This window comes from Ochotona curzoniae, unplaced genomic scaffold (genome assembly GCF_017591425.1).
Source record: "Ochotona curzoniae isolate NIBS_2020 unplaced genomic scaffold, NIBS_Ocur_1.0 contig_2861, whole genome shotgun sequence".
In the NCBI taxonomy this organism is placed as follows: domain Eukaryota; kingdom Metazoa; phylum Chordata; class Mammalia; order Lagomorpha; family Ochotonidae; genus Ochotona; species Ochotona curzoniae.
In genome coordinates, this window is record NW_024465620.1 from 415,627 (window position 1) to 549,537 (window position 133,911).

Sequence of the window (133,911 nt, forward strand, 5' to 3'; positions counted from 1 at the left end):
GTGGAAAAACGAGAAGCCGAGAACTGGAAAGAGCCGAAACTGATGCTCAAGCTAGAAAGAAACGCGCCCCCAAAAGGCTTCGGGAACAATCGGGACGGATCGGAGCTTGGAGGCGGGGGGGGAGCCGAATAAAGAGAAAAAAACAAAAAGGAAAGAGCCGAAGACGGGCGTCGGCGGGGTGGGGGGTGAGTGGTGGCAGGCGGAAAGAGCCGAAAGGAGCCGAGCCGGGTAAAGGGAATTAGGAGAAATGGGCTCCACCGGCGGGCTTGGAGAAGCGATGAAAGAGACGACTGTGAGCGATTCGCCCGAGAGCAAGCGGGGGAAAACTGAAAATGGCCAGCTGGATGAGAGGCGGGAAGAACCGAAAGTTTCAAGTGGGGGGAAATGGGAGGGAGAAACAACCGAGAGCTGGAGCCCGGGTCCGGGAGTCGGAGGTTTCCGAAGTGGGGCTGGAGCACGCCAGAGCCGTCCCGGAGATGACATCACTACATACTTCGGCGGATGACATCATCCTTGGCCACGGGGCGGGGCTTGGTCGGCCTTGGGGGGCAGTGCAAGAATCTGGGGCGTGGCACCCCGAAGCTCTGACTGACTGCAGCGTCAGCAGTGCACTGAAGGGAGCTGTTGTTATATTCCCATGGGGCTGATGCAAATGGAAGGTCCCTGGAGTCGCGAGGGGCGCAGGTGTCCTGTCGCCCCCCGGGGGAGACTGCGCGGGCCCTTTCCAGCCAGGGAGGTTTTCCTTCTAACCTGCTTTCCTGAGCTCTTTCTGCAGCTGCTGAACCGGGTGCATGGGGACCAGAACGCTTGGGAACCAATCCTGTCCCCAGGAGACAGAAAGTGGCTTTTCTATCCTAGTGGCAAGGGAGAGGTGGGGAATGAAGATTCCAGGCAGAGGAAAATAGCCTATTTGAAAACCCCGCGGGGAAGACAAAGACCAGGCAGATCCCAGGACCAGAGACAGAAAACTGGGGCGGTCAGAGGGCTAAGTTTGGAAGACTGGTCTGGCAACAAAGCAGTCCACACCTGACCCAGAACACAGCTACTTAGGAGATGTGGCTTACGCGCTCCTTCAGCGAAGACAGACAGAATTCTTAATACAGTTTCAAATAAAATACGTCTGACCAGCAGGTACCTCATTCTGGGAAATGAGCAGCCCATTAATAGCCATTCTTCCGGGTTTCTTCTAACCAGGGGAATTCTCTGGCACCTCCTAGGGACTTCTCTACCCTGGGGGCAAAATGGTAATATGATGTTGTCACTTTTCGGGAAAATATTGTTTTTGGTGTCTGCTGTCCTGAAGCGATCCCCTTGGTGCGTGGGAACTATGGCGTTGGTGAACAGCTGCAGAGTGGGCTGGTGGGCGGCAGGCCCTCGTAGGATAAGGGAGGAGGTATTGAGGGGCTTACAGAGTTCCCGAGAGCCTTTCTCCAGAGCCCAGCATTTGTTTCCACACCCTTGTTTGAAACTATCTTTTTGTTTTGTATATTCCATCAAGAGTCCCCATTCAAATGATCTCTTATCAAGTGTCCCGCATTCCAATGATATCCTATCAATTCTCCTGTGTTCCTTGTCCTTGTAGGAATCACAATGTCCTCCTGTTGTTTTTATTTTTCAAGATTATTTTTATTGGAAAGGTCTGGGATCCCAGCGTTTTCAAGGTGAGGATTCGGCCGTTGCGTCATTGTGCTGGATCCTCTTTGTACCTGTTATAAGCTTTTATTGATTTTTTTTTTTTTATTGGAAAGGCAGATATACAGAGAGGAGAGACAGAGAGGAAGATCTTCCATCCAAAGGTTCACTCCCCAAGTATCCACAATGGCTGGAGCTGAGCCGATCCAAACCCAGGAGCCTCTTCGGGTCTCCCGCGCGGGTGCAGGGTCCCAAGGCTTTGGGCCGTCCTCCACTGCTTTCCCAGGCCACAAGCAGGGAGCTGGATGGGAAGCGAGGCCACAGGGATTAGAACCAGCGCCCATATGGGATCCCAGCCCAAGTAAAGCAAGGAGTTTAGCCTCTACACTATTGCACCAGGCATTATCTTTTTTTTTTTTTTTTGATAGAATAGAGAGCAAGAAAAATATTTTTTATCTGCTGGCTTACTCCCTCCAGGAGCTGCATCAGCCGGGTCTGCGCCAGGCCTGTCACAGGTAGTTTGTAAAATAGAAAAATGTTACTCTAAAAAAGAGCAGGACTGGGCCCAGCACCGTAGTCTAGTGGCTAAAGTCCTCACCTTGCATGCTTGGGATCTCACACGGGTGCAGGTTCTAATACTGGCGGCTCTGTTTCCCATCCAGCTCCCTGCCTGTGGTCTGGGAAAGCAGTGGAGGACCGCCCAAAGCTTTGCGACCCTGCACCTGTGTGGGAGACCTGGAAGAAGCTCCTGTCTTCTGGCTGTGGATTGGCTAAAGCTCCAGCCATTGCAGCTACCTGGGGAGTGAATGTGGATGAAAGATCTTTGTCCCTTTTTCACTCTGTAAAATCTGACTTTCTAATTTAAAAAAAGAGAGGGAGAGCAAGACAGACTAGATGGAATCTTGAGCTCACAAACTGCTGGTGCTGGAGATCAGGTCCATGAGACTCCAGAGGCAACAGTCTGCAAGGGGGTCAGGTCCAAGGCCAAGGTCAAGGCCTGCGGGCGAGGGCCAGCTGTGGGCGACAGTTGAAGGGTGTGGAATTGCGTGTTTTAGGACATCTTTGTGATGGTCACGTCCCGCCCTCTAGGCACGGGTCGTGCTGCTTCCTGAGTCTCAAGCGTTGGCTGGCTACCATCCACATTTGTGCCACCTCAAAGCCAGATCCAAGCCAGCCTCAGAGAAGCCTGGCTTTATCTTGTGTCTGTCTCATATCTTGTATTCTCAATTGCACGTTGCCCCCCCCCCCCCCCCGCCAAGCCTGTACATGCCATGCTGGTCACGGGAAGGCTGAAGCTAGAAGCATGAGGCGGCACTGGAGTCTCCGCTGTGCGAGGCGAGGTCCCCAGCTACTTCAGCACGCTCCCGAAAGCTGGGACTGGGCAGAGCTGAAACCTGAACATAGGCGTCCCAGTTTGGCATCTCTCTCTCTCTATCACTTCTTTTTAGCATTAAATTCTTTTTTTATTGGAACAATATACAGAGAGGAGATACAGAAAGATCCTCCCATCCTCTGGTTTCCACAGCTGAATTGATCCTCATCTTGCATTTGCCAGGATCCCATATGGATGCCTGTTCCTGTCCCGGCAGCTCCACTTCCCATCCAGCTCCCTGCTTGTGGCCTGGGAAAGCAGTCGAGGACGGCCCAAAGCTTTGGGACCCTGCACCCGTGGGGGAGACCCGGAAGAAGTTCCTGGATCCTGGCTTCAGATCGGCATAGCATCTGGCCGTTGTGGCCACTTGGGGAATGAATCATTGGACAGAAGATCTTCCTCTCTGTCTCTCCTCCTCTCTGTATATCTGACTTTCCAATAAATATAAATAAATCTTTATTTAATTTTTTCTTTAAAAAAAGATTTATTTATTTTTATTAGAAAGTCAGATATACAAAGGAGAGGAAAGGAAGTTTTGTTTTGTTTGTTTTACAAAGCAGAAGAGAGAAAGATCTTCTGTCCAATGGTTCACTGCTCCCCCCCCCACCCTAGCAGGGACAGCGACCAATCCGGCACCCATATGGGATCCCGGTGCTTTCAAGGTGAGGACTTTAGCCACTAGGCTACGGCGCTGAGCCAGTATGTAACTCTTTTAATTAGATAAATATAACTTCAAAAAAAAAAGTGAGGGCCTCCAAATACCATCAACAACCTCTGCTGAAACACAGGGGAAATGACAGCGATGCAAAGAGAAGCACGTCTTTGTGGGGGAGGCTGCAAAATGTACACCCAGTTGCTGTTCCCCACTTGCGCAAATTAGCCTGGATGTCCCCAGGAACTGAGAGCCCATGGCCCAGGCTGGGATAGAAAATCATTTTTCTCCTGGTTCTCCGGGGGATGATGCCGCCCTCTAGAGGACATTGTGGAAATGTTGACAGAAATGAAAGTGACTTTCTGCAGAGGATAGTATGAGATAGGGAGAAAGCCAGCTAACAGGTTCCACGGTGTAATGCTAATAATGAAGGCTCTTTTCATGAGCAAAATTACTGACAGCTGCCAAATAATAGGACTGGAGCCGGCATTGTGACACAGCAAGTTAAGTGGCCACTTGCAAAACCAGAATCTCCCATTGGAGTTCTGGTTCAACTCTTGGCTAATCTGTTCCAGTCCAGCCTCCTGCTGCCTGGGAGGCAGCGGGTCACGGCCCAAGTGCTTGGACCCTCGTCATCCTTTTAGGAAAACTGGCTAGGGTTTCTGGTCCTTGACTAGGAGACCTGGCCCACCTAAACCCTAATTGTGATCCTTTGGGAATTAACTTAGCAGACGGAAGACCTCTGTGTATCTCTCCCTCTCTTTCTCTAATTCTTCCTTTCAAGTAAAAGAAATCTTTTTTTTTTATTATTTTTAGGTAACAGCTTTGTTGAGATGTAATTTACATACTAAAAATAGAATCCTTGGAAGTATAGAGCTAAATGGCTTAAAGAACTTCATGCATTTTCAGTTGAGAGGCAGGTGTGGATCCAAAACCACAAGCTTGCTGCGGGTTTCCCACGTGGGTGCAGGGGCTCAAGGTCTTGAGCCATCTGCTACTGACTGCTCTCCCAGCACATAGGCAGGGAGCAGCATTGGAAATGCAGCAGCTGGGACATGAACCGGGGCCCAGCAGGGATGCTGGCACTGTGGGCAGAGGATATTGTTCCCAGAAATGCCCATGGGTGGGGGGGTGTTTCTTTCCTCTGTTCAGTATAGAAATAAAAAGCCGGGAATCTGTTGCAGACAGAAAAGTGTATTTGCAAAGGGACCAGGTGAGGAGGGAAGGGGGCGGGAGAGGGAATGAACTTCCAGAGAGAGAACGGCCAGAGCTAGCCAATCTGAAGCCAGGAGCTTCTTCCTGCCCTCCCACGTGGTGTGATCTTCTGTCAATTTCCCAGGCCATAAGCAAGAAGCTGGATAGCAAGTGGAGCAGCCAGGATTCAAACCAGCGCCCATAAGGAAAGCTGATGGCACAGCTGCTGGTGCCATAGCTGCTACATCACTGTACTGGCTCCAGCAAGGCAGAGTTACAGAGAGAGTTTAATCTCACTAGTTCACTCCGCGGATGGCTGCAGTGCCTGGGCTGGGCCAGGCTTAAACCCAGAACTCTGCAACTCCATCTGGGTCTCACACATGGATGCATGGACCCAGTGTACGACACTGGCCTCACCTCCTCCTGCTTCTGCTTGATGTTGAACAGCTTATTACAAAGGACATAGATAGAGCCCGGAGCGATAGCAAAGTGGTTAAGGTCCTCGCCTTGAACACGCCCAGGATCCCATATGGGTACAGTTTCTAATCACGGCAGCCCAGCTTGCCATCCAGCTCCCTGCTTGTGGCCTGGGAAAGCAGTCGAGGACGGCCCAAAGCCTTGGGACCCTGCAGAGGAGGTGTTGGAAACCCAGAAGAGCTCCTGGCTCCTGGGTTTGGATTGGCTCAGCTCCAGCCATTGCGCTCACTTGGGGAGTGAACCATCGGACGGAAGATCATGCTCTCTGTCTCTCCTCCTCTTTGTATATCTGCCTTTCCAGTAAAAATAAATACATCTTTTAAAAATAGTGAATAAAAAAATAAAAACAAAAGACACAGATGAAGATGGTCGTAGGGCAAGGCATGGACGAGGGGAGTGGAGCTTCTGTTCTTGCCATCCTCCTGGGACCTGGCAGGTGCTCAGTCCCATGGAGATGCGCCAACTGAACTGTGTGCCACCTGCTGGTCGGCAGGTCATCAGCATCAACAGCAGGACCATGGGCTAAGGTCTCCTTGGCTTAGCTCGTCTCAGCGCTACCTTGGGTCCATCCCTGTGTAGTCTGCCCTCTCACTGCAAAGAACAGAGGAAGCGGGACCCAGAATTCCCCAGGCTCAAATAACCTACAGGCAAATATATATTTTTTCCGTTAAATCAAGCTAAGTTTTTCATAACAACCATGTGATAAGACACAATTCAGTGGTTTCTAGAGCATTCGCTGTGTGATGACAATAACACCTTCATTTTCTTCCAATATATATATATTTGGAAAGGCAGAAAGGAGAAACAGATAAACATCTTTCATCTGCTGGTTTACTCCCAAAATTGCTGAAACAGCTGGAGCTGAGCCGATCTGAAACCAGGAGTCAGGAGCTTCATCCAGGTCTCTGACATGGGTGCAGGGTCCCAAAGGCTTGGGACATTTTCCACTGCGTTTCCATGCCATAAGCCGGGAACTGGATGGGAAGTGGAGCAGGTGGAACCCCATAGGATCTCAGTATTTAGAGGAAGAGGATTAGCCAGTTGAGCTATTGTATTGGAGCCATTCATTTGGATATTTTATTTGATTGATTGAGATTTCATCACAGACCTCATACAATATTTATCCTTTCGTGTCTGGCTCGTTAGCCGTGACAAAATGTGTTCTGGGCCACCTGTGAAACGATGTTGTGTGGCTGAGTAATAGCTCTGCTTCGGGCAGACTGGGCGTCACTGCTGGCGGGGTTGGCTGTGCCTACTGCGCTTGGAGTTGCTGTGGTCATTACTGTTCATTCTTTCATTTCCCTCCTCCCTCCCTCCCTTTCTTGTTCCTTCTTTTCATCCTTTTTTTTAAGATTTATTTATTTTGATTGCAAAGTCAGCTATACAGAGAGGAAGAGAGACAAAGAGGAAGATCTTCCATCTGATGATTCACTCCCCAAATGACCACAACGGTCAGTGCTGTACCGACTGAAACCAGGATCCAGCAGTCTCTTCCAGGTTTCCCACGCAGCTACTGGTCCCAAGGTTTTGGGCTGTCCTCGACTGCTTTCCCAGGCCATAGGCAGGGGATGGGAAGTAGGGCTGCAGGATTAGAACTGGCGCCCCTATGGTGCTTTCAAGTTGAAGATTTTAGCTGCTAGGCCACAGTGCTGGGCCCCACTTTTGATCTTATAGCTGAAGGCCAAGCACAGATTTTACTTTAATTATTAATTAATTAGTTAATCTTATTTATTTAAGAGAGAAAAGGTGATAGGTAGGTTGGTAGATAGATAGCTGCCGCCTGTTGGTTCTTTTCCCAAATGTCCATGATGGCCAGGGGAGAGGCAGGCTGCAACCAGGCACCAAGAATTCCCTCCAGGTACCCCACGGGTGAGATAGGAGGCCCATCGCCTGAGCCATGGTAACTGACTTCCATGGGTCTGTCTTCGCAAGAAGCTGGAGTCGAGAGACTGCAGTGTGGGCCACTGGTGTCTTCATCACTAGACTAAATGGCCCGTCCCCTGGCTACCTTTTAGAATCAGCTGGGGAGCATTCGGTGAAAATCCCGAAGTCTCTGATCCTCTGCACAGCAATTAATCAAAGCCTGTGCAGGGGAGGGAGGGCCTGGCAAGGTCCCTGTGGGATGCTGCTGTGCAGGAGCAGGTGCACAGGAGGGGAGCTGGAGCAGGGATGCTGCGGATAAGTGCTCTTCCTCAAACCGGGGACTGGAGTTGCTCCTCACCCTGCTTTTCTTATAGTCTTAATTTGGCAAGGGTGCTAATTAGCTGTTACTAAAAATCCCACCCTTTGAGATATATATATATATAGATATGCGATTTATTTTATTGGAAAGGCGGATATACAGAGAGGAGAGACAGAGAAAGATTGCAGAGGAGTTGGAACCAATCTATCTCCCATAGACACCAAGACAAGTCTGTTTACGATATTTTTAAGATTTATTTATTTTTATTAAAAAGTCAGATATACAGGGCCCGGTGCGGTGGCGCAGTGGTTAAGGTCCTCGCCTTGCATGCCCGGGATCCCATGTGGGCGCCAGTTCTAATCCCGGTGGCCCGCTTCCCTTCCAGCTCCCTGCTTGTGGCCTGGGAAAGCAGTCAAGGACAGCCCAAAGCTTTGGGAACCTGCACCCGCGTGGGAGACCTGGAAGAGGCTCCTGGCTTCGGATCAGCATAGTATCGGCCGTTGCGCTCACTTGGGGAATGAATCATCGGACGGAAGATCTTCCTCTCTGTCTCTCCTCTCTGTATATCCGCCTTTCCAATGAAAAAATAATAAAAATAAAAATCTAAAAAAAAAAAAAAAAAAAGATCTTCCATCCGATGATTCACTCCCCAAGTGAGCGCAACTGCCAGAGCTGGGCAGATCCGAAGCCAGGATCCAGGAACTTCTTCCAGGTCTCCCACATGGGTGCAGGGTCCCAAGGCTTTGAGCCGTCCTCGACTGCTTTCCCAGGCCACAAGCAGGGAGCTGGATGGGAAGTGGAGCTGCCGGGATAGAACTGGCGTCCATATGGGATCCTGGGCACGTTCAAGGGAGGACTTTAGTCGTTAGGCTACTGCGTCGGGCCCACGTCTGTTATTTTTCATGGTAAATTCCATGAAGACAGCATTTTTCTGCCTAATTAATTATTTCCTTGCTTCTCCACCCTTCCCAAGCCAGGGTCTCCGCAGACGCGCTCGTCAATACACCCAGGACCGAAGCGCCATGTTTTCTTCCAGGATTGGCTGGAGCCTCCGTCACGTGACGCACAGCTGCGTGACCTGCCCGGCGGTTCCCCGAGGCTCACGGGAGCCAGTGCGCAGGCGCGGCGCCTCCGCGCAGGCGCAGACACCGCCCTCGCGTTGGGCAGTTGGCGGCGCGCTTGGCCGGCTGGTTGTTGGCGGGAGCGCAGCGCAAGCAGCGCCATGGTGGAGAAGGAGGAGGCCGGCGGCGGCATCAGCGAGGAGGAGGCCGCGCAGTATGACCGACAGATCCGCCTCTGGGGCCTGGAAGCCCAGAAACGGTCAGGGCCGCAGGGGGCTGGAGACGCCGCCTTGGTGGCGCGGAGGGGGCGCGTTGGGGTGGACAGGCCTCTCCCGGCGGCCTGGGGGAGTCGCCTGAAGATTCCACTTAGGGCTCGGACGCCCCGCAGGAGTGACGGCAGGTTTGGGGGGCTGGGAGGGCATCAGGGTGCTTGGGATGAATGATGTGGGGGGCGCGGGGAGGCATAAGTCATTCATTCATTTCTCCTTGGTGCAAAGTGGATGCTGAGAGACTCGTGGAGTGTTGAGCTTACTCCCTGGAGGGGGGCGGGCCCGCTGGAAGAATGAGGCTTTCCAGGCGTTTCTGAGCAAGATCCCTCCAGTGGGCCTGTAGAGAGTAAAGGATGGACGAGTCTGGGGGTGGGGTGAAGATGTGGTACCGGAAGAGGTTGCCCAGAACCCCCCTGGAAAAGGAGGGGTTGGGTGTTGGGGAAGGCGTGTCATGTCTGGTTCATGCAAGTGCTTGGGAGAAAACGAAAAGCAACCTGCAGCTCCGTGGAAACTGGAGAGAAGGGCGCTGTTGTGACGGGGCGGCCTGGTGAAGGCCCCTCTGGGAGGTGCCGGGGGCCCAGGACCTGTGGGGAGGTGCTGGGGGCCCAGGACCTGTGGGGGGGCCGGGGGCCCAGGACCTGTGGGGAGGTGCCGGGGGCCCAGGACCTGTGGGGAGGCCCGGGGGCCCACAAGCCGTCTGGCAGAACCCGGGCCTAGGGCACAGCTAACATAGAATGCTGCTAGTGCGCCAACGCCAGGGGCGTTGGGGCTTGGATATATGTATGTGTTTATCTGTTTTTATTGGAAAGATAGGTTTGCAGAATGAAAGATCTTCCTTCCACTGGTTCACTCTGCAAGTGGCTGCAGGGGCTGCAGCTGAACTGATCCGAAGCCAGGAGCCGGGAGCTTCTGGGTCTGCCACGCAGGCGCAGGGTCCCAAGGCTTTGGGCTGTTCTGGACTGCTTTCCCAGGCCACATGCGAGGAGGTGGGTGGGAAGCAGGGCCACGGAGATTAGATCCTATGTGGTGGCTCATATGGGATCCAGGCATGTGCAAGACAAGGACTTTATTTTTAAAGATTTATTTATTTTTATTGCAAAGTTAGATATATATGTAGGAGAAGAGACAGAAAGAAAGATCTTCTGTCCCATGATTTCACTCCCCAAGTGCGCGCAATGGCCAGTGCTGCCCCAATCTGAAGCTAGGAGCCAGGTGCTCCTCTGGGTCTCCCACACGGGTACAGGATCTCAAGGCTTTGGGCCGTCCTCCACTGCTTTCCCAGGCCACAAGCAGGGAGCTGGATGGGAAGGAGCAGCCGAGATACAAACCAGCACGCAGATGGGATCCCAGTGCTGCCAGTGGGGGATCAGTCTCTGTGCCACTGTGTCGTCCACTCTTTTATTTAGATCCTTGCTGCAGCACAGCTGTGTGGGCTGGACCTTGTGTTAGCGCCTGTGCAGGAAGATCGGCTCGGTGACCTTGGCACCCGTTTCACTTTGGCGTCCCAGATTTCCTTAGCAGTGACTCGTTTGATCTGGGTGTCTGAGGGTTGGTTCATGTTGGTGTTTGCAAGGTCGCAGACGCTAAGGTGTGATAACTGCCTCTGCAGGGGCTGTTTGCGCACTGGAGCGTTCCCTTACCCGAGACCAGCCTGAGTTGTCGCCTCAGTAGCACTCATGTGCCAGGCGCTGCTCCCGCCGCTCTGCAAGCCTTGATTTGTTTCATCTTCATGACAGCCCACAACGTTGGTTCCTCTCAGCTTCCCCAAGGTGGCCAGTGGCACAGTGAGTGCGAAAGGGAAGGCAGTGGCTGTTGCTGTGCTGTTGGCTGCCCAGGAGCCGATACGCCTTGGGTTGGCAGATGAACATTGAAGAACTGGCACCAGAGTCAGGACCGGCAGCCTTCCCTGGAGCAGAAGGGACACATAGTGCAGCTTCGAAGGGACGGGGCAAGGTACAAATATTTGAAAGCATAGAGAACCGTCCATCTGCTCGCTCTTGCCCCGCGTGGCTGCAAAGGTCAAGGCTGGGCCAGGCTGAACCCCAGAGCGCCGCAGGCAGGGACCTCACAGCCGGCCTGGCTGCTGCTTTCCATGTGCGCCAGCAGGAAACTAGACCTGAAGCAGAGCAGCCAGGCTGGGTTGGCACTGTCGCGAGATGTCGGCTTCACAGGCAGCAGCTGAACCCGCTAGTGTACCATACTGGCACCTGGCTTATGTGGTAAGGTCCCGCGGAGACGGGCCAGGGCTTGTGAGGACCAGGAATGGAAGCAGAGACAAGGGGCAAGCCTGGGGTTGTTTTTTAGTTGAGAAGTGGTGTGGCTGGCGGCTATGCAGGAGGAGCTGAGTGGTTGGACAGGGCTGCTCTGAGCTTAGTGCTGTGCAAGTTTTGTGTCCGCTGAGTTGTGTAGGGCAATTCCTAAAGGGAACTGCTACTGCAGGATGTCAGTAATACAGGCAGGAAGGGCCCATGGGGGCCCTGGTGAAGCTGTAGGGGGCTGGCCCCAGGACCCTGCCGAGGGGGGGGAGAAGTGATTCCAAAATTCCTTCTTGGACCCTGCGCCACTTCCTGCTTTGCCTTTCCCAAGGCTTGCAAAATTCGCACCGTCTGGTACTGCCAGCGAGATGTGACCTCCTGTGTCACCTGAGAACGTCACTCCTTCCACGCCCCTCGGCCCTCCCAACCTCTCACTCCTGCTGGACCGGCCTCTATAGTCACCGGTTCTTGGTGTGGGCCCTGGTGGTTGCCATGGTTACGGGAGGAGGGCAGAGCCCGCTTCCTGTCACTCAGACCTCCAATTGAAACCCAGAAGGGACAGCAGAAACCCAGCGCCTCCAGGCAGTGGAACCACCGCTGAGCCACTGACACAAGCCAGCATTCCTCACCAAATAAGGACCTAAGCGACACCTGCTTCGGCTTCCGTGTCAGGAGGCGTTGGAAACCCCTGCACGTTTCTTTCCTCGCCTGTTCCTGTTCCTCTGTAGCTCCTAACTCCATGTCTGTCTGTCGGCTTCACAGGGAAGAAAGGCCCATGTAAGGGGTTTCTTTGAATAAGGGCCGTCTATATTTTTCTATGCTTGGCTGATTTGTTCCTTCACAGATGGTTCCCTGACCAGGAATGGGGTGAGGGCTCCCTTAACTGGCGGAGCTCTCCTTTCTCTTAGACGTATGAGCCCACGGCCTCCAGAGACCCGATCTGTTCCTTCACAGGTGGTCAGTGAATCTAACAGTTTCCTTAGAAAGACTTTACTTAAGGGCCTGGCACAGTAACCTAGTGGTTTAAGTCCTCTCCTTGCAAGTGCCAGGATTGCACATAGATGCTGGTTCTTGTCCAGCTGCTCCGCTTCCCATCCAGCTCCCTGCTTGTGGCCTAGGAAAGCAGTGGAGGACGGCCCAAAGCCTTGGGACCCTGCAGGGGAGGTGGGGGCCTGTGTACTTCCCGAGGGCCTGTGAGCAGGGGAGGTGGAAGTCTTTCTTAGATTTGAGGTGTTGAGCTCTGAATGCATCCAGGCGGAGCTGACATCCTCTCCGTGTCCTGTTCTCTGGTGACCCAGCAAGCCACCTGCCTCTCACCTGGTTCCCTTGTCTGCCCCACAGGCTGCGGGCCTCCCGGGTGCTCCTCGTCGGCATGAAAGGCCTTGGGGCTGAAATCGCCAAAAACCTCATCCTGGCCGGAGTGAAAGGACTGACCATGCTGGATCACGAGCAGGTGCGGGTCATCGTGTCGCTTCCTCAGCGTGGGCCGTTCACGCTGCCGCCAGTGCTTGCTGTGTGCTGGGACGCGGCAAACGAGCTCACAGGGAGGGGAAATAGGATTACTTCTATCTCTCTGAATGCTTGTGAAAAGTATAAAGAAGTGGTCTTATAATATATGCCTAAAATCTCCTGAGTAGAGAAGGAATATTGGAAGTGTGCCCCCGCACCCCCGGACCTTGGCCCTCCCCGCCCTGTTTGATGGTCCTCATGGGCCTGCATTTTCGTTGACTGTGTGAACAACATCAACACCAAAATAAAGCCTAAAAAGAAAAATCCGAAGTAACTGACTGGGAAGGCAGAATTTCCTGTGGGCATTGTGTCACCTTCACTCCAGCATTCTTTTTTCTTTTTTAAATTTTATCTGTGCCCACAGCTCTGCGCCTGGGCCAGGTTGAAGCCAGCCCGGAAGTCAGGCTAGGTTTTCTGTGGGAGTGACACATTCTAGAGTCCGTGATCCATCGGCTGCTACTCCTCAGGGTGCCCAGGAGCAGGAAGCTAAAATTGAAAGCAGCGCCCGGATTGCAGCTGGGGCACCCAGGAGTGGGTGTCCCCCGGGGTGGCCCATGCACACGGAGCTGCAGGGGTCGGGTGCGTCTTTGGTGCCTTTGCCCACGTGGTGGGTGCCTACTCGGCTCCCACTGTTTGTGAGCAGTTAAGGATGTGCTTGTTTGTCTTTGTAAACACAAGGGGGTGCTGTTCAACCACCAGTAGCCTGGAAGAAAATTCAAGTCAAGTGTCTTAAAATTTTTTTTAAGTTTTCAAGATTTTGTCTTTATTATTTGAAACACAGAGCTACACATATGTAGAGATCCAGCTTCTGTCCACTGGGTCACTCTTCAAATGACCAGAACAGCTAGGACTGGGTCAGGTCCAAGCCGGGAGCTGCATCTGCCTCTCCCGCTGGAGCCATCTCCGGCTGCTTTCCCAGCAGATGCATTGGCAGGGAGCTGGATTGGAGGTGCAGCGGGTGGTGGTGTTGCCTGCTGTGCCACAGTGCTGCACCCCCCGCCCCCAGGGTCTTTCTATGGGGTGGGGGGGAAGGAAGCATGCCTTAGCACATTGTCACAGGAGCTGGCAACCCAGTTGGGTAGTCAGGCACACTATTGGCTTTGAGATGGATTTCCCAGAAAAAGTAAAGGATTAAGAAAAACATAAAATGCCCCCTAGGTCTCTCCAGAGGATCCTGGAGCACAGTTCCTGATTCGGAGCGGGTCCGTCGGCCGGAATCGAGCCGAAGCCTCGCTGGAGCGGGCCCAGAACCTCAACCCGATGGTGGACGTGAAGGTGGACACCGAGGAGTTGGAGAAGAAACCCGAATCTTTCTTCAGCCAGTTTGATGCCGTGAGTTCCCGTGGGGGTCAGGGAGCATTCTCAGCCTGAATTCTGAGCTTTTCCCCAGGCGCCACTTTAGGTGGCTCGGTCTTGGCTTGGGGTGAGCCGCGAGGCAGGGCCGTCTGTTGGGCTTGCAGGAGCTGCCCATGCCCGGTGTTGCCTGCTGGCTGCTTGCCCAGGCATCCGGCCCCCAGACCATCTTTCCGCACTGGCGTTTGTCTTCCTTCCAGGATCTTTGCACAGAGTGCCGATGATCTTATTGCAAATGTTTTCTCCCTGATGCTTCTGGAGTTGGTGATAACTTTAGCTGGTAGAGGCATATTTTGGGTTAGAAAAAAATCAAACTACAGATTTGTTTTGTCTTGAGCAAGAGCACACCTGATCTTGGTCTGCATAGATCTGCCTGCCTGTTTTACAGCCGCTGGGACCATGTTGCCATGGTTAGATAGACTCACTGTAGTCCTCATTGGGTTTCGTGACCAGGTCTGTGCAGAAGTGAAAAGACAGGTGCAGTTCCACGTGCGTGTTGGCCACGTAGTTTTCTGTGCACTGGGAAAGCTTACCAGATCTTGGCTGACTGGAGTAGTTGTGAGCGCCTTGGTTCCAGATGGTAGACCAGTCAGGTGAGTGGTTGGAATTGGAGTGGAGTGGCTTGTGTAGGTAGATTTCTTGTTCACATCTATTCAGATACAGTGTAGACTGAGGCATCGCCTGTGCTTTGTAACCTTGGGTACCACTGGGACGGTGTCCTGACTTCCTTGTCTGGCAGCCACATTGGGCATCTCAAGGGCTCCCTTGAACCTAGAGGATTGGAAGAGGGTTTGTTACGTCTGAAGCCCACGGCCAGTTGGTTGTATAATGCTGGCGGCTCCGTGAGCCAGGTTGGGGGTGTCCTGGCCCCACGGGGGTGCTGCACTGCGGGCTCCCCTCTGCTTTCTTGCCATTTCCGTGTGGCTGCATCCTCTGAGTGAGCTGCTTGCACCGCAGCAGAGGACCTCGCCCAGGACCACCTCGCTTCTCTGGGGAAAGCACTGCTGGGTGGAAGTTGTCTCAACCGGGATCCTCTGCAGAGTGCTTGGCCCATTTGCACTTGGCCATTTCCAGTTCCTCAACCCTACTGAGACAGAGCCTGGACGCCCGAGCCTCCCCGAGGAGCCCGCTCTGGGACAGAGCCTGGACGCCCGAGCCTCCCCGAGGAGCCCGCTGTGAGGGAAAGTTCATTGGTCCATGAGCTTTCCTTGTGTCCTTCCGTTCAGGCAGTTCCTGCTGAAATCTGAGACATGATCTCGGCAGGATTTTCTGATCTCCTTAACGTGATAGACTAAAGGGGAGAGGTGTCCTCGGGTTTAAGGATGACCTTCGGGTCAATTTAAACAACAACAACTGGCCTTGCCTCTCACTCTAGCTCATTTGGGTTTTAATAGATTTAATAGCTTCTCGGCCTTTTGGCTAAGATCAAGTGAGGATTTTAATAGGTTTAAGAATTTAGAAATAGCTTGTTAGGTTGTTGGTGTCTCTCTCTCTCGTGGACGTGTGGAATGTGCCTTATACACGCGCACAGGTTTGGAGGAACAGGCTCCTGCAGTGCTTGGCTCTCTGGCTGGGCACATCTTTGTTTTGGTCACAGAAAGTGGCAGTCTTGTCATTTACATTTTCCACATACTGAAACCTGCAACTTTTCTTCTGTCGTCTTCTATCCTTGGGCTCAGAGAACCTGTTGTGCCAGTTTGGAGCTGGCTTTCAAAATGCCCGGAGAGGGTGTGCCTGCTCGTTAGGAGGTGCGCGGCAGGCCGCCCCCTGCTCCCGCTGCTCCCGCTGCTCCCGCTGCTCCCGCTGCTCCCCCTGCTCCCCCTGCTCCCTGAGCTCACGCCGACCTCTCCTGCCCTCTCTGCAGGTGTGTCTGACCCGCTGCTCCCGGGATGTCATTGTTAAAGTGGACCAGATCTGTCACAAGAACAGCATCAAGTTCTTCACAGGGGATGTTTTCGGCTACCACGGATACACATTTGCCAACCTTGGGGAGCATGAGTTCGTGGAGTAAGTGCTGGGAGAACATTTCCAGAAGCTAGTTCTGTTTCCTGGTAGGAAAGGAACCCTTAAAGGAAAGCACAGGGCGGGGACACTGAAGTCGGCTCACCCCGCCTGGAGGTTCCTGCTGTGTGACGTGCGGCCCTGGCTCGTCTGATTCTAAAGCATGCAGACTTGTGGATGGAGAGTCTGAGAGTCTGAGAGTCTGGGCTTGGCACCGAGGCACGTCGGCCCTGGGAAGACTTGCTGGGTTTGTACACCTGGCTTCCCCAGCCTGGGTGGACATGTGTTCAGGTTGAAAGCTAGTCAAAACTACCAAAGGGTGAGACGGGCTGCCCCGTGGCCCAGTGAGCCCGAGGCTCCCTTGGCAGTGCTCCCAGGTCCAGGGACTGCCCAGGGGGAGAAACTGCCCTTGCCCTCTCGTGGAACACAGCGCCCGCAGACCTGGGCAGCTCTCACATGCCGGGGCCTGCCGGTTTGGGACTGGCAGCTGCTAGATGAAAGGTGACAGGTGATGGAGTATTGTAAAACTCTGAAGCTGGTGTTCTGGCTGCAGTTCCTGGAACTCCCTGCACCTTCCCCCTACTCGCTAATGAGAAGTAGAGTGAGGCCCTGCGTGGTGGGGTGGAGCTTCGAACTCCGAGCTGAACTTTCCTGCTCAGTTGGGTGGCACACTGAGGGCCACCCGTTTCTTGCCAGTGAAGCTGCGGCATCGGAAGGACAGTCAGGGTCCGGATATCTGCTAACGCTCCCGTTTTTATGGCCGAGGACCAATCTTGGGCACGTTGAAGATGGACAAGGAGGTCATAATAATGAAAAGTGGACCAGGGCCCAGCACCTTAGCCTAGTTGCTACACCCTCACCTTGTGTGCACTGGGGTCCCCTATGGGCTCTGGTTCATATCTTGGCTGCTTCACTTCCCATCCAACCTGAGGCCTGGGAAAACAGCAGAGGACGGCCCAAATCCTTGGGACTCTGTGCCCATATGGGAGACCCTCAGGAAACTCCTGCTCCTGTCTGCTGGTTTCAGACTAGCTTAGCTCCTGCCATTGGGGCCCCCTTGGGGAGTAAACCAGCAGACAGAAGATCTGTCTTTTTCTCTGTAAAATCTGACTGTCCAATAAAAACAAAGTCTTAAAAAAAAAAGCTGGAGCAGATTATTTTATTGTAACCTGCTCACAGCACAATGAGGAATTAAGTGTGGCTGTTTATTCTATGGCTCTAGGAGACTGTTTACAAAGGAATCACTGGGATTGATTGAGAACTTCTAGGTGTTGGGCAACAGGCTGGGCAGTTTATGATGTCTGGGAACTGACTTATCAGCTCTCTGAGCTGGCATTGGAACCCAGGTTTGTAGGACTCCAAAGCTTTGCTTGCCGTCTTATTTTGTGGTTAGTACTGCTCGTTTGTTCATTCCTCCTCTCTCTCTTTCTCCCTCCTTCCCTCCTTCTCTCTCTCTTTCATTCCTCCCTCCCTCCCTTCCTTCTGTCTTTTTTTTTTTTTTTTAATTTTAATGGCACGATTTGTTGATTCAGTCCCCTTGTCACCCTCTAGGGAGAAAACTAAAGTGGCCAAGGTTAGCCAGGGAGTGGAAGACGGACCCGATACCAAGAGAGCAAAACTGGATCCGTCCGAGACCACCATGGTGAAAAAGGTAGGAGCCTGTGGCGGTGGGAGGGCAGAGCTCGGGCGCTGGGGCTCGCCTGCCACCATGGGAGGTGCCAGAGGACACGGTAGGGCCTGGCTTGTGGCGAGGCAGCTGCTACTGCTAAGACGTGCAGGGCCAGGGCCAGATGTGGCTTTTAAGAGAAGCAACATGCAGGTTTTTCTATGAGCATTTTTGGAATGCTGGTTTGGGTGCTGTTGGCCAGACCCCACTGCTGACCTGGTTGTATGGAGTAATTCTAATAAGAAAAGCCTTTCCTTCGGGCAGTTGTCATCAGACATTCATGTTGTAAGGTGGTTTATGTTAGGATGAGGGCGGTAACTGAATTCCAGTTAGAGAAAGGACAGGGAAGGGTGGGCAGGGAGTCCTGTTAGCTGGGAGGCGGCCCAGGCGGCCGGCGCAGGAAAGGAAACCGAGTGGCCGGCGTTGGATTTGTCCAGTGAGGACGAGAACGGGATGCCAAGCCAGACTTACCACGCTGTGTGGTTGAGTGTTGGTCACAGCATGGCCTTGCAGCTGCTCGGAGAGGGGTTCCCAAGAGCGCAGAGACCCCAGAAACCCACAGGGGCTGCAGAGGGGAGAGGTTCCCAAGAGCGCAGAGACCCCAGAAACCCACAGGGGCTGCAGAGGGGAGGGGTTCCCAAGAGCGCAGAGACCCCAGAAACCCACAGGGGCTGCAGAGGGGGCAGCTCCATGCTCTGTGGACTTAATGTCGGAGTCGCGTGTGTGATGCAGAGATGTGACGAAGCTCTAATTTAGTGTCTGTTTATAGGGTCATAGGGAACATGGGTATTTTGGCCAAAACTTGGCTCCTTGCTTTCTTTTTTTTGTTTTTTTCCTTCCTTCCTTCCTTTATGAGGTTCCGCTGAGGCTTATCTGACTGGCTTTGTTGAGTTTGCGGGTGAGTGGGGGTGGGGTGGGAGGAAGGCGTGCAGAAGCAACTTCACAGGCCTGTCAGTGGGAATCACGCCCTCTTACAGGTGTGGGACTTGGCCCTGTGTGAAGGGCTCTGGCTTGAGGACCTGCCCTGATTGGGGTGGGTCTTCACATCCACTTGCCGGAGCCGGGACGGGCTCTACCAGCTCTGCACAGCTGGGCCTTCCTCTCCCGCCCCCCGCCCCCACGCCCGGGGTCCCGGGGAACCGCGTTGGCTTGCTATGAGGAGAATGTGTGCAGCCTCAGTGGACCACTCTTGCGGGCTCCGCTGCCACCACGTTCTCCGACGGCCCCTTCCTCCCGGGGGCCGAATTTGGAGGGATCAAAATATACCCCAGCTGACATTGTTAGTCAGCTGTTGAGCAGCTTAGCCCCTCAAGGTTGCCCAGCATTCAGTGCATTCCTGGTGACAGTGCCCCGGATGGCAGCCTTGTCGTCGTACCCTCCCCCGATGGTGAAGAGCTGGCTACTGCCTCGGCTCCGCTGCCTCTGAAGCTTCCGTAGGCCCTAGGACTTCTCTTCCAGTTCAGAATTCCTTCGTGTGATTCCCTCCTTCCTTTTTTTTTTTTTTTTTTGTAAAGATTTATTTGTTCTATTGGATAGGCACATATACAGAGAGAAGGAAAGACAGAGCGAGATATACAGAGAGAAGGAGAGACAGAAAAGTCTTCTGTCCACTGGTTCTTTCCCCAAGTGGACGCAACGACCAGAGCTGAGCCAATCTAAAGCCAGGAGCCTCTTCAGTGTCTCCCACGTGAGTGCTGGGTCCCAAGGCTTTGAGCCATCCTCTCTCTGTTGCTGTCCCAGGCCGCAAGCAGGAAGCTGAATGGGAAGTGGAGCCAGCCGGGTTATGAAGTGGTGTCCCTGTGGGATCCCGTCGGGTGCAAGGCGAGGATCTAGCCACTAGGCTACCACGGGCTTTGCATTGTGCAGAATAGTCAGGGTAGGCTCTGCAGTGCAGGGTGGGGGTGGCAGAGCAGCCATTTCCTGTTTCCTGTGACAGGTTTCTGGTTAGGGTTCCCTCCCCTCCCCCTTTTCCTAGGTTCAACCAGATATTGTAAAGCCACTTTGGCTTCAAGGTACACATTGTGCTCCTAAATTAGAAACATTAAAAAACAGAGGAAAAACAAAGCTTGTGGTTTTCACACCGTCTGGGAAGACGCCTGGCCTTCCTAGCACGCGCGCCAGAATGCGATAAGCACAGCAGTGGGGAAGTGGCCGGCGCTCCGAGTGGGACGCCCTGGACTTGGTTTGCTTCCTTTGGCACCTGGGAAGTCACGGGACAAGTCCCAGCAGCATCGGGTCGTGGTCAGCAGCCTGGCGGAGACGCTGATGGGCAGCAGATAAAGCAGAGCGGGGGGTGGAGCCACCCAGGCCCTGCGGACGGTGTGGTGTTTGAGTTGGCACCTGAAGGGCAAGCTTGCCAAGCAGCAAAGTCCAGACCAGTGGCCGGCAGAAAACAACAGGATAAGCTTCCTTCACAAACAGCCAGCTCTTTGTAGGACTTGGAAAATACCTACTGTGTGCAGGACACTGTAGTGGGTGGAGGGAGACCTGTCCAACTCTCAGCTCAGTTTGCAGCTGCCTGGAAAGTTAGGAGAGATGGAACGACCCGCCCCAGGTGCAGGGCTCTGAAGCAGGGGTGCGTGGGGAGAGCCCCTCCGAGGGCAGCCACTCGGAAGCCTGTGAGAGGGGATGAAGTGTTCGCACGTTGGCTGCGTTGTGCACGCCCGCAGGGGTGAAGTGCTGCCGCCGCTGCACTCCTCTCCCTGGGAGCTGGGAGGGACTGGGAGCTGGGGAGCTGGGTGCCGCGCGGTGGGTGACGCCGCGCGGTGGGTGGCGCCGCACGGTGCGCACTGCCCATACCGGCGCCTTCAGAATTAGCACTGAGTAGTTTGTTCATGACAGACCAGGAAACGCAGATTTAATTTTACCTCTGTTCCTGAAATAGTGGGTGGCCAATTTGGGAAATTGATACTGTTCTCATAAATTATTTGGAAATTTCCACGTCCAACAATGATTTTTTTTTCAAAGATTTATTTTATTTTCATTGGAAAGGCGGATATACAGAGAGGAGGAGAGACAGAGAGGAAGATCTTCCGTCCGATGATTCACTCCCCAAGTGAGCACAACAGCCGGTGCTGTGCCGATCCGAAGCCAGGAGCCTCTTCCGGGTCTCCCACGTGGGTGCAGGGTCCCAAAGCTTTAGGCCATCCTCCATTGCTTTCCCAGGCCACAGGCAGGGAGCTGGATGGGAAGTGGAGCAGCCGGGATTAGAACCTGCGCCCATATGGGCTCTTGGTGCGTTCAAGGCGAGGACTTTAGCCGCTGGGCCACCGCGCCGGGCCCTCAAAGCAATCCTGAAAAAAATGTAAAGAGGAATTTATAGTTGTAAAGAATATACTGTATTGTATTGTATTTTATATAATAGCTTATTATAAACACATATATTTACCTAAAATGTGGAGTTAACAAAGAGAAAGATTTTCCATCATCTGGTTTACTCCCCAAGTGGCTGGGACAGCTTTTAGTGAGTTGATCTGAAGCCAGGAGCCAGGGGCTTCTTCTGGGTGTCTCATGTAGGTGCGGCAACCCAAGGACTTGAGCCATCCTCTTTTGTTTCCTAGGCCACAAGTAGGGAGCTGCTTGGGAAGCAGGCTGCTGGGATTAGAACCGGCGATTATATGGGATGCCAGGGCCACAAGCGGAAGATTGCCCTGCTATGTCACAACACCAGCCTGGGTGTTTTTGTTTTTTTGATTTATTTATTTTACTTAAAGTCAGAGTTAGAGGGCAGGGGAGCGACAGAAAGAGAGAAGGATGTTCTGTCTGCTGGTTCTCCAGCATCCCAGCTTATGCAGACTGATTGATTGAGGGACCGAGGACACTGTCCACACCTTGCAGACTGGCTTTGTAACGGAGCCAAACCCCAAACCAGAGGGGACAAGGACACCAAAAGCCGCTAGCAAACCCAGGATCGCTCACTGGCTCACGGCTTGAACTTGCCTCTGGCGAATCCATCGTGTCCCCTTAGCAAGCTTTGTAAACTGCTTAGTAACTGGTACGCCTGTTTGCATCGCTTTATAAATTACCTGTGGTTATCTTCATTTTTTTTTTTTAAGATTTATTTATTTTATTGGAAAGGCAGATGTACAGAGAGGAGAGACAGAGAGGAAGATCTTCCATCCGATGATTTCACTCCCCAAGCGGCTGCAATGATTGGTGCTGCACCGATCTGAGCCAGGAGCCAGGAACTTCTTTCCGGGTCTCCCATGAGTGTGCAGGGTGCCAAAGCTTTGGGCTGTCCTCTACTGCTTTCCCAGGCTACAAGCAGGGAGCTGCATATGAACCGGCGACCGTATGGGATCCCAGTGCATTCAAGGCGATTTCTTTAGCCACTAGGCTACCGTTCAGGGTCCCCTGTTGAGTTTGTTTTTCTTTTTTTTTTTTTAAGATTTATTTATTTTTATTGGAAAGGCGAATATACAGAGAGGAGGAGAGACAGAGAGAAAGATCTTCCATCCAATGATTCACACTCCAAGTGATTGCAGTGGCCGGTTCTGTACCGATTCAAAGCCAGCACCCAGGAGCTCTTCCAGGTCTCCCACGCAGGTGCAGGGTCCCAAGGCAGTGGGCCGTCCTCGACTGCTTTCCTAGGCCACAAGCAGGGAGCTGGATGGGAAGCAGGGCTGCTGGGATTAGAACTAGCACCCATATGGGATCCTGGCACATTCAAGGCGAGGACTTTAACCACTACGCAATTGCCCAGTCCCAGAGGACTTTTAATCATAAATTCTTGCTCCCTGCTTGTGCCAGAACTAGAGCAAGAATGGAACTGTGTTTGTGGAGTTTGGCTGTGTCTCCATGGTCTGGTCATTCCCATTTGCCTGGGGCCTGGGGCAACACGTAGTGGGTGCTTTACAGGTGGACCTGTTTCCTTACTCTTCTGATGCAGTTGTGGAGAGCTGGCGTGGAGATCCTGCTGTTGAGTGGGACCAAAGTGCCTCATCCCTAAGCGGCTCTACCTGTTTCCCCGCAGAAGCTGCTCTTCTGCCCCGTGAAGGAGGCTCTGGAGGTGGACTGGAGCAGCGAGAAGGCCAAGGCCGCTCTGAAGCGCACGGCTCCCGACTACTTTCTCCTGCAAGGTGAGGCCACCAAGGGCCGTGGACTGGGGGTATGCTCAGTCAGGGTCTCCCCCTCAGTCGTTCTCAGGGACCCCGCCGAGCTCTGCTTCCCCGGCCCCCTGAAGTTGAGCCTGAGAGAGACAGACATATGTCGCTGTCACACTGCAAGCAGTTCCCCCGCCAAGTTCACCTGTGTAGACCTCTCCTCTGGCCTCCACACCAGCCTCTCCTCTGCAGGCGTTCCCACCCTCTCGGTGTGAATGAGCTGCTTCTCTGTGTGACCTAAATGTTACCTGGAGCTGTTTGCTGAGGCTCTGCTTGGCAGTGTTCTTCCTCTGTGCCTGGCACTTCTGTCTGTTTAGAAGATGGATAATTACAGGCACTCTGTATTGTCACAGTTTGTTGGGGTGCGTACTAGTGTGATCCCTATTTTACAAACAGGGAAACTGAGGCACTCAAAGTTACTTATGTTCTGACAGATGCACAGCAGCCAATGTGCAAATAATACTGATTTGTGAATAAGTATAAAAATAACCTTTTATTGTAGAAAATATGAGAAAAGTGCAGAGAGACAAAAAAAATCACCGTGTTTTTCTGTTTTGGGGCATGCTTCCCAGCTCTTTCTCGTGTCCCCGTACCTGTAGCGTGGCACTTTTAGCGGAGATACCTCCCCGGAACGTGGGGGCTCAGGCCACGCCCTGGCCTTCCTGCAGCTTGGGGAAGTGCCAGGAGATCAGAGGTTTGCTCTGTGTGTCTCTAGTTAAATAAACACGGAGATGTACAAATCATTTTTTGTCCCATGTGGGCAGTCTTCATCTTCTCTCGGCACGGCTCTATCCCTGCTGCTGTTCCCTTGTAGATGCCACGAGTGATGCCCCTACCCGCCCTCAGGATCGCTAATGGCAGTGTAGGAGGCAGAGCGAGAGGGCGCCCTCTGCTTCACTCACCCAGTGTCTGTCCCAGGCAAGGCAGTACTAGGACCAAAAGTGGGCCTCGGGGACTCACTTGTGTCTCGCGGGTGACAAACCTAGCGACTTCATCCATCCCTGCTGCCTCTGAACATCCACATCACTGGGAAGTGAGGAAAGCCTGAGCCAGGACTCGAACCCAAGTACTCCAGTGTGGATGTGGGCGTCTTGCCTGCTTGGCCAAATGTCTGTTCTATGCTATGTATGCTGATTCAAAGGAAGTGTGTAACACCTGCCAGACTGCAGGTTCATGGTACCTGTAAGCAAAGCGTTTTGCGTGCTGCTGAGTGGTGCTGTCAGGGTAGGGCTCAGGAGCCTGGGCCGGGCTTCTGGAGGCCGTGTGTCCGTTGGTTTAGGAATAACTGAAGAGGTGGTGCCCGAGGGAGTGTGTTGGGCAGGAGTTGGCAGCGCCTGCTGAGTTGGGGTCATGGAGCATACCATGCCTGTGCCTTGGAGAGAAGCTGGTCACCCAGGCCCGCTGCCACCTGTCGCCCGCCGAAGATGCAGGGGGCTGGATGGCCCTCTGAGACGGAGCAGTCGCTTTAGGATTACGGCTCTCGTAACGACCATGACACGTGGCTGTGCAGACTAGCAACTGTGGAATTACAGTGGATTTGGCTTTTACTTTATTTATGTTTTGAGGTGGGTGCTCCTGAGCCATCGTCTTCCATTCCCCAGCCTTGGAGTGCACTCCGGAAGTGGCACAGGCCGGGCACCATCACGGCATGGACTTCTGCTGAGGCTTGGGTGATCTGTGTGGAACGTGTCTGGGAGTTGGTGCTGTCTGCTTAAAGTTCAAGGGACTTCAGCGGCTATGTCTACCTTGCAACTGTAAAATATATATTTTTTTCAATATATATGAATTCATTTGGGAGAAATACCTTCCATTTGCTAGATTACACCCAATACAGCCAAGTGTATGTAACAGCTGGGATTGGTTCAGGCTGGAGGAACGCAAATCCGGCTCACATTTGTGGGTAGTGAGGCCCTGGCAAGTGGGGCTGCCACCTGCTGCCTGCCGGGGCGTGCAGCAGCAGGACATGGGCCTGCGGAGTGCAGCTGAAACTTGAACCCATGGCCCTAGACTGAGAAAAGAGGCGACTCCACACATTGTCCAGGCCAGGAATGGCCGGTGACATGCTTCTCATTCTTCCTCCACTCACCCCCTGGATCAGTGGCTGGAGGAATGCTCACCCCTGCCAGGCCTGTGGGAGGCGGGTGCCTGGTGACCTGGGGGCCCTCGAGGAGATGCTGCTGCAGGCCCTCTCCGATGCGGCAGGCCAAATGAACCCACTTGCCAGCTTTTATTTGTTTTTTTTTAAAGATTTATTTTTATCATTTTTTCATTGGAAAGGCGGATATACAGAGAGGAGAGACAGAGAGGAAGATCTTCCGTCCGATGATTCACTCCCCAAGTGAGCACAACAGCCGGTGCTGTGCCGATCCGAAGCCAGGAGCCTCTTCTGGGTCTCCCACGTGGGTGCAGGGTCCCAAAGCTTTGGGCCGTCCTCCATTGCTTTCCCAGGCCACAGGCAGGGAGCTGGAAGGGAAGCGGGGCTGCCGGGATTAGAACCGGCGCCCATATGGGATCCCGGGCGTGCAAGGCGCAAGGCGAGGACCTTTAACCACTTGCGCCACCGCGCCGGGCCCGCCAGCTTTTATTTGAAAGGCAGAGTTAGGAGAGACACAAAGACATTCTCCGTCCTCTGGTTACTCCTCAGCTGAAACAGCCAGGGCTGGGCAAGCTGGAGCCAGGAGGTTCTTCTGGGTCTCTCACATGGGTGCAGGGTCCCAAGGCTTTGGGCTGTCTTCGACTGCTTTCCCAGGCCACAAGCAGGGAGCTGGATGGGAAGTGGAGCTGCCTGGATTAGAACTCGTGTTCATAGGAGATCCCAGGCTTGTAAGGTGAGGACTTTAGCTGCTAAGCTATCATGCTGGGCCCAGAAGTGAATATTTTTAAAAATATTTTATTTATTTGAGAGGCAAAGAGACAAAAGCAGAGAGAAAGAGCCTCCATCTACTGGTTCACTTCCTAAAAGGCCACAATGGCTGGTCTGGGCCAGGCTCGAACCCGTGGCTTCTTCTGGATTTCCCACATAGGTGCAAGGACCTAAGGACTGGGCCGTCCTCCAATCCTTTCCCTGGTATATCAGCAGGGAGCTGAATCAACACCCAAGTGGGATTCCAGGGCTGCAGGCAGCAGCTTAACTCACTGTGCCACTTTGCCATCCCAGTGAATGAGTAGTCTGTGCTACTGAGGGAGTTGTTGTTGTCTGGTCGTTTGTTGGGCTCTGCCGTGGCTCTGGCTGCCTGCGGCCTCTGGCTGCCTCCTCCTAACCTCGGACCAGCCTCGGACTGTTGCATCCCCCTCCCCCCAGGCCTGGCCCTCCTTGCACCTAGGCGTTTCCTAGTGCTTCGTGTGTGTGAGCTTGCCGTGCTGAGTGGTCAGTGTCCCGTATCCCTAGTGAGACAGTGGCCAGGCTGGACACTTCCGTCGCCGTTTGGCGCTGTCTTGAGAGCCGTCCTCGCTGTCTGTGGGCAGAAGGTGGCAAAACATGAAGCGTGAGCTGGTTTCCTGTGGCAGAAGCTTGTCTTTGATTGGTTCTTTGTTGAGGTTACTGTGAGTTTATCATAACAGGAGTGCTAAAAGTACCTTGTCTCAGCCCCTCGGCGCACGCCCCACATCAGGGACCCTGGATGGGTGGGAGATGGGTGGGGCTTCTCCCTTTATCTCCCCCTTTACTCCACGTACATGAAAAAAGTGTGGAAATAATAGTTTTACCCACTGTCCTGTAGCCCTTGAACCTTTTTGCCCTAATTAACTATGTAAAGATAGTTAAAAATAAAGATTGTCAAAAAGAAAAATTCATAAGAAAAAAAAAGAATGCCTTGTCTCCTATGGGCCCAGCAGCCACTCCGGGACCAGAGCAGGAGCAGGCAGGTTGCGTCCAGGCCCGGGAGACGTGGGCTGCAGCTCCAGGAGGGGTCGCTCGGCAGAGATGCCTGCCGGTCGTGGCCTTGTCCACCTCTGCTGGTGAGTGTGGAAAAGTCCCCAGGCCTCCTTGGAGGAAGGCGAATCCAGCTGCGACTGCTCTGGGCCAGGTCCCGAGCCGAGGATGGTCAGGAAAGTGCAGGTGCCTCATTCCAGTGGGAAGTGCAAGCTGGCTGTATTGGGAATAGAGTCAGAGGCTGAATACTCACATCACATGCGCCAGGATCCCATGGGGGCACCGGTTCATATCCCGGCAGCTCCACTTCCCATCCAGCTCCCTGCTTGTGGCCTGGGAAAGCAGTTGAGGCTGGGACCCTGCATGGGAGACCTAGAGGAAGTTCCTGGCTCCTGACTTCATTTTGACTCTGCTCTAGCTGTTGTGGCCTCTTGGGGAGTGAACCATCGGATGGAAGATCTTCCTCTCTGTTTCTCCTCCCCTCTATACATCAGACTTTCCAATAAAAATAAATAAATCTTTTATTAAAAATGTGTTTTTCTTTGGGCCTGGCACAATAGCCTAGTGGCTAAATTCTTGCTTTGGAACCAACGGAATCCCATATGTATGCCAGTTCATATGCCAGCTGCTCCACTTCCCTCTACCCCTGCTTGTGACCTGGAAAAGCAGTAGAGGACTGTCCAAGGCCAGGTGGCCACAGCGGCTGGAACTGAGCCAGTTTGAAGCCAGAAGCCAGGAACTTCCTCCAGGTCTCCCACACCGGTGCAGGGTCCCAAGGCTTTGGGCCATCCTCCACTGCTTTCCCTACAGGGAGCTGGATGGGAAATGAGGCCACCAGGATTAGAACCGGTGCCCATATGGGATCCTGGTATGGTCAGTGTGAGGACTGTAGCTGCTAGGCCACCATGCCGGGGCTGAGGTTGATTTTTTTGATGCTGTGGAAGACTGCTTCCAGCGGAGGTCCGCCTGCTTCCCCGTAGGAGGTCCGCCTGCTCCCTCTGCTCCAGGACGGCTTTGTGGCGTCGTGTTTCTGGGCCCAGCTGGATTTGGTGAGGAGCTCCCTTGAGCTGAGGCTCTTGGCCATCTGGACCATCCACAGCTGCTGCTGTTTGGCCCTGGCTCCCTGCGGGCTTTTGGTGTCCTGTAATAGGGCGGCAGTTGACTGCTTCACCGCTTGTTGATTTGCTGCTGTCATGACCACAAGTGTTTAAAAATAATTTGATAAGAAGAAAGAAAAAAAGTAGTGGGTGATGTTGATGTCGGCCTCGCTGCATTATCAGCGGTAGACGGTGCTGGGACCGCAGTCATGCAGCAAAAGAAGGCAGTGGCGCAGGATGAGAAGGGCAGGGGTGACCCTGTGCTTTGCCGCAGGCCCGGCCACGGCTGCTGTCACCAGCTCCACACCCCTTTTTTTCCCCAGTCAGAAAAGTGGGCCTAGCACTAGGTCAGGAGGTGTGACTGGGGCCCTGGCGCGGGTGGGTATTCATCACGATTGATCAGTGGAGTGCTGTCCCCACAGCATGGTCACGTGGTGGCTTTTTTTTTTTTTTTTTTTTTTAGAGATTTATTTATTTTTACTGCCAAGTCAGATATACAGAGGGGAGGAGAGACAGAGAGGAAGATCTTCCGTCCGATGATTCACTCCCTAAGTGACCACAATGGCCAGTTTTGCACCGATCCAAAGCCAGAAGCCAGGAACTTCTCTCCGGGTCTCCCATGCGGGTGCAGGGTCCCAAGGCTTTGGGCCGTCCTCGACTGCTTTCCCAGGCCACAAGCAGAAAGCTGGATGGGAAGTGGAGCTGCCGGGATTAGAACCGGTGCCCATATGGGATCCTGGTGCGTTCAAGGTGAGTTTAGCTGCTAGGCCACGCCGCTGGCTTAGCTGAGCCCTCCTGAGCTCACAGCTCGGGAAGGTGAGTCACCGCGGCAGGCCCTTGTCCGCGCGCACTTCACCCGCACGCCACCGTGCGGTGGACTCGGACTTGGTCAGCGTTCCTGGGAATGTCGCTGTGACCGTGAGTGTCTGAGCTTCTCAGGAGACACATGACATATTCTTCACTACGCTTTGTCAGATGGGAAACTGAGGCCCAGCAAGGCCGGGTGGTGACAGTGGGTGTCACTGTCGGCAACCTGCCCTGCTGTGTGCACGCGCCGGGCCCCTCCCCGGCGGCAGCCTGGGTTAGCGCTGCTCGCAGGCCCCAAGGCCCAGCTGCATTTTTGTTTCAAGTCTCACATCTTTTCTCTGTCTGTCAGACAGCAGTCACGGGAATGCCCTGTGCCCTCTTCCCTCGGCAAGAGCAGTTGGCAGAGCACGGCCGACGGCCGGAGTCAGGGTCATGTGCCGCTCAAGTGCCGGCCTGGAGAAAAGCCCCTCTCTGCCTGCTGCTTGTGACCAGGCGGGGCGGGTGTGACCGTGCAGGGCTCTGACAGGCCAGCTCTGTGACAGGCGCGTGGCTCGCAGGGCTGCGCCGGGCCAAGGCCCTAGTGCCCACTGGGTTCTGTTCTTCTGCTGTTTAGTTATTTGTGGAGGGTCCTTCCTCGTTGTAACTTAGAGTGTTTCCATACTGTTCTACAAGCTATTTTTTATTTTCATTGTATTTGAAATGCAGAGAGAGCCAGAGAGATTCTCCAACTGCTGGTTCACCCCCACCTGTCAGGCCGGGCCAGCCCAAAGGGAGCCCAGAACTCAGTCCGAGAGCTGGAGTGCGCGCAGGGCCACGGCCACGCCAGTCTGGGCTGCAGGCGCCCAGCAGGCAGCGTCACAGCTGCGCCTGCGCGTTGGCCTCTGGGGGAGAGTCGGGCTCGGGTACCGTTTGACTGGGGAGGTGTGTGTTACCCTGAGCAGCTGGTAGGTAATGAGATTGGAAGGACTGAATGACTTCCAGGGATTTTCTTTCTTTCTTTCTTTCTTTTTTTTTTTTTTTAAAGATTTATTTTTATTATTTTTTATTGGAAAGGCGGATATACAGAGAGGAGAGACAGAGAGGAAGATCTTCCGTCCGATGATTCACTCCCCAAGTGAGCGCAACGGGCCGATACTATGCCGATCCGAAGCCAGGAGCCTCTTCCGGGTCTCCCACGCGGGTGCAGGTTCCCAAAGCCTTGGGCCGTCCTCGACTGCTTTCCCAGGCCACAGGCAGGGAGCTGGAAGGGAAGCGGGGCTGCCGGGATTAGAACCGGCGCCCATATGGGATCCCGGGCGTGCTAGGCGAGGACTTAACCACTTGCGCCACCGCGCCGGGCCCTTTCTTTCTTTTTCTTTTGTTTGCTTAGCGTGTCCTCTGTCTTACCTGTTTCCAAGGCTGCAGTGGAACGTGGAGGTTACCAGCCTGGTGACTTTGGAGGGCGTCCCTTCCGCATTCGTAAGCGAGGACAGGGACAGATGTCGTTTTGCTCTGACATGGCAGAACTCGTACTGAGAGAAGGCGTCTAGCCCAACAGTTCAGAGCTCCGCGTCCCAGCTGGAGTCCCCGAGCTTGCTTGATGGCTTCTGAGAGACAGTGCAAGTGGCACCAGGAGGGGGTTTGCAGTCCCTCCCCCACCCGAAGGCCTGGGATGTGTCTCAAATAAATGAATGAAGAACTTTCTACGTAGCTCATGGAATGTAGGCGATTCTGTGAGGACTGGTCAGTTCATTGGATAATGAGTATTATGAACATAAGGCTTTACTGGAATTGTTTAACCATTTTTGCATCCAAAAAAAGGGTTTTTATGCTTGTTTTCATTTTGTTCCAAAGATCTGATATAGTGTTTTTCTTTTTTAAGATTTATTTATTATTATTGGAAAGGCAGATATACATAGAGGAGGAGAGACAGAAAGGAAGATCTTCCATCCGATGGTTCACTCCCCAAGCGGCCGCAATGGCTGAAGCTGAGACAATCCGAAGCCAGGAGCCAGAAGCCTCCTCCGGATCTCCCACGCGGGTGCAGGGTCCCAAGGCTTTGGGCCGTCCTCGACTGCTTTCCCAGGCCACAGGCAGGGAGCTGGATGGGAAGTGGAGCTGCTGGGACATGAACTGTTGCCCTTGCTGGTACTTTAAGGCAGAGGATTAGCCAACCAGCCCTAGTGTACCTTATTTTTTTTTAAAAGAGCATTTGTTTTAGTTGAGAGCTAGGCAGACTGAGCAAGCTGCGCTGGCTCACTGTCCAAATGCCCAGAATGGCAGCGTCTGGGCCTTGCCAGAGCCAGGATCCAGAAAGCGCAGCCCAAGTCTCGCAGGTGGGTGGCAGGCACCCAGCTACTGGTGCCATCCCCACTGCTCCCCAGTGATGAGTTAGCGCGCATTCGGGGCAGGAGCCTGAGGCAGTGTTGAACTCGGGCCCTTGGCTGTGGGACATGGCATTCTGTCCTAGTGTGCGTTCATGGAGAGAGCCGTTGAGTCTGGGTCAGCCCCAGAGTTTCCGGTGTGCTGCTGCCTGGCAGGAGTGGGAAGCAGGCCTGAACAGATTTCCAGGCTATTCCAAAGACTGTGAGTGTGCAAAAAGTGATTAGCCTGGGGAAAGAAGGGGCGCTAGGCCAGGGCGCTCCGGGGCCAGGACGTGCTGGCAAGCAGTGTTGCGGGCATCAGTCAGGTGAGTGAGGCCCAGCCTCAAGGAGAGCTGTTTCTGAGGGCAGCAGGTGGGTTAGGGACTAACCTGTGGCGCTGTGGCTTGGTGGCCTTACACGGAATCACGGTGTTGAATACAATAGCAGGTTGGCAGAAGTATTGCCGGTTTCCTAGGCTGCTTACACCAGTAACCAGATGGTCCGGGCTCTGATTCGATTTGCATTTGAGTGTTTGGATTTTCTGGCAAAGGTGGCATTGTGTTCACGTGGAGGCCGTTTGCAGCTGGCTTTGTGCAGAGTGGGCAGTCCCAGACCTCTGGCAGCTGGCTGTCACAGCAGGGTCCAGGGAAGTTCAGTGAATCCACAAGGCACGGGGCCAAGCGAGTGGCTCTCTGATGCTTTTGTCATGTGTGGGTCACTGCGGGAGCGGGTCAGAGCCACGGGTGTCTGGCTGTTTGGGAGCCGTCACGGAAAGCAGCACAAACGGGGAGTTCAATAAGCAGGGCTTGCCAGGGCTGGGCTCCATCCTGGGCTCCGTCCTGGGCTCCCGTCCTGGGCTCCGTCCTGGGCTCCGTCCTAGGCTCCCGTCCTGGGCTCCCGTCCTGGGCTCCCGTCCTGGGCTCCGTCCTGGGCTCCCGTCCTGGGCTCCCGTCCTGGGCTCCGTCCTGGGCTCTGTCCTGGGCTCCGTCCTGGGCTCCGTCCTGCGTTCCCGTCCTGGGCTCCGTCCTGGGCTCCCGTCCTGGGCTCCGTCCTAGGCTCCCGTCCTGGGCTCCCGTCCTGGGCTCCGTCCTAGGCTCCCGTCCTGGGCTCCCGTCCTGGGCTCCCGTCCTGGGCTCCCGTCCTGGGCTCCCGTCCTGGGCTTCCATCCTAGGCTCCCGTCCTGGGCTCCCGTCCTGGGCTCCTTCCTGGGTTCTGTCCTGTGCTCCTGTCCTGAGCTCTGTCCTGGGCTCCGTCCTGGGCCCCGTCCTGGGCTCCCGTCCCCTCCCACCCACCTCTGCTCCCTGGGATGCTGACCTTTGAAAAGGAGTGGAGAAGACAGCTTCTGTTTGCTTTGCTGCCTGCCTGGCCCCCTTCCCAGAAGCCCTGGGAGGATTTCAGATGCGCTCAGCAGGGTATGCAGAGGGTGCCAGCCTACCGGCCCGGGGTCAAACAAACTACAGCACACCCAGGGGCATCACCCCAAAGATAGATGGGCAAGGTCGCATCTGCTTTCCACCTCCAGCTGTCTCCTGGAACTGATGGGGGTGTCCCCAGGGTTGGCAGGCAGCCGGTGGAGCCAAGCTGGTGTTTCTTCAGGTCACTGTCTGCAAACCTCAGCTTGCTGCTCCGTGGAGCGGGCAGTCCCCAGGCTGGTGGTGCGGCTGGAGCGCGGGGCTGGCTCACGGGAGGCTGCTTCCTGACAGGCCCCACTTTTGATCCCTGGTGGCCATGCTGGTGCTTCTGTCCCAGTAACACTGCAATGACAGGAGTCGGACCGGGCTCCCACCGCCACCCGCTCCTTTTCCTTGCAGGAAAGCAAGCTGCCTCCCTTGGTTTCCACATGGCTGCCACTGAGCCCCGGGCCCCCAGCCTGTGTTGGGCATCGGCTCTGTTATCTGCCGAGTCTCGCTGCCATAGGCTCTCAGGAGAGGTTGGCAGGACAGATGCCAGTCTTCTCCCGCTGGCCTGGGGACCTGCTCCCCGCCTGCACTCGGGGGACCTGCTCCCCGCCTGCACTCGCAGTACATAGCTCATGCCTTGTCGGGGGACGAGGCGGGGAGGGGAACTCGAGCCCAGCTGGGAGGAACTGTCACGGCTGCCCTCTCAGCCTGCATTTGTGGCTGTCAAGTGGGGTGCGAGCCGCACAGCTGCCCCGTTAAGTGTCCTACTCCAGGGGTGGCAGGTCACTACCAGCCAGCATCGAGCTGCCCCTGGCTTTCAGTTGGGTGCTGAAGGTTCAGGTAGAATTGAAAGTTCTAGAAGTTACATTGTTGGAGAAAGGAGAGAGTGACAGCCCCAGCCTCAGGCGGTGCTCCGTGCTCCGGCCGGCCTGGGTTTTGCTGCAGACTTCCTGAAGTGTCCTTAGCCCGCTCCCAGGCCAGGTGCCTCGTGCTTGTGGTTTGGGGAGAGGCACTGCTCGTACCAATAAAGAACGTAGTTTGCCACTTGAGTGTTTGCTTTTTAAGTAAGTGTGTATTGATGAGTTGAGGACAAAAGTGCTTTGTAACCTGGAAAAGCCTCCCTGGCAGTAAGGGGCTGGCCCACAGCACGGGGCTCAGTCCAGCACCACTCCCCACCCGCCTCCTTCCGCTCTGACAGAGCCTGCGTGATGTGGGGATGCAAGCGCTACCCGAGGGATGCATGGGGCCCGCTGTCCCCTGCCCAGCGGAAAGCGAGCTTGCAGCACTGCCTGCCCACCTGGCGCACAGGTGACCGCGGTGGAAACCCGGGGCAGTCAGAATGTCCGCGTCCGCCCCTTGCTTTAGGCTAACCCTTTTTGCCCTGTTGGGGTCTCCCTGCATGGTACGTGTTCCTTGTAACTGGCTCCAAAGCTGGCTTCCTGGTCACAGGCAAGATGAAACATCCCGTTGCGGGAAGTCGATGCAGCCACGGAGAGAAGGGCAGCTGTGTTTGCAGTGAGCGTTGGCAGGGTCAGTCTCGTGCCAGGCAGGCCTTGCCCTGTGACCTGAGGCCTGGCATACACACACCCCTCCCCGCCCCGCACCTTGCTTCTGGCGGGGCACAGGCCCTTGACCTCTGCTGGGCACTTCTCCTTCGCTCTCCCCTGGCTCCCCCGACGCACACCACCACGCTCTCAGGGCTGCAGGTGACCAGGTGACCTGTGATCCTGTAGCGTATCACAGACAGCCCTTGTTCTGACAAGGTGAAGTGCAGATTTCACTGCCACCTCCCCGCTGTGCTGCTGCCTGCAGACCTGGACGCCGGGAGAAGCAGGCGTGCTCAGCGTGCCGGGTGGACAGCGGCCTCCTGACCCAGCTTCCTGTCCCTTCCCCCAGTGCTCCTGAAGTTCCGCACGGACAAGGGACGGGACCCGAGTGTGGACACGTGCGCCGAGGATGCCGAGCTGCTGCTACAGATCCGCAACGACGTGCTGGACGCGCTGGGCGTGAGCCCCGACCTGCTGCCTGACGACTTTGTCAGGTGCGTCTGGGCGGCCGGCGGCCGCTCCTGCTGGCTGTCACTCACTGGGAGGTCCCAGGTTCAAGGCCGCAGGGCAGAGATCTGTGGGTGCAGCTCTGACTCGGCCTGTTCACATGAACCTGGGGGGCGGGGGGTGTTGTGGATTTGGGCCGAGTTGACACACATCCCCCTTTCCACCTGGATAGAACTCCAGTGTGGGGACAGTCCTGCGCAGTGAGCTCCTGTCAAGGGGGCTGCTGGCTCCCGAGGAGGGGTTTTGTTTGAGCTGTGTCACGGCTTACCCTCTGGTACCTTTAGCAGAGACAGGCCTGCGCTCCCAGCTTCATCCTGTCTTGAGCACCAGGACACCTCCAGCTAAGGCAGCTGGCCTTGCTTCACCCATCGGCACATGGTGGCCAGGCCATGACCCCATCAGCGCAGGCCTGGGGTCCTCTGCCCACTCCCCTTCCCTCTCCTGGTCTTGGGGCGGCTCCCTTCGCCCTGCCCTGCGGTGTGACTGCAGTAGTGGTGAAAGCAGCTACAGTGAGCAGCTGTTCGGGCCCAGCTGTTGGATTGGGCATCTGCTGCTGCTTGATGTTTTATTTGTTGCCAAGGCAGACAGGGATCTCCCATCCCCTTGTTTACTCCCCACATGAGCACCCCATCCCAAACTGGTCCAGGATTCTAGAACTCGGCCTGGGTCTCCCATGTGAATGGCAGAGGCCCAAGCACTGGCAGTGCTGCGTCCCAGCATGCACGGCAGCTGAAAGCTGGAGTCGAGAGCGGAGTCAGGGTCTGAGCCCATTCCCTTGGTGCTAGGGGCCGGTGGACATGGCTAGTGGCACAATGAGCTGTGCCGGCCCCGCACTCCAGGAGGTGGCTGTGCAGTCTGAGAGTACCTGTGAGGCTAAACGGGAAACCCAGTGAAAGGGTAAATTTGTTTTGATGCAGAAAATATTAAGATCCTGCATCATTTTTTGATAGGGAACATTTTTGCCTTGGGCCCCTTCCGTGCCTCCCAGGGCATTGAGCAGGGAGCCAGATGCGAAACAACGCAGGTGGGACTTGAACCTGTGCTCTGATAGAGTGCTGGCCTGGTGGGCAGTGGCTGGCGAAGGCACTGCACTCCATGCTCCTTAGGCCAGTGACCGGTGACTGCAGGCTTGGGCAGTGTCCCTCCAACGCTGGGCGCACCTGGAGGCTGGCCCCACAGCGGAAGAACTGGGTTATGTAGGCGTCACTTCTCTCAGGCCCAGCCAGTCCAGCCACTGAGCATCCCTGGTGCCCGGCGCCGGGGACCTGGCTGTGCGGTGCTGCTGGCAATCTCATTTAAGCATTTCGGATGATGATGGCCCGTCCTGTGTAGAGCCGGCCAGCCAGCTTCAAGGCGCTGCACCCAGAGACACAGCCCCCCGCCGTTAGCCCGCTGCCCCTCCCTGCCCGCTGTCTGTGGCCCGTGGACTCGGCTGCTCCTGCTCTATTGCCTTTGAAGTAAGAGCCGTTTGGTGGCCTCTTGAGGTCTGTGTCGCCTCGCAGCTGAGCTGCCCTTGCAATGGCGGGCCAGTGTCGCCGAGAGCCCTGCTCCCTCATCAGCTGGAGAGCGGCTGCCGCGCTGCCCCGTGCTGCCCCGTGCCTCGGCCCTCCTCTTGTCACGGAGCTTTGTTGCTGGGTTGATTGAGAGTGACACATGCCCAGGCCACAGGAAGCGTGAAAGGAGGGAAAGCCTCATCGTCGCTGTCGCCGCCAGCCCAACCGAGGCCAACCCCACGGCTTGGCCTGTTTACTCCTGGCTTTAGACTTAATATTAAGTTTCAGATATTCCTTTAAAAGGGGTCGAGCTTATCATGTAAAACAGTAAGCAGTGGAAATGTTCTGTTGCTGTTTGTTAAATAGCCACAGATCTAAACAAAACATTATCGAGTGAAAGTGACAGATCTGCACCTGTGGGGGTGAACAGTGCCTGGTGAGACTGAGAAGTGAATGTCTTGGCTGGTGCTGAGCCAGGCTGACACCCTGAGCTCCGTCCGGGTGGCCCATGTGGGTGCGGGGGTCCAGGCCCTTGAGCCATTCTCCGCTGCTTTCCAGGTGCATCCCCAGGGAGCTGGATGGGACGGTGAAGAAGCCACGATGGGAGCCGGTGCCCATAGGAGATGCCAGCACCGCAGGCAGTAGTTTGAGCTGCTCTTTGTAACGTAGCAGCTTTAAGCCTCTTCTTGTGGCACCAGCATCCCTATGGACATTTGTTCAAATCCTGGTTGCTCCACTTCCTATCCATCTCCCCACTAGAGGACGGCCCAAGTACCTGGGCCCCTGCACCCGAGTGGGAGACCCGGAAGAAGCTCCTGGCTGCTGGCTGTGGCCCAACTCAGCTCCCGCCATTGCAGCCGCTTGGAGTGAACCAACACATGGAAGATCTCTCCGTCACTCTGTATCTTCCCTCTCTCTGTAACTCTGCCATTCAAATGAAAATAGAATGCAGGTATCTAGATGGGTGTACTCCCTGGAAGGTCTGAGGGGGTTCCTTCAGGAAAGCGCCCGCCTCCCTGTGAGCCAGGTGTCTCAGTGAGCAGGTGTCTGGGAAAGCACGCTTCTCTGACGCCGTGGTGGAAGAGCGTATTTCGCTGCCCACTGCAGGTGGGTGATGAGGCGGTGATGGGATCTGCTGGCCGTGTGTCCCCCCACATACCCCATCCTAGTCTAGAGGGCTGCTGCCCGCTGTGTGGACTGAGGGCGCTTGGTGTTGGGGGTGGCCGGTGCCCAGAGCTCCCTGCCATGTGTCCCAGATAGAACCCCCTACCCGCCTGGGGTCAGAAGAGAATTATAGGAATGTGACCGTGACCCGGTACGGGAACATTTGTTACTTCGTAGGATCTTGTTTTTAGGAACCACCGATAATACTCTCTCCTTTAAATTAAAGGAGGGGGGAGTGGAAATGTGGAAGAGCTCCTTGCTAGAGTTCAGAGGTCTTTTCCCCCGTTGATGACCCCCACTGCCTTCCCTGGTCAGCATTCATCCCGCCCCGCTGGGGAGTCAGCCAGCACGGCCCGCTCTGTCCTCTCTTGTAGGCACTGCTTCTCCGAGATGGCTCCCGTGTGTGCCGTGGTCGGTGGGATCTTGGCTCAGGAAATTGTGAAGGTAAAGGGCGCACTGGTGGGGGGGAGGGGGCCCTGCCTGCCCTGGCGTGGGCTCTGGGCAGGGAGAATGGGAGCCTGACTTAGGGGCCACCCGCCTTCTCCTACCCACTGGTCCTTGGGCGCCCTGCCTCGCCCGCCCCAGCCACATGCTAGCTGGGCAGAGATGAGTCAAGTTCGCTCTCGCCTGTCCATGGTCTGCTGTCAGGGTGTTAGCTGGCAGTCTGCTTCTTACAGCCTCATGAACTGGATGCCCCTTTAAGAGGCGGCCACTGAGGCCCACAAATCCTGCCTGTGGGGCCGCCCTCGCTGCCAGGCACCCGGTGAGCCAGGCCAGAGGGGCCTGTCGCTGTCCACGGGGGTGTGGCAGCCCTGTGCCCTAGCCAGGAGCCCCAGCCCTCGAGGCCCTCCCGTGTTACTGGGTCCATTGAGCACAGCCCCCAGGCGCCTCTCCTTCGCTGGGTACACTGCCTTTCACGGGATGTGTAGTGATGGGTAGAGCTGTGCCCAGCAAGTCTTTCCAAGCCCTTGTCCGTGTCCACCTTGAGCCTAGCAGGACAGCGTGGAGGCCAGGCCGTCACTGCGCTGTCTGGGGCATCTGCAGGGTAGCTCTGAGGTCCTTGGACTCGGGTATCTGTTCCCCCATCTTCCTAAGGCTCCTTTTCCCGCACCCCTGCTCTTTTCTGGCCCTCGGCTCAGGTGGGACCTGCTGTGGTGACGCGGGGCAGGGAGTATGCGATGGTTTCCGGCTTCCAGGCTCACACTTGCGGCCTGGCCGAGGGTCGCCATGCAGAGCCTCGGGGCCGGGGACGCACGTTGTCCTGGCCGGTGTGGTGGCCTCCCCGAGCAGAGCCTGTTCTTCCCGGGGGAGCTCCAGTCCCTGTACTGGAGGAACCTGGAGCTGCTCTGCTGGCCCACAGCAGTAGGCAGTGCAACCAGCAGGTGTCAGGCTGTCTGCTGTGTGACCCGTGCCCCAGGTGCTGTCGCCCTGCCCCCTCGGCCTCACTGTGTGTGGGCGGGACGTGGTAGTTGGGGCAGGTGGCCCTGACCCCATTGTTGTCCATGGCTTCCCGGCATCCCGGCCCATGTGCGATCCCCCGCCGGGGCAGCTGTCAGCAGTCCCCCCCCAGATAGCCAGAACACTCTGCATTCTCCAAGCTGGGTGTGTTTGGAATCTCCTTCCCCATCTGGCTCGGAGGCATGTTACCTTTTGCCCCATGTTCACCCCGTGAGTGTCCCCATTCCAGCTGGGGGAGGGGTGGAGGGCAGACGGAAGCACCTGTTCCGGGCCATCCGGAACTTCCTTCCATCTGTCCGCCCCCGCAGACCTTGCCAGTACCCAGATCGGCTGTGGCGTGCCTGCTCTGTGTCCACGCCTGCAGGCCGCAGCACCAGCCTCTGCCCCTCCAGCGGGGGCAGCTCCAGGTGCTTAGGGGCCACTGCGTGCCAGCCTCTGACCGAGGGACGCTGTGAGGGGGAGCTGCGTAGGGCGTCCCAAGCACTTCCCTTCCAAGTGGTGGCCTCGCCCGCCCCAGCCCCAGGGAACCCCTGTCCCCAGGAGGAAGCAGTCACCTGTCTCCATGGGACTGCTGTGTCCTAGTGACCTCACATGTGGCTGAATGTCACCGCACGGTTCCTGTGTGGGCCAGCACCGCTGTGCTCCCGTGGGTGATGGGTCCTGTGTGGGCCAGCGCTGCTGTGCTCCCATGGGTGATGGGCCCTGTGTGGGCCAGCGCCGCTGTGCTCCCGTGGGTGATGGACCCTGAGTGGGCCAGCGCTGCTGTGCTCCCACAGGTGATGACCCTGTGTGGGCCAGCGCTACTGTGCTCCCACAGGTGATGGACCCTGTGTGGGCCAGTGCCGCTGTGCTCCCACGGGTGATGGGCCCTGTGTGGGCCAGCGCTGCTGTGCTCCCGTGGGTGATGGGCCCTGTGTGCTGGCCATCCTGGCAGAGGTGTCAGGTCCCCTTGCTCAGGCCCCGGGTCATGCCCTGGTGACAGCCTTCACGGGAGTGAGGGACCCATCTGGCTGCAGCCTGAATGACTCCTTGATTCTCCCCCAGGCTCTGTCTCAGAGGGACCCGCCTCACAACAACTTCTTCTTCTTCGACGGCCTGAAGGGCAGCGGCGTCGTGGAGTGCCTCGGCCCCAAGTGAGCTGCACGCCTGGGTGTAGTGGTTCCGGCACAGGGTGGTGCCAGCCCCACCTCATGCCGCTCCGGAGCTATGCTGACACCTTTGTGTAGGACTGTAGCCAGCAGTGGTACCAGCCTACCCTTGCCTCTGCCCAAGAGCCTCCTGCCACGCCCTGGACCCTCTCTGCTTGACGTCCCCCCTGCAGGTGGGGAGTGAGGCCCAGGGACACATTCAGACCGCCACTTGCAGAGGGGACATGGCGGCTCGGAGGCTGGAGAGCCTGCAAAACAGCAGGTGGCCCTTGCTCGCTTTCAGTTAGGATTAGCCACGTTCCAGCCCGGGTCATGGGAGCCGGGTGGCATCCCCAGCCAGTGTAAGCAGGGGCGGGTTGCAGGGTCCTCCCAGGGGCAGCCCCTGCCTGGCCCCCCGAACCACAGCTGTTTGTATTTTACATGTTTTCTAGATTCCCCTGGTTGTTCAGAAAGGGATAATGGAAATAAAGTTGTTTGCGTCCAACGTGGCGTGTTTTGTCTTCAGGAACTTCAGATGGTTGACCTAGCCAGGTGGCTGCCATTGCTCTGCTGGGGCCCCTCACCCTCTCCTGCCGCCCTCTGGGCAGTGAGCGCCCCCTTGCTCAGGGACCTGTGGTACCTTGCTCAGGTGTCTGTGGAGCTTCCTGTTGGATGTATGTGAAAGAACTATGAGGAGCGAGGTCGAGAAGTGAAGCTGGTGAGGCTGGCGTGTGGTGGCTCATCGCTCAGGCCCTGTACTGTGCAGCTCAGGTGGCTCCGTGTGGCTGGGGACACGTTCATGGCAGGAAGTCCCGACTCCTGCGCGCACCTTCAGGCTGGCGGGCATCTTCCCGCCACACAACCTCCCTGGGCCCTTGACTTTGCCATGTGGGGCGCTGGCCACCAGGGGGCGCAGGTGAATCCGCGTGGACCGAGGTGAAGCTTGCCCAAGTGGGAGCTCTTGGAGACCCCCCGGTGCGGCGCTAGAAGCTGCCCGCACACCCCAACAGTGCAGTGGCCAGCGAAGCCTGGGGAGGCACTGGGAGATTAACCCGGGAGAGGCGGTATACCTTGCACAGGGTGTAGTGGGAGGTCCGAGTTGCTCCCGGCCTCGGGCCTGGTGCCCAGTGCTGCAGTTAGTATGGTGTGCCAGACCAAGCTGCCTGACACAGTGGGGTTGTCACAGCCCCAGAACATTCTAGGGAGAGATGCTGCCCGAGTCGCACACAAGGGAAAACCAGAAGCTTCAACAATGAGGGAAAGACGCCCGGCCACTGGGGCCTTCCGAGGGCCCTCAGGCGTGCCAACGCGTCATGAGCACAACCAGGGGCGGGTTCTGTACGCTTGTGCACGGTGCCCACCTCCCGGGTCCCTCCTGTAAGTAAGTGCTGACCTGAGCCCCTGAGAGGCCCCAGGTTCTCGATGGTGGCAGACAAAAGCAGGTGGGTTATTTAAGCAGAGCTCTGGATGGTTTCCAGTGCTGGTTCACTTCCAGATGTCCCCTGGCGAGCTCAGGCCTCCCCCGTGGGTGACAGGGAGTCAGCCATCGATGCAGTCCCCTGCTTCTACCCGGGGTACACTTGGGCTGGCAAGGGTCCTAACCAGCATTTTCCAAGGCCGAATGCGAGCCCCAGCAGGTGGCTTTTGACAAGACTTAAAAATGGCAACAAGAAGGGTTTGTCTTGTGGTGTGGTGGGTTTAAGCAGCCACTGGTGGCCTTGGCATCCACCTGAGTGTTGGCTTGAGTCCCAGCCACTGCACCTCAATCCAGCTCCCTGCTAACAAGCCCGAAGAAGCAAAGGTGGCCCACATGCTGGGTTCCTGCCACACCTGGGTGTGTCTGAGGCTTCTGGCTTCGGCCTGGCTGCTCTGGCCATCTGTGGGAGTGAACTAGCTGCTGGGCGATTCTTCCTCCTCAGCCTGCCTTTCAGATGTGAAGGAATAAAAACAGCTGAAACAGAACAGGCCACCTGAAGCTATAATCAATGAAAATATCCTTATAGATACCGGCATAGGAGGCTCCAAATAAACCAGAAATGCACTGTAGGATACATTACTGGAAATGATACCAGGGGGAGACTTGGCATTTCTGGATGAATTGAATCCTGAGAATGAGGAATAAACATGGAATGTTTTTAAACATATGTATGACTTTTTTTTAAGATTTATTTTCATTGGTAGTCAGATATACAGAGAGGAGGAAAGATAGAGCATTAGAGCTGGCATCCATATGGGATCCTGGTGCACTCAAGGCAAGGACTTTAGCCACTAGGCCACCGCATTGGACCCAAAAATATGTATGAGTTTTTAAAAAGTTGTTTGAGGGGCCGTGAGCAGTAACCTAGTGGCTAAATCCTCACCTTACATGCACCACGAATCCCATATGGGCTCTGCTTAGTATCCTGGCTGCCCTACGTCCCATCCAGCTCCCTGCTTGTGGCCTGGGAAAGCAGTAGAGGACGGCCCAAAGCCTTGGGACCCTGCACTCGGGTGGGAGGCCCAGAAGCTCCTGGCTGGCCTTCAGAGCAGGGGCTGAACCCTAGCCAAGCAGCGTGAAGGGGAGCGTGCGCGCGTGTGTGAAATGCTAAACAATGTATGGATTTTCCGTCTGTTTCACTCCCAAAATGGAGCCAGGTCTGGGCCAGCTCAGAGCTTCGGTGCTGCACCCCCACCTGGTCTCTCCAAGGACAGCAGGGGCCGGTGCACCCAGGCCATCTTCCCTTGCCTTTCCAGGCACAGAAGCAGGGAGCTGGAGTGGCCAGCACGGGAACTGACCTCTACCTGCCCCACAACAGGCTCCCGGGGGCGGGGCTGCTCTGCTTCCCACCCAGCTCCCTGTGCTGCACCCGGGGAAGCAAGAGGATGCCTCCAGTCCCTGCAACCTGCATGGGAGACCCGCAAGCAGCTCCTGGCTTCGGCCTGGCCTGGGAGAGAGGGATGGGGGATGGGGAAGGGGGAGGGGAGGGTGGGGAAGGTGGGTAGAAAGCACTCACTCTTCCAATCTGATTTTATTGAAAAGGAAACATACAAAAATCATGTACAAAAAAAATTAACCAAACATGTACAGAAAATTCATTCCGGTATCTACAGCAGCGCATATACAGTATTTTACAGGCCGGGCCACCCTCCCCCCGCTCCCAGACTCCTCCCTCCTCCGAGACCCCCCCTCCCGGACGCCCTCCCCCTCCCCCAGCGCCGGGCCCTGGGGGGCTGAGGCTGGGGCGGCATCTGTCTTCCCCCTCCCTCCCCCATGAATGCCAGTGGTCACACGTGCTCTCGCTAAACCTATGCAATGGGACTGATGGGGACGGGGCGGGGTGGGCACGGGCAGGGCGCAGGATTCACAGTCTGGGCCCCCTCCTGGCCTCCCCCAGATGGCGGGGAGGCAGGCGTGCCCACCACCCGCCGGCTGGCTCAGGGACGCGGCGGCTGGGTGCGGAGGGGGGCGCCCGGGGAGGCCAGGGGTCACCACGTTTGGCTCATTTGCTCTTCACGGGCCCCCTCCCCAGGAGCGGGAGGGGGGGAAGCACCAGGGGCCTGCTGAGATCAGGCCCAGAAGTGGAGGGGCAACCGGGCCGAGAGGCGCCCAGTGTCACCCTGCGGCTGGGACGGGCAGGCCAGCAGCAGGCTTTCCTGAGATGGTGGTGGGCGGCGGAGGTGGGCGGCTCAGTCCCCACCCCTCTCGGTCCCCGCCGCCGGGTTCAGCCATGTCCGCCGTCGGTGCACCCGGGCCGGGGCCGGGCAGGGCCGGGAGTCCCGTATGCTACATGGTGCAGAAAGTTCGTCCCGAAGGCGGGGTGGGGGTGGAGGGGGTCCTGCCCCCCGAGTCCCCGACGTCCCCCGTGCGGGTGCAGGCACCTAATTGGGCTCCATCTCGGGGGCTCCATGGCCCCTGGGTAAGGGCACAAGTCCCATGATGAAATTGTACAGGACCCTCCAGGGCGAGGGGCGGTGTCGCTGCTGCTCCTCTTGTCTCTGGGGACCAAAGAGAACCGGGCGGTTAGTGGGTGGGGAGTGGGATTCCGGTCCTGAACTTCTAACGGCGCCCCTGTACCCAAGACTCTCCGGGCAAGCTGGGCGCCCACATCCCCCCAACTCCGGACACCTGCTGCCCACCTGGTGAGCGAGCGGGCTGCCAATCAGCCGGCAAGCCCCGCCTCCACCTCCCAAGTCAGCAGGTGACGGCTCTAAGCACCCACTCGGGAGACTCCCCCTGGCTCCCCGGAACCAGCGGGAGGAAGGTCTCCGCCATTCAAAGCCGCAGAAAGGAGTAAATAAAAAGGGAACGCACAGCCTGGCCCGCCACACCAAGGAGAAAGCGAGCGGGGAGGGCAGCAGCGGACTGGAATGGTCCAAGGCCCCTGGGGCTCCTACGGGGGCGCGCCGTGCAGCGGCGTGGGTGGGGGACCGACACCCGACCCCAAGGACCCGGGGCCTGAGACGGCCAGCCACCTGCAGGAGAGGGGCCCGGCGCAGCACCCCTTCTCTCCTAGCTGCATCTTGTGTGTTTTATCACCCCCTCGTCCCCCTCCCCAAGCAGCAAACACTGCAGGTGTCATGTTCCGAACTGATGAGGGCTGGCTGGTGCGCGCGCGGTGCCATCTCCCACCCGCCCTCTCCGTGCGCGGCGGCTGGAGGCGGGGTTCCCGGGGTCCGGCCCCCCGAGCGCGCACGGCGGGCGCGGCCGACGCGGCTGCTGACTCACCCGCTATAAATAGCAGGGGATATAGGAGCCGCCGCACCGAGCGCCGCCCTCAGTGCGCCCCGCAGCCGGGGCCTCGGCCTCCTCGGCCTCGCCGCCACCCCCTCGGCCTGTCCCCGGCGCGACCCCGCCGGCAGCTGCGCCACATCTGGCGGGGCCGCCCCCTCCTCCCACCTGCCCACCACCGAACACTCACCCGCCGCTCGTACTGCGCGTTCAGGTCGTCCGCCATCCGCCGCAGCTGCGCCCCGATCTCGCGGGCCCACTGCTCCTCCTCGCCCCGGACTCCCGGGGCCGGCTGGGTGGGGCCGCCCTCCAGGGCCCCTGGGGCGCTGGGCACGGGCGACTGCAGGTGCTGCTCGGCCGGGGACGGCGAGGCTGGAAGACCTGGGAGGGCGGAGGGGTGTGGTCAGCGGCCAGGTCGGCGCGGCCGGCCCTTCTCCCACCTGCGTGTCCCCCACCACACACCGGACATTCTAGCGGTTCCTCCCTTCCCCTGCGCTCCCCACCAAACACACACACACACCCCTGCAGGCTGCTGCTCCCCTTCCCCGAGGCACCATGGCTAACAACCTGGGGGCTCCCCGGGTTGGCCCGCTGCCCCCGCAGTGCCCCCGGGCAGTCTCTTCCCTCTCGGGCGGCCTAGGGCCCCCATCTTTGCACCGATGGGGCAGCTGAAGCGCCCCAGCCGTGCGCAGGGGCCCAAGGTCACTCCGGGATACAGCGCCTGACCCCACCCCAGTCACCAGCCTCGGCTGGCCAACCCCAGGAAAGCCACACCCCCGGATGTGGCAGCAGCGGCCTGGAGACCAGGAGGCCAGACAGCCTGCCCAGGAGGAGGGAGGGGGCGCCTTCCTACCCCCACCCCCTTGGGGGCCCCTCCTCGGTCACCCCAGTCACCTCCAGTGGGATCCCGGGTGGAAGGGGGGCCTTGAAATCAGGGTCTCCCCCTCCCCTGCCAGGAACTGACCTGGGAAAGTTTGCTTTTTCCTTACAACACCCCCCACCACCACCACCACACACCTATATACACACTCTGGGATGGGGGGGATGGGCCAGGAAGCCCCCTCCCCCCCTCCGGGAGCTGTAGGGTTAACAGCCCATCAGGCAGGGGACCTTTAACCCTCCCCTCCCCACCACGCACCCTCTCTCCTCAAAGGGGACTTTCCCAACACAATGGCCCCTCCCCCTCTCCTTCCTGGCCTGCGCCCCCCACTCCGGAGAGGGCCAGCTCCCGCCCCTAGGATGCAAACAGCGGCGCCTCCCCCAAGTCCGGAGGTGAGGGTCCCCCCCACTGCGCACACCCCCACCCCTACCCCGCTTCCAACTTGCTGGTCGCAGGGGGGAGCTTGGCGGGGAAGGGGTGCTGGGAAACAGCTGCAGCCCAAGACCCGGAAAAGGCTGTGGGCTGCCACTCTGGGACTGCAGTCAGATTCCAGGAGGGACTTCCCGGCCGCCTCCCCCGCCACCCCGGCCTCCCGCGCCGGCTTCCTGCTTCTCGCCACACAAAGACCACGCTGGCCACACCCTCCCAGTGGCCCGGCCCGGCTCCCCGCCTCCCCTCGCGCTCCCCTCCGCCGGTCCCTTAAGGATCTCCTGGGCCCCCCTCTTTTCCCAGCTCCCAGCACCGCCACGGGGGGCGGCGTGGGGCGTGCACTCACCGTCCGGCCGCGGGCCTCGGGGCCGGCTGCGGGGACCCCCAAGCCAGCGGGGGCCCCCCAGGGCGGCGGTGACGGCGGGCGGGGCGGCGGGGACGCAGAGGTAGGCGGCGGGCAACAGGGCTGGGACGGCAGGGGCGGCGGGAAGACCCGCCTCGCAGAGGCCACAGGACACGGCTGAGGGCACCAGGCGACCCAGCGGGAAGGGGCGCGGGCTGTCGCGGGCCAGGCCTTCTACGGGCTCCGGAGAGCTGCCCTCCTGGCGTGCGCGGGCCATGGCGCTCCTTGGGGCCTGCGGGACAGCGTAGTAGAGGAGGTCAGCCAAGTGCATGGGGCGCCAGGGCTCCCCCCGCCACTACACGCATCCCTCTGTGCTGGACTGATGCAGGACTTAGCTGGAGGTGTGTGCCACCTGCAGACACATCCAGCAATGGGACTGCACGGGGGCCATGGGCGCGCACGTGCGGACCCACACATGCCAGGGACCAGGTGGCACAGCAAGACCCCCCCCAAGGGAGGACCTGGCCCACGCGTGTGTGCGCTGTGGCTGTGATGACCTCCCAGCTCCGACTCATCTACCTGGGCGGTTGGCCCCACGTGGGGGTCACTTTCCCAAGGCTGCTGTGGTGCGTATAGGAACACACACACACACATATACAAGGGCACCACAACCTGCCACTTGTTCACGAACACTGCCACTCAGCACATACCATCGTAAGTGTGGATGTACACACACGCCCCAATCCGATCCCCTCCAGGAAACACGCCATGGAAATGTTACAGGGCAACTCCACTGTGCAGCAACCTCCGGCGCGCGCGCACACACAATGCAGTTGTCAAAAGAACTCACTCCGTCTTACACACACCCTGCAGATAAACCCTCCACAAACGCACGCCAGGACACACACACAGAAATCAACATCCAGCAGATAACATAGCCATCAGCGTGCACGCCAGCCCGGGCACCAACTTTTGAGACCCCAAGACATGTGGAAACAGGGCTGTAAGAGGCACCTCCCCAAAACACACACACACGTGGGGCCAGGCACCAGACAGCCACACCTCAGCAGTCAGCAGCCAGCCCCCCGCCCCCCACAAGCCCGGCGGCCAATCCCAACACCATCCCTAACTGTCAGCAGCCACTCACACACACCCCACGGCCAACTGTAATCCCGCACAGCAACAGAAGCGCGCACACCTAAGGCAGGCACAGAAAACACTGCGCTCACGTGACTGACATAAACACTGCACACACGCAGCTCACATGACACACATGAGCCAGCCCAGCACAGCCACAACCCCCTTAGACCTGACCCTACACACACACACACACACACACACATACACACGCGCGCGCGCGCGCGCAGGCTGAGCTCGGCTGCCAGCAGCACACCCCCACCCCCACCGCCGGCGGCACTGCACACACCCCGCTGTGCCTCGGTCGGCCAATCCCAGACAGTGATACCAGACACACAGCCCAACACAGACAAGCCCCATGTGCGAGCGCGCGCGCGCACACAAACACACACACAACACACACCCCACCCCCTGGAACTCAGAAGAAACCTGCACGGGAGAGCAGCGGCGGGGCACCGAGCAGCCAGACGCATCCTGGCAAGGACACGTGCCCCGGAGACACACACACACAACCAGCCAGAGACGAGACAGGCCAGACACACGCTGCACAGCCCGGCCAGAGGCTCCCCAGTAAACACACGCCACAACCACACAGCACCCCGAGGCGAGTCGCCCACCGCCACCCTCCCCAATCCCGCAAGCCGCGCGCGCGCCCGCGCGCAGACAACTCTCAGCTGGGCAGGTGCACTCACCCTAGGCCACGGGATGAGCACGCGGGGCGGGGTGGGGGCACTCAGGCGTACACCCCGACGACGGTCACCAGCCCCAACATTCCTCTGGGTCCACACCACCACTACCCCCACCGCCCCAGCGGACCCCAGCGCAAACTCGGCGCCAGACACGCGCACACACCCAAGGCGAGACACCTGCAGATCCACAACCCCGCACACGCGCGCTCTCACGGCCGTCCCAGACGCCCCCCTCCGTTGACACAGGCCCCCTCCCAACACCACCATCCCCATCCCCGCCGCCACGTGCGCCCGCCCCGCCCGCCCAGCGAGCGCGGGGCCAATAACCGGCTGTTGCTGGGGCGCAGCCCCCGCCCGCAGGAGCCGCAGACTCGGCGGCCCGCGAGCCGCCCCCTGTCGCCGCCCCCAGCGGGCGCGCGCGCCCTGGGTGTGGCCGCCCCTCGGTGCCGCCGCCCCCCCACGCCCCTCCGGACCCTCGGGAACCGGGGCTACCCCGGGTCGCCTCTCTTCCCCGGGGCCGCACTGGCCGCCAGGAGGCGCTGCGGAACACGCACCCCCATTGTTTGTAAACAAACCCGCCAGACCGCTGAGGCACCTGTGAGCCCAGGCTGGGCGCCCCGCTCCTCCCGGCCCCGCCGTGCCAGCTTGGGGTGCACCCCCCCCCATCATCACCACCACCACCACCACCCCGCCTCGACTCCGTGAAAAGTGGACGGAGGCGCGGGGTGCCACTTGCTCTCCAAGTGCAGTCCCGTCACCTCCTCCAGGAAGCCCACCCGACCTGGCCGATCGACACCCCGGGGAGGCTGTGGGTCTGGGTGCGCACACTCACCCCGGGGGCATGAACGCGCCGGAGGGAGCGGCGAGTGGGCGGCGGGCGGCTTCCTTCAGGAGGGCGCGCCCGCCGAGCGCCGCTCGCTGGCGGCGGCTGCCGGAGCTGCTGGAACGGGGCCGGTGGTCGCTGCTGCTGGTCTCGCGGCCACCGCCGCTCGCGTCGCTCCGTAGCACCGCCGCCGCGGCCGGGGACCCGCTCGCATGTGGCTCTGCCCGCGTCCCGGGCCGCCCCGCCCCGCCCCGCCCGCCGGCTCCCACGCTCCGCCTCCGCCGGACGCGCCGCCCCGCCCGCCGGCCCGGGGACAAGTCGGGGCTTGCAGGCGCGCGCCGCGCCCCCACCTCCGCGCGGGGGGCTTTCCCTGCGGCCGGTGCAGAGAAGGGAGGCGGGGCCGCCGGGGCCACCCCCACCCCTCCCCGGCCGTGACACAGTGACACACTGACTGCCACCCACGGCCGGCCGGCGCTGCAGGGTGCACAGAGTCGCGTGTGGAGTCCTAGTGTCCCCTGTGCGCACCCTGGACAGGGGCAGGGGCGGCTGGACCCCCGCATCTAGCCCCCCCCCCGCTCCTCTCCCCAGACACGCTGGAAGCTCCAGTACGCAAGAGGCAAAAAGAGACGGGGCAGGGGGCGAGGGGCGAACACACACAAAGTTGCGCACAGACACCCACACTCGGACCTGAGTGGGCCTAACCGGCTCCTGGCAGGGGGCTGGTGGCTGAGAGCTTCCAGGAAAAAGCAGACTTGCAGGCAGACACCCCACCACCACGCACAAACCTGCACACCCAACCTGATCCCACCACACTCCCTCAGGGGCGCACACGCCCGAGCGAGCCATCTCCCCGCGGCCACCATGGCAAAGCCGCCCAACACGCACCCTCGGAGACACACGGGAGAAACTGACCCCAGAGCCCAAAGCGGAGTTGACAAGTTCCACCTGGAACAGCTGCCTGCCAACTGCCCCGCGTGGAGAAAGCAGTCTGGAGTAGGTGCGTCTGTGTGCCCTGCCCACCAATCTGGCAGCGGACTGACGAGGAGGCGGAGGGCCTAGGCACCTGGCACAGACATGCCCGGGCAGACCCTGCACCAAATTTCACCCAGTCTTGGGGCTCCCTTTCCTTTTGAGCCTGCCACTTCCTTCCCCCTTTGCGGTCATCTGTCACATGTGTCCTTGCTCAGAGGGTTCCACTCTCATTTTCTGTTCCACTTTCCTTTCTCTCTGGGTCCCACCCTGTCACACGGCACATCGGAGGCTGAGTTGACAAGCTAGGCCAGCCCCGTACTCGGCCAGCTGGGAAAGACACCAGAGCGCCAGCCTGGGCCTGCACCTGCAGCCGGACGCGGGCCAGGGCAGCCCTCCTGTGACACCGTCCCAGTTTAGACACTGGGGACTCATTCAGCCAGCCTCCTGCCCTTGCATCATTCATTCATCCATTCACTCCTACTCTTCCACTGTGGCTTACCGGCAAACCATGCATCATGACATCACTTCCTGTGGGTCTTGGTTTTTAAACACTTCTTAACATTTTTTAAATTTGGGCCCAGTATGGTAGCCTAGTGGCTACATCCTTGCCTTGCAGCCAACGGGATCCCATATGGACACCCATTTACATCCTGGCTGCTCCATTTCCCATCCAGCTCCCTGCTTGTGGCCTGGGAAAGCAGTTGACAACATCCTACAGCCTTGGACCCTGCACCCGCGTGGGTGACCCAGAAGAAGCTCCTGGCTCCTGGCTTCCGGTCGGCTCAGCTCCGACTGTTGAGGCTACTTGGGAAGTGAACAAGCAGATGGAAGATCTTCCTGTCTTTCCTTTCTTTATATCTGTCTTTCCATTAGAAATATAAAGCTTTAAATTTTAAAAAAATTTGTTTTTATTTTTGTCAGAGATTCCCCTCCCCCCCCCCAATTCATCCAAGCCAAAGTTGAAAGCTGGGACCTGCCTGGGTCTCCCAGGTGGCTGGCAGGGCGCCAGGGTCAGGAGCTGGCACCTGCCACCTGCCTGGGAGTCATGAGCAAGAAGCTAGACTGTGCAGCAAGGGAGCAGGGAGCCCACCCAGGCATTGCAGAGACCATGTGGGCATCCCACACTCTGACTTAGCATGTGTGTGTAAGATTTATTTTATTTACTTTAAGATTTATTTATTATTTTTTTTTGAAAGAGTGAAGGAAGACAGAAAGATCCTCCATCCGCTTATTCACTCCCCAAGCGGCCACAATGGCCAGAGCTGAGCCGATTCAAAGTCAGGAGCCAGGAGCCTCCTCCAGGTCTCCCATGCCGCGGGTGCAGGGGCCCAAGGCTTTGTGCCGTCCTCGACTGCTTTCCCAGGCCACAGGCAGGGAGCTGGATGGGAAGTGGAGCAGCCAGAATGTGACCACAATGCTACCGGAGGCAGCTTCATCTGCAGTGCCATAACACTGGGCCCTTGACCGGAGTTTTGTTTTTTTTTTTTTTTTTAAATCAAAATATACAATATGGAATACAATGTTTTAAAGGCCCCTGGTGAGTATTATTTTGTAAAAGTCTCCTTTAATACTGATGGCAAAGGAAGCCTCTGTTCTGACTGTGGATCAAGTTCAAGGATGTTGGAGTGTTCACTCATGGGCGTCACGTGGTGCCGTGTGTGGCATGTAGCATGCGGAAACCACCATGGTCGCAGAACAAGGTGGACTGCCCGTGCTGCCCTCCGCGGGCCGCCGGGTGCGGAGGGGGCAGGTGCAGCCTGGATGGGAGCCCTGGGAGCTGCCATCAGCGCTCTCACTCTCAGGCCTGGCTGCCAGGATGCCTGGAGCCCGGACGGCGCGGGCTGCAGGTGGCCATCAGCAAAGAGGCATTCATTCCATCAGTGTTGTCACCAGTCAAGGTCCTCCCCAGCGTGTCCCACAAACCCTGCCCCACCTTCCGGCGGTGTCCTATCACCCCAGTTAGAGGCCTCAGATTTGCTCTGGTCATGACGTAAAGGGGCCTGGTTAAGGTCATAGGGGAGTGCTGGGGACTGTGGCTAACAGCCAGTGTGTGGCTGGGTCCCAGCTGTGCTTTTGGGGATCCCTACGCTAGGAATATAAGGAGAGGGTAGACCCCACCTCCGCACTCCATTTTTCAGATTAACCCCCACACTGGTCTCCCTAGCCGGGATCGTGGAGGAGTCTTCCAGGCTGTTCTCCCGGTCACGCTGCCTGGGAAGGGACAAGGGACTTAGCATCTCAAAGGGGCCACAGGGGCCTCTGATAAAGGATGAGAGACAGGGGGTGTGTTGGGGGGAGACCAAAAGGAAGTTGGAGGAGCAGGATGAGGGCCCAGCCGGAAGTGCAGGTGGACGGGCTGAGCTGAGATGGGATGTGGGGCCCTGGAGGCCTTGCTGGGTGGCAAGTAGGACTGTCTTGGTCATAGTGCCCATGTCTCCCACCGGATGCCAGCAAACAGCCCTTCCCTGGGTGATCCACCCCCCCACCTTAGATCATCCACAGTGTCCTAAAGCGCCATCAGCAGGATTCTCACAGCCATGGCCTCAGTTTGCTTGTCCGTGCAAGGGGTCACCACAAGGACACGGTCAAGAAGAGAAGAGCTGCTGTGTGTCACACTGGTGGTGAGAGGGGAGGCCCCCTGGGAGTGCTGGGGGGACACAGGGGACCCAGCCTCTCGCCAGCTGCTGTGCCCCAGCTCCCCCAGCATCTCCTGGACAAGTGCGGGCACAGAGTTGGCGAAGACTTAACTTTGCACTGCAGGACCTGAATCCGGCCCTCGCCGCGGCCAGGGGTCCTCTTGGGTGCCCCCCACCCCAAAAAACATCCCCACCACCCCAGCGCCCTGCAGGCCGGGAGGCTGGGCAGCGGGGGGTGCGGCGTCCGCAGGGTCCGAGTGGCCGGCGCGCCTGTGAAGGTTACCGCTCGGCGGCGGGCGGGGGGCGCGCGCTGTTGCTGGGGTCTGCGGGACTTGCCTGCGCCCTGCCCCCCCTCCTTCCCGGCCAGCCAGTGAGCGGTACCCGCCGCCGTTGCCAGGGGAGACTCGCCGCCCCGTTACCCAGCAACAAGCCTGGCCCAACCAGGGGCGAGGAGCCCCCAAGCCCCGCCTGCCGCTGCCCACCGCGTGCCCAATGCCAAGCGGGCAGAGCCGGCCCGGCTCCCGGAGACGGCGAGAGCGTTCATTGGCCGCCGCGGCGCCCGCCCGGATCTGGGGGAGCCCTCGGCGCGCGCAGGGCCGAGAGTGGGGGGGAAGGCGGGGAGCCGGGCCCGGGGGAGCTGCTGAGCGCGCGGCCTGCGAGCCTGAGGCCGGCTGGGCTGAGACCCGGGCTGGGCACCGTCCGCCGCCTCCGCCACCCCTTCCCCCGCAGCCCCGCGCTGCCCCGCATCCTCTGGCAGAAGATGGGCAGAGATGAAATACGGAGCGCTGGCTTCGCTGTTGCTCTCCCTGAGCTGCCTGACGCCTGAGGACAGGAGCACTCTGTTGCCACCTAGCAAACACGACTCACGCCTGGAACACAGGGGGGTTGAGGAGCGTGAACCCTGGCGTCCCTGCCCCATCAAAGACGGGCTGCCCCTCCAAAGAACCCAGGCATGCCAGGACCCTGAAAAACAACACAGGAGCTTCTTCCCCACTCAGTGGGGACGCTGGTGCTCCCCATCCACCTCCCCGCCAGGAACCAGTCCCGGGCCCTTCTGGGGGTGACCTCAGAGCCCCTGGGCTTCCTCCTGGCCCTGGACTTCCCGCCTTCAGCAGCCTGGGGACCCTGTGGCATCCATTCCTCCAGACGAGCACCTGCAGGGCCTCCCAGCGGACACCTGCCTGCTTCCCTGGGCCTCTGAGCCCTATTCCCCCTGCCCCAGCAGGTGGGTCCCGCAGGGCCTGGGCCTCTGACCTCATAGCTCCTTGCTCAACTTCCCGGCACCCCATCTCCCAACCCACATCGGGGTCGCTGACCTCCTAGTGGCCAAGGACCCCGCAACGCAAGTTCCAGCCTGGCAGGCACCCCTTCCCCGCACCCCACTTCAGTCCTAGCCCCCTCATGGGTGTTGGGGGTGTTGGTGCCCCTCCCCACCTCGGGGGCTGGCATGCTCTGCCTCTCGGGACGCTGCTGTGCGTCCCTACACCAGAGTCCACAGTCCCACCCCGGGGAGACCCGAGGCAGTGGAGCGTGCAGCCCCAGACCGCGGGGAGCCCAGGTGCGGCCCCGCCCCTGCCCGGGTACCTGGCGAGGGAGGGGGGGCGGAGCCGAGGATTACTCAGCTTCCAGAATCAGGCGATGATGTCATCCTGGGGGGGGTGACTAATGGCCGCGCTGTTGGTGGGGGGGCGGGGAGGCGGGGAAGTTTACCCGGTAACAGCGCGGAGCGCGGTCCCGCCCCCAGGGAGGGACTGGAGGGGCGGCGGAGCGCACACAAACACGCTCCGGGGCGCAGCCCTCCCCGCCCGCCTCCCTGCGCACCGCCCGCCTGGGCAGGACCCGCGGCCGGGTGTGCGTGTGTGTGCGCGCACGCTGGAGTTTTCTCTGGCCCGTGCAGGGAGGGGACTGGGTGTTGGTGTGATGGGTAAGGGGGTGATGTTTGCCTCAGGGCAGTGCGTCCGCGTGCTACCGCAGTGACCAGAGGCTGTGTGTCCGGACGGCAGGGTGTCTGTCCTGTGTGCGTGTGCAGTGGGTGTGACGCTGTGCCGTGAGGCGGTATGTGTGTCCACTTGGTGGTGCTGTGACATGGGGAGTGTGAGGTGTCACAGTGTCCACCTGAGGGCCCTGGTACGTGAGGTGTCACCTGGCCCACAAATCCACCTAGTGGTCCCAAACATCCACCACGTGTGGTGAATGGAGCCACAGCATCCAACCCAGTGGTTCCCAGGTGACACGGAGTTTGAAGTGTCATGGCATCCACTGAGGGTCCCAGTGTGTCACAGGGGCGTGTGGTGTCACAGTGTCTACCCGGTGGTCCCTGTGGGACACCCTGTGGGACACGCTGTGTCAGGTGCCACAGCATCCACCTGAGGGTCCCAATGTGGCGCGGGGGTGTGGCAGAGCCCATCTGGTGGTCCTCATGTGACAGGGGCAGGCGTGTGTGACATGGGGTATGAGGTGTCACGGTGTCTACCCAGTGGTTCCGTGGGTGTCAGGTGCCATGGCGTCCACCTGAGGGTCCCAGTGTGAACGAGGGTGTGCGGTGCCACAGTGTCCACCTGGGGGTCCCAGTGTGGCACGGGGGTGTGCGGTTCCTCAGTGTCCACCCGGGGGTCCCAGTGTGGCACGGGGGTGCGCGGTGGCACGGCGTCCACCCGGGGGTCCCAGTGTGGCACGGGGGTGCGCGGTGGCACGGCGTCCACCTGAGGGTCTCAGTGTGATCTGGGGTGCGCGGTGGCACGGCGTCCACCCGGGGGTCCTAGTGTGGTACGGGGGTGTGCGGTTCCACTGTATCCACCCGGGGGTCCTAGTGTGAACGGGGGTGTGCGGTGGCACGGCGTCCACCCGGGGGTCCTAGTGTGATCGGGGGTGTGCGATTCCACTGTGTCCACCCGGGGGTCCCAGTGTGAACGGGGGTGCGCGGTGGCACGGCGTCCACCTGAGGCAGCGGATGGGGGAGGCGCGCCTGCATCCCAGCCTGCTGCCTGAGAACAGCAGCGCCGCGCGCTGATTGGCTACGGCCGCGCCAGTGAGCGCTTTGCGCCTCCTGCGGCAACTCGAGATCTTGGGGGGACTCGGGGTCCCTCACTCCAGCAGGGCGGGCGCGCCCCTCGCCCCTCCGACCTGGCCCTTCCTGACCGCTCTGGGTCAGCCCCGTCCTCCGCTCGGTCTCTGCTTCTCTCTCCTTTTCCTCGCTCAGAAATCACCTTCCCCTTCCTCGCCATCGGAGGCGGCCACGGGGCGAGGGCGGAAAGTGGGGAGCCCTGGATCTCCAACTTGGGGTCAACCTCGCTCCCCTCGCCCCAGGCCCCACGCGGGCCGACTTCCCGCCGCGCCTCAGCAGCCCGGGCGGCCCCGCAGCTTCCGGAGGCGCTCGGGCGGGAAGGGATGAGCTCACTGCGAATTGGCTCGGATTTCATCAGCTTCCTCCCGCGGCCCGCGTCGCCCCGCCAGGCACCCCAAGCCCGGCCATGCGCGCGCGCGCACGCCAAGACTCCGCCGCCCCCTAGCGACAGGAGGCGGCAGCGCAGGCGCGCGGGGCGCCGAGCGAGCGGACATCGCCCTCTGGTGGCCGAGCCGGGGACAAGCAGGGAGTCCCCGAGTCCAGGGAGTGATTTCTTGGCAAGGGGAACTCATGGAATTCGGCCTTGGGATGTGGGTATAAGGCACAGACAGCTGAGGGGAGAGCCTCCTGTGTCACAAGATCTTCATCACGCGGTGTCGTGCGGTTCTCACACCCTGCGCACCTTGCTGTGTGTCATGCACGTGTGACGACCTGACCCCCCTGAGAAGCAAGAACAGGAGGCAGGACTTTGCTCTCGGGTGGCACAATGTGAATTATTGGGAGACTGGAGCGCAGGAACAGGGAGAGTCTGGCCCAGCCATCTGGCTTCCACTTGCCCCTCTAACACGGAAACGGAGCGAAGTAGGCAAAGGGGAATTTAGGGTAAGCCGAGGAAATAATGCTGATTATTTCATGTTTCAAGATTTGAGAGGCAGAGTTGCAGAGGAGAGACAGAAAGAAGTCTCCCGTCAGCTGTTCCCTCCCCAGATACCCGCAATGTCAGGTATGGAGCTTTTTCAGAATCTCTCATTGGGTGCAGGATCTTGCGGGGGGGGGAGGTTCTATGTCATTTTGTCAGGTTCATTAGCATGGAGCAGGATTGGAAATGGAGCAAATGGGACTCAAACTGTCACTCCTATGGGATGCCGGCACCACAGATGGAGGTTTAACCTACTACACCACGGAACCCAAGCGACATTACTCAGCTTTGGATGCTGCGCCACCACCTTCACCTGACGTCACCTGGCCTTCCACTCAGGACTCTTGCCTCGCAAAATGTCACTTCCTCAAGGGGAGACCCCCCGAGCCTGCCTGGACTCCCCACCGGTGTCCTCTGCCCTGCCTTCTCAGGCCCACACCTCACTTTTTCTTTTTAAGATTTATTTATTTATATTTATTTACTTATTCTTATTGGAATATTCTTATTGTAAAGATTTTTTTTTCCATTGGAAAGGCAGATATACAGAGAGGAGGAGAGACAGAGAGGAAGATCTTCCGTCCGATGATTCACTCCCCAAGTGAGTGCAATGGCCAGTGCTACGCCGATCCAAAGCCAGGAGCCAGGAACCTCTTTCTCCAGGTCCCCCAGGCAGGTGCAGGGTCCCAAGGCTTTGGGCCGTCCTCGACTGCTTTCCCAGGCCACAGGTAGGGAGCTGGATGGGAAGTGGAGCTGCCGGGATTAGAACTGGTGGCCATATGGGATCCTGGCACGTTCAGGGTGAGGATATTAGCCACTAGGTCACGTCGCCAGGTCTGCTTTTTAAAAAGATTTATTTCATTTTTATTGGAAAGGCAGATATGCAGAGAGGAAGATCTTCCGTCTGAGGGTTCACTCCCCAAGTGGCCGGAACTGAGCCAATCTGAAAGCAGCAGAGGATGGTCCAAGTGCCTGGCCCTGTGCCCACGAGGGAGACCCAGGCCAAGGTCCAGGCGTCTGGCTTTGGCGTGGCTCTGCTCCAGCTCTCGGGATGATTTTGGGGAGTGAAAATCTCTGCCTTTTTCTGTTCTCTGTCACTCTGTCAATAAATAAATATTTAGAAACTCCAAAAGAGGGCCCGGTGCGGTGGCCTAGCGGCTAAAGTCCTGACTTTGAACACGCCGAGATCCCATATGGCCACCAGTTCTAATCCTGGCAGCCCCACTTCCCACCCAGCTCCCTGCTTGTGGCCTGGGAAAGCAGTCGAGGACGGCCCAAAGCCTTGGGACTCTGGACCTGTGTGGAAGACCTGGAAGAAGATTCCGGCTCTTGGCTCTGGATCGGCTCAGCCCTGGCTGTTGTGGTCACTTGGGGAGTGAACCAGAGGACGGAAGATCTTCCCTCTGTCTCTCCTCCTCGCTGTATATCTGCCTCTCCAATGGAAAAAAAAAAATCTTTAAAAAATGCAGAAGAAAAAATCAAAAAGAAAGAAAAACATACTTTATAGTGATGAGCTGCTGGCTCGGTAGGCAGGGCTCTGCAGGCAACCCCAAAATTGAGAAGAGAGGCGGAAAACCACAGAACGTTCCCCCCGGGGACTGGAGCCTTCTGCGGGAGTGGCCCACCTGCAGGCTCAGGCCCAGGGCTCAAGTCCAGGGGCTCCATCTGGGCCTCCCACCCTAGGACCCTGGCCTGCAAGGTGGGGCTGGCGTGGTGAGGGACAGTGGACAGCGGCAGGGCTGGGGGGCTGGCGTGGTGAGGGCCAGTGGACAGCGGCCAGGCTGGGGGGCTGGCGTGGTGAGGGACAGTGGACAGCGGCAGGGCTGGGGGGCTGGCATGGTGAGGGACAGTGGACAGTGGCCAGGCTGGGGGGCTGGCGTGGTAGGGGACAGTGGACAGCGGCCAGGCTGGGGGGCTGGCGTGGTAGGGGACAGTGGACAGCGGCCAGGCTGGGGGGCTGGCGTGGTGAGGGACAGTGGACAGCGGCCAGGCTGGGGGACTGGCGTGGTAGGGGACAGTGGACAGCGGCCAGGCTGGGGGGCTGGCGTGGTGAGGGACAGTGGACAGCGGCCAGGCTGGGGGGCTGGCGTGGTGAGGGACAGTGGACAGCGGCCAGGCTGGGGGGCTGGCGTGGTGAGGGACAGTGGACAGCGGCCAGGCTGGGGTGCTGGCGTGGTGAGGGACAGTGGACAGCGGCCAGGCTGGGGGCTGGCGTGGTGAGGGACAGTGGACAGCGGCCAGGCTGGGGAGCTGGGGTGCTGGCGTGGTGAGGGACAGTGGACAGCGGCCAGGCTGGGGTGCTGGCGTGGTGAGGGACAGTGGACAGCGGCCGGGCTGGGGAGCTGGCGTGGTGAGGGACAGTGGACAGCGGCCGGGCTGGGGAGCAGTCCTCGGAAGTGCACCTGCCTCGCCGGCGGGGCGTCACTCCACAAGCTCCAGGCCCTGCAGCCCCCGCGGACCCCACACAGACCCGATCTCTGTTGGACCGGACAACGGGGCTGGGAGGGAAGACCGGCCATGGATGTCGGTACGGCCCCTTTAAGGCTCCCGGAAACGGGCCGGCGGGCCGGAAGTGGGCCTTTTTATTTCCCCGTCTCACGTGGTGCGGGGCGGGAAGTGACGCGCCAGGCCCGGGAGCTGCGGACGCGGAGGCAGACGGACCCGAGGGGCGGACGGCGCGGGGTCCGCGGGCAGGTGGCCGGGGCGGCCGGCGGGGCGGGGCCTGGGGCGGCTCGGAGCGGGGCGGCCGGCGGGGCGGGCGGACGGACAGACGGCCCAGGGGAGGCCGGAGGCCGGAGGGCGGGGCCAGGCCAGCGACGGGGCGGGACTCGGACGGCGGGGGGCGGGGCCAGCGGCAGGGAGAGGCGGGGCCAGCGGCGAGGGGCGTGGCTATGGGCCTGGGTCGGTGGAGGGCGGTGACTGGGGGCGTGGCTTCAGGCGAGGCGGGGCCTGGCCTGGCTGCACGGGGATGGCCGACCATACAGTGGGCGGAGCCAGAACGGTTTCCCGCTGAGGCTATGGGCGGAGCTACAGGTTGGCGCCTGGCGGGGGGCGTGGCCTCGGCGATGATCCTAGGCGGTTGGGGGCAGGGCTCGGTGTGGGCGGAGCGACAGGCGGGGCGTGGCTTCAGCGATGATCCCAGCCGAGGGGCGGGGCCGGGTCTTTCTGGGAATCGGATCTGTGCGCCGGGAAGGACGCCAGGAGGGGTGGGACGAGAAAGTTCCCTCGGACCGGGTTCTTGGGTGCGGGGGCGGGGCCGGGGGGTTGACCCTTGGAGCTTTGGCTTGGAAAGCGCTCGGGGAGCCTGGGGAGTTTAAGGCAGGTCCCTAGGGGCTCCCAAGGTTCCTGAAGCAGTGGTCAGGGCCAGAATATTGCAAGGATGTTGGTGGGCAGGGGCGTGGGAGAGGGAGGAGTTTCCCGGTGCAGGTGGCTGCCCTGTGTGGGTGCCTGGAACCCCCATTGGGGGAGAGGGAGCCAGCCTCCTGATGGGCCTTGGCCTCAACCCTTCCGTCTCTCTAACCCCAGGAACACCCCCTGCTGCCTCCAGACGTGTAGGGGAGCATTGGTGGGAGTCCAGCCTTCGCTTGCAAGATGGTGAGCCAGAAGGTGGGGCGTGGGGCGTGTGGGCCTTCCGGGGAGGGGGTTGTGGTGGGGTGGGGTGGGGAGCTGACTCAGATGTTGGCTGGAGTTGCCTTGGGCTGGGTGGCCACGTCTCTGTCCCTTTCTCATTGCCTCCCGGCCCCAGGCAGCCACGCTGGATTTGAAATCCAAGGAGGAGAAGGATGCCGAGTTGGACAAGAGGATCGAGGCCCTGCGGCGGAAGAACCAGGCGCTCATCCGGCGCTACCAGGTGCCTTAGCCCTTCCTCCCCGCAGTGAGTCTTCCTCACCTCTGCCTGCCTGCCAGCCTGCTCATGCCTGCCCGCCATCCTCAAGATCACAGCCCGCAGTCCTTGCCTCATCCCATCACGCACTCCTTCATCCGCTCACGAACCTTCACCACGCTCTTCCTCCCTGGAGCAGCCTCAGGGGAGACAAGCCGCAGGATCAGGGCTCATTGCAGGATCAGGGCGCTCTGTCCAGGGAGGGCTTCAAGTTGACATTGGCCAGAAGAAAAGCAAGGGGGTACCCATCTCAGGCAGACAGGACAGTGAGGGGACCAGCGAGCTTGGAGGGACGATGGGCATACTTGGGCTGCCCACGGCTGGTATTGGTGGCGGCAGCCGCGGCCTCTTGGTCTCTGATCCAGCTTTAGTTCGTGTGCGTCCTGGAAGGTGGCAGGTGGTGGCTGTAAGACATGGTCCCTGCCACCTGCAGAGCGGCCGTGCCGGAGTTCCAGGCTCCTGGTGCGTCCCGGCTGTGCCGCTCATGGGAGCCGGGGGTGAGCCAGTGGATGGAGGAGCCTTCTCACTCTCCTTGTTTCTCTCACTGACTTTCAGATAAGACAGAAGTCAATAATTAGGAAATTCTGATGCACAGAGCTTGAAGCTGGGGATGTTGACACGCTGAGGCCAGTCCCGCAGGGCCCTGGGTGTCACAGGCTGGGGTGAAGGAAGCCACCAGGAGCCTCAGAGGGCTGTGAGCTGCAGGGGCCCAGCTGGGAGGGCGCAGTCCTGGGGTCGGCAGGAGGGGCCTGGCTCGGGGCAGGGCTGTGAAGAGGGGTGCGAGGCTCAGGCCCTGGGGTGAGGGGGCCGCTGTGGGGACGGAGCCCAAAGAAGCATGTTCCATGCCTCCATCCCACACACCGCCGCCATTCACATACACAGGTCAGGAGGGGTTGGGAGTTTGTATCACGTGCCAGGCTGGGATCAAAGCTTGGGGTGGACCACAGGGAGTGCAGCAGGTGGAGGACAGCGTGGGGGCCTGGGGTGGTTCCAGAAGGCCTCCTCGAGCAGGGGCAGTGGAGGAGCTGAGCAGTTCAAGGCTCACCGGGGAAGCATGTTCCTGGCCAAGGAAATGGCTGGTGCAAAGGTCCTGGGGCAGGCCTGAGCCTGGTGTGCTGTGGGAACAGTGAGTAGGTGAGGGGAGTGAGGGCAAGAGAAAGCCGGGGAGGTGCCAGGGCAGGCCCTCGGGGGGCAGGGCCAGGGCGCCATGCGCCAAGGAGGGCGTTGGGAAGAGTGGTCTCTTGGCATGGCCTGGGCTGGCCAGGAGCTCGGGAGAGGGGTGGGGTCTCTGACACCCCCATACCCTGGGTACTTGCTCCTAGGAAATTGAGGAGGACCGGAAGAAGGCCGAGCTGGAGGGTGTGGCGGTGACAGCTCCGCGGAAGGGCCGCTCTGGAGAGGAGAACCTGACTGTGGAGGTGGTTCGTGGGCTGGGCCCGGGGGGCTGGGCCCGGGGAGGCCACGCGGGGGGCTCCTTCCTGGCCCGGTCTCCCTTCCCTGTTGACTGTCCTCCCTGCCTCACCGCATCTTCCAGGAGAAGAACCAGGGTGCCTTCAGGAGGTCACCTGGGACCCCTCGGCCACCAGGGCCCAGCAAGGGGCGTCGGACGTCCCCTCAGCAGGGCAACCGAGCCGGCATGGGCCGGACACCCCGCAACTGGGAAGGCAGCCCCAGCGAGCAGCCTCGGGGAGGGGGACCTGGAACCCGGGGCCGCCGGGGTCGGGGCCGCGGCTCCTCGCATCTCTCGGGAGCTGGGGACATCTCAGCCGCAGACCGCAAGTCCAAGGTAGGACCCCGTGGCCGCACGGCCACTCCCCGCTGTGCTGGCTGCCTGCTGGGTGTCTGCCGTCCCACGCTGGCCCTGCTGCTGCTCTCATTCTCTTTCTGTGGGGGTGCTCTCCTTTCCCTGACTGCACCGCTGGATGTGCTCGGGGGTGCCCCGATCTCTGCTTGTGGGTCAGCAGGGCGGGAGCTGTTCAGTGTGGTGCCTGCCTCGGGTGAGTGCTGCTTGGGGGGCCGCAGCAGCTTCTGCTGTCTCCCTGGTGTCCCTCAGGGCTGACCCCCTGCCCTGGCCTGCTTGGGCACCCCCGAGGGCGAGGCTGTCATGGCTTTCCCTGCTTTGCCTGCCCAGGCAGCTGCAAGCCAGAGCAGGTGGAGCGGGTAGGAGGCGGCTGTTGTTTTGCGGGGGAGTGCTCGCAGGCCTGGCCTGGGCTCCAGGTGGCCGTGCGTCTGTGGAGTTTCTTGTCCCATGGGCATGGGCGGTCAGCCTGGTGATTATACATGGCAGAGTGTGCGTTCGAAGCCAGGCTCCAGCTCCCTGCTACAGCGGACTCCCGTCCTGCATGTGGAAGATCTGGGTTGTGGTCTGGCCCCTGCCCGCCCCCCACCGGCTGCTGAGGACGGGGAGTGAGCCAGCAGCTGGGAGCTCTCTGCGTGCCCATCTGTGCCTCTCTCCCTCCGCCTTGGGAAGCACCTATAAGAGGCAGGCTGGCTTGTGGCTAAGTGACAGCTCGTTGCACTGTCACCGTGAGGGTGGCACCCCCACCCCAGACTTGGGATCACTGAGGAAGACTCAGAAGGCCCAGCTCGTGGGCGGCCTTAGCTTTGTCACAGGGAGAGGGTGGTGGGCCCGGGGTGCCTGGTTCCCCCAGCACTGAGCCTGCCGGGGGACTTACGGGAGATCATTAGGGCTGGTCCTGGCTTTGCCTCCCCCACACAGGTAGTGAGCACAGTGGGCGCTGGCTCCAGGTGCCCCGGGAGCGTGCACACAGCAGTGCAGGACCCTGGAACAGAGGGGGTAGTGGGGGCCTGCTGCCCACAGGGCTCCTGATCTGGGATGTCCCCTCCGCACCCCAGGAGTGGGAGGAGCGGCGCAGGCAGAACATCGAGAAGATGAACCAGGAGATGGAGAGGATCGCCGAGTACGAGCGCAGCCAGCGGGTCAGTGCGCCACCACGCGGCCGGCGGGCAGGGCCGGGAGGGCACGGCCTAGGGCCCGCCAACCCTGCCCCTGTGTCCGCAGGAGGGCACGGCCTAGGGCCCGCCAACCCTGCCCCTGTGTCCGCAGGAGGGTGTGCTAGAACCCAACCCCGTGCGCAACTTCCTGGACGACCCGCGGCGGCGCAGTGGGCCGCTGGATGAGCCCGAGCGGGACCGGCGGGAGGGCAGCCGGCGGCACGGGCGCAACTGGGGCGGCTCTGACTTCGAGCGGGTTCGCAGCGGCCTGGAGCAGGAGCGGCAGGTGGGTGTGCTCTGGGCTGGGGGGCCTGGTCCGTACCATCCTATGCAGGATGCCTGTCTCGCCCTCCGTGCCCGCACCTGGGGATTTCATTAGGAAGGGCTTTTCTGGCATCGGGTGTTCCCTGCCCGGCTGGGAGTCTCGCTGGGTGTGGGTAGGTGAGGTTGTGAGGCCCAGCTGCGTCCCACACCCCTGGGTCACCCCGTGGTGGTGGAGGTGGTGTGGTTCTCCCTGCAGCCTCTCCTTGCTTGGTGATGCCAGTGCCGTGCCAGGCGTGGCATGCACAGCCCTGCCCTGCTGTGGCTTTAGCTGGTGGTTGGATGAGAAGGAAGGAGTGAGGGGCCGGGTAGTGCCTGGGTTGGTTCCTTGAGGGGGTGCCATGATGCCCCCTTTGCTTCTGATCTCTGCTTGTCACCTGCTCCCTGTGTCACCCTTGAGCTTCGGGGGGATGGGGAGCAGGGTTGGGGACCAGGGTGCTGACTGCCTGTCCGGGGCAGGGCCGCCGGGCAGGCCTGGGCAGCACCGGTGACATGACGCTGTCCATGACGGGCCGGGAGCGGTCGGAGTACCTGCGCTGGAAGCAGGAACGCGACAAGATTGACCAGGAGCGGCTGCAGAGGCACCGCAAGCCCACGGGGCAGTGGCGGCGCGAGTGGGATGCAGAGAAGACAGACGGGATGTGAGTACTGCCCACCTGCCCACCTGCCCCTCACTGCCCACCTGCCCACCTGCTCTGGACCCTGGAGACTCCGGCCTGTGGCCCCTACAGCTGTGTGTGTGTTTTTTTAAGGAAAAAAATATTTATTTTTATTAGAAAGTCAGATATATAGAGAGGAGGGGAGACAGAGGATCTTCCAGCTGCTGATTCACTTCCCAAGTGGCTGCAATGGCCAGAGCTGAGCCTGTCCAGTCAGGAGCCTCCTCTTGGTCTCCCGCGCAGATGTAGAGTCCCAAGGCTTTAGACCGTCCTCAACTGCTTTCCCAGGCCACTAATTGGGAGCTGGATGGGAAGTGGGGTAGCTAGGACACGAATTGGTGCCCATATAGGATCCTGGTGTGTGCAAGGTGAGGACCCTAGCTACTAGGCTACTGAGCTGGCTCCCCACTTTTTTAAAAAAATTAATTTATTTGTATTGGAAAGTCAGATTTACAGAGAGGAGAGACAGATCTTCCATCTGCTGATTCACTCCCCAAGTGGCCGGAGCTGAGCCAATCCAAAGCCAGGAGCCAGGAGCTTCTTCCGGGTTACCCATATGTGGGTGCAGGGTCCCAAGGCTTTGGGCCATCTTCTGCTGCTTTCCCAGGCCACAAGCAGGGAGCTGGATGGGAAGTGGAGCAGCCGGGACACCCATGTGGGATCCCAGTGAATGCAAAGCAAGGATTGAGCCACTGAGTAGACACCCTGCTGTCTTCTTCCTCGCCAAGCCGAGGCTGTGTCTGCAGCAGTCTGTCTCGGGGTGGATGGTCAGCCGTGGGGTGCCTCAGCCCGGCAGGTGTGTGAGCACAAGCGTCATTTGCCGTGTTGGCCAGTGGTGGTGGCCTAGCTGGGGAGAGGAGGGCAATGGCCGCATGGCTGAGGGCCAGGCGGAAGCTCCAGTGCCTAGTCCTTCGCCCCTTGCCCTCTCCCCTGCCTGGTGGTCAGCAGGACCCCCTGAGCTCTCCTCTCACTGTGTCACCTGCTAGGCAGGGGCTGTGTTAGCCCTGAGGGCGATCCTGTTCCCTTTACCCTCTGGGAAAACTTCAAAGTGGGAAGTGGAGCAGCAGGGACTTGAACTGGTGCCCTTAGGGGATGCCAGCACTTGATGGTGGAAGATTGGCCGGTTGAGCTATCATGCTAGCTCCACACATTCCTCCCCTCCCCAAAGTAGCATCTTAACCTCCATGCCAGAGGTCTACCTTCCTGCCCCTCTTTTAAGAATTGTAAGTTATGGGGCCTGCATTGTGGTGCGGTAGTGAGGCCCCCATATCATACGGATGCTGGCTTACGTCTTAGCTGCTCCACTTCCCATTCAGCTCCCTGCCTGGGGTCTGGGAAAGCAGTGGAGTGGACCCTGCACCAGCGTGGGCGATCCGGAAGAGGCTCTCGGCTGTCAGCTCTGGCTGGAGCTGTTGCAGCCAGCTGGGGAGTGGATGGAACATCTGGAACCCGTGGATGGAAAATCTTTGTGTCTTTACGTCTCCACGTGACTCTTTCAAATAAGTTTAAAACAGAAAGATAAAATCGTAAGGCAGAGGCAAGCGTCCTGGCCGGTGAAGCCACCACTTGGGACGGCTGCGTGACAGTTCGCATCCTGGCGGCTGCTGAGTCTGCCAGGGCAGCGGGAGGTGGCCCGGGGAGCGAGTCCCTGGTGGAGCTCTGGGCTCCTGGCTTCAGATTGGTGCAGCTCCGGCCAGTGTGGCCACTTGGGGAGTGAATCCCCAGACGGATCTTCCTCTCTGTCTCTCCTCCTCTCTGTATATCTGACTTTACAATAAAAATAAATAAATCTTTTAAAACAGCAACAACAACAAAACACAAGTATGAACCATGGTTCTTGGGGCGGGGGTGGGGGTGGGGGGGTGGAAAGGTCTTGGCTTTGGGCGCCCCTAGCGGCTGCTGCGAGTCTGACACCCGTGGTTGAGTCCGTCAGGCTGTCCGGGTGGCTTGGGCGTTCCTGGTGACGGTGCTATGACAGTGACCAGATCCTTGCAGCCTCCCTGGAGCTTTGAGCGTGGCTGGGAAGACAGGCAGGGAGGGGCTTGGTCGTGAGGAGAGGGGATCCTAGATAATAAATGTCACTGTGGCAGCAGGCCCAGCCTCTCCGCTGTGGCCAGAAGGAGCGGAGGGAGGGAGCCGCCGAGCACCTGTGGCGGAGCGTGTCCCAGCAGCAGGTGGCAGGCCTCGAGCAGGGTGATGGGTGAGGCCACGTGGGGGCAGGTTGGTGTTAGGGGCAGTCCACTTGCTTTTTTTTTTTTCTCTTTTTCTTTCCTCTCCCCTCCCCCACACATTGAATTCAAAGCCAGGATGACAGGGAGAGACACAGATCTTCCACCTGCTAGCTCTAACAGCCAGGACTGGGTCAACCCAAAGGCAGAAACCTGGAACTCCACCGGGGTCTCTCCTGTGGCTGGCAGGGGCCCAAGAGTTTGAGCCGTGGCTGTCTGCCATCCCAGATGCGTTAGCTGGGACACGGATGGGCCACGCCTCGCCGTGGGCTTCCGAGGTGGGCCAGCAGGATTCGGGAGCCTTCTCTCGAGGACCTGGTCCCCTCTCCTCTGCTTTCCTGCACCCCCCCTTTCCTCCCCAGTTTCCGCAGTCGCCTGCTCACCTGTTCTCTTTCCTCAGGTTCAAGGATGGCCCAGCCGCAGCCCCTGAGCCGTCATCCCACCGCTACGGTAAGGGCTGTCCTCGCGGCCTCGGTGAGGGGTCTGCTGGGCTGGCTTTGCAGTGGGGAGGTGCCCAGGCTCCCCTGCTTCACCCTGCCTGGTTCCCTCGCAGATGACCAGGCCTGGGCCCGGCCTCCTAAGCCCCCCACTTTTGGGGAGTTCCTGTCCCAACATAAAGCTGAAGTCAGCAGCCGCAGGAGGCGGAGGAGCAGCCGCCCGCAGGCCAAGGCGCTCCCCCGCGCCTACAGGTGGGAGCGCCCTTCCCCGGCCGGGACCCTCTCCTCGCCCCCTCGCCCCCTCGCCCCGGCTCTTGGTTTCGGGGGGTTGGCGGCTGGCTTTGAGTTTTATTCTCATCTGTCTCCGTGTCCCCTCCCGACCCTCCCTGCGAGGGCCCCCACTGCTTCTCTCCCACCTCCTGTCCACTCCACGCCCGGGCCTCCACTCTGTCCCTGCCCCTCAGTGACCACGATGACCGGTGGGAGACGGAAGAGGAGACAGCGGCCCCTGCCCCCGAAGCCCCCCAGCCTGCTCCAGCTGAGCTGACGCCTGCGCAGGTATAGTGGGGGCCGCCTGGGCAGAGGGTGGGGTGCTCAGAACCACACACCTTCTCTGTCACCTTCCCTGCAGCCCCCCGAGACCTCAGCCTCCACTCACCGGCCTCCTGAGGACGAGGGGGAGGAGGACGAGGGGGAGGAGGACGAAGAATGGGAAGACATGAGTGAGGAGGAGGAGGATGTGGAGGAGGAGGAAGAGGAGGAGGAGGAAGAAGAACCACCAGCTCCGGACCACCAGTCCCAGGAGGCCGATGGGAGCCCCACCAGGGAGCCAGCCGGCAGTGCGGGGAGCCCCGCCAGTGAAGCGGCCAGCGGTACCAGGAACTCCGCCAGTGAAGCGGCCAGCGGTGCAGGGAACCCCACCAATGAGGCGGCCAGCGGTGCAGGGAACCCTGCCAGTGAGGCGGCCAGCGGTGCAGGGAACCCCACCAATGAGGCGGTCAGCGATGCCAGGAACCCCGCCAGTGAGGCGGCCAGCGGTGCAGGGAGCCCCACCAATGAGGCGGTCAGCGATGCCAGGAACCCCGCCAGTGAGGCAGCCAGCGGTGCCATTGGGGCACCCCAGGCTCCCAAGGATGAGCCGCTTCCCCAGGCCTCCACCCCGCCGGCCAGCCCCTTCTCGCCCCCCGGGGGCCACCAGCCCGTATCCGACTGGGGTGAAGAGATGGAGCTGAACTCGCCACGGACCGCCCACCCGACAGGCGCCCTTTGTCCGGGTGAGGCCTGGCCCTTCGGGGATGCATGAAGCTGGCTGCAGTGTGTGTGCTCGGGGCATGGCTGGGGAGGCCTGGGTGTGCTGGGCCCCGGACCCCAGATGCCCTGAGCCCTGGCAGCTAGGAGGGCAGCTGGCGCCCCTTGCTGCCCTGCTCCATCTCTGGACTCCCTCCCAGGCTCCCCTGGAGCCATGCTGAGCCCCCACCCCCTCTCTACCTCCAATAAAGAATTCACATCCTCTCATGCTGCCCCCAAGTGCGTCCCTGACCCCCCTCACTCCCAACCTTCTCTCTGAGCCTGGAGAGATGGTGGGGGCCGTGGGGACTTGACTGGGCTTCCCCATCCACAGCCCCAGGTGGCGACCAGCCTGTCCCTGCCTCCCCTGGACCCCGGAGTGCTGGAGAGGAGGGCTCAGAGGCAGCTGCAGGTGGGGGCTCGGGCGCTGCTGGGGTAGGGGGAAGGGTGGGGCTGCTGCGAGGGGACTTGGAGCTCGGCTGGGCCAGGCTAGAGGGCTGGGCCAGCTTGGACTGGTGCTGAGGGGCGGTGAGATGGAGGGAGGGGCCTAGGTGGGACCAGGGAAGCAGCTGGAGGTGCGAAGAATTGGGGGGGGAGGGGCGGGCGAGACCTGCTAGGACTTGCAGCCCACTGTGGGGGTGGAGGGGGCAGTTAGCAGTGGAGGCCTGACCCAGGAAAATGGGGGCGAGAGACTGAAGCGCCCTCCCAACCCGGGACCACTCCCGAGGCCCCTGGGAACTCGGGTGGGAAGGAAAGGGCAGAGGGACGAGGAGGCCGGGGCTCGCTGGCCCCAGGTTGGCTGGAGCCCGGCGTTGGCATGTGTGGGGGTTACCTCGTAGGGGTATGCTGAAGGAAGTCTGGCCCCTGAGCCCCGCGGCGGGCAGCAGTGAGGAGCAGTGGCTGGCCGGGGGTGCAGGAGGTGGGGGCACTGCCGCCCGGCTGACTGGCCCTTCTCTCCCCAGAGGCGGGCCCCGAGGCCCAGGAGACGGCGGAGATCACCGGCTTCCAGAGGGTGCGTTTCTGCAAGGTGGTGGGGGCCGCCCGCTGACCGCGCCCGCCGGAGGACTGCCTTCCGGGGCCCCGCACTAACCTCCCGCCTCGCTCCTCTGCTTCTGCCGCACGCTCCGGCCAGGAGAGGGTTAAATGTAAGGGGGGAGGGTCCTCGCTCCCCTGGGGGTGGGGGATGTGACCCCTGGCTTGGCTGAGCCCCCGGAGGCCATGGGTGCTGTCTGCGCCCACCTGCCTCGGGTCTATTAAAATGCAGTGCTCGCTCCCCGGGAGCTGTGTTTGTGGCTGGAGGCGGCTGGGCGCTGTGCTTGGCGGGCTTTTCTGTGGCGAAGGAGGTGGACGGGTGTGTGTGTGGGGGGGGGTCTGCCTTTCTTCACCCCCTGATACGTCTCCCCTCCCCTCCCGCAGGCTTCCCCGAACTCCTGAAGACACCGCAGGGGGTTGGGGAGGGGGTCCTGGAGCGTCCCCGCCTTGGTGGGAAGGGGGCGGCAGGAGGAGGTTCTGCACGGAGCCCACTCTGAACGCCACGGCTCCAAGGGGGCGAGGAAGAATTAAGGGTGCTGGCGGAGCATGGGCGAAGGGGCATGGTTGGTGTGGGGGCGGAGCGGGACCCTTACTTGGCACACCCGGGAAGACGGGGCCGTGTGGAGCAGGTGCTGCCTGCCGGGCCAGCTGGATGCTGGAGTGGGTGGGGGTGGAGCTTGGCCTGCTCGACCCCCCAGAGCAGGTGGCGCAGGTGCAGAGGGGCTCCCTGGGAGGGGGCGCGCCCCGCTCGGTTAGGGTTGAGCAGGCTGAGGATCCCAGGCGGGGTCGGTGCGAGTTCCCATAGGGGCCGGGGCCGGGCCGCAGGCAGAGGCCTGGGTGCAGGCAGGGGTAGGGGCAAGGGTGCGGGCGGGGTGCGCGGGGAGGCCCGCCCTTCGGGGATGCGTCTGTCCCCCGGCGGGGGCGGAGCTGCAGACACCCGCCTTTTGGGACGCGAGCCCGGGAGGGGGCGGGCCTGGCGGGCGCGCGCGGGGCGGAGCGGGCGGTGGAGATGCGGGGCACGAGCTGCGTGGGCGGCGGGGGTGAGAGCCCGGGCGGCTCGGGCCTGAGCGAGGGCCCGCGGGGCCGCTGGCTGCGTCTGGCCCCGGTCTGCGCCTACTTCCTCTGCGTCTCGCTGGCCGCCGTGCTGCTCGCCGTCTACTACGGTCTCATCTGGGTCCCCACGCGGGCCCACGCGGCCCCCGCCGGGCCGCCGCCCAGCGCCCCGGCCCCTCCGTGTGCCGCGCGCCCGGGCGCGCCGCTCGCCCCGGCACCCGCCGCCGCCGCCTCGGTGTCCTGCGTCCTGGGAGCCCCCGGCGGGCCGAGACCCCAGCTCGAGCTGCCTCGGAGCCGCCGGCACAGCGACCCCAGCCGCCGCCAGCCACCGGGGGAGACGCCGCAGGCCGCGGGTGGACCAGGACCCGGGTGACGCTCCCCCCCAGCCCTGCCCGGACCGCAGGCGCAGCATCCGTCATCCTCAAGAATGGGGCCGGAAGGGAGATGCTGGGGGTCCCCTCTCCCCCACAGGCTTCTGAGCGCAGAAGCTGCCGCCCACCGCCCTCCTCCTGAGCCTCTTGTCCATCTGTAATAAACCGCAGCCCCAGCTGCCCCGCGTTGTCTCTGTGGTCCGGTCGTAGGGAGGGCAAGTCCGCCTGGGCCCCCTCTCTTGGGGTCCACCGGGGGAGGGCGTGGAGGAGGGAAGGGAGTCAGGGGGACCGCTGGGCTTTAGGGTGGCCGGGTTCTGGGCGCGAGAGCTCGCTCCATCCTTCCAGGGGAAATGGAGCGCGCAGCCTTGCCCTCCTGGAGCCCACGGAGGAGCAGGGGCCTGGGACCCAGTGTCCACAAGGCGGGCTCCCTGTCCGCCCGGAGCTGGTGACTTTCCGGGGAGGCTGCCTCCCCTGGGGCCAGGGTGACACAGTCAGCCGCCCCCTCAGCTCCCTCCCTGGTCCTGGCACGTCCCCGGGGCTGACGCAGGCGCAGAGGAGGGGGTGGCCATCTGCGGTCAGCGCGGATTGTCCAGCTCGTCCCCTCGGGACCTGGGGCGCCTTGGGCAGCGAGCTCAGCCTCGCCCTCCCCACCCCTCAGACCGTAGGGTTTGTAGCGTAGCTTGGGTCCGGAGGGCGATCGAATCGTCCCAAAGCTTGCTTCAGCCGATTAAAGGCGGGGGCACGCGCCGCTCCCAACGGCTGTGCTTGCTGTGCTTGGGGGCGCTCTGCTGGGCCTCGTCTTTTCTGTTTTTATTTTTAAGGCGAACTTACAGAGGAGAGAGAGACTCCTGAAGTAGCCACAGTGGCCGGGGCTGGGCCGGTCTGAAGTCGGGAGCTCCGTAGGTCTCCCATGTGGGTGCAGGGGCTTGGCCCGTGCTCCGCTGCTTTCCCAGGTGCAGGGAGCTGGGTTGCAAGTGAGGAAGTCGGGACTTGAACCAGCGCCCGTATGGGATGCCAGCATGGCAAGAGCAGGCTTGCTTTTGCCCAGCATGTTGCAAAACTTGGAAACTAATTTCTCATTCTCTGTGTTCCCTAAATGCGATAGTCGGGGCTGGGCCAGGTGGAAGCCAGGAGCCCAGGACTCATGTGGGTCCCCCAGGTGCCTGGCAGGAACCCGAAGACTGGAGCCCCCTCGTGCGCGGGGCTTTTGCAGCAAGCTCATGGTCAGGCCCCTGGGCGTGGTGCGGGTCTGCCAGGGCCTCAGTGCTGGCCCGACCCTGACCTCTGTGCTCCCATCATCCCTCCCCCTTCCTTTCTCTCCCCTCCCCTCCTCCTGCTCGCTTCTCCCCCCCCCCTCCGTGCTGGCTGAGCCTGATGTCTCTCTCCTGTGCGCCGCCCCCCCATCTCTCCCCAGCTTCCTGCCCTCCCCCATGCCTTGTTCTCCCTCCGCACCCCTCCCTCTCCCCTCTTACCCTCTCCCCCTTTACAAAACAGACGTATTTATTTTCATTGGAAAGTCAGAGAGCTCCTCCATCTGATGGTTCATTCCCCAAGCAGTCGCAACGGCCGGAGCTGAGCCAATCCGAAGCCAAGAGCCGGAAGCTTCTTCCGGGTCTCCCACACAGGTGCAGGGTCCCAAGGCTTTGGGCCGTCCTCCACTGCTTTCCCAGGCCACGGGCAGGGAGCTGGATGGGAAGTGGAGCAGCTGGGGTAAGGTCCAGCGCCGGTATGGGACCCCCAGTGCATGCAAGAGAAGAATCCTAGCCACTAGGCTACGGTGCTGGGCTCTCCCGTTGCCCTTCTTTCCTCCTGGTTCTCAGTCTTTCTGCTGGTCTGCATTCCTTTCAAGTAACAAAGAACCTGAGCACCTGCCCTGTGCCATGCCCGGGTTAAACGTCCTGAACAAGCAGGCCTACTGTCCCCCTCCCTCCCCTGATGGATCGGAGCGGCTGCGGGGATCCGGTGCAGTGATGGGACGGCGCTCAGGTGCGGGTGCGCGGAGGCCAGGGTGGCCGGCGGGTTGCTGCGGGGCTCGGTGTGCACCGGGCTTGGCCAGGAGGAGTCCACGCAGGCTTCCAGTGGACAGTCCAGCTGCTGCGTGAGGAGTGGCCGCCAGAGGGCAGCGAGGAGCTGCGCTGAGGCGACACCGTACAACTTGGGAATTTTTAAAGTTATTTTAATTGGAAAGGCAGATTTACACGGAGGAGGAGAGACAGAGAGGAAGATCTTCCATCCACTTGTTCACTCCCCAGATACTGGCAGTTCGGGGCCGTTCTGCCCCAGTGTCACATAATGGCAAAGCACGGAGCGCCTCCGACCTGCCTCTCATCTCTGCCTTGAACATTTAACCAGCAAAATAAAACACGCGTGTCTGTGCGGGGTGGGGTGAGAGCGCCGGCTCTGCCCGCCCCCCGGGAGCGTTATGCAACCCGGGGCGGTCTCAGCAGCACTTGACTAAAATTGGAGCAGTTGTGGCTCGCAGGGCGGCCTCCAGGACTCTGGCTCAGGGACCGCAGGCCTGGCGCCTGGCGTGCGGCCAAACCCTGATTCAGCCTCATTATTCAACGTTTATTTAAAGACTGTGGGAAGCGGCTCTCTCCAGGATGGCTCTCACTTTCACGGCACCTGCACGCACAGCCGCCTTCCCCTGCGGGATCCCGGCTGCACCGCTTCCCATGCACCTGGCAGGGCAGCCGAGGGTGGCCGAGGGCCTGGGCCCCTGCAGCCCGCCTGGGAGAGCCGGATGAATGCCGGGGCTGCTGCCTTCCTAAACTGGCTCAACCTCTTCCGTTTGCTTGTTGGTTCGCTCCTCAATAGCCAGAGCCGGGTCAGGGGGAAGCCTGGACCCTAGAGTTGCACCCAGGTATCCCAGGTGGGCGGCAGGGGCCCCAGTGCTTCAGCCATCCTCTGTCACCTCGGGGGGCGGTGCCCATCAGCAGGAAGCTGAATGAGAAGCAGGGCTCAGATTCCTCCCAGGGACACCACCGTGGGAGGCGACTGTCCCACACTGGGACTGGGCCGCTGCAGGCCCCGGGGTCACACATGGACGCTGGTTCATGTCCCAGCTGCTCTGCTTCCCCTCCAGCTCCCTGCCTGTGGCCTGGGAAGGCAGTCGAGGACGACCCAAAGCCTTGGGACCCTGCACCCGCGCGGGAGAGCAGGAGAAGCTCCCGGCTTCAGCTCTGCCCACTCTGGCCATCGCGGTCACTTGGAGAGTGAACCAATGGTCGGAAGATATCGTTCTGCCTCTTCCCCCCTCTCTCTTTAAAACTGCCTTTCAGTTTTTAAAGATTTATTTATTTTTATTGGAAAGTCAGATATACAAAAGGAGGAGAGACAGAGAAGATCTGTCCATCGATTGACTTCCCAAGTGGCTGCAACGGCCAGAACTGAGCCAAACTGAAGCCAGGAGCCAGGAGCCTCTTCTGGGTCTCCCACGGGGGTGCAGGGTCCCAAGGCCTTGGGCCGTCCTCGACTGCTTTCCCAGGCCACAGGCAGGAAGCTGGAGGGGAAGCGGGGCTGCTGGGGGCCACCAGGACACGAAGCAGCGCCCATATGGGATCCCGGCACATGGAAGGTGAGAACCTTCATTAGGCTACCGTGCTGGAACCTGGCTTTCATTTTTTTTTTTAAGATTTATTTTTATTATTTTTTCATTGGAAAGGCGGATATACAGAGAGGAGAGACAGAGAGGAAGATCTTCCGTCCGATGATTCACTCCCCAAGTGAGTGCAACGGGCCGATACTATGCCGATCCGAAGCGAGGACCTTTAACCACTTGTGCCACTGTGCCGGGCCCCTGGCTTTCATTTTTAAAAATTATTTATTTAACTTGAAAGAAAAAGTCAGAGTTATACAGACAAATCTATCATCTCCTGGTTTAAATGGCTGCAATAGCCAGAGCTGAGCTGATCTGAAACCAGGAGTCCGCAGCTTCCTCCAGGTCTCCCACACAGGTGCAGGAGCCCAAGCATCTGGGCCACCCTCTGCCACTTTCCCAAGCCACAGCAGAGGGCTGGATCAGAAGTGGAACAGCTGGGACATGAAAGATCGTATGAGACACTGGCGATACAATGCAGAGGATCAGAGCTTGGCACAATAGCGTAGTGGTTAAAGTCCTCGCCTTTGAAGCGCCAGGATTCCATGTTGGCACCGGTTCTAATCCTGGCAGCTCCACTTCCCATCCAGCTCCCTGCTGGTGGCCTGGGAAAGCAGTGGAGGATGGCTCAAAACCTTGGGACCCTGCACCCGCGTGGGAGACCTGGAGAAGGTTCCTGGCTCCTGGCTTTGGATCGGCACAGCACTGGCCGTTGCTTGGGGAGTGAACCATCAGACGGAAGATCTTCCTCTCTGTCTTTCCTCCTCTCTGTATATCTGACTTTCCAATAAAAATAAATAAATCTTTTTTAAAAAATCAAGAGAAAAATTATCCAAAAAATTGCAAAGGATCAGCTTGGTACGTGCCGCTGTGCCGACTCCAGCCTTGCCTTTCAAATATGTAGATTAAAAAAAAAGACAGGAAGTCCCCTGAAGCGACTCTCTGTGTCTGGACTGCAATTCCAGAATTTGCCCCGACCCCCTGCAGATCCCTCAGTAGCAATACCCGTTCCTCCCACTGGAGGGCGCGTGTGTACTTTAACGCAGGATGCTCCTCTTGGTTCAGCAGGTGGCTGAGAGCTGGGCCCTGCTGGGTCACTGTCTCTGGCCGCCCTGACCACCCTGGCCAAACTCCGGCTGGGTCACTGTCCCTGGCCGCCCTGGCCGAACTCCACCTGGGTGGCAGGAGCCCAGGGCCATCCCCTGCTGCTTGCCAACGTGCGTGCAGGCGGGAAGCTGGAATCAGAGTCAGATATCACACCCAGGCCCTCTGCGGTGGGCGTCTTTTCAAAAGACTTATTGAATTATGGACCAAAAAGCAAAGCTGTCTATCTGTTGCCCGTATCTCATCAACAAAGATCAGCGGAGATGATGTCTCACGGATTTCAATGTTTTTGTTTTTACTTTTTTTCGTCATTCAATTTTTTTAAAAGATTTATTTATTTTTATTGGAAAGGCAGATATACAGAGAGGAGAGACAGAGAGGAAGATCTTCTGTCTGATGGCTCACTGCCCAAGTGAGCTCAACGGCTGGAGCTGTGCCAATCTGAAGCCAGGAGCCAGGAGCCAGGAGCCTCTTCCGGGTTCCCCATGCAGGTGCAGGGTCCCCAGGCTTTGGGCCATCTTCGACTGCTTTCCCAGGCCACAAGCAGGGAGCTGGAGGGGAAGCGGGGCTAGCCAGGATTAGAACCGAACCGGCGCTCATATGGGATCCCGGGCGCATTCACGACGAGGACCTTAACTGCTAGGCTATTGTGCTGGGCCCTTGTCACTCAGTTCTTTACTGACTGACAGTAGCAACGTTTTCTTCAAGAAGGTTCTTGATTTTCTTTTTCGTTTCTTCAGCGACACACATTAGTCATTCTTTAGCATGTTGTTTAACTTCACGACATTGCAAATTTCAATTTTTCTGGCTGTTGCTGATTTTGTCTTGTGGCTTTTCATTGAAGCGGATGTACAGTAACTGTGTAATGGAGACTGTCCTATCCAGACGTGAGGATGCAGTGCAGTATGCATCTCTGCTTCCAAAAGTGACTACCAACTATTACAGAGATCTTTTTTTTTTTAAAGATTTATTTTTTTATTATATTTTTTTTTTCATTGGAAAGGCGGATATACAGAGAGGAGAGACAGAGAGGAAGATCTTCCGTCCGATGGTTCACTCCCCAAGTGAGCGCAACGGGCGATACTATGCCGATCCGAAGCCAGGAGCCTCTTCCGGGTCTCCCACGCGGGTGCAGGGTCCCAAAGCTTTGGGCCGTCCTCGACTGCTTTCCCAGGCCACAGACAGGGAGCTGGAAGGGAAGCGGGGCTGCCGGGATTAGAACCGGCGCCCATATGGGATCCCGGGGGTGCAAGGCGAGGACCTTTAACCACTTGCGCCACCGCGCCAGGCCCTATTACAGAGATCTTGCCCACAGGATGCTGGACTCTCTGCCATTGTCCATGCCCGCAGTGTCAGGACACGCTTAAAATACCAGAATGATGGCTGTTTGTGAAAAACTGTACTACTGTAATGATACGGGGGAGACCAGTGGGAGGGGAGGGGCTTTGGGGAAGGTGTAAGGAAATCCCAGAGCCTGTGGAGCTGCTTCATAAAATAATAATAATAATAATAATAATAATAATAATAATAATAATAAAGTCATCCACAAAACTTTTTTTTTTTTTAGGACTGGTGCTGCAGTGTACTGTGCTCAGGCTGTAGCTCAGCGTTGGCATCCCATATGGACACTGGTTTGAATCCCGGCTGCTCCACTTCCCACCCAGCTCCCTGCTAATGTGCCTGGAGGCAACAGAGGATGGGCCCTGTGCCTGGGTCCCTGCCAGCTACGTGAGAGACCCAGACGAAGCCCCTGGCTCCTGTCTGACCTAGTCCCGGCCCTTGCAGACACTTAGGGAGTGAAGCAGCAGATGGGAGATCTTTCTCTGTGTATCTCCTTCTCTCTGTAAATCTGCCTTTCCAAAAACATAAGTTTTTTTTGAAGCCAGTTTGGATCACGCATTGGGCAATGGTGTTGCACTAGATTACCTAGGCTTAGCTCAGCACTGCGGTTATGAGAGAATGGCCTTGCCTGTGACCTGGGGGCTGCCTGGGAGCTGCGCCCTCGGCAGCATCCTCTGTGGTGGCCGGTTCAAGTCCTGGCTGCTCCACTTCTGATCCACCTGCCGCTGAAGTGCCTAGGAAGGCAGCAGGGACCGGCTGGGGTGCTTGGGCCCCGGCACTCACGTGGGAGACCCGGACAGAGTTGCCGGCTCCTGGCTTGTCCAGCCGCCGCTGTTGTGGCCACTGGGGGAGTGAACCAATGGACGAGAGATCTCTCTGTCACTCTGCCTTTTGCATAAATCTAAAAATATAGTAGTCTCCAGCTGAGTCTCTGTTGTTCACTGTGGATCCTTTTGCACCTGAAGTTTTTATTAATTTTTTTTTTAATATTGTTTGCGTAGTTGACAGGAATGTATGCCCATGAAGACTACTGAGAGTGTGGACTACTGAACAGGGCAGGACAAATGCTTCCAACTTCCCTCTGCCCTTTTCTGCGATGGGCGGGGTTGGGGGACTGAGGGGAGGGGGATGCTCCCAGCTGCCAAACTGCAATCACCCCCAAACTGGGCATGGAATGTCCACTGATGTCACCTTGGAAAACCCAGCGTGCAAAAGAAGGCTCTCAGGGTATTGCTTGAGTATTTTTTTCAAAGATTCATTTATTTTTATTGGAAAGAGAGCAGGAGAGACAGAGAGGAAGATCTTCTGTCCAATGATTCACTCCCCAAGCGACCACAATGGCTAGTGCTATGCCGATCCGAAGCCAGGAGCCAGGAACCTTCTCCAGGTCTCCCACGCGGGTGCAGGGTCCCAAAGCTCTGGGCCGTCTTCGACGGCTTTCCTAGGCCATAAGCAGGGAGCTGGATGGGAAGTGGAGTAGCTGGGACATGAACCAGCGTCCACAGCCAGTGGTTTTCCCTGCTATGCCACCTTGCTGACCACTAGAGGGAAGCTTTAACAGCAAAATATACCCCAGCGCTGCCCCTGCCACCCGCTAGGGGAACCAGCTGGGGTCTGAGACTCCCGCCCTTCTCCTGATTCCAACAGAGCCGCTGAGCCTGTCTCTACAAGCTGGGCTTCCAGAAGGAAAGAATCAGCTTCAACTGGGGAAACCGAGGCTGGGCTGAGCCCGGGCAGGGGCAGGCTCCGCCCTGGCTCCGCCCTCCTGAGTCCAGGAGGAGGGCTCAGGGTGTCTTGGGGTGTGCCTTTGCCAGGGTGTCCAGCTTGGGTGTCCGGAGGCTTGGCCAATGAGAGCCCCGACGGTCATGAATGGTCATTTCCTCCGGGCACCTTCCCTTGGGTCTTGACAGATCACCACCCACCTGGGCAGGAGGCGTCTCGGCCTTCGGGGAGCCCCAGAGAGCCCACGAGTGGTGAGTTTGGGTGATTTGGGGTGTGGGGTTAGAGACCCTCTTCATGCTGTCTCCTGCTTGGCCCTCCTTTCTCTGTCCCCATGTGAGAGCGTCACCCCGGCCCCCGGAGCTGGGGGGAGGCTAAGGAAAAGCTCACCCTGGGTCTGGGGGAGCCACAGTGTCTCCCTGCCTCCTCGCCCTCCGGAGGTGGTGCTGGGCCGTTGAGGGGTTTCCCTAGGGAGGAAACTCCTGGGCCAGTGGGGACCGCAGTGGCAGATGGCAGAGACCGAGCTGGGGGAAGGCTGGGGGACCACCAAAGCCACTTCCCTCCCCTGACTCTGTGGAGGTGTTCTGAATCAGGGTGGGAAAGCTGAGGCCCAGCAGATGGCCTGGTCCCACCTGGGGGATAAGGAAAAACCAGCCCTGCTGAGCCCGCGTGGGCCCCCTGTCCCGGCCGGGACCCCTGCACCTGCTCTCAGCACCTGCTCAGCCGTGGGTCCCTGCCTTCCTCATCTTCGAGAAAGAGGAAACATCGCGGGCTGGCTGGCGGAGGAGCAGTGGGAAGGAAGAGGGGCTGGACCAGGGATGTTGCTTCATCCTGCTTTCCTCCCTCCCCTGCCAGGTCTCACTTGAGCAAGGTTGACTTGCGCAGCACAGCCAGCCAGGCATCACTTTGATTTTTTTTTTCTTAAGATTAATTTATTTTTATTGGAAAATCTGATACAGGAGAGAGACAAAGATCTTCCATCCACTGCTTCACTCCCCAAATGGCCACAGTGGCAAGAACTGAGCCGATCCGAAGCCAGGAGCCAGGAGCTTCGTCCGGGTCTCCCACACGAGTGCAGAGTCCCAAGGCTTTGGGGCTGTCCTTGACTGCTTTCCCAGGCCACAAGCAGGGAGCTGGATGGGAAGTGGGGCTGCCAGGATTCGAACCGGTGCCTGCATAGGATCCCAGCAGTTGCAAGATGAGGCTGTAGGCACGGAGCCCTCGTGCCGGGATCAGCTTGGATTTTTTTTTACTAAGCCATTTCCCAAAATAGGCAAGAGTGCTCAGCGCTGCCCAGCCTGGGCCCGGTGCCCTGGTCCCCAGAGGCAAGCCGGGGCATCTCTCTGTGGCAGATCCTTCCTGCGGTTGTCTAAAGTTGCTTAGGGGCGGCGTGGGCAGGAGCTTGTGGGGGGACCTGCCTTCACCTTTTGTTTTCTTAATTTTTATTTTAAAATATGTAAATGATTATTTTTCATTTCTGTGCACTTGAAAGTTAGAGTAATATGGAGAGAGAGACAGAAGGAGAGAGAGGGAAAGAGGAAGAAAGGAGAGAGGAAGGGGAAGAGAGAGAGAGATGGAAAGAGAGAGACAGAGAGAACAGGAGAGAAGGGGAGAGAGACAGAATCTTCCATCTGTTGGTTCATTCCCTCAAACACCCACAGCTGCCAGAGCTGGGCCAGGCTGAAGCCAGGAGCCAGGAGCACCCCTGGGGTTCAAGCCCTGCAATCTCGCCTGAGAACTGGAGCGGCCCAGCCTGAGCCAGTTCCTCCACACTCCCTCCTAGGCTGGGGGTGTTGCAAGCAGCGGGTTGACTCACCACGCCATCAGGCGGGCCCTGCTGCTGGTCAGACCTGCTGTCCCCAGGGGAGGTCTGACCCCCAGCCCCGCTCAGGGGAGCCTGGGGTGGTTCCCAGAATTTTGTCTTCATTGCCGCTCTTCCTGTTCACGCCTTGGGCTTGAGCAGTCTGCGTTTCCAGAATTGCAAATGCCAAGTTGGAGGTCTGGGCCCCTGCCAAGGTCTGTCCGTGCCGCGGGTCCCCTCACCTGCACCACAGCGCCATGCTCCACGTCTCTGCCAGCATGGGAGCAAAGGACTGGAGACCTCTCTTTGTATCTAGCTTTTTCTAGGAAAGGTAGAGAGAGGAGAGGGAGGGACAGGTGGATGGATCGTCCGTCTGCTGGGTCACTCCTGCATACCCACAGCAGCCAGGGCTGGGGCAGGTAGAAGCCGGGAGCCTGGAATGCTATCTCCATGGGAACTGGAGCAGCCGGGACTTGAACCAGTACTCAAGCAGGATGCCAATACTGCCCGTGGCGGCTTAACTTTCAGGACCAGAAAGCTGGCTCCTTTGAGTTTGAAAAATGTGTTAGTGGCTAAGAGGGTCCCCATGCCAGCTAGGCTCAGCTGCCATGGAAGCTCCAGGCACACCCTGGCAGGCAGCTGTGAGGGCTGCAGGGCTGGGGCCCTGCCCTACACAGGGAAGCCTAGCTGGAGTTCTGCTGGCGTCAGCCTGACCTTGTCCCAGCTGTCTGCCACAGCATGTGGGGAGTGAGCCAGCAGATAGAAACTCCGCTGCTGACATCGCAATAAGAAGGATAAGGTCTCCTTGCTTATCAATGTGTACAGACTTCTCCTGTCAAAGATTGAGAAGATTCGAGAACAGAACCTGAGTCGGGTGCCTGTCCAGCCCTCGTGCTCTGTCATGGTCCTGTGGCTTCTTTAGTGAGCTCAGAAACAGGAAGGGCGATGATATTCGAGGCAGGTGCTTGGCGCGGTGGCTCCTGTTACGTTTAGGACTTTAGGGTTCAAAGAAGACAGAGAGGAGGCTAGTTAGAGAAAACTTCATTTTAGGGGAGGATGGACATAAGGAGGGACTGAAAACAGGAGGGTTAAACTTGTCTGGATAAGGGTTGGGGTTTTTATTTTATAAGATTTATCTTTTCGGAAATTTAGAGAGGATCTTCCATCCACTGGCTCACTCCCCAGATGGTTGTAACAGCTGGAGCTGGGCCCGTTGGAAGCCAAGAAGCAGGTGCTTCATCTGGGTCTCCCGCATAGGTGCTGGGACCCAAGCACTTGGGCCATCCTTCGCTGCCTTCCCAGGCACGGTAGCAAGGCGCTGGATCGGAAGTGGAGCAGCCGGGATGCTAACCGGCGTCTTTTTGGGATGCTGGCTCCGCAGGCGATGGCTTTGTCTGGCCCTCAGGGCCCTTTTCCGGGCTGCCTGCTGCAGACGGTGGAGGGCACCAGGTGGACCCTGATGAGGTGGGGACGGCAGACAGGCCCCTCGGTGAGGTTCACAGGACATTGTCCCAGCTATGCCGGTGTTTCTGGAGAGACCACATCGAACGTATCTTCCAAGCGTTATTGCGTCTCTTTGCGCCCAGTTCTATAGGGGCCAGGAGCCCAGGCCCTGCGACCCAGCGGATCTTGTCAGTGACGATGGCTCGGGACAGCTTTGTCTCATATCTGAGGCCCTGGCTTTGAGTCAGCACCTTGCTCACGACTCCGGCTCCCTGCCGACGCATTCCTGGGAGACAGCCATGGCTCACGTGGCTGGACCCCTGACAGTCAGCTGGGAGACCCGATGGGGCGCCTGGCTGGCTCTTGGTTTCAGACCTGACCTACCATGGTGGGTGCCAGCCCCGGCCCCTGCAGGTGTTTGGGGAGTGAGCCAGCAGCTTGAAAGATCTCTGTGTGTCTCTTTGTGTGTCGCCTGGGCGGGGCACCTGTCATCTGGGTCCATAGTTGCCACCACGGCCAAGGCCAGTAGACAGCGGAAAGTCCAGGAAGGGGAGGGGCTTCCGTACTTACCATTCAGCCTTCTGGCTGAGGACAACCAGGCCTCTTCCTCATCCTCCCCAACTCCTCCTCCGTGTCACTCCCACCCAGCCTTAGGTCTTGGGGGACAGGGCTGCTGGAGCCAATGGGGGGGTGACAAAGCTGCTGGAGCCAATGGGGGGGTGACAAGGCTGCTGGAGCCAATGGGGGGGTGACAAAACTGCTGGAGCCAATGGGGGGGTGACAAAGCTGCTGGAGCCAGTGGCGAGGAGTGGGGGACAGGGTTGCTGGAGCCAGAGGGGCGCAAGGGAGGCAGTTGGTGGGAAACCAGCACACCAGCATCTGCCCATGAGATGCCCCTGGAGCCTGGCCGGGCCACTCAGGGTCCCCTTGGAGGCCTCAGTGTGGACTGCCCATTGCGGTGGCCGCTGGTGCCAGGTGGCCACATCAACTTCCATCAGTACAAAATACCGAGCGTTGGAATCTGCGGGTGTGCTGGCTCCGAAGGCACCTGTGGCCGTTGGGGGTTGCCGCCTTGGGTCAGATGGCCAGAGGGCACCTCACAGGAAGCGCTGTTGGAGGCCACGTGCCAGGCTGGACTTGCTGAGCTCTCTCTCCTTGTGGACTGTGATGGGGAGGGGGTGGTAGGGGAGTCAATACCAAAACCCTGCAAAAAGGTTCATGTTCAATGCTTAAATCCTCCCCTTGCAAAGCACCTGGATTCCATTTGGGTGCCGGTTCTAATCCCGGCGGCCCCGCTTCCCATCCAGCTCCCTGCTTGTAGTCTGGGAAAGCAGGGAAGGACAGCCCAAAGCCTTGGGACCCTGCATCTGCATGGGAGATCCAGAAGAATTTCCTGGCTCCTGGCTTCGGAGTAGCTCAGCTCTGGCCATTGTGACCACCTGGGGAGTGAAGCAATGGCTGGAAAATCTGTCTGCCTTGTTTTTTCTTGCTTCGTAAACCTGATCTGCCTTCCCCAGCTCCATCGCCCAACTCTGGCTTGCTGCTGGGTGGCTGCTGGGTGGCTGCTGGGAGCCAGTGGGCCTGGCTCCTGCCATCCACGCGGGAGATCAGGGTGAGTTCCCGTGCTCCTGCTGGGAACCTCTGGGCGCTGAGCCAGCTTTCCACACCCTTGCCAACAGCAGCCCAGATCTGGAAATGCCATGAAAAGATAATATTCATTTTAGTGCCAAAAAAGCTTAAAACCCAAGTGATACTTTTTTAATAATACTTATTTTTAAAAAAATATTTATTTTATTTCCAGGTGAAAGGCAGAGTTATCGAGAGACAGAGAGAATTCTTCTGTCCGCTGGTTCACCCCTCTAGTGGCGCCAACAGCCAGAGCTAAGCCGATCCACAGGCAGGAGCCAGTAGCCTCCTCTGGGTCTCCACGCAGGTACGGGCCCAAGAACCTTCGCCATCCCATGCTGTCTCCTCTGCCCATTGGCAGGCATGTGGACGCTTTGGCGCAGAGGGCTGACTGTTTTATTCCACACCCTTTTCTGTGAGTCACTAACTGCCACAGCTTTGGATCCAAGAACAACAGAAGTGCATGGGGGCCCCAGCTGTCCTGGCCGAGGCCCTGCCTCTCCCACTTCCCTCTGGCTGGGGGACAAATAGCATCATGAAGTTTTGGAACTAGGCTGCGTGTGCCTACACTCCCAGGCTCACACGCACACAGGCGCATACAGAGGTGGCGGGAAGCGTTAGCCGGGGTCTCTCCCTGCGCAGGGTGAGGACTAGCCGAAGTTTGGAAGTCCCTCCACCAGCCCCGACAGCTGCAGCTTCCTCCTTCTCTCTGCAAGCCGCCTAGCATGGGTAGTGGGCCACGGTTAGCGCAGCCACTGCCCTCTCCCTGGATGCCTGGGTGATTTCCAGTTTCAGGGGATTTGCTGAGCTGTTGGCACTGGGAAGGGCCCAGAAGCCGCAGCGTGTTCTAGTCAGCATCTTCCCTGGGACCCGGTGAGGTCAGGGCAGGGAGAGGCCCCAGTGACTTCACAGCAGAGGGGAAGAGGGGCCATCAGCTGATGAGGGAGTGACTCACGCACAAGGAGGGGGTGCTCTGAGTCACGGCACTTTTGGGAAACAAACCCGCAGAGGCAAAGGCTGGGATTGCAGGCTGGCACTGTGGCACAGTGGGTAAAGCCTCTGGCTGTGGTGCTGGCATCCCATATAGGATGTTTGCTGCTCCCACTTCCGATCCAGCTCCCTGCTAGTGCACTTGGGAAGGCTGTGGAGGACGGGCCAAGGGCTTGGGCCTCTGCCCCGCCACGGGGCCTCCCGAATCGGGGTGCGTCCTACCAGCCTGCAGCTCTGTACCACCTGTGCCCCTTCCTTGGCCCTTTGGGCTGAGCTCTGTCAGGCCTGCTGGTGGAAGGATTCCAGATGCTTCAACTTTCCGGTGTGGCTGATTTTCAAGCATGCAGAAAATGCAGGAATAAAACCGAACGTTCTTATCGGCATTTTACCCAGAGTCCCCACCATTATCCGACCACCTCCCCCCACCCAGCCACTCATCCCCCCACCCAGCCACTCATCCCCCCACCCAGCCACTCACCCATCTGTTTATGACCTACTGTCACCTGTCCAGCCACCTCTCCTCCGCCGATGGATGAAGGCACCAATCCATCAACCATCCATCCCGCTGTGAACCCAACCATCTGTCTATATCCCAGCCATCCATCTAGTATCTATCATCCGTACGATTTTTTTTTATTTTAGTTTTTTTATCACCAATACAATTTCATTTACAGTTCATTTATCCAACCCTGTATCATCCATCTCCGTCTATTGGCCATCCATCCATATCTAGCTATTTGTCATCTATAATGTATCACCTATTCATCCATCATCTGCCCATCCATCCAGCCATCCATCCAGCCAGCCATCTCTCTCTCCCTTCTATCCAGGTCTATCAGAGCTCCAACATGCCCCCAGGCCCTCCACCCACCTCTGACTACCTGAGCTGAGAGGAAGTTCCCAAGAGCCAGCAGGTGCAATTGCAGGAGCTTGGCCCAGACATAGGAAGCTCAGCGTCAGGTCCAGTGCTGTTGTCCAGGCCGCAGACCATTCGAGGGGCCCAACAACACCTATTACAGTGAAGTTGTATTTCCTGCTCCAGGTTCCTGGCCACGGCTCTGGCTTCCTGGCTGCTGCTCCAGGTTCCTGGCCACGGCTCTGGCTTCCTGGCTGCTGCTCCAGGTTCCTGGCCGCGGCTCTGGCTTCCTGGCTGCTGCTCCAGGTTCCTGGCTGCTGCTCCGCGTTCCTGGCCGCGGCTCTGGCTTCCTGGCTGCTGCTCCAGGTTCCTGGCCGCGGCTCTGGCTTCCTGGCTGCTGCTCCAGGTTCCTGGCTGCTGCTCCGCGTTCCTGGCCGCGGCTCTGGCTTCCTGGCTGCTGCTCCAGGTTCCTGGCCGCGGCTCTGGCTTCCTGGCTGCTGCTCCAGGTTCCTGGCCGCGGCTCTGGCTTCCTGGCTGCTGCTCCAGGTTCCTGGCCGCGGCTCCAGGTTCCTGGCTGCTGCTCCGCGTTCCTGGCCGCTGCTCCAGGTTCCTGGCCGCGGCTCCAGGCTGTACCAGGCGTCCTGACGTTGTAGTCTCCAGTCACTTCTTAATCTGCATGATATTAAAAAAAATATCAACTAAAATCCAAATGATTCACCTTTTAAGTTGCATTCATTTGTTCCTTCGTGAGGCAGACAGCGATCCCATTTTTGGCTACATTTTTGTTTAAATGCTGCCCACGGCCAGAGCTGGACCAGGGTGAACCGGGGGCTGGGGCTCACATGGGTCGAGGGAAGCCAGTGGCCTGAGCCGTCACCTTCTGCGTCCCAGGGACTGCGCTGGCAGGAAGCTGGGGTCAGGAGCCGGGCTGGGCATTGGCAGAGGCCGCCTGCGGTGGGAGGTGGCCATCTTCACTTCTGGGAGTGAGGCAGAGAGAGAGAGAGAGAGAGAGAGAGAACTGACATCTGCCAGCCGCGTTGTTCCCATTGCAATGAGCCTTCTTCTATGTTCTCCCTCCTCTTCTCAGCCAACCTGCAGTCAGAGTCACAGCGTTAGCCACACCCACTGCCTGGTTGGCCCCAGGGTGAGAGTGGCTGCAAGGGGGCACAGATCAGAGCCCCCTGGGGCACCTGGCATCCGGGGAGAGCGCAGCGTAGTGACTGCAGGCCTTCTGTGTGCCAAGGCACTGCTCATTGCTCACGGAACCTCGCTGCAGGGCAGGCATGCTCAGTGCCTAACCGTCCATCTGCGTGTACAGGTGCCATACGAGTCCAGCTCTGAACGGGATGACCACAAGGGTCTCCCGCGTGGGTGTGGGGGCCCAAGCACTTCGGCCAACGTCATCTGCTTTCCCAGGTGCATCAACAGGGAGCTGGAGCAGCTGGAATTCGAACTGCCATCCATATAGGAGGCTGATAGAGGCTTAGCTTGCTACACTGTGGCACTGGCCTCATGCTTGCTTTACTGTGAACTAATATACATTTACACATTGGTGTGTGTTGCTGAATCATGGCTGGACTGTGGCTAGGAGGGACCACTCAAGCTGTCATTGCATTACTTGTAAAGAATTCCCCGACAACACTGAAAAAAAAAATCCCTTGTTTTCTTGTCCCTGCCTTTTTTTCCTCTTTATTTCAGAAGGAGAGACAGATTGAACACACACACACGCACACGCAGATCTTCCATCTGCTGCTTCACTCCCTGGTGCCCACGATGGCCAGGACTGGACCGGGCACAAGCTGGGAGCCCAGAACTCATTCCAGCCATCCCCGGGAGGCGGTGGGGGGCGGGCGGGGGGGAGGGCGGGCAGGGATTCAGCTACTGGTACCAGCACCTGCTGCTTCTTGGGCTGCATGCTAGCCAGAAACTGGAACTGGGAGTGGAGCCGGCCCCAGATCTGTGGAAAGTGGGCCAGGCACATGCCCCAAGCATTCTGATATTTTACTAGGGGGCTTAGCCCCAGCTACCTCAGCCCTCAGCACCCCTATTTCTGTGGGGGCATGAGCCAGACGGAGGGCTGGAAAGCCATGTGGCTGGGGCCAAAACCGCGGGTGTGGAACGTGGGGTGAGACCTGAGACTCATACTATTATTCCACATAGGAGCCATGGATAACATCACTGAATACCCGGAATATGGAACCCTGGACCCTCCCCTCAAGGTTAACCCTTCCCATCACCGGCACCCACTGGATGTTATAGCCTTGGTCATCTACACAGCTGTCTTCCTGGTGGGTGTGCCAGGCAATGCCCTGGTGGTGTGGGTGACGGCACAGGAGGCCAAGCGAGTCATCAATGCCATCTGGTTCCTCAATCTGGCCGTGGCCGACCTCCTGTCGTGCCTGGCACTGCCCGTCTTGTTCGTGACCAGCATCCGGGACGGGCACTGGTCCTTGGGCGAGGCCGCCTGTCGCATCCTGCCCTCTCTCATCTTGCTCAACTTGTATGCCAGTGTCCTGCTCCTGGCCACCATCAGCGCCGACCGCTTCTTGTTGGTGTTCAACCCCATCTGGTGCCAGAAATTCCGAGGGGCCCGCTTAGCTTGGCTGCTCTGTGGCCTGGCCTGGGCCCTGGCTTTGGTCTTGACTATCCCCTCCTTCCTGTACCGGTCACTGTCGGAGGAGCACTTTCCACCCAAGACGTCTTGTGGTGTGAACTATGGGCTCGACGGCAAGCACAAGGAGAAGGTGGTGGCCATGATGCGGCTGGTCCTGGGCTTCCTGTTGCCACTGTTGACGCTCAGCATTTGCTACACCTTCCTCCTGCTGCGGACCTGGAGTCGCAAGGCCACACGCTCCGCCAAGACGCTCAAGGTGGTGGTGACCGTGGTGACCTGCTTCTTCATCCTCTGGCTGCCTTACCAAGTGACTGGCACGCTCATGGCCCTGCACCCCTCCCATTCCGCCACCTTCAAGGCGGCCTCCAAGATAGACTCTCTGTGTATCTCGCTGGCCTACGTCAACTGCTGCATCAACCCCGTCATCTACGTGGTCGCCGGGAAGACCCGCATCAGCAAGTCCCTCCCCAGCATCCTCCGCCACGTGCTGACCGAGGAGACCCCGAGCCGGGACAGCAAGTCGGTCACGCGCTCCACGGTGGACACCACGGCCGAGCGGTGCCAGGCGGTGTGAGCCAGGCCTCCGGGCCACTGTCTCCCCTGTGCCCGCTTCATCTCCTGCCCCCGCGTGCTCTGCTCTTGCTTATCTTTGTTGCAGGCCTGGTGGTTTCTCTCTGCGAGCCACCTCTTCCCCTTCCTTGGGGCCAAGGTCAGCTCTTCCTCCCCCTGGGACACCCCAAGGCTTTTGTAACACAGAGAAAAGACCAGCGGACGTGGCCCGCAAACAGCGTAGACGGGAGTGCCTACGAGGGCAGCTGAAGTGTCCACCCTCCGTGCATCCAGAACATTCTAAGATGGCACCTGGAGTCCTTAGGTCCCTGCCACCCATGTGGGAGACTCCGATCGCATTCTAGGCTTCTGGCTTCGGTGTGGTCCATCCTGTTGGCTGCTCTGAATATTTGGGGAGTGAACCAACCGTCGGGGGACTCTGTCTGCCTTTCAAATAAAGAAATAGGTTTTTCCAAACCTTCACAGTGCCATCTGCAGTGCGTACCCTCGCTTTCCTGACGCTGCTCTTTGGAGAACATGGGTTACTGAGCCTCAACGTGGTGTCTGCTCTGTAGCAGGCAGGAGCTCCTTAGGCGGCACCAGGAGCTGGCAGGTGCTTCAGCGTGTGGAGGGCAGGGTTACGAGGCAACGTGTGTGTTTTGTGAATGCTTAGGAGAGTTCAGGATGCACAAGGATGCACGCTGTCCCACGCGGAGACCAAGGCGTTTCCACGGAGGGCCCGGAGCCCCTTGGGTGTGGCTATACACGAGGAACCCGCAGCCACTTCCATGGGGACATGGAGGACACGCACACAACAGTGGCCTTGCAGAAGCTATTCTCCTGTTTGGACAGAGGGATAGCACACAGGTCTAAACAAACTGGTTAAAAAAAAAAAAAAGATCATGGAGGGCCTGGCGTGATGGCTCAGCAGTTAAATCCTTGCCTTGCATGCACTGGGATCCCGTACGGGCGCTGATTCATTTCCTGGCAGCCCCGCTTCCCATCCAGCTCCCTGCTTGTGGCCTGGGAAAGCAGTGGAGGACGGCCCAAAGGAAACTCCTGGTTCTTGGCTGTGGATGGGCTCAGCTCCAGCTGCCTGGGGAGTGAATCAGTGGGCAGAAGCTCCTTATGTCTCTCTTCTCTGTATATCTAATTTTCCAATAAAAATAAATACATCTTAACAAAATTGTTTCTCCTCCTTGAAGATCTCTTGTTTCAATAAAAATGAATAAATCTTTTTAAAAAATATGTTTATTGTTTTGCAGAAGTATTAAGTAGGAAAAAAAAGTAATAGTGATGCTTCGGGGTGAGGGAAGAGGTGTGGGGAAGTATGGTTTTGGGGTGGGTTAAGAGCAGGAGCCCCCCCAGCACTTCCCTCCCGGGGATTTGTTCCTCTGAAGCTTCTTGTGGGCCCAGTGCGATGGCTCAGTGGCTACATTCTTGCCTTGCAAGTGTCAAGATTCCACATGGACACCAGTTCGTGTTCTAACTGCCACACTTCCCATCCAGCTCCCTGCTTGTGGCCTGGGAAAGCAGTCGAGGACGGCCCAAAGCCTTGGGACCCTGCACCCGCGTGGGAGACCTGGAAGAAGCATCTGTGTCCTGGCTTCGGATCGGCTCAGCTCTGACTGTCGGCAGCTATTTGGGGAGTGAACCAGTGGATGGAAAATTTTTTTGTTTCTCCTTCTCTCTGTAAATCTGACTTTCCAATACAAATAAACAAACCTTTAAAAAAGAAATCCAAAGAAAACATCTTCTATTTGGAGGTCATCGCATATTCAGTGCAGTTTTGACAAAAACAGGAAACTCAAGGCTTGTGTCTCCAGCTGCGAAATTGCCGACCTGGGTACCTTGAGTGTGCTGCAGGGCATCTGGGCCCGCAGCCTGTGCGGCCACACCCCCTCCCTGCACCTGTCTCAGCCCTCTTCCTCACACTCCTCCTCTGCTGCGCTACAACCAGCAATCCACTTTCCTTTCTGTCATTTCCTCATTTTGAGCATGTTACTCAATGGAGTCATCCGGTGTGTCATCCTTTGTCCTAAAACAACATTGTGTGTCACAGCTGAACCATCACTGCAGCGACTTGGATGTGGCTTACAACATCAAACTGACTGCTTTGCCGTCTGATCACAGCGGCTGGCCTCGTGCCTGGACCAGCGAGACCGAGATCTGAATCACACGTGCACTTTGAGATTTGTTTTTATTTTTAGAAAAGATGTATTTACTTTTATTGGAAAGTCAGACGTACAGAGAGGGGGACAGACAGAGAGCAAGATCTTCTGTCCACTGAGTCACTCCCCAAGCGGCTGCAATGACTGGAGCTGGGCTGATCCGAAGCCAGGAGCCAGGAGCTTCTTCTGGGTCTCCGATGCGGGTACAGGGTCCCAAGGCCTTGGGCTGTCCTCCACTGCTTTCCCAGGCCACAGGCAGGGAGCTGGAAGGGAAGTGGAGCTGACGGGATTAGAACTGGTGCCCTTATGGGATCCCAGTGTACTCAAAGCTAGGACCTCAGCCACTAGGCCAAGCGCCGGGCCCTAACAAGAAGGTTTAAAGAGTGGAAAGAAATAGGCAGAGTGCCAGTGCTAAGGAGTATCAGGTAACGCTGCCTCCTGCGAAGCCGTGTCCGAGTCCTGACAGCTCGGCTTTTGAGCCTGCTCCCTGCGAAAGCTCCTGGGAAGAGTAACAGAGCATATTCCAAGTGCTCGGGCCCCTATCACCCATATGGGGGACCCCGACGCAGCCCCTGGCTCCTGGCTTCCACCTGGCCCAGGCCCAGCTGTTAGTGAACCACTGGGCTAAGCCGCGAGGCCCGTCAGGTGGCCACTGCTGTGGAATAAGCACACAGCAGCTGCCTCCCCTTCCTGGGGTTTCTACTTCTCTGTTTTCGGTTCCTTTCTGCCACCCACGCCGCAGAAACATGAACACTGCTCTGGGGTCTTTCAGGGACAGTGACCACATCCGTGTCACTTCTTTTCTCTCTGCTGTAAGAGAAATTGAAGTTGAACCCGGGGTTGCATGTATCGGCAACACCACAGTACGTAGAGAGGGTCCGGTAAGACCCACAGCGGCGGGCTCCCACTGCGGGGCGAGGAGCTTGTCCTATTGAAATGGGGTGACTGCCATAGCTCAGAACTCCTGCATTACAGGCACGTCTGCAAGGGTCTCGGGGGGGGTGAGGTCAATTCAGCAGGTGCTGTCTTCCTGGCTCCCGCTAAGGGGGACCCTGCAAGGCGCCAGGGATGGCTCAGGTGTCTGGGTCTCCGCCATCCAGCAGGAGACTCGGTTGGCATTCCCAGCTCCCAGGTTCAGCCCTGCTGACGGGGGCTTTGGAGGTGATTCTTGTATGGGTCCCCTGCCTGAACTCTGCTGTGACTGCAACGGCTGGAGCTGTGCCAATCCGAAGCCAGGAGCCAGGAGCTCTTCCAGGTCTCCCACACGGGTGTAGGGTCCCAAGGTTTTGAGCCATCCTCTATTGCTTTCCCAGGCCACAGGCAGGGAGCTGGATGGGAAGCATGACAGCCAAGATATAAACCAGCACCCATATAAATCCTGGTGCAAGCAAGGTGAGGACCCCAGCTACTAGGTCATCGTGCTGGACCCATAAATAAATCTTAAACAAACAGAAAGACAAATCAACCACAAAGACACAGTTTGAGCACCTGGCAGGGCAGGCACTGTGCTTGGCTGAGCACCCCAAGGCGCAGGTTGTGCTTGGGACAAGCTTTTCCCCTAGACCCATAGGCACCGGGGCAGACAGGGCCCCACAGGGGCAGACAGGGCCCCGCAGGGGCAGACAGGGCCCCGCAGGGAGTACGTGGGCTGCAGCTGCCTCCTGCCTTGGGCAGAGTCTCCTGGTCTACCCCCACTCCCCTGCCAGAACCACCCCCCCCATGGCTCCTCCCTCCCCAGCCAGCATCCTGGCCCCTTCCCCCCTCTAGCCTTCCTCTGCCTCTTCTGCTGTTTTTGGTTCTTTCCCTGTATTTCTTTACATTCCATTTGAAAGGCTGATATGCAGGAAGGGGGGGAGGGGGCGAAATAGTAGGTAGCTGGAGAGCCTCCATCCACTGGTTCCAGCATCTTGCATCATTCCTGCCCGTTCCTTCTTCTTGGCGCGCAGCCTGCCCTGGGGAGTCCGTTCTGATTTCCCCTTCCGCCTTCCCAGCCCTCATTCAGCACTTCCACTCCTGGTCATCCTCTAACCATCTCGATTTGGAGTGGGGCTTAGGGCACAGGCAGCCAGTCCTTCCCACCTGCCCATCCATGAGGGAAGGAACCTGGCCCCAAGTTGCAAGTTTCCACAAAGGTAGCCCCGGGACACTTTGGAGGCCTCTGTGTGGGGTCAACCAGCCCTGCCCAAAAGGGAAGTTTACTCAGTGCCAGGTCATTGCCAAATCTATTGTGGTTAGGTCAACAAGCTGCAAAGGGGAAGTGGAGGGGGACAGAAGTGGACGAGGGTTTTGGCTGAGTCAGCAGGCGTGCTCAGGGGGGTCCCCCACCCTGCCTCTGTACATCTCAGCTTTCACTAGCTCAGAGGCCTGGGCAGGGGGTGCAGCCCGGGGTGCCAAGGGTGCCCTCAGGCCTGGGTGGAACCAAAGCCTTTTCCTGAGTCTCCTGCCATGCAGTGGCCAGAGTGGCTCCGGCCCAGGGCCCTGCCGATCACACAAGTGTGACAGTAAGAGACAGGCAGAAAGACACTCTTGACAATGTATTTGAACTCAATGTATTTAAGATATCGTTACTACAGTATGTGACCCATACTCCAAAAAAGAAAAGATTTATTAATTTTTATTGGACAGTCAGATATACAGAGAGGAGGAGAGATAGAGGGGGAGATCCGTCCGATGAGTCCCTCCCCAAGTGGCTGCAACAGCCGGACCTGAGCCAATCCGAAGCCAGGAGCCAGGATCTTCTTCCAGGTCTCCCATGCAGGTGTAGGTGTTGCATCCAAACCCGGCTTTTGCCCAGGTGTGCAGCCCAGAGAACTCTGCCCAGCAGCGAGGTTTATTGAGGAGGCGGGTAAACAGACCAGCCGGCTGGGTCAGCTCGCCTTTGCTTCAGGGACGACCCCAAGGTGAGAGTTAGATGGGTTTTTATAGAAAGAGAGAGTTATACGGGAACTGGGTGAGTTGGACAGCCACAAGAGGCCGACATGGGGGACAGTGGGTGGACAGTGGGTGGTCCAGCAGCCACAGGAGGCTGCCCTGGGGGACAGTGGGTGGACAGTGGGTGGTCCAGCAGCCACAGGAGGCAGTCGTAGGAACAATGGGTGAGTAGCTCCTGCAATATTGATTCCTGGGACGAGGGTTGCTGGCAGGGCGTGCTAGCCCAGTGACCTGGCCCCCAAAGCAGGAAACTGGCAACCCATTTTGTACAGAAGCATGAAGAGCAGGTTAGCAAGCTCATGCAGGCCTGAACCAAAGTGACTCCATTTTGTGCATGGATTTTACACAGGGTCCCAAGTCTTTGGGCCGTCCTCTGCTGCCTCCCCAGGCCACAAGCAGGGAGCTGGATGGAAGGTGGAGCAGCCGGGACACGAAAGGGCACTATAGGGGATCCTGTTGCATTCCAGGTGAGGGTTTAGTCACAGAGCCATCATGCCAGGCCCTTTTCTTCTTCTTCTTTTTCAAAAAGATTAATGTTATTTCTTTGAAAGAATTACAGTGAAAAAGAGAATGAGTGATTTTCCCAAGTGGTCATCTGGTCTCCCTTGTGGGTAGCTGGGGTCATCTCCTGCCTGCCACAGCATAACTGAGTTTCCTGTTCCCAGAATCTCTCGCCATCCATATGCAAACATTCCCAAACCTCAAACGAGCTGGACTCCCACGGCCCTCTGGGCACAAGCAGTCTAGCTAAGAGAGGTGCCCCCTCATGCAGTGTGCCACACTCTGTTCTCTATGTTTCACTGCTGTTCACGCAGCTAGTGCAGACACTGCCCATTTCACAGATGCACAAGTTGAGGCAGAGAGGGGTTGAAACCTTACAGCCCTGCAGAGGGAGGCCTGGGACTTGAGCCTTGCCATTCAGTCTTGGGAATCCATGTTGTCTGCTGCTGTGAGCCGGGGGAGGAGGCTGAGGACCACCCTGGGAGCTGGGCACTTGGCACAGCCATCAGAGCCCTGGCTGGCACCGGGCGTTTGCTTGAGACCACGTAGCTCCTGAGAAGTAGTGGCCATGGCTCCGACCGGGGTCCCTGTCAGCTGTGTGGGAGAGGCACGTGGAGTCCCAGGCTCCTGGCTGCAGCCTGACCCAGATCTGGCGGCTGTATTTGGGGGTGAACCAGTGGATGGAAGATCTTTCTCTGTCTCTTGATCTATTTTTCAAAGAAAACAAGACAACTAAACAGAAACCATTATGATGGTGTGAGTACATTTATCTGGTGCTTAAATGCCAGTTAAGATGCCCACACAGGGCCCGGTACGATAGCCTAGTGGCTAAAGTCCTCACCTTGCATGCCCCAGGATCCCATATGAGCACCGGTTCTAATCCTAGCAGCTCCCCTTCCCATCCAGCTCCCTGCTTGTGGCCTGGGAAAGCAGTCTAGGACGGCCCAACAACTTGGTACCTTGCACCTGTGTGGGAGACCCGGAAGAAGCTCCTGGTTCCTGGCTTCAGATTGGCTCAGCTCCGGCCACTGTGGCCACCTGGGGAGTGAACCATTGGGCAGAAGATCTTCCTCTCTGCCTCCCCTTCTCTCTGTATATCTATTTTCCAATAAGAATAAATAAATATTAGGACCTGGCACAGTGGCCTAGCAGCTAAAGTCCTTGCTTTGAACGTGCCAGGATCCCATATGGGCTCCGGTTCCAAGCTCGGCAGCTCCACTTCCCATCCAGCTCCCTGCTTGTAGCCTGGGAAAGCAGTCAAGGACGGCCCTTGGGACCCTGCACCTGCGTGGGAGACCTGAAAGAAGTTCCTGGTTCCTGGCTTTGGATCAGCTCAGCTCTGGCCATTGCGGTCACTTGGGGAGTAAACCATTGGATGGAAGATTTTCCTTTCTGTCTCTCCTCCTCTTTGTGTATAGACTTTGCAATAAAAATAAATAAATCGCTAAAAATAAAAAAATATATCTTTAAAAAATGCCCGTACAGCAGAGGCTTGGGTTTCATTCCTCTCTCCTGCTTCCTGGGGGTGCAGACCAGGAGGTGGGGGCGGAGGGGGGAATAGAGACTGTGCCAAAAGTGGGAAGTCCCTGCCACTTGCTGGCATGACACGGGGACAGGGAGCCCTCTGGCTGTGGCCGCTAGCTACTGGGAGCTCTCCGTATCTCTCTTAAATAAAAAGTACCACTTGGGCCAACATCTTCCCAATCCACAGAGGGACAAACTGAGGCCCAGACCTAGGCCTTGGTGTTTGGTTCACTGAAGGAGGCCTAGGCTCTGTGCTGACTGCCTGCCTGCCTGACCCTGGGCTAGCAGGTGCAAGGCCCCTCAGCGCTGAGGGCCGAGGGCAGGCCCCGGCCATGTTGGTGGCTGCTGGCTGGTTTGTGAACAGGCCCTGGGGGCAGCTGTGGTCAGCGCAAATCCAGTCGTCCAAAGGGCAAAGAGGTGAGGCTTCCAGGAAAGAGGGGAGTCCCAGATGAGGGCTGCGGCCGCAGGTCAGCTTTCCGCTTGCCTAGTGCAGTCCAGCCCTGGCCAGCCTTGCCTGTAATTTGGGGACCTGTGACTCACGGAAAGAAGACGGGCAAACACACCCTGCTGTGCGTGGGAGAAGCCTTTCCTGGCTTCCCATCCGTCCTGAAAAGTTTGGCTGGGGATGCAGCGGGCAGCAGAGCCCAGAGAGTGGCCAACGCGGGGAGCCCTGGGCCCCACTGGCTGCAGGTGCAGGGGACCGACCCTCCCGACTTCCAGCATTCCGGACTCCTGCTCCTAAGTGGCCAGATCCAGGGACCTGCTTGTCGCAGATGGTAAGTGGCCTGTGACTGGGGAGGGACACACTGACCTCTGAGGGGCTAGGAGTGGGGATTTGGGAGATGAATTCCAGCGCAGCCAGCGACCCCCTCCCTGGGGGCAGAGGTCAGAGCCTTTTGTCACACACCCGGCTCCCAGAGCTGCGTGTGCCCTGTCCCATCTTGGCTCAGTCCTTGCCTTTGGCACCTTCAACTTTATCGGGAGGAGTAGCACAGACACATGTTAAACATACAGGAATCCCCAGCCGCAGGACCAGCCTTGCGAGCCTGGCTGTTTCTTTTGCTACTGTGGACCCCGGGGGATGGGCGTTCCTTGCCCAGGGGATGAATGTTTGCAGGCCTCCCAGCTGGGTAGCTGGGGCATTCCAGCATCAGCCCTCTGGGGAGCACTGGGTCTGCCTGGGGCAAACCTTCCGGCAAGACTAGTGCTGTCATCTTGTGAAAACAAGTGACCCCTTAGTCTCCCCAGACTCAGTTTCCCCTTTCACTCCTCACACATCGCCTGTGCACCTGTGTGCCAGGCTGTGCTGTCGATGTATGAACGCAGTATGTATAAAGGGGAGCTGGGGCTGGGGTGGGCTGTAGGGGGGTTATTATGAGATCACAACCTCTTGAGTTTTGGGACCTGTACGCCACAGCGCCAGTCATCCTGGGAGCTTGTCGCTGAGGTCATGTCTGGTGCGTAGCCAGACGTTCAGCCAACATCATCTGTACTTTACTGATTAAAAAAAAAAAAAAAAAAAGCAGAGCCCAACATGATGGCTCAATTAGCTAATCCTCTGCCTTCAAGAGCCAGGGTGCCATGTGGGCAGTAGTTCGATTCCTGCCTGCTCTGCTTCTAATCCAGCTTCTTTTGTGGCCATGTGGGGAGTAGCCAGATGGAAGATTCTGTCTCTCTCTCTCTCTCTTTTTCTGTCACACTGCCTTTCAAATAAAAAACAAAGCAGAAAATAATGTCAGGGTGAAGTTCCCCAGGTACAGACAGCCACCTAATCAGCTGGGGCAGAGCTGGACAGGCCGTGTGTGGCTGTGATAACAGCAGCCGACTCGCCACCACACTGGCTGGCTCTTGCACTGGCCGGCTCCCGTGCTGGCCGGCTCCCGTGCTGGCCGGCTCTTGCTTCTCTTGAGTTTCCTTTGTGACTTGCGAGGCAGGCAGATCCTAACCCTTGGTTTAGTCCTCAGTGGGCAGCTTGGCAGGCCAGGACCTGCTGCCTCCCAGGGGACGCACTTGCAGGAAGCTGGCATCCTAGGCCTGCACCCAGGCTTTCTGATGGCAGTACGGGTGTGTCCACCCTGCCCCTTCTTCCCAACCAAGCCTGGTCCACACCCAGACACAGCTCATGCGTGGCTCAGCAGGAGCAGAGACAGCCCAGCCTGTCTTACGTCCACAGTGGTTCTCACGAGCACCAGTGGGTGATAGTGTTTAGACCAGTAAGGTACATCCCAAACTCAGGCCATACTCAAGCCAAGGGACACCGCAGCCATGTCTAGACCAGATTGCAGCCCCCTATTCCAGCCATGGTGTCCCCTTAGCGCCCCAACTAGGCCTATTCCCAGTCACAGATCTTGTGTGTGCCAGTGGTTGCTCTGACCCGGTTTGGCATAGCCCCTCACCTGCCTTGGCCTTTGCCTCCAGATGCTGTAACATGGCCTGATCCATACAGCCCCCAATACCAACTCTCCCTGGTGGGTGCTACAACCTGGCCCTGCTCCGTCGTCTGCTCCCTTCTCTGGCTCATGCAAACCAGTAGGTGCGACAGCCTAGCCTGGCATGACCTGTATTCTAGCCTGGTTTCTGCACTTGCTGGTGAGCTAAGGTTTGCTTGGCCCTGCCCGGCGTGCCTCCTTCCAAAACCAACTCACACATTTGCCAATGGATGGAGCCACCTTGCCCAGCCTGCCAAACACCCAGGCCTGGACTACGTGCTCACCAGCAGGAGCTTGACCCACTAGGGGTTTCCCAAGTTCCCCCACTCAGTCCATTCCCGGACCCAGAACTCATGCATGCCAGTGGATACTAGGCCTTTACTCGGCATAGTCTGCTCCCTCCATCCCAGCCTTTGTATGGGCTGGTGGATGATGCGGCCAAACCTACCCGATACCCTGTTTTAGTGTGTGCATGTGGGTGCTGCAGACTGGACCTGCCCTGCCTGTTCCCAGCCCCAGGACCAGAGTCAGTGGGTTCCATGGTTATGCTGAGCTCAGTCCATCACTACCCCAACTCTAAAGTTAGCTGGTGGGACTTGTAATTCCACAGGGTTACATACTCTCCACAGAACCTACCCCCAGACCTGATTCTCTGCGTGCTGGTTAGTGTCATGGCCCAGCCTAATGTGACCTGTCCCCTGTTCCAACACTCACTGTCAGGTACTGGGATCTAGGTCTGCCAGACAGGACCCCAGCCCTAGCTTTTATGTGGGCTGGCATGTGGTGGTCAGCAATGTTCCATGCTAACAAGCCCAGCTCAGGTCTTCCTGGTGTGCTGGTTGTCGCATCAGTCTGACCCATAAACATCTTTGAGTTTCTCCCTCCCAAGCCACCAGGTCTCAGTCCCCTTGTTTACCTGCAAGTACAATGACCTTGTTGTTGGGAGTCTCTCAGGAGTCATTCCTCAACTGCAAGATACTCCCATACTGGTCCTCCCTCCCCCATATCCCATTGCTCCTTTCCCTAATCAATCCACAACCCTTGTGCCCAGGAGCGCATGGGTTTTCCAGCCCAGACTTCCAAAGTCCAGTGTGTGGTGTGCTGGTGCAGAGCTCTGCCTGTCCACCTAGTCCCAAGCTCCTGGCACATGTGCTATCCTTGTGCCTTACCCCTTCACGCACCCAAGATCCAGATCCATCGAGGTTCTCCAGGTCTGGTCCATCAGCACACCAGGGCAGCGTGCTGACTGCGGCTCTATCCCTCTCCTCTCATCACCTTGCCCAGGAAATCCTCAGCTTCGCTCCACCTCCTAGAGGTGAGCTCCCACGTCCCCACATGCCCTACCAGTCTACGCCCCTTGCCCTCCTCCGACCCAGGCCCGCACCCTCAGACCCCCTGGGGCCACCTGGTCAGCTCACCAGTGTGTGAGAATGGCTGAGTTTCCAGTTTTTAAGATTGATTTATTTGAAAGGCAGTGTTACTGAGAGAGACAAGGAGAGAGAGCTGGATTTGGAAGTAGAGCAGCGGGGCCTTGAACCTGTGCCTGAATGGGATACCAGCTTTGTAGGCAGAGGTTTCAGGCTTCAGTTTTCTTTAAAATATTTATTTATTTATTTTTTCATTGGAAAGTCAGATTTACAGAGAGCAGGAGAGACAGAAAGATCTTCCATCTGCTGGTTCACTCCCCTAGTGGTCGCAACAACTGGTGCTACCTGATTTGAAGTCAGGTGCCAGGAGCTTCTTCCAGGTCTCCTACGCGGGTGCAGGGTCCCAAGGCTTTGGGCCGTCCTCGACTGCTTTCCCAGGCCACAAGCAGGGAGTTGGATGGGAAGTGGAGCAGCTGGGACATGAATTGGCACCTATATAGGATCCTGGGGCATTCAAAGCAAGGATTCAGCCATTAGGCTGCTGCACCCCCCAGGCCTCTATTTTTAAAGACAGAGCCTACTTTGTTGTAGGCAAGAGAGTAACAGGAGAGCAGAGGACCGAGCTCTGAGCATGCTGGACCTGCCCAAGTCCTTGCCCTGTACAGCCATTGGCTCCTCGGCTTCCCCCAGTCTGGACAGGTGGGTTTGCCCTGACGACTCAGCTGCCCCTCAGGCCTGTCCCTGTGGTCTGGCAGAAGCTCTTATCTCTTCAGTGTCTAGGGCTGGGGACATGGCCCTCACTCTAGGGCCTGCAGTGGCAGAGTGGGGCTCATGCAGCTTGCAACCCAGTTCTGTTACGTATGTGGCCAGGCAGTCTGAGGTGAGTTCACCCTCCTTGTGTTTCAGCTTCTGCATCTGCAGGATGGGTACAAAATACTATCGCAGTCAGGATGGGGACAAGCTGTGTCTAACGCCACCTGGAGGGCCCAGTGCCATAGCTCAATGGCTAAATCCTCAACTTGTAAGCGCCAAGATTACTTAGGGGCACCTGTCCATGTCATGGCTGCTCTACTTCCCTTCCAGCTCCCTGCTTGTGGCCTGGGAAAGCAGTCGAGGACGGCCCAAAGACTTGGGACCCTGCACCCGCATGGGAGACCTGGAGGAAGTTCCTGGCTCCTGGCTTTGGATCAGCTCAACTCCAGCCACTGGGGCCACTAGGGGAGTGAACCAGCAGGTGGAAGATCTTTCTCTCTCTCTGTCAGTCTGATGGGCTAGTGTATGACGCAGGTGTAGTCTGGCTGGTGGCTTCGGCCAGAGGCCATTTCGGCTGTGATGCAGTAAGCTGTTTCTCAGGGCAACATCTTCATGTGACTCCCTCTGCTATGGGAGTGAAAGATAAAGTCATTGAGCCCCGGGGGAAAGGCAACCCTGGATCACCTTTGCCCTCTCTGGCTTCCGGTCACCAGGTCACCATTCTCCTCGCCTGGGCCAGCCCTCCTCTCCGGCTCCCCCTCCACCCTGCCACTTTCCTCAAGTGCAGCCCCTCCCACCTCCCGAGATAGCAAATCTGTCCTCCTGGAATCCCGTGTGTTTGCTTATCTCTTGATTCACTCCGCCCCCAGGAACCCAACTCCCAGGAAACACCAGTGTGTGTCCCTAGCCTTGTGCCTGGTCAGTGCTGGGCGTGCGTGCCGGAGTACAGAGTTGGAGCCTGCACACACTTCCCGCGGCGCCTATTAAGGACCGAGACGCAGCGGAGGAGCTGGAGACGGCGCTGAGCAGGCGGGCGAGCAAGTGAGCGCACAGGGGCTCTAGACAGGTCCTAGAATGTTCTGTGGGCTTTGGGCGGCTGTTTCCTGGGTGTGTTCAGGCTGTGAACTCCAACCCTCCAAACTATCCTGCTCCCTTCCTACTCTCTCTAGCTTGCATTTTTTCCATGTAAGATTGATTTATTCTCTCAGAGTGACGAAGAGGCATTTTTTTGCACCTGCTGATTCACTCCCCAAAGGGCTCTATTAGCTGGGACTGGGACTAGCTGAGGTCAGGAGCCAGGAGCTCCACCTGTGGCTGTCTCCACAGGTGTACCAGCGGGGAGCCGGATTGCCTGGGATGCTGGTGTCATGGGTGGAGTTTGAACTCTGTGCCACTTGCCGACCGACCCCTGCTGGGTGTGTTTTGGACATCCCACAGCCATGGGTGGCTGGTAGCCAGCATACCGGGCAGCCCAGGTGGGAAACATTTATTTCCATGGATGCTGGAATGTCCGTCTTACTGGACAACACCATTCAGGAAACCTGAGTCCATCCGGGGCTAGCGTTCCCCTGGTTTCACATTCCAGAATTGCAAGATTTCCCTCGGCTAGGAGTCCTCCAGGCACTGGGGTCAGGGTCCCCTTGCTAACGTCCCCCTCGCGTTTCTCTCCCTGACCAGGCAACCGCGGCCCCGATGGAGAACGCATCGCTGACCTATGAGTACGGGGACTATGGCGAATTTCTGGATCTCCCTGTGGACTGCCCAAGTGGCATGTGCTTCTCCCACAACTCGCGCCATGTGGCCCCTCTCGTGCTCTATGCCGCCATCTTCCTGGTGGGCGTGCCGGGCAATGCCATGGTGATCTGGGTGACCTGGAAGGAGGCCGGTCGGTCGGCTGGGGCCCCCTGGTTCCTCCACTTGGCCGTGGCAGACTTGCTGTGCTGCCTGTCCCTGCCCATCCTGGCCGTGCCCATAGCCCAGGGCGGCCACTGGCCGTACGGGGCTGTGGGCTGCCGGGCACTGTCCTCTGTCATGTTGCTGTCCATGTATGCCAGCGTCCTGCTCCTGACCGCCCTCAGCGCTGACCTCTGCCTGCTGGTGCTCCGGCCTTCCTGGCAGATGGCAACGTGGCGGGCCCGTGGGGTGCAGGTGGCCTGCGGGGCAGCCTGGGTGCTGGCCTTGCTGCTCACGGTGCCTTCTGCCATCCACCGGCGGCTGCACCAGGAGCACTTCCCAGCCCGGCTGGAATGCGTGGTGGACTACGGGGGCTCGGTGGTGACTGAGAATGCCGTGGCTGCCACGCGGTTCTTGGGCGGCTTCCTGGGGCCACTGGTGATTGTAGCCGGCTCCCTTGGGACTCTTCTTTGTCGAGGGAACCGACGGCAGCGGTCACTGGCCATGGCTGTCATCGTTGGTTTTTTTGTTTGCTGGACCCCCTACCAACTGCTGGGGCTGGTCATGTCCAAGGCCCACCCAGTCTCCAAGCTCCTGGTTCGGGCCCTGAAGGTGGAACCCTTCGTGGTGGGCCTTGCCCTTGCCCACAGCTGCCTCAACCCCCTGCTTTTTCTGTACTTTGGGAGGGCTCAGCTCCGACAGTCGCTGCTAGCTGCCTTCCGCTGGGCCCTGAGGGATACGCAGGGCCAGGACGCAAGTGTCATTAGCAAGACCTTCTCCAGCCAGGAGCCGGTGTCGGAGATACGGGTGTAGGCTAGGCAGACGCTGCCTTCTCCCTGCCTAGCCCATTCTGCAAATCTGGCTTCAGGCATGATGGCGTCCGGCAACTCAATGCTATCCTTGCTGTGTGCAAGGTCCGGATACAGGCACAGGACAATGACAGCGAACAAGACAGACCTGTGCTCTGGGAGCTGACACTATAGGGGGGAGGGAAGGGGAGAGACAGACGCAAGAGTAGGGGGGATTCTGAGGGGCCCAAGAGGGCTGGGTGGGGCAAGAGGGGTCATCCAGACAGGGTACAAAAATTCCCATGGACAAGACCTCCTTAGCCAATCCAGGGGCAAGAAGAGCATGAAGGGCAGATTGGTGCCAAGAGAGCAGGAGTGGGTATGCGGGGCGGATTTAGAACCTTCTAGGCCCTGGCCACTGTTAGCGTCCACTGGGGATGGGGATGTGGTTGGATGAAATACAAGTGACTGTTACGTTTGAATTTCAGAGGAGAGAACTTTAGCACAGGTGCATTTGGGATATACTTAGACCGAATGTCGTTCTTGGGGTTTTTTTTTTTAAACAATAAAATGCCAATTATCTGAAGTTCAAATGTCATTGAGCTTCTGTATATCAATTTTTTGTTTGCTAATGAAGGAACTGACTGTAAGCACAGAAGGGTCCTTCACACTTTCATCAGATCCTGCCGCTGGCCGCTGGAGGTGCGGGAAGCGGGGAAGGATGTGCCTGGTGAGCCCGCTACTCGTAGGTCTGAGCAGGAGGCAGTGGCGACTGCGATAGGGTGAGAGAGCACGGGGTGGGCAGTCTATTGATTCCAGATGAAAGGCATTAATGTCTCAGCTGCTGTAGCAGACAGAGTAACGGTCCCCCAGGGTGGAGGCACTGGGCCGGGTCAGCCCTATGGGAGCCTTCTAAGAAGCAGGTGGGATGACCCTCATCAGTGGCCACAGTGCTGACCACGAGTGTAGGGAGTGTGGGCAACCTTGAGGCTGAGACAGACTGACATCAGGTAACCTCCAAAGCCCAGGGAAGGATGCGTGGGCACCTCGCTCTGGATTCCTGGTGCCTCCTAAAGCCGAGAGAAGCCCTGGTGTGGTTGTCTAAGGAACTTCCTGTCTGCTCTGTTTTTATGCTTCTGGACTTTAAAGGTAGTGCCTGAGGCTCGGCCTTCTGGTCTACCTCATCTGGCTGGGCAGCCTGGTCCTATCAGTGACTGTTCATATTAACCCCAGGGGACGCGGCTGGGGGCTTAACCACCTGCCCCTTCACACAGTCACAGGACATAGCCACCAGCTTGCTGCGAGGGGGGGGGGGCTTGTCTATCACATGGCAGGGGGATGAGGATTGCCTTCCCTACTCCAGGAAAGCATCTGACCCAGAATTCCCCCAGCATGCTACCGAGGCGGACTGTGTGGTGTTTGCGATGCCAGGCCCAGGGAGGGGACCATGGTCTGCCTGAGACCATTCAGCCAGGAATCGGGACAAACTGGACTCCAATGTTGGCCACCATTCATGCTCGAGCTGGTCCCTTTTCCCCCAAATGACACTTCCTCCAAGGAGCCCTCCCTGATTATTCATGCTCCCCCTCCTCGGTCCCAGAGATGTGTTATTCACTGCCCAAGGACAGCGCTGGAGCCCTCTGATCTTTGGTTCTCCTCTCACACAAGGCCCAGACCCCCGACTGCCTTCCTGGCAGCCCACCAGCTCCTTGACAGAGGAGGGCATGGTTTTCTTGCCATCTCAATCAACTTCGTGCAAACACCCGGGGAGCACCTGGCCAGTCGGCCTCCACACATTCTCTATTCTGTTTTCTCCAAAATTCTTTCAGAGCGAGAGTGTCTCATAATTAGCCTTTTTGTTTGTTGGTTTGTTAAAAAAAGTGACGGGACCTGTCAAATGTATTTCTTGTGAGCTTTAGTTAAGATTCCCCGGATCACTAAAAAAAGAAATTAATTTTGTTGTAGTTCTAATTGTTCCTTTGTTGTTTCTAAGTTTATTTATTTGGGTCCTTTTTAAAAAAAAAAATAAAATACTGATTTTCTGAGGTTTTCGCAAAACTAATTGTAATGATGTCCTTTTAAAAAAGATTTGTTTTTATTTGCAAGGTCTATTTAGTTGTCTCTTCTTTCTTTCCTAAAGATATTGCAAAGGTAGATTTTTAAAAATATCTTTTTAAAAAAGATTGATTTATTGGGCTTGGCACACTATAGCCTAGTGGCTAAAGTCCTTGCCTTGCACATGACATGCCAGGATCCCATATGAGCGCCAGTTCTAATCCCAGTGGCCCCACTTCCCATCCTGATCCCTGCTTGTGGTCTAGGAAAGCAGTGGAGAATGGCCCAAAGCCTTGGGACTCTGGACCCATGTGGGAGACCTGGAAGAAGTTCCTGGCTCCTGGCTTCGGATCGGCGCACCACCGGCTGTTGCAATCACTTGGGGAGTGAATCATCGGACGCAAGATCTTTCTCTCTGTCTCTCCTCCTCTCTGTGTATCTGACTTTCCAGTGGAAATAAATAAATCTTAAAAAAAAAAAAAAGGAAAAACACCGGGGTGGGTGCAGTGACAGAGGGTTGGGTCCGTTCAAGTCCCAGCTGTTGCACTCCGGATGCAGCCCCTGGTTAAGGTGCCTGGGAGGGCAGTGGAGGATGGCCCCACGTGCTCGGGCCCCTGCACCCACGCAGGGCACACGGGGAAAGCTCCTGGCTTCAGACCAGCTCTGTCGTGGCCGATGTGACCCTCTGGGGTGTGAGTGACCAGGCGGAGGAGCAGCTAGCTCTGTCTCCCTCTTTGGGTAACTCTGCCTTTCCAATACAATAGGAATAGATGTTTTAAGGAAGCGCACACTTGTCTTGAGCATCTGTGAGCGCATGTTTACGCACCTCATGCATACCTTTCGCCAACAATCTTGAAGCCAACCCTGTCCTCGACCCAGGACACTGACGCGGCTCTCACCTCCACGCGCCCGCCGGCCCCGAAAGAGCGCGCGCGTCTCCGCGGCGGGAGCGCGCGGCGCGCAGGTACGGTTTGAGTTTTGGCCCGCCCGCGGCTCTTGATTGGCTGCTCTGTTTGCGGGGGGCGGGGTTTTGACTCAGTTGGTGGCGTGCGCAAGCGCAGGACCGGCTGGGGACCCGGAAGTGGAAGCCCTGGCGGCGGTCAGTGAGGTGAGGGCAGTGGGCAGGCCTGGCGTGGGGCGACTCGGGGTTCGCGTGGGCGGCAGCCGAGCCTGGGATTCGCAGGGAGAGCATGGGGGAGCCCGGAATGGGAGCGCAGGATGGGCAAGTGGGGCGGCCCCGTGGGTGGCGGGTGCAGGGAGGGCATGGGCGAGCCGGGAATGGGGGCGCAGGATGGGCAAGTGGGTGGCGGGTGCAGGGAGGGCATGGGGGAGACCCAGATCTGAGCCTGGTCGGCCGCCTCCTCTGCTGCACCTCTCCGAGCTCCACAGGTGCACGACCTGGCACGATTACGGCACGTGTGCATTCTAGAAAAACTGTGGATTTCAAAACTTTTGCACCAACAGACACTCGTTGCACCAATCACAATTTCTGTGAACTTTTGTTTTTAGACATTTATTTTTATTGGAAAGAGAAAGAGTTATTTCATTCCATTCAGCGATTCACTCCCCAATGGCTGGGCCTGTGCCGATCTGAAGCCAGGAGCTCCTTCCAGGTCTCCCACACAGGTGCAGGGTCCCAAGGCTCCTGGCCTTCCTAGACTGCTTTCCCAGACCGCCAGCAGGGAGCTGGATGGGAAGTGGGGTCGCTGGGATTAGGACCGGTGCTCATATGGGATCCTGGGGCTTGTAAGGGTGAGCACTTCAGTTGCAGGTGGTCCTACAGTCTAACCCTGTGGGCTGGAGAGGATGGCGGTTCCTGTTAGCAACGGGAGACATGCCAGCAGGGCCAAGCTTCCAGCATCCAGAAGTGCCTTCCTCCTGCTGGTACCACGCACCCCCCATGAGGCCCTGCCACTGGCCAGCCATACCACCTGTTGCCCTTCCTCCGATGTCAGGCCAGGCATCACCTGTAGTCCCCTGCTCCAGGCTCTCCTCTAGGCAGGCAGCTGTTTGGGGTCCCTGGTTAGCTGGGATCCTTGCTTGTAGTGCCCAGACCCAGACTGCGGCCATCTGTGAGGGCTCCGAGGGTCTTTCTGTGGAACAGGCTTTCCTAAGGGTTGGTAAATATGGTTGATGGTCTTCCGTCTTCTCCCCACCTTTCCAGGACCAGGAAACCCTGCGGTGAACTTGCGTCCATTCCAGCAGCCATCACGAGGTACCCCCTGTGGCTGGCCACTAGCTCTGGCAGGCCCCTGGCCACCCGTGCGGCCATGCGCGGGGAGGAGAGCTAGCTCTAGGAAGAGAATGTGCTTGGTTGGTGCTGCCTGGTACGGCCACCTGTTGCTTGGTGCCCCAAGCAGGGAATGGCCGAGAGTCTGGTGGCCTTTGTGGTGGGCACCGAGGCTGGTTTCATGATGGCGCAGTGACTGGCAGCATGCCTCCTCCTGGGACAAAGGATGCCAGGGACCACCGAGCGCACCGTCGCCGGGTTCCCGATGAGGAAGAGGCCCCGGAGAAATGGGACTGGAACTGCCCGGAGACGCGACGCCTGCTGGAGGACGCCTTCTTCCGGGATGAGGATTATATCCGGCAGGGCTCCGAGGAGTGCCAGCGATTCTGGGCTTTCTTTGAACGGCTGCAGAGGTTCCAGAGCCTCAGGGTCCCCCAGAGCGAGACACGAGAGCTGGGACACCCTCGTGCCAGTGTCCCGGCCCTGGCTGACCTCCCGCGAACCTACGACGCACGTTACCGCATCAATCTCTCAGTGCTGGGCCCTGACGTGCGTGGCTCGCGGGAGCTGGGCCGTCGCCTGCCGCCCGCCAGGGTGTCCGAATTCCGCCGTGCACTGGTGCACTACCTGGACTTCGCGCAGAAGCAGGCGTTTGCGCGGCTGGCGAAGCTGCAGCGGGAACGGGCTGCGCTCCCCATAGCCCAGTACGGGCACCGCATCCTACAGACCTTGAGGGAGCACCAGGTGGTGGTGGTGGCCGGCGACACGGGCTGCGGCAAGTCCACTCAGGTACCCCAGTACCTGCTGGCCGCCGGCTTCAGCCACGTGGCCTGCACCCAGCCGCGGAGAATTGCCTGCATCTCCCTGGCCAAGCGCGTGGGCTTCGAGAGCCTCAGTCAGTACGGCTCGCAGGTGCGTGGGACCCGGCCACCCAGGTCTCTGGGGGCAGGTGAGGGGCTTCCCGGGACCCCATAGTGCCAGTGGCCAGAGGCTGAGCACTCCCCCTTTCGACTGAGAGATGATTTCTCTAGAACTTTCCAGCTGGGTCTGTGTTATAGTCCAAAAAGAAAAAAGTGCTAGCATAAAGCCAATGTAGTAATATATATGCATATATATATATACATATATATATTAAGATTTATTTTTATTGGAAAGGCAGATTTACAGAAAGGAGAGACAGCTCTTCCATCCCATTGGCTGGTTGTCCCCCATCCCAGGGTATGGGAACGGTTGGGAGCCTGGGTGTGGCTTCTCTCCTCATTTCCCCACTTCCCCCACATACGGGAAGGAAGAAAGAATGTGGAAACAATGGCCCCACCCACTTTCCTCTAGCCCTTGACCCTTCACACCCTAAGTAACTATGTAAAAATCATCAAAAAAAAAAAAAAAACTTCCATCCACTGCTTCACTCCCCAAGTGGCTACAATGGCCGGAGTTGAGCTGATCCAAAGCCAGGAGCTTCTTCTGGGTCTCCCACATGAGTTCAGGGTCCTAAGGCTTTGAGCTGTCCTCTGCTGCTTTCCCAGGCCATAAGCAGGGAGCTGGATGGGAAATGGAGCAGCCAGGACACGAACCAGTGTCCATATGGGATCCCGATGCGTACAAGGTGAGGATTTAGCCACTAAGCCATTGTTCCGGGCCCTGCCATGTGCTTGGTGGATGAGTCTATAGATTTCAGGACATGCGGTGGTTGGGTGATCCCCAGGCTGCAGGTCTCGGCTGTGGCGCGGTGAGTTGCCGTGTGTTCCATTACTGCATCTCCTCACGTGCACGCAGCCCTGCTTGTGGTTCTGCTGATGGGTAACACTCCCTGGGTCCTGTTTACGGACCTCCGCCTCCCTTAAGGCCACACCCATCTTCTCTTGGTGTTACCTTCCAAGAGACTTTCACGCCTGGAGGCAGCGGCGTGGCACAGTGGGCTGGGTGCCGCTTAGGATGCAAACATTCCCTCTCGGAGGTCCTGGGATCCAGTCCCTCCTGCGCTGCTGAGCCAGCCTGCTGCTGGCATGGACCCTGGGCGGCCGCAGGTGAGGGCTCACGCCCTTGGGCCCCTGACGCCCACTTCGGAGACCTGAGTGAAGTTCCTGGCCACTGACTTTGGCCTGGCCGAGCCCTGGCTGTTGTGGCCTTCCTGGGAGAGTGAATCTGTAGATGGAAGATGTGTGCGTGCATCAAATAAGTCAATACAAGATTACTGGGGTGATTAACATGCGTAGGGTTCAGTGGCGTCTAGGAGAGAATAAAGCAAGTTCCTAAGGGATCTATTTGGCACTGGACGTACCTGAGGTCAACGCCACCGAGGGGTCAAGGTGGGATTTCTTCCCAAGCATGTTGGACGCAGGAGTCCAACGGGCAGGTGTTTCCCGTGTGGGCATGCTGAGGGGCTGGGGCCTGGGCCCCCTGCCCACCACGCCTCCCCACCCTCGCCCCTGCCCCAGGTCGGCTACCAGATTCGCTTTGAGAGCACGCGGTCCGCGGCCACCAAGATCGTGTTCCTGACGGTGGGGCTGCTCCTGCGCCAGATCCAGCGGGAGCCCCGCCTGCCGCAGTACCAGGTCCTCATCGTCGACGAGGTCCACGAACGGCACCTGCACAATGACTTCCTGTTGGGCATCCTGCGCCGCCTGCTGCCCCAGCGGCCCGACCTCAAGGTCGTCCTCATGTCAGCCACCATCAACATTGCGCTCTTCTCCAGCTACTTCGGGGATGCGCCCGTGGTGCAGGTGCCAGGAAGGTTGTTCCCCATCAAGGTGGGTGCTCCCCCATTCCCATAAAGCTGCCCCAGCACCTTTGTGTCTGCTCCCCTCACAGTGGGTGCTCCCCCGTGCCTGCTCCCATCACAGTGGGTGCTCCCCCGTGCCTGCTCCCATCACAGTGGGTGCTTCCCCAGCACCCCCGTGCCTGCTCCCATCACAGTGGGTGCTCCCCCAGCTCCCCCGTGCCTGCTCCCCTCACGGTGGATGCTTCCCCAGCACCCCCGTGCCTGCTCCCATCACAGTGGGTGCTCCCCCAGCACCCCCGTGCCTGCTCCCATCACAGTGGGTGCTCCCCCAGCTCCCCTGTGCCTGCTCCCATCACAGTGGGTGCTCCCCCAGCTCCCCTGTGCCTGCTCCCATCACAGTGGGTGCTCCCCTGTGCATGCTCCTATCACAGTGGGTGCTCCCCCAAATCCCCATGCCTGCTCCCATCACGGTGGGTGCTCTCCCAGCTCCCCTGTGCCTGCTCCCATCACGGTGAGTGCTCCCTTGGCCCCTGACTTGCTCCCTGGCCACGTCCGGGTTGGTGCTCTTCTCATAAAGAACTGTATCCCTGGGTACTGCTCCCTCTGACTGTTGGCAAGGCTCCAGGTCAACAGCCGCGTGCTTGTTAGGGGAAGATTCAGGCTGGTGACAAAGTGAGTCTCACCCAGGCTCTGCTCAGCTGGTGTCGTAGTCTGGCCAGTCCAGGTGGCTGAATGGCTGTGTTCCCTGTGGACGCTCAGGGCCTGGGCTCCTCTGTCTGCCCTATCGTCTTGGGGAAGAGGCAGGCGCCAGCTCTGGGTCCATACTGTGTGCCCCTGGACCTTGTTCTGTGTCCTTGCTGGATGCTGGTGGCATTCTCCCCCTTGACCCCAGGGGTGGGGCAGCAGGCCCCCTCCCACTGAGAACTGGGGGCTGCCTCCATCTGCACTGCAGTCAGACCAAGAAGGGCTCTGTGGTCCTCCGCTGGTTCTGCCACACATTTGTCTTCTAAGTAGCCATAAAGGGCGCTGGTTCCATCACCAAGAGCGGCTTTGCTGTCTGGAATTGTCACGCTCGAGACGCCCACGAGTATGTGTGTCCAAAGTGCCCGGCCCCATTGGCTTTTACCGATTACCGCCGCCTGCACGGTTGGCAGCCAGATGCGTGAAAGCAGGACACCTCCCGGGTTGCTGCTACTCAGTCCCACGCGGGTGGTGCGGTCTGCTGCCAGGCTGCCCCGCGGCTCCCCGGCAGGCCTGGCTGTCTCGTCACAGGTGGTCTACCAGCCGCAGGAGGCGGAGCCGGCCACATCCAAGTCGGAGAAGCTGGACCCACGGCCCTTCCTGAGGGTCCTGGAGGCCATTGACAAGAAGTACCCGCCTGAGGAGCGGGGGGACCTGCTCGTCTTCCTCAGCGGCATGGCAGAGATCAGCGCCGTCCTGGAGGCCGCCCAGACCTACGCTAGCCACACGCAGCGCTGGGTGGTGCTGCCGCTGCACAGCGCCCTCTCGGTGGCCGACCAGGACAAGGTGAGGTGCCAGGCCGGGGGCTGGGGACCAGGGTTCCAGCAAGCCTGTGGCAGGGGCTGGTGGTGCGGCCCCGTGGATTACGCTACCAATTGAGATACTGGCATCCCATGTTGGTGTTCCGGCTCAAGTCCCACTGCTTCGTTTCCAGCTCGCTGCTAACGCACCTGGGGAGGCAGCAGAAAATAGCCCAAGTGCTTGGGTCCCTGCACCCGCAGCGGAGACCTGGGTGGAGTCCTAGGCTCCTGGCTTCTGCCTGGCCCTCACTTGGCTGTTGCAGTCACTTGGGGAGTGAATCAGGAGGCGCTAAAGTCTCTCCCTGTTGCTCTGGCTTTCAAATAGATGCATCACCGTCTTAAGAAGCGACCAAGGGTAGTTTTATGTGTGGGATTCCCACGCGCTGCAGTGCCTGGAGTCCCGGGGTTCAGGTCCCAGCCCTTTCCCAGTTGTAGCTTCCTGCTTCCATGGACTCTGGAAGGGTGCAGGCCATGGCTCCTGTGTGGGGGTCCCCTGGCTTTAGCCTGGCCTGACCCTGGCTGTTGGGGCATCTGGGGAGTGAACCTGGAGGTGGGTGGATTTTACACCCTTGCAGTGGCCACTCAGCCTGATCCTGACCACACAGCAGGGCCCTCTGCAAGACCCAGTGTGGCGCCCAGCATTCCTTCCAGGGCACTGGTGAGCCACAGGAGGGCTTTGGGCAAGGGGTGAGGGCATGGCCGATCGCACTGTAATCGATCCTTCTGTCCGCCGTGTGAGGACAGAAGCTGGGCGGTGGGTCAGACGGGACAAGAAACGGTCAGGGCGGAGGAATTCAGGAGATGTTGGTGAGGGTCGGGCGGGCTGAGGGCTGGTAGGAGGGTGGCTGGGGCAGCCAGGGCACGGGTGGTGCCGAGCCGTCTCCAGGGGGCACCGTGTGGGGGTAGGGTCAGTGCAGGTGCTGCGGCTGCGCTGGACACATGGGCGTGCGGCGTCTGTGGGGTGTTTCCGGGTCAGTTGGGGTCAGGTGCCACCACCTCCCTTCCGGCAGGTGTTTGATGTGGCCCCGCCTGGCGTCCGGAAATGCATCCTCTCCACCAACATCGCCGAGACCTCGGTCACCATCGATGGGATCCGCTTTGTGGTTGATTCTGGTAAGGATGTCCCCCGCCCAACCCCCCGAAGAAGAGTGGGGAGTTCCTGACTGAGGCGGGCAGAGCAGAGGCCCAGGGCTGTGGAGCTGGGCAGCTGTTTCCTTGTCTCAGGCCCTTCGCCCTGTTGACTGCCGAGAACCCCTCATTCCTGTGGCGCACTCGCTCCCTCATTGGGACACTGAGTCTCCCCAGCAGGGAGGTTCCTCCGATTCGCTCTAGGAGCCATTCTTCTCCTCCCTCCACTGTTGTGACTTGGTGTTGGTCTGATGCCAACAGGTGTGGGACAAGTCAGTGTGGCCCCCCAGGGCCGGCCCAGCCCAGTTCACAGCCGCCAGTGGACCAGGCAGTGCTTTTCTGGCCTGTGGCCATACCCCAGCCAGCTCCTAAAGACGGAGCAAGTTCACACCCGTGGTCGGCCCAGGGTGATATGGCCGGTGACAGAGCTGACTCGGGTGCTGCCAATGGAAATGTACCCACCCAGGTGTAGGCACGGCCACGTGGGGCACAGCAGCCACACCCCGTTTCTTGTTGCTCCCCTCTTCCCGGCCAGGCAAGGTGAAGGAGATGAGCTATGACCCGCAGGCCAAGCTGCAGCGGCTGCAGGAGTTCTGGATCAGCCAGGCCAGTGCCGAGCAGCGCAAGGGCCGGGCGGGCCGCACGGGCCCCGGAGTCTGCTTCCGCCTCTACGCTGAGTCTGACTATGATGCCTTTGCACCCTACCCCGTCCCCGAGATCCGGCGGGTGGCCCTGGATGCCCTAGTGCTACAGGTGAGTGGCGGGCAGGGGCATGGCGGCCTGCCTGCAGGTGCCCCGGCACCAGGGTTTCTCAGAACACCTTTGCTTGGGTCTCAGGCTGGGCTGGCAAAGCAGGGTCAGGTCTCAGTGGGCCCCGAGTGGGGTGGGGCAGCAGTACAGGCCCCCTAGCAGGTGCACCTGTGTGCTAGGGAGCTGTCAGGGGTCCTGCCTGACCGGATTGGGGGCTGGTAGTGAAGGCTGCGGGGTCTGCCACAGGCTCACACAGTGCCAGCATCCCACTGATACGCTGTGGCAGCATTCAGTGAAAACAAAAGGCTGCTTGTGGCGCAGCGCCTGGATTCTGTGACCCGCTGGCGCCTGCCGGATGTGATGAGAGCCACGAGGCCACCCCCCGCTTGTCTGGATGGCTCAGCCTGCCACATTGCAGGCCAAGGGGGGCGGCCAGTGAGGACACCCACATTCCACGATGGCGCAGCTCCGGCTCCTGTCTAGCTTCCTGCCAGTGCAGCCCCTGGGAGGCAGCGGGGATGGTTCAGGTCACTGGGGTCCCTGAGAGCTGCGCAGGAGAGCTGAACCAAAACCTGTGCCATGCCTCTGTCCTGGGGCTTCGGAAGTCACGTGTTTGTGACCCCTTGAGCGACACCCCTCTTGCCCCATGGCTCACATGTTCCTGGGGCTTGAGGTGGGGCTTTGATCTCATTCCAGATGAAGAGCATGAACGTGGGGGATCCCCGTACCTTCCCCTTCATTGAGCCCCCACCCACCGCGAGCCTGGAAACAGCCATCCTCTACCTGCGGGACCAGGGGGCGTTGGATAGCTCTGAGACCCTAACCCCCATCGGGGCCTTGCTGGCCCAGCTGCCTGTGGACGTGGTCATTGGTGAGGAGCCCTGGGGGTCTCATGGCCAGGTGTGTCCCTGCCCCAGGCCCACAAGGGTGCTGGGCTAGCCCTGGTCCAGAGGCGGGGTGGAGGCTGCGAGGCTGTGAGAGGGGGACTTGTGGAGTCAGGAGTGAGGATTTATCCTGGGGGACCTGTGGACCCCCGACCCTGGCACTCTCACCCCTGACCTCTGGCACACCGTTGGTATGGCAGGCGTCCTTGCCCTGTTTAGGTGTGACCTGAGGCGCCCGCCGGAGGGCTGTTCCAGGTAACTAAAGGCAGTGGCCCTGGCGGCAGGTGTCAGGTGACCCTGCCTGCCTGGAGGACTGTCTGATCCAGGTGTGTTCATGCGGCCTCCTGGACAGGGTCAGGCAGGTGACAGCCCACAATCACCCAGGCACGGCTGTCCTGGGTGCCCTGCACTCCCCTGCCCAGTCTGTCCCCACCCTGTGTCACAACACAGCCGCCTCTTCCCCTCTGTGCTCCTGAGTCATTGCTGCCCTCAGGGGTCTTGCTGACCACGCCCGTTCCCCCAGCCAGCCAGCCACTCTGCTGCCGTCACTGTCACTGCATTGTCCACCCACGCCTGCTCCGCCCCAGGGTCCCTCCCCGGGCAACCCTGCCAACACCTTTGACACGTGGAAAGCCCGTGGGCTCCAGCCCAGGCCAGGGCTAGTGGCCAGGCCTACATGGCCCTGACGCCCAGCTTGGCAACTCCTGCAGCCAGGAGGCAGCTGAGGCCCTAGGCCTGGCGTCCTGTGCACCTGCCATGGTTGTGTCTCAGAGCAGCCCAGGGAAGACTCAGCAGTTAGCCTGTCTTTTAGACAGGAAGCAACAGCCTAGTAGGGTTCAGAGACTTGCCCTGGTCAGAGCTGTGGGCCTGGCTTTCCCGCCCAGCTTTGTCTGACCAGCGCAGCCATGGGGTGGGCTCTCAGCCTGAAGTCAGGGAGACAGTTGGACATGGACATGATGTGCAGGCCACGGTCAGGGGCAGGCAGCCAGGGTCCGGGCTCCCAGAGCCAGAGACGCCCAAGCTCCCCCAAGGGGCGCCTCACAGACAAGACGTTTGGCCATATCAGGGTCCTCCTCCTCACCCCGCCCTCCTCCACCTTCACCCTTGAGTTGGACAAAGATGGCAGAAGAGTCCTTGTGCCGGAGTTGGTACTTGCCGTGTGCCAGAGCCGCCATGTGCAACTACAGCTCAGGGTGGGTGCCAGGAGGGGGTGGCCGCTTTGCACGCAGGACCTGGAACTGTGGCAGCACTGTCTCTTCTAACCACGGTGCTGGGGGGGCTTCAGGTGTCCCAGAAACCCGGGATGTGAGGCTGCCCCTCACAAGGGTCAAGGGAGCCGGGGGGATGGTCCCCGGCTTGGAGGCTCAGCTGTGTCCCCTGCCCACCCACTCTCCCGCCAGGGAAGATGCTGATCCTGGGCTCCTTGTTCAGCCTGGCTGAGCCCGTGCTCAGCGTGGCAGCCGCCCTCAGTGTCCAGTCGCCCTTCACCCGCAGCGCCCAGAGCAGCCTGGAAGGTGCGGCGGCGCGGCGGCCGCTGGAGAGCGACCACGGAGACCCCTTCACGCTGCTCAACATCTTCAACGCCTGGGTGCAGGTGAGGCCGCCGGCAGCGCCCGCCAGCTGCATTCATCCCATTTGGAGTGGGGCCCGTCTGCACCACCTGGGGGTCAACTCCCTCCCAGCGCTCCCACTGGGCCCTGGGGTGTCTCCGAAGCCCTCAGTGCCATCTGGAAGACGGTCATAGTCCTGGTATGGCCTCTGTGCCTGCAGCCCATGTGCCCATGTCTGGTCACTGTTGGTGACCACAGCGTAGAGCAGGGAGACTGACCCGACCCTAAACAGAAACCCCTGAGAGGGCTGAGAGCGCCCACAGTGGATGGTCCAGGAGGGCTTCCTGGAGGAGGGAGTCCTGCAGCTGACAGGTCACCCACCTGCCTCATGCCCTCCTGCGGGTGGGGTTTGGGCTTGAGCTAGGTCAGCCCCTCCAAATCCCCCTTGCGTCCCTGCGTCACCAGCTGGACCCTGACCTTGATAGCTGCTTCCACCTCTTCCCCACCCCCCCAGGTGAAGTCTGAACGCAGCAGGAACTCCCGCAAGTGGTGCCGCCGCCACGGCGTGGAGGAGCACCGGCTCTACGAGATGGCCAACCTGCGACGCCAGTTCAAGGTGAGGCAGCGAGCTGTCCTGGGAAGAAGAGGCTGCCTGCCACATCCCGTGGGAGCAGCCTCGACCTCCGGGGAGGTCCCTGGAGCGTGCGCCTCCAGTCCCCCTGCGGCCCTGCGGGAACCGGGGAGGGGGCAAGGGCAGGCCTCGGCCGTGGCTGTGCGGCCGATCCGGAGCCCTCACAGCCCTCTGAGCCTCTCACACCGCCCTCACGTCCCCCCAGGAGCTGCTGCAGGACCACGGGCTGCTGGCCGAGGCCCAGGTGCCGGAGGACAGCTACCACCGGATGCAGCAGCGCCGCGAGCGCCAGGCCCTGCACCAGCTGAAGCGGCAGCACGAGGAGGGCGCAGGGCGCAGGCGCAAGGTGCTGCGGCTGCAGGGGGACCTGGCCGAGGACTCCAGCGACGATGACGGGCGTGTTGGCCGGACCTCGCGGGGCGCCGAGGGCGATGTGGACATCCAGGTGGGATGTGTGGTGTTGCTCGGAGAGGAGACCACGTGTAGGTCCTAACCCAGGCCCCCTGGGCGGCCAGGCAAGTTCCCAGCCCCGCCCCCCCGCCCCGTGTCTCTCCAGGATGTGAAATTCAAACTGCGGCACAACTTGGCACAGCTGCAGGCGGCCGCCAGTGCCACGCAGGACCTGACGCGGGAGCAGATGGCCCTGCTCAAGCTGGTGCTGGGCCGGGGCCTCTACCCGCAGCTGGCCGTGCCGGACCCGCTCAACAGCGGCCGCAAGGACTCCGACCAGGTGCTTCTCTGGGTTTGGCTGTCACTGCTCTGGGAGCACAGCCCTGGCTCTGCCTTAGTGGCGCTCGCAGTCCTGGGGCACAGGCAGACACATCCGGAGTTACACCCCGCTGGGGCAGGGCTGGGGGGCAGTCACTCTCCCTAGGTGGGTGGTCAGGGAGGTCTTCCTGGAGGAGGGAGACACGGAGAAGCTCCTGGGCAGTGGGAAGGGCAGCTCTAAGAGCCTGCGCCCCACCTCACACCCCTCTTGCACCCTACCTCGTACCGCTGCAGATTTTCCACACACAGGCCAAACAGGGCACCGTGCTGCACCCCACCTGCGTCTTCACCAACAACCCCGAGGTGCTGCACACCCAGGAGCAGGAGGCCGGGGGCGGAGAGGGAGACCGAGGTATAGGGTCCCCATCCCCAGTGGCCTCAGGACCCGGCGCCCATTGGCTCTGTCGCTCGCTTCCCACACTCCCGTGCTTTGTGAATTGGGACTCCAGGAACAACCTTGGGAGTGGCCCTGCTCCAGGCCTTGCCTCCCTCCCGCCACCCTACCAGCCTGGCTGTGCCTGAGGAGCAGGGGGCTCAGAGCCCTGTCCCTCCACCCCCTATTCTCTGTCCTGGCCCAGAGCTCTCCGGTGTGGTGGGAGTGGCTGGCCTGGCGGGCACCAGCCCAGGGTCCCTGCTGCTCCTTCCTGTTCCCCACAGACTCCGGGCAGTTCCGGGCAGCCCTGTCCTGCATGTAGGACAGAGGTGGGAAGGAAAGGCTGAGTGAGGCGCCTGGCCCCGTAGCTGCGAGTCCCTACGGGGCCCTCTGCTGCTTTGTTCTGTTGGTTAATCCGTTCCTTGGAAAGCGACAGTGACAGGAAGAGGCAGCTCTGTCCACCACTGGTTCGCTGCCTGAGTGGCCGCAGGGGCCAGGCAGCCGCCACGCTGACCGCAGAGCTGGCTCTGCACCCCGTAGCACCAGGACCACGCGTGACCGCGGCTGGAGCCTGCCGATTTCTGCCCCTTGGGCTGTGGTGGTCACACGTGGTTTCCCAGGACCCAGCGCAGGTTGTGCATGCGAAGCGCCAAGGCGGGGCTGCGGGCGGGCTTGAGCGTCCTCTTCACCCTCCAGGGGACAAGCACAGGATGAACAGCAGGCACCAGCTCCTGGCCTTCGTGTCCCTGCTCGAGACCAACAAGCCCTACCTGGTCAACTGTATGCGCATCCCCGCCCTGCAGGTGCGACCCTGCCCGCTCCACCCCGGGGCTGCCTGCAGGGTGGGGAGTGGGAGGGACTGTCACAGACCTCTGTCCACCCGTGGAGGCGCTGGAAACAGGGAAGACAGGTGGCAGGCTATCAGAGGGATGGACGGATGGACAGAGGGCAGTGGGAGCCAGGTAGGTGACAGTCTCCGGCCCCTCCCACCCACTGCCCACTGTTCCCTGGTCCTTCCAGTCTCTCCTGCTGTTCAGCCGCTCCCTGGACACCAATGGCGACTGCTCCCGCCTGGTGGCTGACGGCTGGCTGGAGCTGCAGCTGCTGGACAGCGAGAGTGCCGCGCGGCTCCTGGCGGCTGCCCTGCGCCTCCGTGCCCACTGGGAAAGCGCCCTGGACCGACAGCTGGCCCACCAGGCCCGGCGGCAGCAGCAGCGGCAGCACCTGGAGGAGGAGGAGGAGGAGGCTGCGCCCATCAGCCGCAAAGAGGTGGCGGCCCTGAGCAGGGAACTGCTGCAGTTCATGGCGTCCAAGGTAACCCTGTGCATGCACCTGTTCGTGCGCCCGCCTCTCGCAGGCCACAGGCTCGGGAATGCTTCTCTTTAGGTCACTGGGGGCCGGCGTGCCTGGGGGTGTTCAGGCCAGAGAGGCTGCTGCTGCTGTGCCCACCACGCCCAGCTGGCAGGTGCTGCCCCCGGCCCTGCCACCTGCAGAGGCCAAGGAGGCGCAGTTTGGGTGTTCGTGTAGGAGAGGATGACCCAGCAGAACAGACTTGAACCCAGCTCTTTAAGTGGGCTGACTTCCTGGAGGGGTGGTGAGGCTGGCAGTGTCCGAGGGCGAGCGGGCTTCAGGCATAGCCGGACCCGGGAGCTCAGCAGTGGCTGGCATCTGAGTCTGTGTCCACCCCCTCTGCTGCGTCCCTAGTTTCCCTACAGCCTGCGGCGGCTCACGGGGCTGGAGATGCAGAACCTCTACGTGGGACCCCAGACCGTCCCGGCAGCCCCCAGCCTCCCTGGCCTCTTCGGCAGCTCCACCCTGGCCCCCCACCCCACCAAGGGGGGCTACGCCGTCACCGAGTTCCTCACCTACAACTGCCTCACGGTGAGCAAGACGCCCCTCACGTTCAGACGTGGTCCAGGGCCACAAGGCGGGGGCATGGCAGGGCGGGGTCCTGACCCCCTAACTCCCTGCCCGCCTGCCCACAGAGTGACACCGACCTGTACAGCGACTGCCTGCGAAGCTTCTGGACTTGCCCGCAGTGCGGCCTACACGCGCCGCTCACGCCGCTGGAGCGCATCGCCCACGAGCACGCCTGTCCCCAGGCCCCACAGGACGGCGCCCCAGGCAAGCGCCCTGCCACCGCACTGGCCACGTGTCTGTTTCTGTCCGTCGCCAAGGGCCCACCGTGGGGCACCTCGGGCTGGGGGGCAGACTCCCCAAAGGCGGGCACAGGTATGGGGGTGGCAGCACCCAGCAGGATACCCCTCTCAAGCCTTCCTCCCTTTCCCTCCCTCTAGGGGCTGAAGAGGCGGGCCCCGAGCCCACCCTGAAGCCCTCGGCCCTGCAGCGGCCCTACCACTGTGAGGTCTGCCAGAAGGACTTCCTGTTTACGCCCACCGAGGTGCTGCGACACCGGAAGCAGCACGCGTGAGCTGGCCTGGCCCAGGCTGGGACTCCTCCTTCCAGAGGTCCGCAGTGGGACCGACTCCTGTCCAGGAAGCCACCCCGGCTGGCTTTGCACGCCCCCGAGGGTGGGTGACCGGCTGAGCAAGGACCCTGGGGTGGGCAACAGTGGGAGAATGCCCCTGGGGCCGCGATGCCCGCTGACTCAGCCTGGCAGGCCCTACCTGCTCCCCGACCTTCCTGAGGACTGGGAGTGCTGGTGTCTGGAGAGTTCTCTGATCCTCTCCCTTTCTGTTTCAAATAAATGTTATTTTTGAAAGATTTATTAGTTTGAAAGGCGAGAGTTAGACAGCTTCCATTCACTGGTTTAGTCCCCAAATGGCCGCAACGGGCAGAGCTGAGCTGGTCTGAAGCGAGAATCCAGGAGCTCCGGCTGGGTCTCCTGCTCAGGTGCAGGGGGCCTAAGATACTTGGGCCGTCCTTGGCCGCCCTTCCACGTGCATCAGCAGCGAGCTGGCTCAAAAGTGGAGCAGCCGGGACTTGAACTGGCACCCGCGTGGGATGCTGCTTTGGTATCAGGTATGACAGGAGGGTTAACCCACTGTGCTACACGTTGACTCCAAGCGAGACCCTTTTTGGTGGCGGCTCTGACACTGCTGTCTGGGGCTGGAGCTCCCAGCCTGCCTCTCCCCATGGTCAGGGTGCTCGGTCACAGCCCCTGGGCCCCACAAGGTGACCTGTGGGCAGGTGGAGAGGCCCTCAGGGACCCGGATACCACTTTCCCACCAGCCTAAGCGTCATTGTCACAGATGCAAGCTCACCTGGATACACCTGCTCCTGGAGGGCTCAGCCATTCCCCACTCGGTGCCAGGCACAGCCACGGGACACACCACACCCTGCCCACCCCGTGATCGCAGCTCACCACTCCCTCTGCCAGCGGTCCCCACCCGCCCACACCAGGCTGAGCCCTGTAGTGGGTCCCTAGCCCTGGGAAATGGGGAGGTATTTTTGGCTACAATTAACCTCCTGCCCAACTTCCCTCCTCCTCCTCCATGGCATGGCCAGTCGGTTTAATGAGCAAAAATTAAGTGTCAGGCTTGTCTGGCGGCTGAGAAGGTAAGGGGACAGTAGCTGTCTCCGCCCTCACCGGTACCCACCCCCGCTCCATGTCCCTCCTCTGCCAGCTGTAGTACTGCCCCTCAAAGCAGCCTCAGGCCCTGCCAGGGGAGGGGTTGTGAGAAGTCCTTCCTGCTAGACAGCCCTGTCATCCACCCCTGGCAGGCCTTTGGGGATCTGGGGAGAAGCCAGCGCTCAGGCCAGCTGTGGAGAGTGGCACACCCAGGCGGCAGTGCGTTGGGCCAGGGTCGCAGGGAATCTGGGCCCAAGCCAGCCCAGCTGCCTGGGGCCCAGCAGGTGCCCGCTCCTACAGCTGCTCAGCCTCCCTCAGCCTCAGAGCAGTGGGGATGGAGGCCAAGGCAGGGCAGGCGTGGGGACAGCTCTGGACAGCCCCAGAGCAGTGTGTCTCACCAAGGGTGGGGCCAGACACTGACCCACAGCGGGGTCCAGGTCTGTGATGGCAGGCCACAGCACGAGGGTGAGGACAAGGGCAGGGAAGCACAGGGCAGGAGTGACGAGGCAAGGGGTGGGGGTCACAGGGCATTGGGACCTTGCTCGCTTGAGCGTGCTGGAGTCCCTCGCTAGAGGCATAGGGGTTGGAGCTTGGGCAGGTGCTTTTTGAATATTCATGGAGGCGGGGTTTAGCACCACCCAAGTTGCTGTCTGCCTCTGGAAACCTGCCTGAAGGGAGCAGGAGTGTAATGACACCAGAGGACACTTGGCACAGGCGCAGTCCACAGCTGCCCATCCTGCGGTCTTGTGTTTCGGCCTGCGCTGGTCCGGGGCAGCGGCCTTACACAGAAAAACTGTGGGAGCACCTGGGGTTACAGGGACCTGTGCGTTGCAGAGTGGACCACTGCCCAGGACCTTGTTCTCCGTCCTAGAACGTGGACTGGCCTCGTGCCCGTGGTGGCTGGCCTAGTCCTTCTGCGCAGACCAGCAGTGTCTAGGGTGATGACAGCCATGTGGCCGCCCCGTGTCCCCCAGAGATGCCCCCAGCCTCACGGCCACTCAGAGCCACCCTGCTCTGCTCCTGGACAGCTGAGGAGGGAGAGGACAAATGACAGTCACGACCACTGTGACCCTGGCGGATCGGAACTGCAGCAAAGAAACACAGGTGGTGGCCTCGTGGTTTTCTTTTTACCATTAATACTAATTTAAAAAAGACATCAGAGAAGGGAGGAGCTCCCCTAGATAGAGGTGGGGGAGCCGCCTTCCCCCCACGGCCGAGCCTTCCCCCCACGGCCGAGCCTTCCCCATCCTGGAGGCGTGGCCCCAGTTGCTGTCTTTCGTGGACCAGGTCCAAGGGCTCCCCTGGGGAGGGTGGGCGGAGGTGAAGGCGGAGTCGGCTGTGGGTCCGGAGGTCCGGCTTGGTTCTCGAGAGACCCTTGAATGGGAGTTTGGGTCCCCATATCCTGGCAGGGCCCAAGGGAGGTAGGCATTGAGTAGTGGGGGTACCCTGGGGTTGGGATCCTGATGCCCGAGGGCCGTGGTCGGTCCAGGGCTGGGCCTGCAGGGAAGGGAGGAGGGGCCCGGTCCAGAGGTGTTGGTGGGGGGGGTCCGGCCCCACGTCAGCCACTCGGTGCAGATGCAGTCATCCAGAGGGAGATGGAGCAAGGAGGCTGGGCAGCCCAGAAGGAGACGGGGCGGTGGGAGGACAGAGTGAGAATGCGCAGCCGGGGAGTCTGGGGAGTCAGGGAGGGGGGCGGTGAGACCCTACAGCCGAAGATGGAATGTGGGGAGATGGGAGAGACGGGCTGGGAAAGCAGGTCCCCCAGGGAGCTGAGCTGCCTCCCCTCCCCACCTGGCTCGCCCCTCCACTGCCTTCCCAGGCTGGGGCCACAGCCTCGCCTGCCTCCCCTCCTCTCTCCCAGGCCTTCCTGCTAGCCTGATCCCATCCTCCAGCTACATGCTTGCTTCCCCTGCTCAGCTGTTCACCTTGCTAGCCCCTCTACATGACACACCTCCCGTCCCCCAAGAGTCTGAGTCGGAGCCCCTCTTCCAGGAAGCCCTCCTCCCAGCCTGGGTCCTGCACCCGCTCGGGGCTCCTGCAGGTCCTCCTTGGCCTGTCCTGTGTGGTCCCTGTCCGGCACAGGCTGTCCTGGCAGTGACTGAGCCAGGCATATGGGGCTCATGGCGTGTGACTGGACACAAAGTGTCAGTATTTGCATGGGATGCAGAGGAACCACCAAGGGCTCCTCCTGCGGGAGCTGGGCCGGCCTCTCCCTGCAAACCCCCTAAGTCGGCTCTGAACCTGGGGTCTCCCCCTGGTGGTGGTTGTGAGGACTACACAGGAGATGCAGTCACTGCTTGGCTCAACCCACCTCTGTCCACTGGACTCCTTGCTCCTTTAGGGTCCACAGGTGATGACACCCTTCTCTGACCACCCTAGTCTGTGCTTTCAGCTACCGCACAGCCCTGCCCTGGCATCGCGAGAGCCCAGTGCAGGTGTGAGGTGGGGGGTCAGTGTGGGTGAGGAGGGGATGGGCAGTGTTCCGGGTGGGCGGGTGCATATGTGGGCAGTGAGTGACTGCTGAATTCATGCACACCTCGGTGCACCCACCTGGATCAGCATGGACTGGGCGGTGAAGAGCGGGCACTGAGCGCATGGCCAGTGAGTGGATGCGCATTTGGGTGAGTGGCACTGTGTCTGACACAGACAGGTGACATACACGTGGATGGATGAAGAGCTGGATAATCCCTCTCCCCCACGGCTCCAAGGACCCTGGGTTTGGGGCCCCGGGATGCCCTGCAGGGCTGGGGGCTGTGCTAGACCTGGAGGTCACCCCAGGCCTGCTGCCCACTCACCCCTTTCCTGAGTCCCACACTAGAGGTAGTGCCACTCTCCTTCCATGTTGAGATTCATCCCCGCAGACCCTGTAAGGCACGGTGGGAGAGCTGGGGAGGGGCTTCCCCTAGACACCCCTCTCCTTTCATTCAAGGAATGGGGGGGATCCTTCTGTGGGGACAGCTGGGGTCATCTTTCATGAGGTGATGGGCAAAGCCTGGGGGAAGTGAGCAGCCAGAGGGAAAAGGCGGGGCCTGGAAATCTGTACTGGCACTCTGGCCCCTCATCCCCGCGCCCCCAGACGCAAAGGAGCCTCCTGGAAGATGGGGCGGAACCTTACCTGGTCGCACCGTTGCTTGCTGTGGAGTCTCTGTGAGGCCCGCCAGAGACTGGCCTTCGACACTGAAGGCCGTGCACTGCCCTGCAGGGGTGAGGAGGGGCTGAGCAGGCTGAGATGCTCTGGCCCTTTTGGGGTCTCTCCAGCGCCCACCACCTGCTCCCCGTACCTGTGCGGTTGGATTGGTCAATCATGGGCTGCACGATGCGTCTGCGGGCATTAATGAACCTGGGGGGGGTGGGCGGAGGTGAGTGCGGTGAGGCCAGGGTGGCGGTCAGCACCGCGGACAGCGCCCCCACTGCCACTCACCAGTTGTTGACCTGCAGGATGGTGAGCCCTGTGTCCTGCGCCAGCTGTTTCTTCTGCTCCTCCGAGGGGTACGGGTGCTGTGGTCACCAGCAAAGGTCAGCCTGCCAACCTGCCTGCCTGGTCCCCAGGCCTGGCCTGCCCCAGGCCAGGAAGGACTTTACAGGTTCTGTGCAATTCCACCTGGTGAGGTGTGGGGCACGCCCTGCCTCCTCCAGCAATTAGGCAGTAATTGGCCAGTTCTCTGAGTGACTGAGAGGGACGGGGGACCCCACAGCCCACCCCGGCCTCTCTGAGCCTCTGCCAGGCTTGGGGGGGTGGCCCTATTGCTCCTCTCCCCGCCTCCATCTTTGCCTCAAGCTCTGCATGTGTCTCTGGGACCGGCCCCTTCCTGTCTCCAGCCCCCCACCCCCCGACAGCTCAGTGCTGTCCATGTCTGTCTCGCGAGGCAGAGTGGTGAAGCAGTGGAGGCCCTGGATGGCTCCTGACTCAATAACCTAGCCCAGATCTCCCCACCCCAGCTCCCTCCTCTACGGAAACAAACACACAAACAGCCCCGTTGGCCATCAGGTCGGTGTGGGCGGTCAGCAGAAGTGGTGGAAGTGGGCGGGCAGGAGGGCCAGGCGAGGACATAGAAGATATAGCTGAGGCCCCTGTAGGTGCCCAGGGACCGTTCTTCCCAGCCCCTCACCCCCATCTGCCCATCCTAGCCCCAGCTCCCCAGACCCGGCTCTCACCGCCAGGTGCTGGAACAGCCAGGCCCTCATGATGTTGGTGGCCACCTTGGGGAAGATTCCACGCTTCTTGCTGCGCCGCCGCTCCTGGTCCAGCTCCTCCTCCTCGCCCCCCGAACTGGGAGAGGCCACGCTGGTGTCCAGCCCATCCCCTGCGGGGGGCAGTTAACAGGGAGCAGCTGGGAGGGGTGGCTCAGACCCTCACCCCGGCCTCTCTGGCCCCCCGGAAGTCCCTCTTAGGGTCAGTGTCTGCGCCTGCCCTCCACACGCCGTGCCTCTCACCTTGCTCACTGCACGTGTCCCCACTGTGGGAGGCCAGGCCCCCGCTGGACGGCCCCGGGGTCCCCAGCTGCTCAGACCCACCGTCCTCTGGATCATGGATCCACGCGTTTGTCTAGACAGCAGGAAGTGGCAGTGAGCACTGAGGCCTGCGGCCACTTGCTGCCGCACGGGTTGGCAGTAAAGTTATGGGGAGAGGAGCAGGAGAAGGAACCGGCCACATGTGTTCCCAGAGACCCTGGGGTCCCAGAATGGGAGACAGAGGGGTGTGGCCGTCTCCCCACATGAGCATGCTAAGGTGCCTGGTGCATGGGGTGAACCCCAGCTCTGTGCACGAGAGGCTGAACTGCAACAGGGGGCGGCCTCCCTCAGCGGTCAAGTCCTCCTGCTAAAGCCACTTCAGCTGGCCCCCTGCTCCCCTCTGAGCTGCCAATTGCTACTCGGCATCCACTTTGGACTCCACAGGCCCCTGGTGCCCCTCTGCTCCTGGTGACTGCGTGCCCAGGACTGCCCAGCCTGGGAGCCTACCTACCTGTGTAGAAGCCATGTGCAGGGACTGTTCGATGCCAGGCTGGTGGGGTGCAGGCAAGGGAATGCCCACCAGGTATGGCACAGATGGCAGCCCCGTGTTTACAAATCTGGGGATCTGGCTTCTACAAAGGCAGGAAGCAGTGGCCCATCTGGGGACCCCCACGGCCTGGGACGCTCACTGCCATCTCATTTCTGGCTGTGAGGTCTCAGGTCAGGCCCCTGACCTCTCTGTGCCCCCGAATGGGATGGGGGGGTTAGGGATGGAGAGGAGGCATTTGAGTATGCTGTGTTTATTTCTGCTGTGGGCCAGCCTGGGCTAAGTAGGGCTATAGCGGGCAGGAGCTGACCATCCTGTTTGTCGGCCTGGACCCCTGCATCTAACCATGAGGAAGATCTGCCCACCCCCCATGCAGGTGCAGTTTGGGGCATGTGCACGGTGTGTGACTGCCCAAGGTGGCCCTCCTGTGGTGCCTTCTCTCTGTGGGTGGCCGGGAGCAGCGGCAGCCCCTGTGTGCTGCTCGGTCTTAGCTGGGCAGGTGCCATGGGTCTGACTGTACAGCGGGGTCCAGCCTGCTCTGGGATAAGTGTGTGTGTGTGTGTGTGTGCATGTGCTGTGGCCAGTCTGCTTCTCCCCCTACACTACCTCGGGGTTTGCATGGCAGGCTGCATCATGATGGGATTAAATCATCGAAACTCACTAAACTGGAGGCCCCACCCCCCAATTCACAGGCTCAACCAGGCCGGTAGCTGGAGCCCATGGTGGCAGCAGTGGCTTCGTGAGCAGAGGAAAATACACCCAGGCTGCCCCCACCCCAGCTCAGGCTGCCCCGACCCCTGCCCAGGCTGCCCCGACCCCTGCCCAGGCTGCCCACACCCCTGCCCAGGCTGCCCCTGACCGCTGCCCAGGCTGCCCCCGACCCCTGCCCAGGCTGCCCCGACCCCTGCCCAGCCCCTGGCATTGGAGCCAGGGAGCAGGCCTGGCTCTAGCCCAGCCATGGCTGGGATGCTGTGAGTGGCCCTCCTGTCCGGCCCACCTGCTCTGAGAGGCTGGGGCAGGGGGCCGGGTAGTCCTCCAGCTCGTCCCTGTAGCCGCTGTCCCGATCCTCGATGACCAAGTCGATGGGCATCTTCCCCTTGAGGCAGGTGATGTAGCGGTGACAGAAGTTGTCGCACAGGTCGTGGACCTGGGGGGGCACCGGGGTACTGGGGGGGCACCCAGAGCCGGGGTGTGCAGGGACATGTGGCGGGGAGCCCGAACAGGGCGCAGGGTCTGCAAGAGCGAGGGGGTGGCACTCACCTTCTCCAGCTCCAGCAGGTGGAACCGCAGCACTTGGATGGCCTGGATCATCTGAGACAGGTGGGGACGGCGACAAGGACAGGGCCACAAAGAGCGACAGAGGAGGGGTCCGTGAGAGGCAGATGCTGGGGCAGTGAGCCCCCTGCCCATACCTGCTGGCCAACAGCTCCACTTCCCCCGCAGCCACCTTTCCCCATAATCCTTGGCTGAAAGGCTTGGTTCCAGACAACCCTTGGTAGGAAAAGGGGAGACGCCGGAGGGTCTCCCCTACCCCCTGGCACGGGGAGGGGCTGGGCTCTACAGCATCCCTGAGGGCCAGTGTTCCCCCTCTGTGCACCCCAGGGTAGGGGTGGAGCCGGGGTAGAGTCCGCTCTCACCAGGTTGTCCAGCTCCGGGTTGGAGGAGAAGATGGGCCTCTCGGAGCGGACCTGGTGGGGAGACAGAGGCGGGCAGGGCACACGGTCACCCCCTGCGTCCTCCTCACCGGATGCCCAGGCAGTCGCACCCACCTGCTTGGCGAAGGCAGCGATGTCCTCATTGAAAGAGCCGGAGGAGCAGACGTCGCTGTCGCTGCCCAGGGGCGTGCCTGGTCCTGAGGCCGTCCCATGGCGAGGCGAGCACGTAGCCAGTTCACATTTCTCAAAGACCAGGGCCAGCAGCGGGAAGAGTGGGTGTCTGGGGTTGGTGGACGGTTGGTTGGGGGGGTGATTCAGAGAGGCGGGGGTCGTGGCGTGGGAGAGACCACCACGGCTAGGCCGAGGGTGCCTCCTACTCACCCGTAGATCTCGTCTTTGTCCCTCTTCAGGCTGGTGCTGTCCAGGCCTGGGGACAGGAGCCGGGGGTGCCCGTGGGGGCCATATGGCCCGGGAGGCCTGGCTGCTGAGGGCGCCACCTCCGGGAAGCCATCTGGGATGTGTGGGTAGTGGGGCAGCTCATTGTACTGGGGAGAGATAAGCCCACGCAACAGAATGGCGAGGAGGCAGGCAGCTCCGCCTGGCCCAGCAGCCTCCCCTGCCCTCAGATTCCCCCGTGCCCTAGCAACCCTCTCCTCTGGACCCCAAGCACAGAGCTGGCTGGTGGCACTGAGAAAAATGTCAGGATGGGGGACGTGGAACCATCTGCAGGCTTTGGGTGCCCCCACCTTGTCCTCCACCCACAGGAAGGAAGGATGAGGGAATGAGTGTGTAAGACATGGAGCCTGGGGCACAGAAACAGACAATCCCCCCACATGTGCGTCCAAAGGTATGCACCCACTAACACAATATACACGTGTGCCAAAAAAGCACAGGTAGGGCTGGCATCGCGGGCCCTGAGCTCACAGTCCCACAGCCAGGTGGCAGGGTGGGGGCATCCAGTCTCCAGGACACAGGGACTCCAAAGAGGGGCACAGGCTTCCTGCCCCCCTCGTGGGGTTGGCCCCACCACAGCCATACTCTCAGCTCTCAGCCCGGCACCTGCCTCTGTCTCAACTTTGGGGCCCAAGAGAAGTTAGGAGTTGAACCCAAGTGGGCAGTGGGGTCCTCACTTCCTGCCTCTGTCCTCCCCACCCATCATCTCCTGGCGATGCCTTCCAGCCCCCAGGCCCTGGTCCCGCAGGCTGGGGAGACCCGCGGCTCCCCACGCTGTCCCCATCCCTGTCCAGGGTGGCCTCGGAGCTCCAGCAGAGAGAGGCTGGGGGAGGGCGGTGAGGATAAAGAGACTGAGATGGGGGTGGGGCGAGGGGGACCCAAGGGCCCTGAGGGGACAGGGAGGGGGCGATGGGGCAGGGACTCACACCCGGGGAGACCCCGCAGGACGGACGGACGGACAAGGGGGTCGCGATCCTGGGAGGGGAGGCAGAGAAAGGACCGGCGGCCAGGGCGCGATGGCGGCGGGCGGGGACGCGCGGGCGGGCGCCCTGGGACCTACCCTCCGGGCCATGGGCTGCCGCGGCCGCCGCCGCCGGGTCCTTCCAGAGCCTGGCGCTGGGGAGCGCGCAGCCGGAGCAGCGGCCCCCGAGGCCCGCGCCGCCGCGGGCTGGACAGGAGGCCGGAGCCGGGCAGGGCGGGGGCTCGGAGCCGGGACCCCAGCCCCTCCCCGGGGGGGTGGGGGTCACGGCCAGGGGCGCATGGCCGCGGCGCGCGCCGCACCGGCGGGCCAGAGGCGCCCAGGCCCCTCCCCGGCCCCCCACCCCGACCCCAGTCCCTGGCCCCCCGGGGGGCCGGGAGCGCCCCGAGTCGGGCCGAGCGGGCGACGGCGGCGGGCGCAGGGCCGGGCCGGGGGCCGGGGGCCGGGGGCCGGGGAGGGGGCCGGGGGTGCGGCGCTGCAGCCGCGCGCCCCTCGCGATCTCCCCGGCGTTGCGGTCACATCCGGAAGTTCCCGGCCCCGCCGCTTAACCCGCTGTCGGCCGGCGCGGGGCGGGGCGGTGCTGCGGGGCCCGCTCGCTCCCGCCCGGCTTTGTACCGCGCCCGGGAGGCTCCCGCCCTTCGCGCCTCTGACGGGCGTCCCTCCCCGGGCCCTGGCCTTGTCCCTCGGCCTCCGTCTCCGCGGGAAGGCCGAACTGGAGGCGAGAAGGATCCGGGCGCCCACATGGAGGGGAGAAGAGGGGAGGTCTCTTTCTGCCCTTTCCGACCCCTCCCCGCCACCATCCTCCCTCAGAGACAATGCCGGCTGGCCACTCTTGCAGGGGGCAGGTGTGCGTGCGTTTCCGTGGGCGCCTGCGGCTGTGCGTGTGCCCGCGGGTGCGTGTGCCCCCGGGCCCCTCCGCCCCCTCTTTGGCCACTGCCTTCTGGGAGGTCCTCGACTCGGGGTCTCACCCACCCACGCGCAGCGGGTGCGTCTCGACCCTGGCTCATCCTTCGCAGCAAGAAAGCCCCGTGGCTTTTATCTGCCGGATTCACAGGCTAAGAAGGGAAAGGAGGGTGTTTGCCCGGGCGCCGTGACTCACCGAGTTGACCTCATGGAGCCCACGCTCTCCTGGGAAGTGTGAAGTCGCAAAGGGCACAGGTGTGAGTGGCTCCTGGGGTGGCAGGTGCTGTGTGCGTGGAGGGGTAAGGGCGGTAGGTAATGCGCCCAGGCGGCCCAGCGACCCTCAGACATGGCGAAGCCTGGGCGAGGAAGGTGCAACTGCTGGCTGCGGCATGGCCGCTGTGGGCAGGCAGAGTGGGAGCCGTGGTTTCCAGCCGGCCCCGTGGCCTCAGGCCGCCTCCCAGGGCTGTGCAGGTGGGAGAGCTCCCACAGCCACAGCCGTGGGCTTTCCTCCCTGGGCGGCAGCTGTGGGTTTGTGGGGGGTCCTCTTCAGAGGACTGGCACCAGAGACGGGGGTGGAGGGGCAGCGGTGGAGAGGGGCTGGGACACAGCACCTGGGGGTACTCCAGAGACCCAGAGAGAGAGGGATAGAGATGGGGGGTGGGGGAAGACCCTGAGAGAGGGAGGGGGGACAACGCCCCCAGCTCTCCCAGGGGCCCTAATCGGCTGCACTGTGGGTCCAGCGGCACCCCCCCCCCCCCAGGTCCCACGGGAAGGAAGAGACACCCAGCACTGAGCAGGAGGCAGCTGTAACTCTGGGGGGTCAGGATAGCCCCCACACTTCCCAAGGGAGTGCATCAGAGGGCAGGGCAGGCAGGAGGGAGAGGGTACCCATTTCTTCTCCCCTCTTCCCAACCTCCTGCACACAACTTCTGCTGGCCTCCTCTGTGGCGAGAAGCCACCCTGAGCATCCAGCTCTGGACCCACCCGCTTGGCAGGCCATTTCTGAGCCTCAGTTTCCCCCTGGTGTGAGGGCCCAGTCTCTGATCCCCCACTCTCCTGCCCTACACAGAAATGCCCTACCAGGAATGCTGGTCCTTTAAGGCCAGCCTCCCATCCCCGCGTCGTCCCTGGCTAGGGCCTTTGGAGCACAAAATTAATGAAAATCACTTTTTAATTAAACATGCAACATTTTTCCATCACCACCTGCCCGTCGCAGCTGCAGTTTGCAGGGGGAGAAGTCAGGTCGGGCCAGGACTGCGAGTGAAAATGACCATGCCTGTCCCCATGCACCTGAGCACGGCCCCAGCTGATGAGGGTGCCCTGGGAGTCACGGGCAGGAGCCATGGCCCCCAGGAACCAGTAGACAGCTGGGCTTGGGAACTGTTTTAATTGTGGAAATGAGGAGGTGTCCTGGAGGGAACAGTTCCAAGGTGTGGGAAGGCACAGGCCTGGGGCAGGGGCTCCCGGCATCTCTGTCTCTCTCTCTGATCTCCGTCCTTCTCCTCCCTTCCGTGGGACCTGGACCCTCTGCTCCAGGCGATGCTGCAGGTGGAGGTCTCCAGAGATGAGTGAGTGTGTGTGTGTGTGGGGGGGTGTCACCTAGCTGGGGGCTTCTACCTGCAGATCTATCCCAGGGGGTGGGAGTGTGCCTTCCCACCCTGGCCCTACTGTACTGCAGGGAGGTGGAGGGCAGGCCAGGCTGGATGCTCCCCTCTGGTGTTCAGGCAGCTGTGAGGCGGTGGGACCTGCAGTCCAAGGGGGCTGAGGCCCACTCAGAGCCAGCCCCCAGACCCTGTCTCCTCTCTCTTTCCCACCAGCTCCTGCCTCAGTTTCCCTCTCTCAGCAGCCCTCTTTCCTCCCCAAGCCGCAAGGCTTTCTCAGTCTCCTCTGGGTTGCTGGATGGGGAGGAGAGAGAGACCCCGTGACTGGCTGGGCTGAAACCCCAGGTAGTGAGGATTTATCTTCGCATCCCCTCCACCCCGCCCTCACGCTGTCCATCAAGGCGTCCTTAGCCCTGCTTGGGGGTCACCGTGCTGGCCAGCTCCTCCCTCGTATCACCCTGAGTATGCACAGCCTTGGCCCTGGCCCTGCGCAGGGACCCAGCCTGGTGTCTGGGGGTGGGGACGGGGCGGGCCCCTTGCACCTTGGGCACCCTCTCCCTTTGTCATCCTTTCTGTCCCTCCCCAACCCTTTTGTCCTCTGGGTCTTGATCAGCCCCTCCTGCTCTATCTGCCTCTCTTCCCACCCCACCCTGCCTTTGGCGGGTGTGAGGTGGCAGAGAGGGCCTCCGTCATCCCTAGCCCCTCTGGACTCTGATCTCCAGACACCTGCCTGCCTCCCAAACCACCCCCACACCCGCCGTTCTCTGGCTTTGTGCGAGGTTCCCAAGCCCTGGCAGCCCTACACTGTTTTCAAACTTCTCTGTGTCTTCTCTGCAACTTCCTTCCCCTTTTGCCCCCCGTCCCCTGAGGCCTCCTTCCCTACAGCCCCCTGGCCATTGTGGGATTCAGCTGGGATGGTGGCCCAAGGAAGACCGAGGTGGCTGGGCAGGGCAAGGCAGGTGTCAGGGGGCAGGGGCTGGAGCTCCCTGCTATGCTGGTTCTTTGCCCGTGTCGACGGGCCCAGACGTGGGCGTCAGCCCCAAACCTTGGTAGAAGCTGTAGGAGGAAGCAGTCCAGGCCCCCAGGGAAGGAGGAGGTGGCACAGGACCTATCTGTTCCCCTGGCATGGCAGCTTTTCGGGCCCAGTGCCCATAGCCCGCCCAGGGGCAGCTGCGCTGGGAATCTTGCAGAACGGACAAGCTGAGAAGCTGGGGGCAGAGAGGGAGCTGGGCATGAGGCTGCCCAAGGCTGGGGCGGAGGGCGTGGGTAGTCAGCACGCCCAGGGATGCAGTGAGAGAGGACAGACGGTGGTGCCCCCCTCTGGCACAGTGAGGTCCTAGCAGCCAGGATGTGTGGGCTGCCTGTGGCCACGTGCTTATTGGTGAGGAAGACAATGCCCACCCAGATTCACTCCCCCAGTGTCCACGGCAGCCTGGGGCTGGACCAGGCTCAAGGCAGGATCCTTGAGCGCCCTCCACGAGTCTCCCACGGATGGCAGGGGCGCAAGGACTGGAGCCATTGCCTGTGAGGGATGCAACAGCTGGAAGGTGGAGATGATGGCAAGTCCAGCAGGTGTCACCTGCGGTGTCCTAGCTCCCCGGCCAAAGCCGCCCCACAACGCCAGCACAGACCCTGCAAGTTCCTCATGCAAACAAACGACACGCATCTTTTCCAAAGTTAGAGCGACGGGGTGGGACGGTGGAGAGTCTTCCATCTTCTGGTTCATTCCCTAAATGGATGCATTGGCCAAAGCCAGGAGTTTCTTCTGGGTCTCCCACACGGATGCAGAGCCACCCTCTGCGGTTCTTCCAAGAGCATTAGCAGGGAGCGTGATTGGAAGTGGAGCAGCGGGACTTGAATCATCATTCGTTTGGGATGCCAGCACGCAGGTGGGGCTTTACCTGTTGTTCCACCTTGCTGGCCCCAGGGTGAACCTTGTCTGTGGGGAGGGGGGACGGGATGAGCCTGTTCCGATCGCCACACACACGCGTGGCGGGATGTCACGCAGAACCTCCCACATGCAGACACTTGCTGTGTGTGATGAAACGTAAGAGGAAGGGAAGGAATGAGAGAGGGCGCTGTGCTGTCAACAGAGACCTTAAGAGAAGGGTTGAGAAGCACAGAGAGGGACGGGGTCAGGGGCGTGGAGGAGCCCGGGTCTGCCAGCAAGGGAAGGGTCATTGGGACCAGAGGGCGAGAAAGACCCTGCGGGGACACTGGCATGGAGACAGCGGGCAAGACAGCTCCATGTGCAGCTGCAGGTGCCGGCCACCAGGGACGCCTTCAGACCACCGAGGTGGGAGGGCTCCCAGCCAGCCCAGCTCCCCTAGTCCCCCCATGGAGGAACAAAGTCCCTCAACAGACCCTCCCATTGCTGCCAGGGTTGAGGTGGCTCATGAGAAGCGGTGGGATGGCACAGGCAGGTGGGGTGGCAGCGGCTGGCATTGCACGTGTACTTGGAAGAAACGGGCTCGAGTCTGGGGTAGGAGTTGGGAAAATTGAAGCACAGGTAATATGGGCTCACGTGCCAGGCAGCAGGCGTCACTGGCCCTACAAGGGGACACCAAAGCCCCAGTTTCTCTAGCAGACCCCCAATGGGCGTGCTCTCGCTGACCTGCACAGTAACCGCACCCCCCCCCCCACCACACACCTAACCCAGCCAGCAGGTGGCTGCAAGAGCTGGCATCCTCTGCACCCATGTCGGGTTGGGCCCCGGCACTCAGCTTGGGTGCTGCTGCCACATGAGCCCAGTGGGGAGCAGGAGTTTCCCCAGCACCCTTGCCTCCAGCTGTGGGATG

The 133,911-nt window shown here is 59.7% G+C and overlaps 8 protein-coding genes across 13 annotated transcripts; 6 read left to right on the forward strand and 2 right to left on the reverse strand.

Annotated features, from left to right (window-relative positions):
- Positions 1–8,664: 8,664 nt before the first annotated feature.
- On the forward strand, positions 8,665–40,043 carry SAE1 (SUMO1 activating enzyme subunit 1). The gene is made up of 9 exons (XM_040977867.1): positions 8,665–8,829; positions 12,436–12,547; positions 13,762–13,935; positions 15,821–15,963; positions 17,509–17,608; positions 22,596–22,701; positions 34,139–34,283; positions 37,328–37,397; positions 39,456–40,043. Exons 1-9 carry the CDS (start codon positions 8,732–8,734, stop codon positions 39,546–39,548), a joined length of 1,041 nt encoding a protein of 346 aa, XP_040833801.1. The 5' UTR covers positions 8,665–8,731; the 3' UTR covers positions 39,549–40,043.
- A 2,681-nt stretch (positions 40,044–42,724) lies between these two features.
- On the reverse strand, positions 42,725–49,626 carry BBC3 (BCL2 binding component 3). Of its 2 annotated transcripts, none has more exons than XM_040977869.1 (4): positions 49,460–49,626; positions 45,902–46,190; positions 44,437–44,627; positions 42,725–43,513 (listed from the first exon to the last, which is right to left on the reverse strand). In XM_040977869.1, the coding sequence occupies exons 2-4, from the start codon at positions 46,173–46,175 to the stop codon at positions 43,397–43,399; spliced, it is 582 nt and encodes a 193-aa protein (XP_040833803.1). In that variant the 5' UTR covers positions 46,176–46,190; positions 49,460–49,626; the 3' UTR covers positions 42,725–43,396. The 2 variants fall into 2 exon arrangements, with proteins under 2 accessions (XP_040833803.1, XP_040833802.1); XM_040977868.1 differs by lacking the exon at positions 49,460–49,626 and adding an exon at positions 48,557–48,639.
- Positions 49,627–58,749: 9,123 nt separating this feature from the next.
- CCDC9 (coiled-coil domain containing 9) lies at positions 58,750–69,719 on the forward strand. 2 transcript variants are annotated; one of them, XM_040977870.1, is made up of 15 exons: positions 58,750–58,829; positions 59,661–59,741; positions 59,881–59,985; positions 61,341–61,436; positions 61,553–61,804; positions 62,875–62,958; positions 63,086–63,259; positions 63,754–63,935; positions 66,582–66,631; positions 66,735–66,870; positions 67,083–67,176; positions 67,250–67,892; positions 68,240–68,317; positions 68,868–68,917; positions 69,322–69,719. In XM_040977870.1, exons 2-15 carry the CDS (start codon positions 59,727–59,729, stop codon positions 69,337–69,339), a joined length of 1,977 nt encoding a protein of 658 aa, XP_040833804.1. In that variant the 5' UTR covers positions 58,750–58,829; positions 59,661–59,726; the 3' UTR covers positions 69,340–69,719. The 2 variants fall into 2 exon arrangements, with proteins under 2 accessions (XP_040833804.1, XP_040833805.1); XM_040977871.1 differs by lacking the exons at positions 68,240–68,317; positions 68,868–68,917; positions 69,322–69,719 and having other exon boundaries at positions 67,250–68,204.
- Positions 69,720–69,946: 227 nt separating this feature from the next.
- INAFM1 (InaF motif containing 1) lies at positions 69,947–70,524 on the forward strand. The gene has a single exon (XM_040978266.1). It carries the CDS (start codon positions 69,947–69,949, stop codon positions 70,361–70,363), a length of 417 nt encoding a protein of 138 aa, XP_040834200.1. The 3' UTR covers positions 70,364–70,524.
- A 7,718-nt stretch (positions 70,525–78,242) lies between these two features.
- Positions 78,243–88,122, forward strand: C5AR1 (complement C5a receptor 1). 2 transcript variants are annotated; one of them, XM_040977873.1, is made up of 2 exons: positions 78,243–78,377; positions 86,998–88,122. In XM_040977873.1, the coding sequence occupies exon 2, from the start codon at positions 87,005–87,007 to the stop codon at positions 88,025–88,027; it is 1,023 nt and encodes a 340-aa protein (XP_040833807.1). In that variant the 5' UTR covers positions 78,243–78,377; positions 86,998–87,004; the 3' UTR covers positions 88,028–88,122. The 2 variants fall into 2 exon arrangements, with proteins under 2 accessions (XP_040833807.1, XP_040833806.1); XM_040977872.1 differs by lacking the exon at positions 78,243–78,377 and adding an exon at positions 83,273–83,300.
- A 12,442-nt stretch (positions 88,123–100,564) lies between these two features.
- C5AR2 (complement component 5a receptor 2) lies at positions 100,565–102,979 on the forward strand. Its single transcript, XM_040978267.1, has 2 exons — positions 100,565–100,719; positions 101,356–102,979. Exon 2 carries the CDS (start codon positions 101,371–101,373, stop codon positions 102,382–102,384), a length of 1,014 nt encoding a protein of 337 aa, XP_040834201.1. The 5' UTR covers positions 100,565–100,719; positions 101,356–101,370; the 3' UTR covers positions 102,385–102,979.
- A 2,498-nt stretch (positions 102,980–105,477) lies between these two features.
- On the forward strand, positions 105,478–119,621 carry DHX34 (DExH-box helicase 34). Of its 2 annotated transcripts, none has more exons than XM_040977876.1 (17): positions 105,478–105,522; positions 106,585–107,556; positions 109,083–109,394; positions 110,639–110,893; positions 111,918–112,020; positions 112,571–112,788; positions 113,482–113,656; positions 115,070–115,263; positions 115,734–115,835; positions 116,056–116,295; positions 116,407–116,580; positions 116,853–116,970; positions 117,688–117,794; positions 118,012–118,305; positions 118,696–118,872; positions 118,977–119,115; positions 119,289–119,621. In XM_040977876.1, the coding sequence occupies exons 2-17, from the start codon at positions 106,849–106,851 to the stop codon at positions 119,420–119,422; spliced, it is 3,450 nt and encodes a 1,149-aa protein (XP_040833810.1). In that variant the 5' UTR covers positions 105,478–105,522; positions 106,585–106,848; the 3' UTR covers positions 119,423–119,621. The 2 variants fall into 2 exon arrangements, with proteins under 2 accessions (XP_040833810.1, XP_040833808.1); XM_040977874.1 differs by having other exon boundaries at positions 105,491–105,522; positions 106,579–107,556.
- Positions 119,622–123,337: 3,716 nt separating this feature from the next.
- Positions 123,338–128,702, reverse strand: MEIS3 (Meis homeobox 3). Of its 2 annotated transcripts, none has more exons than XM_040978269.1 (12): positions 128,691–128,702; positions 127,559–127,722; positions 127,292–127,457; positions 127,160–127,210; positions 126,783–126,833; positions 126,520–126,618; positions 124,958–125,069; positions 124,679–124,827; positions 123,945–124,021; positions 123,805–123,863; positions 123,639–123,719; positions 123,338–123,387 (listed from the first exon to the last, which is right to left on the reverse strand). In XM_040978269.1, exons 1-12 carry the CDS (start codon positions 128,700–128,702, stop codon positions 123,338–123,340), a joined length of 1,071 nt encoding a protein of 356 aa, XP_040834203.1. The 2 variants fall into 2 exon arrangements, with proteins under 2 accessions (XP_040834203.1, XP_040834202.1); XM_040978268.1 differs by having other exon boundaries at positions 126,520–126,669.
- Between the last annotated feature and the right edge of the window lie 5,209 nt (positions 128,703–133,911).

What these genes read in the sequence shown, in the direction of transcription:
- C5AR2 (XM_040978267.1), top strand. Translation starts at nt 101,371, where the DNA reads ATGGAGAACGCATCGCTGACCTATGAGTACGGGGACTATGGCGAATTT.
- MEIS3 (XM_040978268.1), bottom strand. An exon ending in GGACACGTGCAGTGAGCAAG is followed by an intron (nt 124,828 to 124,957) that starts GTGAGAGGCACG and finishes TGCCCCCCGCAG; the next exon opens with GGGATGGGCTGGACACCAGC. An exon ending in GCAAGCAACGGTGCGACCAG is followed by an intron (nt 123,388 to 123,638) that starts GTAAGGTTCCGC and finishes CGTGCCTTACAG; the next exon opens with GGTCTGCGGGGATGAATCTC.
- C5AR1 (XM_040977873.1), top strand. Translation starts at nt 87,005, where the DNA reads ATGGATAACATCACTGAATACCCGGAATATGGAACCCTGGACCCTCCC.
- INAFM1 (XM_040978266.1), top strand. Translation starts at nt 69,947, where the DNA reads ATGCGGGGCACGAGCTGCGTGGGCGGCGGGGGTGAGAGCCCGGGCGGC.
- SAE1 (XM_040977867.1), top strand. Translation starts at nt 8,732, where the DNA reads ATGGTGGAGAAGGAGGAGGCCGGCGGCGGCATCAGCGAGGAGGAGGCC. An exon ending in CCATGCTGGATCACGAGCAG is followed by an intron (nt 12,548 to 13,761) that starts GTGCGGGTCATC and finishes AATGCCCCCTAG; the next exon opens with GTCTCTCCAGAGGATCCTGG. An exon ending in TCTTCAGCCAGTTTGATGCC is followed by an intron (nt 13,936 to 15,820) that starts GTGAGTTCCCGT and finishes CCCTCTCTGCAG; the next exon opens with GTGTGTCTGACCCGCTGCTC.
- CCDC9 (XM_040977870.1), top strand. An exon ending in AGGAGAACCTGACTGTGGAG is followed by an intron (nt 61,437 to 61,552) that starts GTGGTTCGTGGG and finishes CGCATCTTCCAG; the next exon opens with GAGAAGAACCAGGGTGCCTT. An exon ending in CCGCAGACCGCAAGTCCAAG is followed by an intron (nt 61,805 to 62,874) that starts GTAGGACCCCGT and finishes TCCGCACCCCAG; the next exon opens with GAGTGGGAGGAGCGGCGCAG.
- BBC3 (XM_040977869.1), bottom strand. Translation starts at nt 46,175, where the DNA reads ATGGCCCGCGCACGCCAGGAGGGCAGCTCTCCGGAGCCCGTAGAAGGC. An exon ending in CCGAGGCCCGCGGCCGGACG is followed by an intron (nt 44,628 to 45,901) that starts GTGAGTGCACGC and finishes CCGCCCTCCCAG; the next exon opens with GTCTTCCAGCCTCGCCGTCC. An exon ending in ACGCGCAGTACGAGCGGCGG is followed by an intron (nt 43,514 to 44,436) that starts GTGAGTGTTCGG and finishes TTTGGTCCCCAG; the next exon opens with AGACAAGAGGAGCAGCAGCG.
- DHX34 (XM_040977876.1), top strand. Translation starts at nt 106,849, where the DNA reads ATGCCTCCTCCTGGGACAAAGGATGCCAGGGACCACCGAGCGCACCGT. An exon ending in ACCTGCGACGCCAGTTCAAG is followed by an intron (nt 115,836 to 116,055) that starts GTGAGGCAGCGA and finishes ACGTCCCCCCAG; the next exon opens with GAGCTGCTGCAGGACCACGG. An exon ending in TCACCTACAACTGCCTCACG is followed by an intron (nt 118,873 to 118,976) that starts GTGAGCAAGACG and finishes GCCTGCCCACAG; the next exon opens with AGTGACACCGACCTGTACAG.